Here is a 144,179-nt window from a genome sequence, read left to right as displayed (position 1 = left end):
GAAAGAAGTGGTTCGGGACTATTTAGAAAAACTGGATGTGCACAAGTCCATGGGGCCAGATGCGCTGCATCCGAGGGTGCTAAAGGAGTTGGCGGGTGAGATTGCAGAGCCATTAGCCATTATTTTTGAAAACTCATGGCGATCGGGGGAGGTCCCAGATGACTGGAAAAAGGCTAATGTAGTGCCCATCTTTAAAAAAGGGAAGAAGGAGGATCCGGGGAACTACAGGCCAGTCAGCCTCACCTCAGTCCCTGGAAAACTCATGGAGCAGGTCCTCAAGGAATCAATTATGAAACATTTAGAGGAGAGGAAAGTGATCAGGAACAGTCAGCATGGATTCACGAAGGGGAAGTCGTGCCTGACTAACCTAATTGCCTTCTATGATGAGATAACTGGCTCGTTGGATGAGGGGAAAGCAGTGGATGTGTTATTCCTTGACTTTAGCAAAGCTTTTGATACGGTCTCCCACAGTATTCTTGCCGCCAAGTTAAAGAAGAATGGGCTGGATGAATGGACTGTAAGGTGGATAGAAAGCTGGCTAGATCGTCGGGCTCAACGGGTAGTGATCAATGGCTCCATGTCTAGTTAGCAGCCAGTTTCAAGCGGAGTGCCCCAAGGGTCGGTCCTGGGGCCGGTTTTGTTTAATATCTTTATTAATGATCTGGAGGATGGTGTGGATTGCACTCTCAGCAAGTTTGCAGATGACACTAAACTAGGAGGCGTGGTAGATACACTGGAGGGTAGGGATCGGATACAGAGGGACCTAGACAAATTAGAGGTTTGGGCCAAAAAAAACCTGATGAGATTCAACAAGGACAAGTGCAGAGTCCTGCACTTAGGACGGAAGAATCCCATGCACTGCTACAGACTAGGGGCCGAATGGCTAAGAAGCAGTTCTGCAGAAAAGGACCTAGGGGTCACAGTGTAGGAGAAGCTGGATATGAGTCAACAGTGTGCTCTTGTTGCCAAGAAGGCTAACGGCATTTTGGGCTGTATAAGTAGGGGCATTGCCAGCAGATCGAGGAACGTGATCGTTCCCCTTTATTCGACATTGGTGAGGCCTCATCTGGAATACTGTGTCCAGTTTTGGGCCCCACACTACAAGAAGGATGTGGAAAAATTGGAAAGAGTCCAACGGAGGGCAACAAAAATGATTAGGGGTCTGGAGCACATGACTTATGAGGAGAGGCTGAGGGAATTGGGATTGTTTAGTCTCCAGAAGAGAAGAATGAGGGGGGATTTGATAGCAGCCTTCAACTATCTGAAGGGGGGTTCCAAAGAGGATGGAGCTCGGCTGTTCTCAGTGGTGGCAGATGACAGAACAAGGAGCAATGGTCTCAAGTTGCAGTGGGGGAGGTCCAGGTTGGATATTAGGAAAAACTATTTCACTAGGAGGGTGGTGAAACACTGGAATGCGTTACCTAGAGAGGTGGTGGAGTCTCCTTCCTTGGAGGTTTTTAAGGCCCGGCTTAACAAAGCCCTGGCTGGATGATTTAGTTGGGAATTGGTCCTGCTTTGAGCAGGGGGTTGGACTAGATGACCTCTTGAGGTCCCTTCCAACCCTGATATTCTATGATTCTAAACAGAGCAGAGTGCCTGAAGACGCGAGCATCATGTACCTTCCTGGCCATCCCACATTGATGTTGGTGAAACGTCCCTTGTGATCCACCAGGGCTTGCAGCAGCATTGAAAAGTACCCCTTGCAGTTTATGTAGTCGGTGGCTTGGTGCTCCGGTGCCAAGATAGGGATATGGGTTCCGTCTATTGCCCCACCACAGTTTGGGAATCCCATTTCAGCAAAACCATCCACTATGGCCTGCACGTTACCCAGAGTCACTACCCTTGATATCACCAGGTCTTTCATTGCCCTGGCAACTTGGATCACAGCAGCCCCCACAGTAGATTTGCCCACTCCAAATTGATTCCCGACTGACCGGTAGCTGTCTGGCGTTGCAAGCTTCCACAGGGCTATCGCCACTTGCTTCTCAACTGTGAGGGCTGCTCTCATCCTGGTATTCTGGCGCTTCAGGGCAGGGGAAAGCAAGTCACAAAGTTCCATGAAAGTGCCCTTATGCATGCGAAAGTTTCGCAGCCACTGGGAATTGTCCCACAGCTGCAGCACGATGCGGTCCCACCAGTCTGTGCTTGTTTCCTGTGCCCAGAATCGGCGTTCCACGGCATGAACCTGCCCCAGTAACACCATGATTTCCACATTGCTGGGGCCTGTGCCTTGTGAGAGGTCTATGTCCATGTCAATTTCCTCATCACTCTCTTCGCTGCGCTGCAATCGCCTCCTCAGCTGGTCCGGGTTTCACCTTGGCATGTCCTGGCTCTGCATATACTCCAGGACAATGCGCGTGGTGTTCATAGTGCTCATAATTGCCACGGTGATCTGAGCGGGCTCCATGATCCCAGTGCTAGCTATGGCACCTGGTCTGAAAAAAGGCGCGAAACTAGTATCTGACGGACCAGGGGAAGGAGGGAGGGAGGGAGGGCCAAGTGACAACATGGCGTACAGGTACAGGGAATTAAAATCAAGAAAGGTGGCTATGCATCAGGGAAAAACACAAACAACTGTCACACGGAATGGCCCCCCCAAAGATTAAACTCAAAACCCTGGGTTTTTGTTTCGCGCCTTTTTTCACAGAGGCGAGGGCCGAGTGACAACATGGCGTACAGGGAATTAAAATCAAGAAAGGTGGCTATGCATCAGGGAAAAACACAAACAACTGTCACACGGAATGGCCCCCCCAAAGATTAAACTCAAAACCCTGGGTTTAGCAGGCTCGGGGGCCGGGCTGACGGTGCCGGGCCGGGGGCTCGGGGGCCGGGCCGGCGGTGCCGGGCCGGGCCGGGGGCTCGGGGGCCGGGCCGGCGGTGCCGGGCCGGGGGCTCGGGGGCTGGGCCGGCGGTGCCGGGCCGGGCCGGGGGCTCGGGGGCCGGGCCGGCGGTGCCGGGCCGGGCCGGGGGCTCGGGGGACAGGCCAGCGGTGCTGGGGGCCGGGCTGGGGACCGGCGGTGGGGTGCCGGGGGTGGGCCGCGCCTCCTCCCCCCACACCCCCCCCTTACCTGCTTCAGGCTTCCCGCGACTCAAATGTTCGCGGGAAGCAGGGGAGGGGGCGGAGACTTTGGGGAGGGGGCGGAGTTGGGGCGGGGCCGGGGCCCCGTGGAGTGTCCTCCTTTCGGAGGCACTAAATATGGTAACCCTACCACTGTGTCCTCCAGAAAGCCTTAGGGAAGTCCCAGGTTGTAAAGATCACTGCAAGTTCCCTCTCTCCTCACTCCAATACAGGCTGTTTCTTAAAAACCACAACACAGCCCAACATATACTTTCTGTTGTGCTTTCTGAAATGAGTGTTTGACTGGATCAGGCTCACTTTACTAATAATCAAGCAAAGTAGTGGTGATGAGCTTGAGCTGCATGTCTCTGACTGGTTTTAGTGCCTTAGCAACTGCAGCAGGCTTTCTGCCTTGCAAGCACAGGTGCTGAAACTAGGGTGCTGGGGGTCCTGCCGCACCCCCGAGCTTCAAGTAGTTTCCATCATATACAAACTTTACAGTTTGGTTCAATGGCTCTCAGCACCCCCCACTATACAAATTGTTCCAGCACCCCTGCTTGCAATTAGATGCTTAGACATTTTTCCCTGCAAGCAGCACTATCAATGGATCAGCAAGAGATGCAGATTAGAAGTAATTAAATTAAAAAGCCCAAACAGGAGGGGAGAAAAATGTCCTTTTGATCTGCAAACATAAAGCTGAGGGTCAGCAACAGAGAATGTGAGGCCTGAACCATAACACAGACACTAAATAATGGTGACTCAGCTCTTCCTTCCCTCTGTAAATCTGAAGTCACACCAGTATAAAACTGAAGTCACACCAGTATAAAACTGATGTAAAGTGAGAGCAGAATCAAGCCCTAGCAGTTTAAATCTTATTTCATGTTAGAAAGGCTGCTTAAGAAGAACTCCTCCCTGAAGTCAGAGAAAAGTCATTGTATTGTTTGGCGGCAGTCCAATGTGATTTCATTTTCTGTTGAGGATTAAGATGCATTAACAGTCTGAGCAGCAGCAGTTTTCTTGCCAAAAAGGTCTTTTTCCTGGCTCATGTTAAATATTAGGACTTGCAGGTCAGGAACTAACACCCATCAAGTATTCCCTGAATTTTCAATCAAGTGCAGCAGTATAATTTTATCTGGTGCAAACGCTGAGTTAATTGAAATGTGCACTCTGGTCTTCGCACATTTCACATTATTCATATGGAAGGTACAGACCTGTGTGTAACAAAGGCAAACTAAAAATAATATGTGACTAAATGCCAGAAAGTCAGTTTTAGACACATTAGAAGGCTGCAGAGAGACCAGCTTCTGATTTTCTAAGACTCCAGCCACACTACAAATAAAACCCTGGTTTGATAACCAGTTTGTGACACATACAACTGACCTCGTTGCAACAAACATGATTAACTTGTACCCACACCGTAGCTTTTTCATAACATGACCAAGAGTTACCAGGTTTGTGCATCCACCCCTACCACGCTGCCTATTCATGTTTGTAACCACTTCCTACTGGGAAAACCTGCACAGCTTTCCCATAGTCCTTTGCAGGGGACAGAGTCCAGAGAACATGCACATAGAGTGGAACCAGCAGTGCCTGGGACAATGTACTGTGGGATATCCTATCCTACAAGAGCTGTCTCTAACTACTTATAAAGTCAGTTCAGAATAGTCCAGTGTAGACAGAACCAAAGTAATTTTTCCTAAATGTTTCAAAGTACAATGCAAAGGGAAGGGAGAAAAAAATATAGCCTTCCTTTAAAGATATATTTAACCCCCCCAAAAACAAGAAAGGTTTGATATGAAATTAAAGTTTTAATATTGGAAGCCATCAGGACTGCTCAGTATTGGAACAAACATCTCAGCCACAAGAGCAGTTTTCAAGAACAGCTTTTTTCCTTCTACACTTGTAGGGAGCTGAGATTTGTACATCTGGAATATGCAGACAAGTGGGTGTGATTTTAGGTTATGCTAAACTCAAGTTCTCATTGCCATTTTGTCCTGCTTTTATTCTACTGAGGGATTACATAGATTATCCAACTTTATTTTAAAAGAAATGAGCTGTGTGTGATCTCATATAGCAATGTACAGCTGGTTACATCATTGCGACAAGGGAGTATGTATCATGGAACTAACACTCATTTTTTTCAGGGCTGGGCACTGTTTTGTGCTCACAGAGTTTCACTCGAGTTATAATTAGCTGAGGGCCCTTAATACTACAGGGTCTCACCACTAAATCACATGATAGTTGACATCATTCTGTCTTTCAGGTCATATTTCTACATTCTTGTGGTCATACCCTGCTCCCAGATACACAGTGAAAAAAATGGAAGTTGCACTCATGCAGAAGAAGGTACCTGAGGCACATGCTACCTTTCTGTCTCAGCTGTGCTGATTTAAGGAGCTGTTTTTCTCTTCTCACAGTAAGTGCAAGGAGGTAACATTTTGTCTGCTGCCAACAAAGAAGGAAGTGGAATGAGAGAATCACCAGAAATGGCTAATGCCCGCCCTCCCCCCTGAGCTGCTATCTATTGGTTTGCCAATGTAACTGGAGTTCAGAGGAATTGCTCAGTGTCAACAAAGAGTCGCCCCAGTGAGAAAGGCACAAGACCTGATTTGAAAACAGTCACTTTAGTCATCTGTAGATCATTTAAACCTGTGTAAATCTGGGGCAACTCCATCAAATTCAGTATCATTATTGTGGAGTTATACCAGGGATGCTGAATAGTATTTGGGCCATGAACTTTCCAATGGTTTCTGGCATGACCAAATTTATTCAGTAGGAGAGACTTTTCTGATGAACAACCAGACAGATAAGGGCCATAATGATCAATGCACATACAGCTCCCACTTCCACAGCTGCAGAGGTCCCCTGGCAGTGGAACTGTCCACTGTCTGTGAGAGTGGGGCTGGATATGGGGAAGCTGTTCAGGCATTGTACATCCCCTGAGAGTGCAGGGGTGAATGTTACGTAGAAGTCTTCAGGTCCTCAGACAAAGTATATGAGGAGAGTGGTGTTGGGGCAGTAGCAGATCAAGGAGGGACAGAGGATGCATTGGTGCATAGATCCTCCACTGCAGAGATATATTTGGGCCTTAGAAACTTTTCCAGACATTGGTCTGAAATAGCTTCTGTGGAGTGGGTTTAGGGATGCCCTACCCCCCAGAGTCAAGTAGGAATTCTCTTCCAATTAGTTTCTTAGAGCTGGGATTCCAATGACAGGCTTCTGCTATTTGGGCTTGGTGCTGGGTCCCTGGAGTTGCTCCTTCATGCACAGGAGCTAGAGAGACACTATGAATAAGTTTAGGTACCAGAGATGATAATAGTCTGGTGGGAATGACTTATGCATTCAAATGAGAAAATCATCTGCTGTCTGATAACTGGGATGTGAGTGGTTGGGCCTAGTGATTAGAGCAGGAGTCAGTAGCTAGGAATAGGAGCCAAGGTCAAAACCAGAGTCAAATGCCAGAGCAAGAGTGATAGCTGAAGTCAGGAATCGGAGCTGAGGGTCAGAGCTGGTTTATCTGGAATGAAGCAAGGCAAGGCTGGGTCTGAAGTAGGAACAGGACAGGAGCAAGGTTGGGAACCTCTACCCCAATATAATGCGACCCGATATAACGGATATAACGCGGTAAAGCATTGCTCCAGTGGAGGGGAGGGCGGGGCTGCGCACTCCGGCGGATCAAAGCAAGTTCGATATAACACGGTTTCACCTATAACACGGTACGATTTTTTGGCTCCCAAGGACAGTGTTATATAGGCGTAGAGGTGTAGGTCCAAGAGCTAACACAACCATGGGCAAATGCTTTGAGCAGCTGCTGAACTGCTGCTGCAGCTGGCCTCTTCCCACCAATAAGGCAGTATAGTCAAGCAGGCAGCCTACTACAGTCCAGATGTGCTCATTAGGTTGCCTGGAACTTGGCTCTGTTGCAGGGGCGGATTCCTAAAGGTCTCCCGCTTCCTCCCCCACTGAGGGTGAATCTTGAGGCCTGGTTTCTTGGGGATACTTCTGATGGAACTCTCATAACAGGTCTGGGGCATGGATGTTCACTACTCGATACCAAGACTGATCATCTGAACTGCAGCCTTCCCAGTCCACCAGGTACTGGAGCCTTCCCCTAAGTTGCAGAGGGTTGAGGATTTGGTTGATCAAGTACTCCTCCTGTCCACAAATCCCATCTATGGGTGGTGGGTTGGAGTGGTTTAGGTATGGGTTCTCCATGCAGGGCTCTGAAAATCAGATGTGAAAGATGGGGTGGATCTTCAAGGATTCGGGCAGCTGTAACCGGGAAGCAACTGGGTTCACCATCCTATAATCTTAAAGGGGCCCAAGTGTTGGAGTCTAATTTGGCAGACTGGTGGATCAAGCTAAGGGTGTGAGCAGAGAGCCACACCTTGTCCCCTATGGCCTGATTGGGGGCAGTCTCATGGATTTAGTCCACATGGTGTTTATAGGCTTCTTTGGCAGAATGCAAGTGTTCCTTGAGCTCCTGGTGCACTCTGTGTAGGGGGGAGGCTAAATCCATGGTGCTTGGGGAACTTATGGGTAAGTCTGGGTGTTACCTCTAAGGGAGCAGTCTGATGGGTGACCGATCTGGATGAAATGAGTAACCTGTCTACGGACTACAATCACTTGGGGGAGCCTTTCAAATGGGTCAGGATCTTGTGTGCTCAGGCAAACTGCAGATCAATGTAATTTTGTGAGGCACCCAAGTCCACCAGCGCCTCTAGGCTGGTGTTGGACAACACAGGGTTCTGGAGCCAGAGAGGGAGTTGGTGATGTGTTGGACACTGATTGGCTACTGCTGGGGAGAGGGGAAGGACACCAACCCAGCCCAGGCCCTGTTATCGGAGCTGCAGCTGGTGGAAGCCGAGAGTACCAATTTTTTTCATGCTAGCATTTGGTCAGATGGTCATCAATCTTAATGCATAAGTCGACTAACACATCCAGGCCGGATGGGGATTCCACCCTGCCAGTTCATCTTTAATATCATTGTTTAGACTTAGCCAGAAATGATAGTGCTGGGCAGCCTCATTCCACTCAGTGTCTGTTATCAAGTAGCACAACTCCACTGTATATAGCAACTGGCCAGTGTCCCTGCTTCGACACCTGAACCATGGCTTCAGCCATATGCTCATGACTTGGATCATAGAAGATCACCGCCATAGCTCAAATGACGTTCTCAAATCCCAGAAACAGGCTTGATTTTCCCAGGAGCAGAAATGCTCAAGCCAGGGTCTCCCCAGTAAGCAGGCTCATAATCAGTCCCACTCTAGCTTGGTCAGTGGGGTACAACTGCAGATGTAGCAGAAATAGGAGCCAACACTGATTTAGGAACCCATGATGTTTGTCGTGATTGCCATTTGTCAAGCAAGGGAAGCTGCGGGGGGCGGGGCTCGCAGGGAGTGGGGGTCGGAACTGAAGATGGCACAGTTTGAGCTTGCAGGGCCGCATTTTGCACCTGCAGGCTGGCAACCTTGGCCCGCAAGGTCTGTAGGGCTCCCACTATCTCTGTCAAAGAGATAGTGGCCTTTGTATGATCCATGCTTGCTGTATCAAATCTAGTGCCCTCATTGTTGTATGTTTAGGGCTGCTCAAAATGTCAGAGACCAGGACGTGAGTGGCCAGACTAGTGGTGGGGGCCGGAGTCAGGCCTACTAGCTGGAGCAGCAATTGGTAGCCAGCAATAGGAGCCCAGGGTCAGAGGCCAGATATAACAATTGAAATCAGGAATCAGAGTCGAGGGTCAGAGCCTGTTTTCCTGGAGTGAGTCAAGGCAAAGGGCTAGGCTCGATTTGAGGCAGGAACAGGGCTGGAGCAAGGCTGGGAACCAGCAGGAGCTTAACACAGCCATGGCCAAATGCTTTGAGCTGCTGCCAAAATGCTGCTGCTGCACGGCTTAATAGCTGGTCTGCTGACTCTTCCCACCAATCAGCAGGTGTAGCCAATCAGGCAGCCTACTACAGACCAGTTGCCTTTGTTAGGTTGCCCTGTGACTGGCTCTGCTGCAAGCCAAGATACTTGACACCTGCCCTCAACGGAGAAGATAGGTGCGTGGGCTCCTTTGGCTCTATTACACTTCCAGAGCACAAGAGGTACATGATTATATCATGTTGAAAGGCACCAGTTGTAATCGATCTCTCTCCCTTAATGGATTTTTCTCCCCCTTGGAGACTAAAAGGCTCCAGGGATTTCTCTGTAGAAGAGTGAGCATGAGTCCAATGTCATCGGATGAATCATCTAGGGAAGGTTTCAAGAAGCAACGAGTGAATGTGCACCAATGACCCAACTGCAACACCGGAGCAAGTATCATAGCTAAAACATGGCTAAGTCTACAGATGTCCCGCAACCCCGCAGACATATGGTGTGTGAGAGAGAAACAGGAGATTTAAGATCTTTCAATCCAGGTTATGTACTGAAAATCCAACAAGGGAAAACTGGACTCATGGAAGAAGTCTTAAGCTATGACTTGTAAAGATTGTAAAGCAAAACTTTCCAAGTATCTGATGAGGTAATGGGTAGAATGTGCCTCTCATGTGACACCAGCTTTATAGAGCGCACACAGCCTGATTTAGACGACGCATCTAGAGTTACTGCAGGAGACACTATATCTGATCCTCATGGCACAGAGCAGCTTGAGGTTGCTGAGATCTGCTGTAGGTGGCACAGATCTTCTACAATCCACTGAGCTGTACCAAGGTGGTAAGTGGATCTGTTTTGAGGAGGATGTTTCTTGTAGCAGAGGCAGAGCTGAGACCACCAAACTGCCATTGGTGAGGCAGGAGGCAGATACCAATGATACCAGTTGTAGGTGGCAGAGAGCCTTTGAGGCAGCAGAGCCCATGAAAGCCAGAAATTAAGCAATCTTACCCCTTATGACATTTTTTGTGGATACAGACTAACTAGGGGAGGTCTAGGTTGGATATTAGGAAACACTATTTCACTAGGAGGGAGGTGAAGCACTGGAATGGGTTACTTAGGGAGGTGGTGGAATCTCCATCCTTAGAGATTTTTAAGGCCCGGCTTGACAAAGCCCTGGCTGGGATGTTGGTCCTGCTTTGAGCAGGGGGCTGGACTAGACGACCTCCTGAGGTCTCTTCCAAGCCTAATATTCTATGATTCTGTAACACTGCTACCCCTCTGATACTTACCCATTATGATTATTTATATTTTGCCAGTGCCAAAACTCAAGAATTGGGGGACCCATTGTGCTGGGCACTGTACAGAGAAGATCCTCTGTGCTCGAGAGCTCACAATCTAGGTGTCAGGCAAGTGAACAAATCACACAAAGAGCTGTGGCTGGGTTGGGAGGAGGAGGTAACACAATGAATAGAGTTGAACACAAAAGCAAAAGTCACAGCACCCCCGTTGTCCAACCAGGGCCTGAAGCTAGTGATTTGGAGGCATCATGGCAGAGGGAGGTTTAATTTAAGGCGATAGTCCATCAGGAGGTGCAGGGCTTCTCTGAGTACGTAAGGCCACCTCACCCTGATGCAGGTGGCACAGAGCCCTATGAAGTAGCTGAATGCTGACACAGACTAATGAGCTCCTGAGCCCCCTTAGGCAAGGCCAGCTGGGTGAGACTGCTGAACTCATGCCAGATGCTAGGAAGCCTGGGATGGGGTAGGTCTACATGTCACTGAGGCATAGCAATTCCACCCCTCCCCGCATTTCCTGGTACCAGCTGCCTCAAGGGGCACCATGACATGATGGACCCCTTCTCTGTGCCAGTCCTTAGTGGGGATTTCCCCTTCAACAGTGCTGACTCCTTGCTCAGTCTCCAGAATGGGGTAGAGGGAGGTAGAGCTATGGTGGGGGAGTCAGGAAACCCCAGGGCAAGCAGGGAAGGAGTAAAGAACAGCAGCTGGAGGGGAGATACAGCTGGTGACAGCATCAGGGCCCAAGGCTGGCATCTTCTATTGGGTTTGCTGCCTTGAGAGAGGGTGCCGGACACACCTTCGGAGGGATAATAATCCTTTGATCTCGAGCAGACAGTTGGGGGAGCATGCCAGCTGGATTCACCACAGAGATCTCAGCCAAGGGGAGGTGGAACTGGATCAAACCTCAAAGGCAGCTCTGCAATCAATGAACCCCCAAACCAAAAACGAATAGCAGGAGAACAGGAGAGCCAGCAAATTGTCAGGAAGGGGAAAGAGATGGGGAGTGACTGAGGCACCCACTGCTGCATGAAGCCCAAAATCGCTGCCTTCTCTTGTTTTATTAAATCGACAGAAATAGAGACAGATAAATAAATTAGATGAAACCCTCAGGAAAGAATCAAGTTTCATCAGCTTTTAGCTGATCTGTGGGACTGATGTAGCTGCCAGCAGCACAAAAGGAGCTGATGTTAATGCAAACTAGAGGCTGTAATGCACCCTCCAGCGGAGTGAAACATATCCATCAGGTGTCAACGTAAAGAATTCCTGAAAGAATTTCCTTAAACACTGAACAAGGAACTGAATGTTCTTCCAGAATAAATAAAACAGCACTGTCCCTAACACAGCTATGTCTGCCTCACTGTGGCACTTCTGCTTAGAGTCTGTCCCAGATCCCTCCTGCCTTGGCATCTTCCACAGATTTAAAGTTCTGATTTCTGTGCTGAGGCTGGCAGGCCACCGATGTCCTTCCTATATCATGCTGAGCCTCTGAAGATATCTGGGTGGCCAGTATGGCTCCTCATTCCCTGGGGCATATTCTGAAAAAGGATTAAATCTCATCATATGCATACCCTATCTTTGGCATCTCAGGGGCACCTTTGTCTAGGTTTACCGTTTATTAAGGATACGAGTGCTCTGAGGCCTGGCACTAGTTTGAAATTATCAAGACCTTTACGTATTTTGTGAACCTGTTACATGCCATAAACTTGCCAGATATGATTTCTCTGTTAGGGGGAACCTAGTCTCGGTTTCTGAAAGCTGTCTGGGTCAATATGCTACGATAAACTTCCAGTTGTCTCCAGGTAGCAGGAACTGCACCCCACTGACCCCACAGCTGCTGCTGTCTTCTGAAATAGCCATAGACTTGGAAACAAGTAAAATACCAGTATGAGGTTGTGGTCAATATGGTAGATTCTTTAGAGCCTCAAAAGCAAACCTTTATCCCAGCCCCTCAGAGAGCCTTGACTTTAATAAAAGCTGGGGTCAGGCCCAGAGTCTGTTTTAAACAGTTCATAAAGAGTTTGGCCTTCTGAGGACAGGTTGTTTGAATTTGCTCCAAAATCGTGTCATACCCAGGAATTGTATCAGTTCTAATACGTTTTCAGGTGGTGGCATTTCAACTATAGCTCTGACGTTCTCACACTAACCTCCCTCATTCTTTACAATCACAAGCCCTAAAAACGATAACAATACATTTTCTCTCTTCAATTTTAGTGTAGTAGCCAGACTTCTATGTTCTAACTTTATGTTCTTCCTCAAACTCCTTGTATGCTAAAATGTCATCCACAGAAACTCATCTCCCTCTAAGCCATGCAGAAGCTCACTGGTTATGCTTTGGGTGGGTTCTGGGTGCTTGTAATGCTGAATGGGAAGCAATAAAAAAATATCTTCCAAACAGAATGATCAAAGTTGTCAGCTTGGAACTATCAGAATAGGTGGAACTTGCAAGAATCCACTAGCTGCTGCAAGCTGGTCATCTAGGCCAGTGGTCTCCAAACTTTTTTGATCTTGCACTCCTATCAGTAAAAAAATTTTGAGCACGCACCCCCTGCCGCACTGGCTCTACCATTTTTGCTGAAGCAAAAAAATAAAATAAAATAAAATAAAAGCCGCTCGGACTCCCGCCTGACAAAGAAAAAAAAAAGCGCTCCTCCATGCCGAGGACCCCCAAGGATCCTCTTGTGCACCCCTTGGGGTGCACGCACCCCACTTTGGAGACCACTGATCTAGGCTATGCCTACACTTGGAGCTAGGGATGTGATTCCCACTCACCTAGACATACTTGCACTAGCTCTCATTGAGCTAGTGAGCTAAAAGTAGTAATGTAGCTGCCATAGCCTGGGCAGCGGCAGCACAGCCAAGTTGGCCCAAGTACGTACCCATGGGATCCAGGCAGGTTTGAACACAGTGTGGCTAGCCCATGTACCACTTGCTGCTGCCTGTGCTACTATGAATACAATATTTTTAACATACTTGCTTAATGAGAGCTAGCACAAGTATGTCTTCTCAAGCTGGGAATCACCGCTCCCCCAGTTCCAAGTGTAGACATACCCTTAGTTTCACTGAAGCATCTATAAGTGCTGCTGTATCTGCTAATTAAATGTTGCTTTATAACTTCTTATAGCAACACTCATTGAATCAGAATAGTTAGCCCTAGGCCTTTGCCAGCAACAGTACACTTGGTGACTATTCTGCTCTTTTTCCAGACGTGAAAGGACATCAGCGTCACAATGCTCTGCTAAACCAAAGCACTGGCACAATCTACACTGGACCCACTGTTAAAATGATGGTCCAAATTCTGTGTGCCCTTGAATTAGTGTGGGGACTCCATCTGACTTCAACGGGAGCTCATCCAAGGGTAAAATGTGGCCCTTAAAAGGAGACCAGGGTAAGGAAAGAATAACAATGAAGATAAATATATTGCAAGAAAAAAATTAAGAGACGAGAAAGTTAGTTTTCCTGGAATCTAGACATATAGTTCTCAGTCTGCATGTGGGCCGGGAATACTTAATATGCAGAAGATATCATAAATATCACTGTACAATGTTCACACAAGGGCTTCAGGAAGCCGAATGTTCATTTCAGTGATTGTTTTATGTGCTACAGCATAACAATTTGTTAGGTATGGTAATTTCCAAGTTCTACTTGAAAATCACATCTATTTCTCTGATTTGTTTCTGCTTTTAGACAAAAAATCAAGTTTTGTACTATGCAAACAAAAGGGAATCTATAAGACTTAAAGAACGGCACCTTTAAAATAATAGGAAATTGTACTAGGAAAAGATTTTGCTTCAAATTGTATCTACTAATCAAAAACTGGACAAACTGGACAGGAAAAATGGATTACAAAAAAAGCCATTATTTTGTGATATTAATCAACTGTAGTTCTCACGAAAGTGTGAAGGCTGATATGGAACATAGGCATGGTGTAGGCAGACACTATGCAGGCTTCACTCACCAGGCTCTGTTAATGCACTTCATTCCTGACCCTTTCTAGTCCTGGGGCCCCGCCTGAACAGAGAGAGGCAACTTGTGCCAAATTGTGTAATAGGGACATTGTGCTAATATCTGCAGAGACCACCCAACTCATGTCACTGGTGATCTCATCCAGATTTGGCTGTCAGGCTTCAGAGTTGGAAAGCTTAGTATGGGAAGCCAATACTTTAACGCCCAGCTTCCCAGCCCAACCCTGTCCATTTCAAAGATGCAGCCAGGATCAGGCATTTGCATGCAGATATTCTCTATTTTTTTAAAGTATTTTTTAAAAACTATTTTAAAAGCCCTAAAAAATTGGTCCATTTCTTTATTTTCATGTAGAAAGAAACAAAAATGTCTGTGCTGACGTGACCATTTGACCAGATGGTCTCATTTACCCCTCTCCATTCTCTCTTTCTTTTTAGCTGTTACAGTCTGGTAAATGAAAAAATAATACCTTCCTTTTCTGTTACAGACCAGAGCAGTATCTGTCCCCTTCATTCTCTCTCCTTTCCACCTCTTTTTCTGGGTCTTTCCCTTCTTCCTCCTTTCCTTATTTGTCTCACACACACCATTCTGTTTGGAGTAGGCTATGAGGTGATGAGCTAAAGCATGGGACTGACTAATATCATGCTCAGAGCACAATTGAGTACACAATGGTGCACAGGTGCCAACAGCCCTAGCGGGGCTGACACAACCTATCCACTGTCCATCTATCAATGTATTTATATATGATCTCATTGCCATAATAAGTGAGAGCCTCACAGCATTAATGGATCTATCCTTCTAGAACTCCAGGAGGCAGGTTAGTATTATTATCTTCATTTTGCTGGTGAAGATCTGAGGCAGAAGATTGAGTGATTTGCTCTGGGATGCACAAGAATAATTCCCACTGATGTCAATGAATGAGATCTCTGTGCACACATCCACGGGCAGAATTTGGCCCTAAAAGTGTAATTGCAGTTCCTCCTTGACTAGCTCCCGTGCAATACTGAAATGTGGAAGCAGGTATTCTGAAGGTTCTGAACCAATCCCGAACATCTCAAAAGTGATGATGCTGCACTTTATTTTTTTGAGATACTGGTTTAACTTTTGAAAATCTAGAATTGGCTGCAGCCCTAATCAATTGTCATGGTGTAAGGGGGCACCATCAATTTGGAATCCAGCCAATTTTCAAATCATGAGATGAGACAGATTATAGATGCTATGCTTGCCTCTGACCAATTTCTGTGGGTTTGCATCACGTTCTCCTATTTCTTACGATGTTTCTCTCTCCCCTGGGACTATGGGAAAAACCAACAAACAACAAGCAGACAAAAAAAAAACCCCCAACAACAACAAAAAATAGAGACCAGTGTTTTCTCTCTAATCTTTCAGTGACAGGAATCTCAGGTGTTACTCGTAAATAGAGCACATGCAAATGTCCAGGCAGAAGCGTGATTTTTTTTTTTAATTGAGGATGTCCCATATGGGGACACTGGAAAATTGTATCATGTTAGAACACATGGTAACTACTGTGGTGTTAAATACAATTTAGCACTCAATGTAGACAAGGACACGGCACTTAGTATCCTGTCATCTGGGCCTGGTTAAGCCAGACATGATGTTAATATCAGTCTCTGTCTCCACTGAGGGTTTAACCCTGTTAACACATGGTGTAACACAATGTGTACAGTAGACTATCCCTAAGTGACAACTGTGGCACTTTGAAAAGGGCTGCATGTGAATTAAGCTGTTAAAAATATGCTTGCAATTCTCCTGTTGAAACATTATATGCCATTATTTTTCTCCTGACTGTTAAAACTAGCATTAAAACAAGTCAAAAACAGGCACCACCAATAATGTTACTTTTTAGGAATTAAAGTGTCCTCAACAGGAGGCTCATGCTTGCCTGTCTAAGTAAAAAATTTCAGTTTCATATACAAATGACCCTTCTTTCAGAATACTGCAAGCTTACACTAAATAAGAGAGATGTAGTCTCCTATGATATCATCTACTCTACATCAGCTGCATGATTATGCAGACTTTCCATGTTCTGCTAGTGCATCACAGATATGACTCTATTGGGACCAATGAACTGAGACAATATTTTACAAGCTGAATCTACATAGGGCAGCTGTGCATTTAGTTCTGCGAAATAGGCTCTAAAATCCATCATGCAATATATAAATAATCAATGTAATTATTAGACTTAGTTACAGGAATGGATAGAAACACCATTTGGCTTCAATTCTACCCCTCTGTTTTCTCATTTGGATACTTGTATATAGTACAGTAAGTTGGTTCCCTTAAAGATGACCTGCAAAGTGGAGAACATGGATTTGTGCCTTTTTTATATATCTAAAGGAAACCTGAAAGCTTTTCCCAAACAATGATTTTTTTCTGTTTGTTTTTACATTAGAAATTTAGGTATTTTCTATCTTGTTTTTCCTAGAAGACTGCAAAGGAAGTGGAGGTCTCACTCACCACAGATGCACCTCCTTGTGGCTGGGTCTGGGAATTAGCTCTCACCCTATCTAGTGCATCCTGCCACTGGTTGCTTGCCCTATGGCTCCTCTCTCTCTCAGTGACTTAGGGTGCTCCCTCTTCATGACTCAGCCAGCTCACTATATAGTTCCCCCATTCTGGGGTAACAAAGTCCAGATGCTCTCTGAGATGGTCTTCTGTTCTAAGACTCCAGGTCCTCCGCCACTTTCCTAGTGCTCCTGGAAAGGGAACCCAGGCCATCCCTCTACACTGCATTCCAGCCCAGGGACCCTATAACCAGTAGCCAAGGTCTTCACAGTCCCACACCTTTCTGCTGTTTCCCAGGACTTCTTCCTACCCAGCCCTTTCTCAGACTCCCCCTGTAACTTCTCTGGGTGGATCCTCCTTTCACAGCTAGGATCCCAGGGCTTATACCCCTGCCCAGGTTTCCTTCTTTCCACGTCTCTAGACCCAAAGAGTGACTGCAGATTCTCTCCCTACAGCTCTCTTCTGCTCTCAACTTCCTGGTTTTATACTAACCAGCCTGCTCCTGCCCAGCTGGACTTCATGATCAGTTAGGCCTGGCTCCCTTCAGGTGCTGCAAGGTACCATAATTTGCCTCTCAGACCGACATTAACCCCTTCAGAGCTTGTGTGGGGTATACACCCAATCACAAAGACTCAATGGATAACTGGCAGTATTATGGCATCTGATACACCACACAAGTGAATCATGACCCTTCTTTTAATTGAGAGGAGAAGTAATTTCTCTTCAGATTGTATGTAACTATTTTTGTTTGTTAACACCTTTTTAGTTCAAATGCCTAACATATGCTTAGGAGAAAAGATATCTTTGTTAAAGATTCAACACCCATCATTTCAATTAAGGGCTGAGAAAGCTCACAGTTCATACCTGAAACTTCTAATGAGATCTCCAGCAAAAGCAGGGAAAACAAGGGTTAACATTCCTGATATTCCTAAAGTAAAATCAAGCAGAAAACCCCCCTACAAAACCAAACTAATTTTGGCCCTCTTTATACATCATAAAGAAAAAAGTGTACAATCCCTTCCCCCCCCCCCCATTTCCAGGTCACCTTTAAAAACAAATAGCAATTTATTATTCTTTTTGAAACTCATTTTCCCTAGTCTCTTTGGATTTAGCAAAATGAGTGAGCTGCCATGCATGGAATGAGTGAAATCATTTTTCAGTTACCATACTATTATGCTAAACCCTCCAGGCAATTCATTTTGGGTGTGACCAGGCACAACCTCCCCTCAGCCTTGATATTTTATTATTTTAAAGAAAGCTCTAAACACAGCTAAACTCTCTTGAGAGTCTCTCAACTGGAACATTCTGATAATCACTTAACTATAATTTCCAGTGTAGTCCACCGCAGGAAGTCATTATAACTGTTCGATACACCAACACTTTCAGATATCTGCTAATGTACCCTGTGTACCATGAGATTTGTGCCAGTGATACAGGTACTCCAAGTATTATGCTCTAAACTAGAGTTGGTTTAAATTATTCCAACTGAACAGTTTCCCATAGGAAAAGACTGATTTAAATGAAACTACATGGTATGACATAATATAATAGTCAAAATGTTTCAGCTATATTATATTATATTAAACTTAAAAGTCTAGTCAATAAAGTCAAAATGAAATGTTTCAGCCTCAACAAAATGTTACAATAAGGTTGAAACAAAATGTAGTTTCGATTTTACCTAACAAAATTTTGGAATTGCATTCCATGAAAATTTTCAAAATTTAGATTTTTTATTTCCATTTGGAATGACATTTTTAAAAAAATTCAGAATTTCCCATGGAACTGGAATTCCAGGTTCCAAATAGCACTATTCTGGACTCCAGTCTTTGGTAGATTCTCATTAAACATTTACCCACATCTATTGAATAGAGCAGTGTTGCCCAAACTTGGGACGCCGCTTGTGTAGGGAAAGCCCCTGGTGGGCCGGGCCGGTTTGTTTACCTGCCCCGTCCGCAGGTTCCGCCGATCGCGGCTCCCACTGGCCACGGTTCGCTGCTCCAGGCCAATGGGAGATGCTGGAAGCGGCGGCGGCTCGGCCCACACCGCTTCCAGCAGCTCCCATTGGCCTGCAGCAGCGAACCGCGGCCAGTGGGAGCCACGATCGGCAGAACTAGGGTTACCATATTTCAGCAAGTAAAAAAGAGGACGGGAGGAGCCCCGCCCTAGCCCTGCCCCCGTCCTGCCCTAGCCCCGGCCCTGCCCCTCCCACTTCCCGCCCCCCGCCCCCCCAGAACCCCCAAACCTCCCCCCCTTGTCTCCTGACTGCCCCCTCCTGGGACCCCTGTTCCTAACTGCCCTCCAGAACCCCACCCCCTACCTAAGCCTCCCTGTTCCTTGTCCCCTAACTGCCCCCTTCTAAGACCCTCCACACCCTAACTGCCCCCCAGGACCCTACCCCCTACCTGTACCCTGACTGCCAAAAACCTTATCCACCCCCCCCCCAGAAAGCCCCCCCCAAACTCCCGACCCCCCCCATCTCTTGACTGCCCCCTCCAAAACTTCCCTGTCCCTTCTCCGACCCCCTGGCCCCCTTGTTGTTGGCCTTCGCCTAACGTCTCTGTGAGCTTGCTCAGGAACGGCCTGAGCCGTTCGTCCCGGCACGCTGGGCAGCAGGGGAGGAGGAGCGTGGGAGGAGCTCCAGACTGCCGAAGGCGATCTGCGAATGCAGGGAGGGAGGGAGTGCTCTCAGCTGCAGGGGAGAGGAGGGGGAAGTGGAGGAGGGGCTCTCTCTGGCTGTCGGAGCCCCATGTAAGTGGCACCATCCAGCCGGCTGTCCTGTTAGCCGCGCATGCTCTGCATGGGGGGGAAGTCCGGACATTTACAAATTCCCCCCGGACACTATTTTTAGCTCAAAAAGCCGGACATGTCTGGGGGAATCCGGACGAATGGTAACCCTGGGCGGAACCTGCGGACGGGGCAGGTAAACAAACCGGCCCGGCCTGCCAGGGGCTTTCCCTATACAAGCGGCATCCCAAGTTCGGGAAACACTGAAATAGAGGATACTTTACTGGGACTGGCAGAAAAAAAGTATGCAGCTACTCTTGGAACCTGTCCTATAGGCTAGTTACAAAAGGAAAGCACAGAATTTCCAAATTCCATCCTAGTGTCTAGTCCAGACCTAACAAGCAGGATCCATTTCACTCAATCAGCAGCCAATCATTAAGTGGAGGCTTTGAACTCCACATTCACAGTGTGCCTTTAAGTGAGTTAGGTTATGTCTACACTTAAAACACTACAGCTGCAGCTGTGAGGCTATAGTGCTTCAGTGTAAGACAAGGTCTTTGTCTGTAGCCATATTGCAAGGCCTAAAGCCTAAGGCCTTCATCTGCAGCCAGGTTAAAAGAGCAGCAGCCATTAATTGAGAAGCAGGAAATCACATCCTCACATTCCATCTCAATTACATTAAAACAATGTAATATCAGGCTGTTAAGAAGGAGACCCGTCCTAATGGCACCCACTATCACCAGATAAAGAAACAGATCTTAAGATGGTTAAAGAAAACTTAGTTTGATAGCCTCATCAATAGCTGTGGCTGTGAAATCCTCATTTCTTTATTGTTTTGTCATTATGGTCCCCACTTCCCTATTGTTTGTCTGTATGATCTCTGTCTGGTTCTTTAATTGTTTCTGTCTGTTACATAATTAATTTTGCTAGATGTAAATTAGTTAAGGTGGTGGGGTATGATTGGTTAGAGAATTTTCTTAGGATTGATTAGTAAAATAATTAGTGAAGGTATAGCTAAGCAGGGCTCAAGTTTCACTATATAAACTGGCAGGGCCGCCTCCAGCATTTCTGCCACCCCAAGCAAAAAAAAAAAAAAAAAAGTCGCGATCAGTGGCGGCAGTTCAGCGGCAGGTCCTTTGCTCCTAGAGGGAGTGAGGGACCTGCCGCCCCCGAATTGCCGCAGGTGCCGCCCCTCTCCCTTGGCCGCCCCAAGCACCTGCTTGTTAAGCTGGTGCCTGGAGCCGGCCCTGTAAACTGGGTCCAAAAGGAAGTTCCGTGGGAATCAGCTCCAGGACACAGCCCCAAGAACAGAGCTGTCAGACCACACCACTCTACCAATGACTCTGTGCAGAAACTGGAGTCCCCCAGATGGACCTGATCCTGACTGGCCATCAAGAAAAGTTCATCTGTCTTATTGGGAGTGGTGAGCATTGTATGTGTAGTATGTGCATTCTGGTTTTGGTGCTTGTTAATAAATAGAGGATAAGGATATTACTGTATAAGGCTCTTTCACTGGTAAAAGATGCTATAAACATGCAAAAGATTAAGCTGTGAGTTCACAGGGAAAGGGTGTTTTCCTGGAGCCCATGGAGGAATAAAGTTAGGTGCCTTTTGCCTGGAACAAGGAAAGGGTGGGGGTGCCTAAATTAAGAGGGTTATGCCTTGAGACCTAGGCAGTGATGAGGTCCCAAAATCTTAAGAACCGGTCGCCTCTTGGCGGCACTTTGGCGGCAGGGGTCTTCACTGCCGAAGTGCCGCCGAAGACCTGGTAGGGAACCAGGAGGTGAGTATGGACCCAGAGCCCTGGAGGTAGCGGGGGGCTCCAGGGGATATTTAAAGTGCCGGGGCCCCAGCTGCCTCTGCTGCCCTGCTCCTTTAAATAGCCACTGGAGGGGGGAGGCGAGGGAGGGGCCGGGGAGCCTCGGCCTCCCCAGCTGGGAGCTCAGGTGGGCCAGACAGGACAGTCCTGCAGGCCGGATGTGGCCCGCGGACCGGAGTTTGCCCACCCACCCCTTTAGGAACTGGTTCTATACCGGCTTCTAAATTTAGCAACCGGTTCTTGCGAATTGGTGCAAACCGGCTCCAGCTCACCACTGGTCCTAGGAACTGGGTAAAGGTGGATGCCTTAGAGTGTGAGAAACAGAATTTTGGGTGGGTAACATCAGTGTACAATGATGGGAGGAGTTTTCCCATTGTTGTAGTTAATCAGGGGTGGAAGTAAAATTTCTCTCTTATTGGTATGGGGGGGATAGCTTTCCCCTCCCCCCCTCCGGCGGGGCCTCGGGCAGAAGCGGGGGGAAGCTGGGGGTCAGCATTCCCCAGCCAGCCAGTTCACCCGTGCTGCCAGCGGTGATTTAAAGGGCCCAGCGCTCTGGCCACTGTCGCAGTAGCAGCAGCAGCCGGAGCCCCAGGCCCTTTTAAATTGCCAGCCCTGGGGTAGCTGCTCCTTTTGCCCTCCCCCCAGCCTGGGGGGGCGGAGGGGCAAAAAGGGCAGGGACGTTAAAGTGGCAGCACTTTAAGCAGGGCCCTTTAAAGCGCTGCTGGAGCAGCGCTTTAAAGTCAGCGGTACGGGCCAATACAGGTGGCCACTTTTTAGCAGTATGCTGTACCGGCCCATACCGCCTTACTTTCACCTCTGTAGTTAATCCACCTTCCTGAGAGAGGCGGTAGCTAGGTTAACGGAAAAATTCTTCTATTAACCTAGAACTGTCTACACTGGGAGTTAGGCTGTCTTAACTATGTTGCTTAGGGTATGGATTTTTCACACCCAAGCAACACAGCTGGGTCAACCTTACTTTTTATACTAAACCAGGCTGAAGTCAGAGACAGGACGGGGAGCTATTAGCAGAGGAGCGAGAGCTGTACTTCCCATACTTCCCATTACTTTAACAATGGGCAAAACCAAGGTTTTGTCTCCAGTACTTAAACACACTACAGTAGTAGAATCATAGAATATGAAGGTTGGAAGAGAACTCAGGAGGTCATCTAGTCCAATCCCCTGCTCAAAGCAGGACAAACACCAACTAAAGCATCCCAGCCAATGCTTTGTCAAGCCAGGCCTTAAAAACCTCTAAGGATGGAGATTCTACCACTTCCCTAGGTAACCCATTCCAGTGCTTCACCACCCTCCTAGTGAAATAGTATTTCCTAATATCCAACCTAGACCTCTCCCACTGCAACTTGAGACCATTGCTTCTTGTTCTGTCATCTGCCACCACTGAGAACAGCCTAACTCCATCCTCTTTGGAACCCCCCTTCAGGTACTTGAAGGCTGCTATCAAATCCCCCCTCACTCTTCTCTTCTGCAGACTAAATAACCCCAGTTCCCTCAGCCTCTCCTCATAAATCATGTGCCCCAGCCCCCTAATCATTTTCGTTGCCCTTCGCTGGACTCTCCAATTTGTCCACATCCCTTCTGTACTGGGGGGACCAAAACCAGACGCAGTACTCCAGGTGTGGCCTCATCAGTGCTGAATAGAGGGGAATAATCACTTCCCTCGATCTGCTGGCAATGCTCCTACTAATACAGCCCAATATGCCATTGGCCTTCTTGGCAACAAGGACACACTGCTGACTCATATCCAGCTTCTCATCCACTGTAATCCCCAGGTCCTTTTCTGCAGAACAGCTGCTTAGCCAGTCGGTCCCCAGCCTGTAGCGATGCATGGGATTCTTCCTTCCTAAGTGCAGAACTCTGCACTTGTCCTTGTTGCACCGCATCAGATTTCTTTTGGTCCAATCCTCCAATTTGTCTAGGTCACTCTGGACCTTATCTCTACTCTCCATCGTATCTTCTTCTCCCCCCAGTTTAGTGTCATCTGTGAACTTGCTGAGGGTGCAATTAATCCCATCATCCAGATCATTAATAAAGTTGTTGAACAAAACTGGCCCTAGGACCGACCTCTGGGGCACTCCGCTTGATAGCAGCTGCCAACTAGACATCGAGCCATTGATCACTACCTGTTGAGCCCGACAATCTAGCCAGCTTTCTATCCACCTTATAGTTCATTCATCCAATCCAATTTAACTTGCTGGCAAGAATACTGTGGGAGACCGTATCAAAAGCTTGCTAAAGTCAAGATATATCACGTCCACCATTTTCCCCATATCCACAGAGCCAGTTATCTCATCACAGAAGGCAATCAGGTTGGTCAAGCATGACTTGCCCTTGGTGAATCCATGTTGACTGTTCCTGATCACCTTCCTCTCCTCCAAGTGCTTCAAAATGGATTCCTAGAGGACCTGCTCCATGATTTTGCCAGGGATTGAAGTCAGGCTGACTGGTTTGTAGTTCCCCGGGTTCTCTCCCCCCCCCCTTTATAAAATCTGGGCACTATATTTGCCTTTTTCTAATCGTCCGGGACCTCCCCTGATCACCACGAATTTTCAAAGATAATGGCCAATGGCTCTACAATGACATCAGCCAACTCCCTCAGTACCCTTGGATGCATTAGGTCTGGACCCATAGACTTGTGCATGTCCAGATTTTATAAATAGTCCTTAACCTGTTCTTTCACCACTGAGGGCATGCTGTGTTGCCCAGTGCAGTAGTCTGGGAGCTGCCCTTGTCTGTGAAGACCGAGACAAAAAAAGCATTCAGTACTTCAGTTTTTTCCACATCATCTGTCACTATGTTGCCTCCCCCATTCAGTAAGGGTCCCATACTTTCCCTGACCTTCTTCTTGTTGCTAACATACCTGTAGAAACCCTTTTTGTTACCCTTCACGTTCCTTGCTAGCTGCAACTCCAGTCGAGTCTTGGCCTTCCTGATTACACCCCTGCATGCTCTGGCAATATTTTTATACTCCTTCCTAGTAATCTGTCCAAATTTCCACTTCTTGTAAGCTTCCTTTTTGAGTTTAAGCTCACCGAAGATTTCACTGTTAAGCCAAGCTGGTCGCCTGCCATATTTGCTATTCTTTCTGCACTTCGGGATGGTTTGTTCCTGCGCCCTCAATAAGGCTTCTTTAAAATACAGCCAGTTCTCCTAGACTCCTTGCCCCCTCATATTAGCCTCCCAGGGGATCCTGCCCATCAGTTCCCTAAGGGAGTCTAAGGGCTGGTCCACACTAAGCCCCCACTTCGAACTAAGATACACAACTTCAGTTACATGAATAACGTAGCTGAAGTCGAAGTATCTTAGATCGAACTTAAAGGTACTTACTGCGGGTCTACACATGGCAGGCAGTCTCCCCTGTCGACTCCGCCTACTTCTCTTGCGGAGCAGGATTACCGGCGTCGACGGCGAGCACTTCCGGGATCGATTTATCGCGTCTAGACAAGACACGATAAATCGATCCCAGAAGATCGATTGCTTACTGCCGAACCAGTGGATAAGTATAGACGTACCCTAAGTCTGCTTTTCTGAAGTCCAGGGTCTGTATTTTGCTACTCTCCTTTCTTCCTTTTTTCAGGATCCTGAACTCAACCATCTCATGGTCACTGCTGCCTAGGTTGCCACCCACTTCTACTTCCCCTACTAATTCTTCCCTGTTTGTAAGCAGCAGGTCAAGAGGAGCATGGCCCCTAGTTGGTTCCTCCAGCACTTGTACCAGGAAGTTGTCCCCGACACTCTTCAAAAACTTCCTGGCATTGTCTGTGCACTGCTGTATTGCTCTCCCAGCAGATGTCAAGGTGATTGAAGTCCCCCATTAGAATCAGGGCCTGTGATCTGGAGACTTCAGTGTAGACCAGCCACAAGTTAAAGGGGTTTTTAAATGTTAGAGAGGATCATTTGTCTACTCATCTCACATAGGGCTTGTCTATATTGAGAACTTATATTGGCATAGCTACATCACATGGGGTGAAAAATCCACGCCTCTAAATGACATACGGTAGTTAAGCTGACCTAACCCCCAAGTAGACAGTGCTTAGCACTACACAGGGGCACCATTTCAGATTTCTAGAAATCAGTGACAGGAGCACTGTATCTAACACCTATATAAAGAAAGAAAATATATATATATACAAACACGAACTAAAGCCATATTTTAAGTTTATATGTAAATTTAAAACAATCAGGAGATAATACTGCAAGATATTTCCAATCCCAAACCTTGACGTATCAGTTTTGGAGCCTTAACACAGATATCAGAAACACAAGTTTGATACTTTGTACACTATCTTTAGTAGCAATAAATAAAAATAAATAAAATCTGCTTACTTTCTCTAACAGACATGCTCTGTTACTGCTATTATCTACTCTATTTTAGTCAATTGTTTTTCACACCATTAAAAACATATTTATTTAATTTGAACATACGCGATTAAGATTTTTTCTCTTTTATTAAGAATGGGAATTTATTTTTCTAATTATTTTGGCATTTATGTTTACCGATCACAGTCGTGCATGGGACTTGCTAACATTTGACTCCATCATTACTATCAGACTTGGAACCATATTTATTTTTGTACGAATTTTAAGTTATTTTACAGATATAATTAAAAATACAATTTGCAAATAAGTGACCTTCATCTGCAGTGTCTAAAGTTATGTGTTTAGCTAACTTTTTTTTAAACTGGCACTGCTAAGGTGAGTAACAAGCTAAATTTACATTCTAGAAGGATATAATTATTTGATTGTACCTCTTTAAATGATGAATGACAAAGCACAATATGGTAATAAAAGTAATAATGATAATTACTCCAGCCAGGACAGGTTAGGCATTTTAGAACCCACTACTCAAAGAATTAAATTTAAGCATAAGAGAGAAATAAAATTATGAAATGCACAGACCAGTCAAAAAACTAAAATAACAGCACTTTGAAAGAATAAAATTACAGAGAATATATGTGCATTGCGCATTTCAACAGGAAGTACCAAGAAGTAGTTAGTTAGTTGAGGGAATGTGTAAGAGAGACTGTGTGTGTGTGTGTGTTGGGGGGAGTGTGAGGGAGACTGTGTGTGGGGGAATGTGTGGGGGAGAGTGCAGGCGTGTGCCTGAGCTGTCTCTTTAAGTCATGCACTCAGGAGCCTGAATGCTTGTTTAGTGCAGCTGCAGCTCCCACTCCTGAACCAGAGGCAGCAGCACAGACAGGCTCCCCATCCTCCAACCCCAGCTCAGCAGAGACCAGGTACACGGATGGGGGCAGAAGGACACCCCTCCACAGCAGATCAGGAGTTAGACTCCTGGTCCTGAGCAGCATGGCCAGTTGTGGCTCCATGGCTAGGGGAGCAGGAGCAGCACGGCCGCAGATGGCAGCGGGGAGAGGAGGGGCAGCATCTTCTCTCCTGCTGCAAACTTCACCCAAATGTGGTATGAAACTTGTGGGGGTGTGGGGCCGGCAGGTGCCCCCCCCTCCCTAAATGGCATCCCTGGCACTACAGTGGCACAGTACAGCACTGCAGCTGTGCCAGTGTAGTGTCTGAAGTGTAGACAAGCCCATATATAAAATGATGAGGACTAGTCAGACAGTAGAAAGGTAGATGGACTTCTCACTTGGAACAGTCATCTGCAAAGGTGGACACTGTAAAATTGCCAGTATTAGTGTTATCGTCTGTGTCCCGGAGTAATAGGGACATGCAGTTCATTAATAACATCACACTCTTTTTGCCTTCCTATGGCTGTAGGTCACAGGCTCTGGACTCACTTCAGCTCACTGGTTCCTGCTCCATGATGTGTCATCAGGCAGAGCATATGAACCAGTGTGGGCCGTACCTTCTCTTTCATGCAGATAAAGATGCAGAAGGGGAGGATATAGCAGCCAAGACATGCTGCTTTCGGATGTGAGGAAATCTGCCAAATGCTTCTCTTTGCAGCAGGGCAAGTGAGGCTGTGGAGTCGCCAGAGCTTTCTGGAGGCTGAAGGTCTGTGGAAACCATGAAGCCATTTCTGACAGGCCTTAGGCCATCTGTACACCTGGCTGTATCTCAAACAGCGCTGCCAGAAAGGTGTAAAAGCTGCAGAGACACAATTGCTGAGACCTGGAGCAGCAGTAACGTCAGCTGCATATACTTTGGCTCTTTTCCTCAGTGGCCAAGTCAAACACCCTTATGTGACAAATAGCAACTCCACTGTGTAAATAACATGATGAGCTTCATTAATGCTTGGGGACTAATCTGCACTGGCATTCTGTAGCACCTGTCAGCAAGATGGGGCTTCAACCATGCCAACTCCCATGCTTCCACACAGTAAAACAACTGTACCCAGTCGTGAATGACTTGTAATTAGAATCAATGACAACAACAAGAAAGAACAAAAGGGAAGTCCCTATGAAATAGCACAGTGTGTGTCTCCATTGTACCAGGCTGCAGTAACAGGGAGAACAAAATAGCTGGTATCTTGACATCGAGGGGGAGTTCTCAGAAGTATACAGGTACAATATACAGAAAACAAAAGACATCACAGTTTCAGAGCTACCTATACCAGAATCACAGTCCCAGCTTATCTAATAAACCCCTTGAGCTCTCCACTCTAGCAGTGAACCTCTTCACCGGGATGCTTTTTGCACATGCCTGATTAATCATATTAATCCTTCACTCTGGTTGCTAAAAGCTTCTAAAAGGCTTGTTGTAAAGCCCTGGGAAACAGATTCTATAATGCAAGGCTCGGTTGCTAATAGACATGCCCACAAATCTAAGAGCTTCAATATCTCTGTTCAGACTTAGGACATGCACTAAATTAGCTACCATTTACATAAGAATATAAGAACATAAGAAAGGCCGTATCGGGTCAGACCAAAGGTCCATCTAGCCCAGTATCCTGTCTACCAACAGTGGCCAATGCCAGGTGCCCCAGAGGGAGTGAACCTAACAGGCAATAATCAAGTGATCTCTTTCCTGCCATCCATCTCCACCCTCTGACAGACAGAGGCTAGGGACACAATTCCTTACCCATCCTGGATCTTGGGGTTTCTGCCAGAGGCAAACACCTCCACATGGGTCTCTTTCCCCTGCACTCCACTTACCTTTCCATGTTCCTTGAAGGCATAGCCCCATTGGCAGCCCCCTAAACTCCCTCATGAGGAGGAAGGGGTCTCGGGCATGAAGGGGGAGGCCACAGAAATTATTGTAGAGTCTCTCTTGTGAGGCTTTGCCCTGACTCCTCCCACCTGCAGAGCTGGAACACCACAGAGACCCCACAGTGGGACTTCTGTGGGATTAGAATGAAGAAGCAGCATGCCTTAGAGGCGATTCTCCCTGCCCCAACCCAGATCCACTGGCTTAGTGTCCCCTCTGCTCACATAAGTGGGGAAGAACATTTTGCTCTATGACACAATGGCAACATCCCAGCAAAAAAAGTTGTCTTGAGAGGCCTATTTTCACAGTCCTGTTCAGGAAGCATTTTCAGAGCAGATTGCAGGAGCTACACAACCAAATTCACTATTTGTTCATGTGAACTCTGCCTTGTAAATCTTGACAACTCACCATCACCACAGATACTAGCCTTACTCACAGTGTTCAAAGTACGGGGGAATTAAGCGGGGTCTCACTTTGCATGGCGTGAAAGGGCAGCTGATATCTTTTGGGAAACTGAAAGGAAGTCTCTTTAGGAATAGCTCTGCCAGTGCGTCACAGATCTTGTTTCCTCTTTGCTCTTTCTCACCATGCAGGGTGTTTGCATGGCAACAAGATCCTTGCTTCAGGATTACTGTTGTTTATTAGCACTATAGGGGAGGCTGCACACTTGACAAATATATTTATAAAAAAGTTCCCTGCCCAGAGAAGTTCACAGTCTAAATGCATTTTCTACTCTCCCTTCCATTTTGTACTTCCCTTCCTTAACCTGCAGACCTTGGAGGATCTCTGTAGGATTCAGGGTTCATGAACCTGGAAGCGCTGTGAGGGAGAAGCAGTCAGGCTCCTCCTTATATCTCCTCTTCTCTGAAACTCATGGAAGAAGTGGGTGCAAGTTAATATAATCTGGAGCTGCACTAATTTGTGCTGCTTTGCCCTTTGCACTGTGGAATTCCCCCACCTCCTTTGTGGGTGGAAGTAGGGCTCCGGGTCCTCTGTGTGAAAGCATAGTTCCTGGGCTCAGGAATATGAAGGGCCTAGCTGGTTTGCCCACCCAGCCCCCTCTAGTTTCAGAGCCTGAACCTCACAGAGTTAAGAGGGCTAGTACACAGAGGGCAGCATGGGACTCTGAATAAAGTTAATCTCTCTAAGCTACTGCTGCTTATTTTCCACCTGACGTGGCAATCCTTTGTGACATCACCAGTTCCTCCACAAACTGTCTGCCCTCCCCCCCACATTATTAAATACAATACATAGCAAAAAGTGCCAGATTGATACCCCTGGATTCTGAAGTCCTGCCCCAACAGCATCAGGGCAAGCTCCCCCCACCCAACAGCCCCTCCAATGTACCTCATTCCTGCCCAGCATAAACCTCCTCAAGGGGAATTCAGTCTCCGTAGCCCATTCGGTCATTGGCCTTCTTGCTGAACCTGCCAGTAAGAGAGCAATTGTATTTATTTTTATGTAAAAATAACAAAAAGACACTATCCAAGGTTCTAGCTACCCTAACGTACATTTACAATATAATGTAATTACAGGCAGCATTAAAATGTCCAATGCTGCACTTTGGTTTACTATTTGGGACATGCACACCTGTCACACTAAGCAGTGGACTGAGGGCCATCTAGTCTGTTCACACAGATGCCACTCAACAGCCACTGGATGGCTGTGGATTTAGTTTACAACTACAGCTGGTCACATTGTATGTGCAAAATATATCTTCTAACCAACATAGGACTTTTGTCCCTGGTTCATGGACTCTGCCAAATTCCCAAATTCCTCATGTGTGAACTTTTCAGGCTGTGAGGTGTTCACTATTCTGAGACCAGTCGTATGTCACAAAAAGTGCATGGTGTTGTTTCTGCTCCCCGATTAAATGACTGAAACTTTTTGAGCAAAAAGAATAATAAATAACCAATGTGGAATAGTGACTAATGAAGACTCTTTCTATTAATGAATGACAAATTAAGAATCCTTCTGTACTGACTACTGATAAATACTCTTGATCAACAACTATTTAGGTGAATATATGAATATTTGTGTGAAGAACATCTATTTCCCATTCCCCTGGACAAAAAGCCATAATAAAGAGACACAAACGTGATCAAACTAAACAGCCATTTAGAATGCTGAAGGACGCTTGAAAATACATTGTTTTTTGCAGTATCCTATATGCGATAGTTATAACTAATCTGAATTGGATTCACACAGGTGATATAAGAGGTAAAAGGCTGCATAGTACTATACCAATCCCCTGAACCAGTGATCAGGGCTTGTTTCTGTGAAAAAGATTTTAAGACAATGAGCCAAGATTTACACCTAAAGGTGGCAACTCAGAACTTCCAAACAAAAAATATTGTGATTCTCAGCAAATGCTCATGGTGCTAAAAAAATACCAGGGGAAGTAAAGAAACTGAAAGGGTCTGCTTATATAAGCAGAAATGTCTTGAAATAGAAGGTTTTTGAAAGTTTACCATAAGGCACTGGCAAGTCTTTAATGGGCATCTTAAATATCTGCTTTTTCTCTCTTTTCCTTACAAATTGGATCTGCATAAACATCACCTTTCCCCAAACATATGGCGCTATCAGACAACCACCATTGGAAATTCACAAAGATAACAGGAATTATTAGAAGTGAAGTAAAGTTCAAAACAAATAAGGGGGTCTTCTGTCAGGAACTTGGTAGAATTCTCCCTGCAGGGCAGGTGAAATCTGAAGGCTCTGAAGCTGAGGTTGGTTATACTGGTCCGCGTCCTCTCTCTCCGTTCAGCTGTGCATGTTGCAGCTTACAATGGAGATTCCCTTATGGAAAAGTCTTCCAGAATTTAAGGAGGAACAATAACCTTGCTGCAGAATGTTTGAACACACTGACAGAATCCTGTAGCAGGGGCTTCAATTCTCTATTGCATTCCATAGGATATTCTGAACATTCTTTGAAAGGACCCCATTCTCCAATTCTACTAGCTATTTGAGAAATTTGTATTAATCCCTATTTAATTCCATTAGAACTCTACTGACTTCATCCCTGTTAAATTTCTCAGAACCTTGCCATAGATGATGTTCCAAACCCATGAAAATGAGGACTGCAGCATCATTCTACACTCCACTGTGGGATAAAGCATGCACAAATGAGTTAGGCAAGTGGACGGGACTGAAGAGCTCAAGGATCTGAATGTGGAGGAGGCCTGGAATTACTTTAAATCAAAGTTGCAGAAACTATCTGAAGCCTGCATGCTGAGCAAGGGGGAAAACTTCATAGGGAAGGGTTGCAGACCAAGCTGGATGAGCAAGCATTTCAAATAGGTGATTAAGAGAAAGCAGAAACCCTGCAAGGCATGGAAGAGGGCATGGATCAGGACAGAAAGCTACCTCTTAGAGGTCAGAAAGTGTAGTGATAAAGTGAGAACTCCCAAAAGCCAAGCAGAATTGGACCTTGCAAAGGAAACTGAAACCAACAGTAAAAGGTTCTACAGCCATATAAATAAAAAGTAAATAAGGAGAGTAGAAGTGGGACTGTTAAGCACTGAGGATGGGCGAAAATTGAAGATAATGTAGGCATGGCCCAACACCTAAACAAATACTTGCCTCAGTTTTTAATGAGGCTAATGAAGAGCTTAGAGGTAGTGGCAGGGTGGCTACTGGTAATGAGGATATGGAAGTAGAAATGACCACATCCAAGGTGGAATTCAAACTCAAACAGCTTAATAGGACTAAATCGAGGGGAGGCCCAGATAATCTTCATCCAAGAATATTAAAGGAACTGGCACATGAAATTCCAAGACCAATAGAAAGGATTTGTAATGAATCTGTAAACTCGGGGGTCATATCCTATGACTGGAGAACTGGTAATATAGTTCCTATTTTTAAGAAAGGAGAGAAAAAGTGACTCAGGAAATTACAGGCCTGTTAGTTTGACCTCAATTATATGTAAGGTCTTGGAACAAATTTTGAAGGAGAAAGTAGTTCAGGACATAGAGGTAAATGGTAATTGGGATAAAATACAACATGGTTTTACAAAAGGTAAATTGTGCCAGACCAACCTGATCTCCTTCTTTGAGAAAATAACTGATTTTTTAGACAAAGGAAATGCAGTAGATGTAATCTATCTGGATTTCAGGACGGAATTTGATAGTTCTGCATGGGAAATTGTTAGTTATGTTGGAGAAGATGGGGATTAATATAAGAATTGCAGGGTGCATAAGGAACTGGTTAAAGAGGAGACTATAAATGGACATACTGAAAAGTGACCTGTCAGGCTGGAGGGAGTTCCCCAGGGATCTGTCTTGAGACCAATCTTATTTAACATTTTTATTAATGACTTTGGCACAAAAAGTGGGAGTGTGCTAATGAAATCTGGGGATGACACAAAGTTGGGAGGCACTGCCAATAAAGAGGACTGGAATATCATAGAAGAAGATCTGGACGACCTTGAAAACTGGAGTAATACAAATGGAAAGAAATATAATAGTGGAAAGTGCAAGGTCATGCACTTAGAGACAAACAACAAGAATTTTTGCTATAAGCTTGGCATGTATCAGTTGGAAGTGACAGAGGAGGAGAAAGACCTGGATGTATTGGTTGATCACGTGATCACTATGAGCCACCAATGTGATATAGCCATGAAAAAAGGCTAATCAGACAAGGTATTTCTAGTAGAGACAGGGAAGTGTTAATACCATTATATAAGGCACTGGTGAGACCTCATCTGGAATACTGTGTGTAATTCTAGTCTCCCATGTTTAAGAAAGATGAATTAAAGCTGGAACGGGTGCAGAGAAGGGCTACGAGGATGATCAGAGAATGACAAATCTATCTTATGAGAGGAGACTCAAAGAGCTTGGCTTGTTTAGCCTAACCAACGAAGGCTAAGGGAGATAGGATTGCTCTCTATAAATACCTATCAGAGGGATACATACCAGGAAGGGAGAGGAGTTATTTGAGTTAAGTGCCAATGTTGATACAAGAACAAATGGATATAAACTGGCCAACAACAAGTTTAGGCTTGAAATGAGACAAAGGTTTCTGACCCATCAGGGGAGTGACGCTCTGGAACAGACTTCCAAAGGGAGCAGTGGGTGCAAAAAACCTAACTGGCTTCAAGACTGAGCTTGATACGTTTATGGAGCAGATGGTATGATGAGACTGCCTACAATGGTGCGTAGCTGATCTGTGATTGCTAGCAGCAAATATCCCCAACAGCCAACGATGGAACACTAAATGGGGAGGGCGGAGAATTCTTTCCCAGATGTCTGGCTGGTGGGTCTTGTCCACGTGCTCATGATCTGACTGCCATATTTGGAGTCAGGAAGGAATTTTCCCCAAGGTCAGAATGGCAGAAACCCTGGTGCTTTTTTGCTTCCTCTGCAGCACAGGGCACAGCTCACCTGCAGGTTCAAACTAGCATTAATGGTCAATTGTCTGTAACTTGAAGTATTAAATCATGATCTGAGGACTTCAGTAATTCAGCCAGAGGTTATGGGTCTGTTGCAGGAGTGGGTGGGTGAGGATTCTGTGGCCTGCGATGTGCAGGGAGTCAAACTAGATGATCATGATGGTTCTTAAAGTCTATGAGCCTATAACTTTTTTCTTGAAAAGTTTTCAGTTTTAAAACACATTTATGCAAACTGAAACATGTTGGAGTTTTGTTTTCCCCATCTCTCTCTTTCCCCTCCTTTTCTATTCATCCCGCTATTCTCAGGGACTAAATGGGAAAAAAAGGAGGAAAAAGTGTGGTGGGGGAAGGAAACCAAACCAAACTTTTTTTGTTGAAAAAACAGAACATTCCTAAAAAAATGAAAAATTTCATTTTTTTAAAAAGGCATTTTTTGGTCAAAAACTGTTTTGGCCAGCTCTAATTATATATTGTTATTATTATCATCATCATCACAATCAATCCAGGGTGCCCTCAACTGGCTCCAGTTGTGTCCATTTTCTTGCTTCTGATCTTCTTTTTGGAGGACGTTGCCTAGATTCAGAGAACTCTCTCTCTCGAGCCAAGATTGACGGGTCAGAGCAGAAGGCTACAGCTGCGCTATCATCCCTCAGTGGCTGAGTTTTAACCAGTGTCCCAGCTGACATTCTAGCTGTGCAGCAAGTTGTCCACTTAGGTTCAAGCAACTTGGATCTATGTCTGTCTTTGCTGGTAATGTATGGACCCTTTTTTATTAATCAGAGAGAGCAAGCTGCCAGAACCCCTTAAACAAGTTATAGTCAGGCCTCGGTAGAGAAAACCAATACTGAACACTAATGTCCTGGCCAAGTACTACCTAGCCCCTAACTTTCCCTTTCCTCAAATGATAATGCAGCAGGTAGTGACAGGCCAACTCCAGCAAGATCTGATAAGCTCAGGCCTCCTGGAACCCATGCAGCTGGGCTTCAGGCTGGACCACCTCACAGAAAAGACACTGATCATAGAGATTGACACTCCCCTCTGAGCAATGGACAGAGGCCAGATGTCCTTGCTGACAACTCTTGATCTTTCAATGACCTTCAATCCTATTGATCATGAAATGTTGACAAGACTGTAAGACCAGCCAGGGATTCTGATCACTTTTTTTCAAAATGATCACAAGCAAATACTGCTGCATGAGGGGATCTCCCTCTGAGGGGGTCTGAGCTGTGGGCTCCTTCATGCCTCAACCCTGACATGTCTTCTGTTCAGTATCGAAGTGAAGTCGCTGGGAGACAGTGAGACCACATAAGCTGCAGTATGATCTGTAAGCCAAAAATACTCTGCTCTTTGGCTCTTTTTCATTGAATCCAGACATAGTTGTTGGCCAAGCTCATCTAATGGTTGGCAGAGACTAAGATCTGGATGAAAGCCAGGGGGGCTGTAGCTCAAACTAGACAACACTTTCTGAAACAGGATGTGGTCTGACAAAATCTATAATCCATCAACTGAGGATATCTGCCCAACCATTGTCAAAGTGCTCTGCAGCCCTGGGATATTACTAGAGCCATCACTACTTCCAGATTCCCAGAAATACCTTTTCCATCTACAGCTGCCACCCAACTATAAAAACCATGTCTGAAAACAGAGAAATAAGTCCACACAGGACTTCATAGAACAGTGCATTATTTTCACAACATATCTAATTAAACAAATGTAGGAACCTAAGATCAAAGGCTCAGTCTTAAGGGGGGCGGGTCTGATCTCTGGGATGAGGACAGATGGTTATGGAGGTGATTCAGCACCCTTCTGCAGGAGATAGCTCTGCCTCTCTCTAGATGAGGGGAACTTCACTATGAGCCAGACAGCTGGGCTAGCTGCCAGGGGAGAAGTACTGCATCCCTCACTGAGAGAGACTGTTGAGGAGACTAGGGAGCACCCAGCAGTGAGTGAACTTTTACTGTTTCACTGTAACCCTTCTGCCCATCTAAGTTGGCAGCCACAAGGGCCGGGTTCAGTATCTAGGGGTTCTGTTTCAATAACGCAATGCAATACCGGCTCGAGCCCCCACCCAGTGACCTGGGACAATTACATACCACCCCCTGGGCGCCTCTAAGAGGCAATACTTCCCCTCTCGCAAGCACGGAGTCTGAGTGTAACAGAAAATGTTTAATAACATGAGGTAAACGACATCAGCATTAAATTGGAAAAACACCACAAACAGGATTCATAACACAAACCATGAGCAAAAACCCACCCCAGCAAATTGGGCTGTGTCCTTTCCTTTTGGTTCTTGAAACCAGCAACCCAAGAATCACCAAAGTCCAACAACCCCCCCAAAGTTTCTGTTCCTGATCAGTGCAGCCCCAGAGTTCAAGCGGGGGGGGGGCACGCAGGGTGTTAAGGGGCACCTTACGTGATCCGAGGCCGACCGGCCGCCTCTCCGTGGGGTTCCGCCGCAGCCTTCACCACAAGCCGCTCCACTCCATCAGCTGTCCCATGAGCCGCTCCCGCCGTCCACTAACTGCTCTGGCAGCTGCTCCGCTCTGCTCACCGACCTGTGAGCCGCTCAGCTCTGCTCCACTTCAGCCGTCCCTTGGGCCGCTCCCACAAGGCTCCGCTCTACTCTGCTCTGCTAGCTGCTCCTCCAGCCGCTCCGCTCTGCTCACCGACCTGTGAGTCACTCAGCTCCGCTCCAATCGTCCCCGCAAGGCTCCACTCTGCTAGCTGCTTCGCCAGCCGCTTAGCAATATAGCTTCAAGCTCTCCCACTAGTTAACACAGCCTCAGTGATCTGAGCTCTTAATAACTTTAGCTCTTTTGTGATTTCAGCTCTTAGCAATTTCAGCTCATAGTAGGGGAGCCCCAGTGCTAGTGCACCATTGGCCCAAAGTGAATTCAGCTCAGTAGCCTGTAACTAGACTCCTAATAGAATCAAAGTTAGCTCTGACATTCAACAGTGAAGAGAGGAGGTAGTGCAATTGGTGTTTCAAACCCTCAAAGAGGGCCCATGCCATCAGGTACAAATACATGTCCCCATCCTCTCTCTATTCACTGGGTTTTGTAACCCATGCCCCTTGTCAAGCAAGTGCTATTTAGGTAATGGTGAAGGACTCACTCAGTCCTTCTGTCATACAACAGTTCCACTGGCCTTGATTCACAGAATCAGGGTAACAAAACTTTATTCTTCCTGCCCCAATAACAGAGAAAACTGGGGATCCCACACCAGCCAAAGTAACCACTTTGAGTTGCTGTTGTTTCATGCCAGGTGAGTGGGTGTGCCTATGCAAACAAGATCAGCCCCTGGAGTTCTTTTCCACACTCGCCATAATTCACCACCAGATGTCAGGGTAGAGCTCATCCTGACTCTGCTTACATCAAGCTGTAGTCCACGAAAGCTTATGCTCTAATAAATTTGTTAGTCTCTAAGGTGCCACAAGTACTCCTGTTCTTTTTGCGGATACAGACTAACACAGCTGCTACTCTGAAACCTATAAGGATGTAGTGGAGCTAGTCCCCCTTCACCCCCACCCAGAAGGACCTGAGGCCATGACAGGATGCTGCAAAAGGTCCACAAGGGGATGCTACTTCAGGTGAGCCACTACAGATAGTTTAGACTGTAGGAGCCATGTCCCAAACTGAAGAGATACAGGTAGGAAGTAGCCCAGGGCCGTGGACTTTGACTCTTTGCCAGGGGGATACTCCCCGTGTTGCTTCACACAGGGTCCTGGGCTGGGAGCCAGTAGAGAGGGAGGGCTGGGTCTCCCTACCACACCCTCTTAAGGAATGAGGCCCAGATGTGAGTGGAGGAAAGAAGATTTCAGCCCAAGGTCAGGGAATGCCTGGTCAGAGAAGCAAGGGGCCGGGACATCAGGTGTGCTAGCTGCTATGCTGTCTGGCCCTCTGAGCAACCTATCACAAGCTGCTTTGGGGATGGGCAATGCAAAGGGCATGATGACCAAATGAGAATCATGCCCAGAGTCTGTTGGGACCTCTGAAAGTGGAACCTCTGAAAGTGCCAATACAAAACATTTCACCATTTCTGAGTTGAAATTTTTTGGAACATTTTACTCAGCAAAAAATTGCAATACAGTATTTCAACCTTTCATCCTAATTTGGGACAAAAACAAATGTTGAAATACCAGAATTTCCTGCAGAGCAGAAATTCCAATTTTCACTCAGCTTTAATCGCAGATCTGCAAAGTGATGGAGGCATGTACAGATTGTTCTCTAGCCTTATTAGTCCAGTCAATGTAGTCTCAGCCTTGGGAATAAACAGAAAATTAAGTCCTATTGGATCCCTGAGGAAATGCAAGAGATGGCACTAAAGGTTCAGGAAACGCTGAAGCTAGGAGGGAGGAAGAATCAAGTAGCATCAAGTGAAGCTCAATAGTCCTGGTCCCTAAGCTGCATGGGAACACTCGATTCTCTGTTGATTTCTGGAGAGAAAACTCAGTTTCCTAATTCAATATGGATCCAATGGCCCAACAGGATGAGGTCCTCAGCTGGTTAGGAAAAGCTCTAATAAAGAAATCTCACCACCCTACATTTAAGAAAGGGTCATTGGTTGGTTGCACTAACACCTGATTCTCTGGGGAAAGTAGCTTTTGTCATTCTCCTTGGGCTATGCCAGTTTGTCAGCATGCCTCTGGGGTGACATGGAGCTCCAACCATCTTTCAGTGACTGAGGGATCATATCCCCTGTCACCATCAGCAAGATGTAGCTGTATACCTGGACAATGTGGCTGGTTTTCACACCAATTGGCAGCCATAGCCAAGTGAAGTTGTACAGAAACCTCTGGAAGGCCAGGCTCCTGAAAGAGGCTAAGCTCACAACAGAAGATTTGTGAAGGAAAAAGTACCTGGGGTATGTGATTGGAAACTGATGGGTTTAACCCACCCCACCCCAAAATAGTGAAGGCCTTCCCAAAAGTTTGTTCCCTAAGACTAAGAGGTTGGTATGGTCCCTTCTTGGAAATGGTGAGGTATTACAGCCCAGGAATTTACAGACTGTGGGATACAGAGGATTGGCTGGTCACATGGTGCTGGATCCTCCAGCTGCTTTGGTTCTGTAAACCTGTAAAGCAAATGAAAAGGAGCCAATGTAAATGTTTCCCCTAAGGGCTGCTCTACATAGGAGGAGGAGAGGAAACAGGGACCAGAGCCTCCGAAGAAGAGGAGCCAGGGGCTGCCAATGGGACTGGATCAGCTAGCAGGAAAGGAATGTTCAGGAGTGGAGGGGAAAAGGGAAATAGGCAACATGTTCAGGGCACAGGGAGAAGAGAAAGAGGCATCGTGTGACAGGGAGAGGAGAACGAGGCAGCCAGGAAATATGTGCAAGGGAGAAAGGTACAAGTCTGCAGAGCAGCATGTGCAGAGGAGTGGGTGAGAAGAGAAGAGGCAACAGAGAAGCATGTGGGGTGGGGGCAGGGGAGAAAGGAAAACAGAACACATGGTGGGGGGGGAGATGAAATGAAGAGCAAAAGGAGAGAGAGTGTGACCCACTTCTTTGAAAAAGGACAAAACAATGATTACACTAAAAACAATTATGAATACGTAAGTCCTTTCCCAATGAAGGCAGTCACTGCAGTGACCACAGGCATGTTAAGTGATCACAGTGGGGAGCCCAGGCCAGGCCAGACAATGGTAAATGAGAGGTTAGGTGGGGACAAGCCATTGTGAATGGGAGGTGAGGTGTCCAGGCTGTAATCTCTCTGTTAAGATGTGCTCCATACTATATAAAAGCTTGATGCTCCAATTTGTACTGCATTTTCCAAGGCTGGCAGCCCTCTTTGGCCAGTCATCTAAAACATTCTACTCAAAGCAAGTCTGTTGGAGACTGAAATGTAACAAGGCTGCCACAATGATAAGGGACTTTTTCTTTGGTTAATATTCACTTTTTGAACAAAGCACAAAAATAATTATACTTATCGTTCCCCAGACAAATGAACCAATCACTGCCAAAAGCCCCTTTTGGGCAGCAAAATTATTTTAGTTTCAGAAGTTCGCAAAAGTGTTTGAGCCATTTTTTACCATAGATAGTGAGATGCTCAATTCAAAAAGCGAAATTGGTGGGCTTTAAAAAAAAAATTTAACTGCTCTATGTCGAATCCCTAAATCAGCCGTTTAAGGATGAAACACAAACAGAACATTAATTATTATACTGCATCCACATAGATGTGACATTGCATGGGTTATAATAAATGCTGCATTAATAAAAATGATATTCTGAGTAATGCATCTGAAATTGAAGCACTTTCATTTTATATTTATAGGTCAGAAGGTTGAGTTTTTAGTGGTGTTGGTTTTAAATCATTTTGAAATACACAGTCTAGCCATATAATCTTCCCCAGTTTCTAGTGTTCTGCAGCAGCAACCTTATTTGCCTTTCAGTCTAGCAAAAAACATTTTGCATTGGCACTACAAACTGCCATACTGGATCTACATATCCCTGGTAACATATTTCATTCATCCTGGTTGTTTGCTTCACAGTATGTTCCCAAAGACTTGCTTTAAATTTTCAGCCCTATAGTGACACCATAAAATCAGCTTCATTCCTATTTAACTTTATAGTGTAACTGCATCTCCCTTCAAGGTTGATCTTGTACAAAATATTATATGGTTTCTTTTCCCAGAAAATGTAACAAATCTTTCCACACAGAGAATCAATTTGTGGCCTCTTAAAATTCTGCTGTCATTTCTAAAATGTTGCTCCTTTATTTTTTAAAAATGAATTTCACGTGGTTGAAAGGATTTGGATTGAGCGCCCCACGAAGTAAAACCCTCTATCCTCAGAACAGATACATCACAAACAATGGCTGTGCAAGCTTCCCTCACACCAGCATCAGTGATGGTTGTGCAAGCTTCCCACACACACAGACCCCGGCAAGGTATCCCAGTCCTGAGCTGGAAGAACTAGATGTACTGGTGAATTCAGTATCTATGTCCCCACTGCTAAGGCTGCCAACAAGGGGTCAGTTAAAGTCAATTTGTGGTGACGTGCTTGTGATGTGATTTTGTTTGTGACAGGGACTTCAAATAAAAAATAACCAACTAACTTCAAATAAGACAGCAAAGAGAATTTCTGATCAGTTTGGGTGAAATCTTGGCTCCATTTAAGTCCATGGCAAAATTACCTATTGACTTCAATAAGGCCAAGATTTCACTCTGTCGGTCTAGAATGAATTTCAATCAGTTATCTAGAAGTAAAAGAGAGGGTCTATAACATTAAATAGCATTTGGCCTCAATCTATTAGGGCACCAGTGCTATAAACATACAAGGAAGGTACAGAGAAGAGCCATGAGAATGATTATAAGACTGGAAAACATGCCATGAGACTCATGGAGCTCAATCTATTTAGCTTAACAAAGAGAAGGTTAAGGGGTGACTTGAACACAGTCTATAAGTACCTAAGTACACCTCTACCTCGATATAACGCTGTCCTTGGGAGCCAAAAAATCTTACCGCGTTATAGGTGAAACCACATTATATCGAACTTGCTTTGATCCACCGGAGTGCGCAGCTCCGCCCCCCCCGGAGCGCTGCTTTACTGCATTATATCCGAATTCGTGTTATATTGGGTCGTGTTATATCGGGATAGAGGTGTACCTACATGAGGAACACAAATTTGGTAAGAGAGCTCTTCAGTCTAGTAGATAAAGATATATATATAAGCCAGTGGCTGGAAGTTGAAGCTAGACAAATTCAGACTGGAAATAAGGTGCAAACTTTTAACAATGAGGGTAATTAACCATTGGAATAATTTACCAAGCGTTATGGTGGATTCTCCATCACCGGCAATTTTAAAATCAAGATTGGATGTTATTCTACTAGATATGTTCAAGTTCAATTATTAATTCAGGAAGTCCCATCGCCTGTCATATAGGAGGTCAGACTAGATGATCACAATGGTCCCTTCTGTCCTTATAATCTATGAATCTCTTACTCTCTGAAAGTGAAAACTCTTCACTGTTTACGTAGACTGAGCTGTTCACCCAATGAGAACACAGCATATTGAGCTTCTCTGGTAAGATGTGTAGGCAGCAGCTGGAGGCACTAGAGAGATTCCTCTGGCTGCAGTGCCAAGTGTGCATTCTGTGGATCTGATTATCCTCTCACTTAGACCAGTGGAAATCAGATTTCTCTGGGTTCCAATCTTCACCAAAATCCATAGAGCTCTGCCCATTGATGCCTAGAACATTCTCTAATTTTTTTTAATTGATTCGATGAGGTGTTCAAAAGTTATCGCATTACAGACAAACAGAAATGTCCGTGAATTCAGTGTAGGGCCTCACTTTGCTTGGTCAGTGATTCACCATCACATAAAACATACATAGGAAAGTTTAGTTTGTATGGGCTATGTACAAACTACTCTTAGTTGAAAGAAACAGCACGCTGAGCTCTTAAGCATGGAGCAATTCTCCAAAAAGGGCCATATTTCTGAGGTTTAATGTACCCACCCTACACACACACATATCATATATTATTTGAAAGCTTGTTTTATGTATGTTTAGCTGAGGTATGACGTGGAGCTGTCAACTGGTGTCATAAGCTTGTAGGCAAGGTGAAACAATCATACCCACAGTGAGAGAATCATTTTTTTGCACAGTTCCAGAAAAACTGCAATATGATTACGACTAGATAAATAGGGGAATTTTGAGGAGTAGTGAGGTTATTTTAGCTCTTTATTTGGCAATGGTGAGACTGCTGCAGGAATACTGTGTCCTGTTCTGGTGTCCACAATTCAAGAAGGATGTTGTTAAACTGGAGATAGTTCAGAGAAGAGCCACAAGAATGATTAAAGGATTAGAAAACCTGCCTTATAGTGATAAACTCAAGAAGCTCAATCTACTTAGTTTAACAAAGAGACCGTTAAGTAGTAACTTGTCTGTAAGTACCTACATGGGGAACAAATATTTGATAATGGGCTCTTCAGTCTATCAGAGAAAGATATAACAAGATCCAATGGCTGGAAGTTGAAGCTAGACAAATTCAGACAGTAAAAAAGGCATAATTTTTTAACAGTGACAGTAATTAACCACTGGAACAATTTACCAAGGGTTGTGATAGATTCTCCATCACTGACAATTTTAAAATGAAGATTGGATGTTTTTTCTAAAAGATCTGCTATGGGAATTATTTTAGGGAAGTTCTATGGCCTGTGCTATACAGGCGGTCAGACTAGGTGATCTCACAATGGTCCCTTCCAGCCTTAGAATCTATGAATTTCTGACCTGTCTCTAGCCTTCCCTTTTTGGGGAAGGTTATTTAGACAGTGTTGGCAAAACAATGCCAACACCACTAGGGCCAGTCTGATAACTAAAGCCATTAAAACCGCACTCAGCAACAACTGTGGTGGAAATGAGAACTGGCTTTACTGAGACAAAACGTTTTGGACACAGTGCCGCTTGCCTGTCTCTGATGAGAAAATGCTGTGCGTAGTCACCAGCAGGGATAGGCATAAAAGTCTATGATTTGGTTTAAGGTTTCATTCAGCTGAGATTATATCCGGTCCAGGGGTTCTCAAACTTCATTGCACCGCGACCCTCTTCTGACAACAAAAATTACTACATGACCCCAGAAGGGGGGGGGGGGGCGCCAAAGCCTGAGCCCGCCAAAGTCCCTTGAGGAGGCCAAAGTCAAAGCTCGAGCCCTACCGCGCTGGGGGTGAGAGGGGAAATCACAGGGGCCTGTAACCTGAGCCCCACCCCCAGGGCAGTGGGGCTAACCCTTTGGCTTCAGCCCTGGGCCTCAGCAAGACTAAGCTAGCCCTGGCAGAGCTGCCCAGATTTTCCCAGAATGCACCACAGGTAGGCAGCATGGTAGAATTGGATGCACAAACCTGGTTAACTCTTGGCTGTGTTGTGGGTAAAAGTCATCTGTGTTTGTGGTAAAGAGGTCAGATGAGTGTCACAAGCTAGTAACAAAACCACTGTTATATACTCACAGTGTGGATGCTGACCTAGGAGATGCAGACCTTTGCTTTTTGCAGTTTTTAGCAACAAAGGTCGAAACAGAGCAAGGAACAGATTGACTTCTTTTTAAACCTTTCGTTACAAGGGCAGTGTGCAGCAGCCAGCCTGCAACATAAGCAATGTCTGGATTCTAGAAAGCCAGAGACACAACAAATGAGGGTAAGTGCAGGATTGCGGAGGGGAAAACAAAGCCTGGAACTCATTTCAGATTGATGATGTTACTACACTGTTCTCCACTAGGTGGAGCTGTTGTAGTCTGCATTAGAAAAAACACCATTGATTTTTCTGTTTTAACTGCAGTGTCAGTTTTGCTCTACTTTGTGCATGTTTTGAATATTTATGCTTGAAATCTTGAGCTTTTACTGAATGATGCTATTTTATAATTGGAAGTCTGCTTGGAATAAAACAAAGGAGACTCAAAGAAGCACCTCAGGAAGAATTAATATAATAGGCTGCAGTGCAGGGACTCTCTTCAGTGTCAGCGAATGTGTCTCTGGCATAATTTGGTTCTTCCCTTCCCCTGTGAAACAAGTGGCATCTCTTTAAAAAGTCTCTCTCTAGGGAACAGTCTCCTTCGGGACAGAGGAGGTTTTGTGATTAAGGTGATCTGCAAAGGACTGGACCATAAAGACTGTTTTTAGATTTTGGAATACATCAGATGACATTGTTAAGATTACTTGTGGCACCTTAGAGACTAACAAATTTATTAGAGCATAAGCTTTCATGGACTACAGCCCACTTCTTCGGATGCAGTCCATGAAAGCTTATGCTCTAATAAATTTGTTAGTCTCTAAGGTGCCACAAGTACTCCTGTTCTTCTTTTTGCGGATACAGACTAACACGGCTGCTACTCTGAAACCTGTCATTGTTAAGATTGTATCTCTTCCCCTTTTGTTTTTCTCACAGTGGAATATCATCAGAGCTGTTTGCATGTCAAACATTCATACCCATAGCAGGATGTCCTGAAGATGGAGAGAAGGCATAGCTTGAACTAGGCCACCTAACATTACACTGGGAGCAGGGACTTGAGCCCAGATTCTTAGGGTATGTCTACATTATGAAATTAGGTCGATTTAATAGAAGTCGATTTTTTAGAAATCGATTTGATACAGTCGATTGTGTGTGTCCCCACTAAGCGCATTAAGTTGGCGGTGTGCGTCCACAGTACCGAGGCTAGCGTCGACTTTCAGAGCGTTGCACTGTGGTAGCTATCCCACAGTTCCCGCAGTCTCCGCTGCCCATTGGAATTCTGGGTTGAGCTCCCAATGCCTGATGGGGCAAAAACATTGTTGCAGGTGGTTCTGGGTACATGTTGTCAGGCCCCCTTCCCTCCCTCCCTCCATGAAAGCAACAGCAAAAAATCGTTTCTCGCCTTTTTTCCTGGGTTACCCATGCAGACGATATACCATGGCAAGCATGGAGTCCGCTCAGCTCACTGTCACCGTATGTCTCCTGGGGTGCTGCTGGCAGACGCAGTACTGCAGTGCTACACTGCAGCATCCCCTTGCCTTGCCTTGCGAATGGCAGACGGTACAATACACTGCTAGTCATCGTCATTGTCTCGTGGGTGCTCCTGGTTTACCTTGGTTAGGTTGGTTGGGGGTGCCTGGGCAGACATGGGTGCTCCTGCCCGACCTCGGTGAGGTTGGTCGGGGGTGCCTGGACAAAAATGGGAATGACTCCAGGTCATTCTCTTCTTTAAGTTTCGTCTAATGGAGATTCAGTCCTGCCTGGAATATCATGCCAGCTGGAGGCTTCTGCCTCAGGCTGCTCTCCCAGTCGGCAGCACCACGTGGTTGCATCTACCCCAGCCTACCCCTTGCTCCCATGGCTCATGAAGCCTGGACAGTAGTAAGGAGCAGTTCAACTATTGGCTGAGCAAGTGCATAATGGTGGTAGAATGTGCCTTTGGACATTTAAAAGCCCGCTGGCGCAGTTTACTGACTCGGTTAGACCTCAGCGAAACCAATATTCCCATTGTTATTACTGCTTGCTGTATGCTCCACAATATCTGTGAGAGTAAGGGGGAGACGTTTATGGCGGGATGGGAGGTTGAGGCAAATCGCCTGGACGCTGATTATGCGCAGCCAGACACCAGAGCGGTTAGAAGAGCACAGCAGGGCACGCTGTGCATCAGAGAAGCTTTGAAAACCAGTTTCATGACTGGCCAAGCTACGGTATGAAAGTTCTGTTTGTTTCTCCTTGATGAAAACCCGCCCTCTTGGTTCACTCTACTTCCCTGTAAGCCAACCGCCCTCCTCTGCTCCCTTTGATCTCCGCTTGCAGAGGCAATAAAGTCATTGTTATTTCAAATTCATGCATTCTTTATTAATTCGTCACACAAATGGGGGGATAACTGCCAAGGTAGCACGGGAGGGGTGGGGGCGGAGGGAAGCACTGGGGTGGGGTAGTTGTAGGGGCACCCCCTAGAATGGCATGCAGCTCATCATAGAAGCGGCATGTCTGGGGCTCTGACCCGGAGTGGCTGTTTGCCTCTCTGGTTCTTTGGTAGACTTCACGCGGCACTACTGCGGGTCCCTGTTATAACCTCTGTCCTTCATGCTCTTGGAGATTTTTTCAAATATTCCAGCATTTCGTCTTTCGGAACGGAGTTTGGATAGCACGGATTTGTCTTCCCATACAGCGATCAGATGCAGTACCTCCCGTTCGGTCCATGCTGGAGCTCTTTTGCGATTCTGGGACTCCAGGGTCACCTGTGCTGATGAGCTCTGCATGGTCACCTGTGCTGATCAGCTCACTACGCTGGCCAAACAAGAAATTAAATTCAAAAGTTTGCGGGGCTTTTCCTGTCTACCTGGCCAGTGCATCTGAGTTGAGTGTGCTGTCCAGAGCAGTCACAATGGAGCACTCTGGGATAGCTCTGGGATACCGTCAAATTGCGTCCACACTACCCCAAATTCGACCCAGCAGGATTGATTTCAGCACTAGTCCCCTCATCAGGCAGGAGTATAGAAATAGATTTTAAGAGCCCTGTAAATTGACAAAAATGGCTTCGTCGTGTGGAAAAGGTGCAGGGTTAAATCGATCTAACGCTGCTAAATTAGACCTAAACTTGTAGTGTAGACCAGGGCTAAGTCAGGTGTCTTAATCACAAGACCATCCTTCCTAAGGTTCACAGGAATAGAGGCCCACCACTACTGACCTTAGAAGCCACACAGCCTGGTAACCTGCTCCTGAGACCCTCAGGAGGTCTTCTATGGGGAAGGGACCTGCCCTGTGAAGCTATATCAGAGCAGAAATCCTGCTCTCACTATTCAGTCGTCTCCTCCAAGACACTCACCCTTCTCTCCCCAGCTCCAACACTGCCTTTCTTATCTCCTGGAATTCTGGGTGCCTCCATTTCCTGACCCCAGGTGCCCAGCCACTCAGAAGTGATGTAGGATGGGGAGCAGCAGGCTTTAAAGGTCAATGAGAAGCAGACCCTGCACTGATTACTGTGCACAGACTGTGAAGTGTTTTGGGATCCAATGAGATGAAAACCACTATATAAATGTAAGATGGTATTGATTTTCTTATTATTATTCCAAGTGCTTTGTGAAAGATTTTAATGTTAAAACATATAGAATGAGCCAGATTCTGCACTCTGTTACAGCAGTATAAAGGGATAAGTATCTCCATTAAAGTCTTTAGAGTTACTCTGAGTTTACCTGTGTATAAATGAGATTGGAATCTACCCCAAACATCACTGAAGTTAGTGGAGTTACACCACTGGAAATGAGATCATAGCCCTATATCCATAGGCCAAAACCTCAGCTAGTGTAAACTGACGTTATTACCTTTTATCCCGGAAGAAAAAAAAATGGATGTTTATAACGGTGTTTAATTCAAATAGGGGAAAGCCAATCTGTATTCAGTTTTTGCATCTCTATCAAACAAAAGCTCTTAAGAATGACTCTACCTGAAGCCAAAACCCCTAAGATGGAAAGATTTTCCCTTTCATTTATCAGAGGATGCTGATTTGTGAACATGTCAATAAGGTTTATTGGAGATGTGACTCGTGATGACGTAATTCTGAAGGTTCTCTGGCAGAATATCTAAGCAGCCTAGCCAGGGGATTAACCTTGGCTAAGGAATCAAAGAGAATTTAAAATTGCAAATCAATGTCAATGGAATTTAGCAACTTGCTGGGTGTCTACTATATATTATTTTTTGTAATGAAAGTTTGAATATTTTTATTCAGTGCCTGTAAATGCATTGCTGTGAAAGATACCACAATGATAGCTGAGTTCAGACCACGTTTATGCATGCAACATATATAGCAGCAGTCAAACCACTGTGTCTCACCACTGCCCTGGCAGGGACATCTCCTGAACTGAGGGCATAGGGGTTACATGCAAGGGAGGTTTAATTTGAATTTTTTTATGTGTGTCAGGTAACTTGTAGTACACAGACACCAACAGCATGCATATGGAACACCTGTTTCATTTTCAATTAGAATTGTGTGAACACAAGGTAGTGGTTTGCTGCAAACTGAGGGTGTCACGTTCTTAGGGGTATTCTATGGTCATTTGCTTCACTATTGAGCAAAGTGCTGTGACGGGTTGGATCACAGAAACCCCCTTGGGAGCTGCCACCCGATGTGCCAAGACTACCCCTGTTCCTGTTTTCCCTGCCAGCTCAGGACTCCAGCACCCTGTCTTGCTGAGCCAGACACTCCCGTCTGGCTCCAGACACAGATCCAGGGTCTGAATCACTTGTCCCAAAGCTGCAGGTTTACCTGAAAATAGCTCACAGTAGTGTGCTTGTCTTTAGCACTCAGATGCCCGACTCCCAATGGGGTCTAAACCCAAATAAATCCGTTTTACCCTGTATAAAGCTTATGCAGGGCAAACTCATAAGTTGTTCACCCTCTATAACACTGATAGAGAGATATGCACAGTTGTTTGCTCCCTCAGGTATTAATACATACTCTGAGTAAATTACTAAATAAAAAGTGATTTTATTAAATACAGACAGTAGGATTTAAGTGGTTCAAAGTAGTAACAGACAGAACAAAGTAAGTCACCAAGCAAAATAAAATAAAATGCGCAAATCTATGTCTAATCAAACTAAATACAGATAATCTCACCCTCAGAGATGTTTCAGTAAGTTTTTCTCAGACTGGACACCTTCCAGGCCTGGGCACAATTCTTTCCCCTGGTACAGCTCTTGTTGCAGCTCAGGTGATAGCTAGGGGATTCTTCATGATGGCTCCTCCCTCTCTCTTCTGTTCCACCCCTTTATATATCTTTTGCATAAGGTCCCTCTGGGTTTCCACCCCCCTCACTGGAAAAGCACCAGGTTAAAGATGGATTCCAGTTCAGGTGACATGATCACATGTCACTGCAAGACTTCATTACTCACTTGCCAGCACACACATATACAGGAAGATTCACAGGTAAATACAGCCATTTGCAGACAATGGGAGTCATCAAGATTCCAAACCATCCTTAATGGCCCACACTTTACATAATTACAATAGGCCCTCAGAGTTATGTTTTATATTTCTAGTTTTAGATACTAGAGTGGTACATTTCTACAAATAGGATGATCACACTCAGTAGATTATGAGCTTTGTAATGATACCTTACAAGAGACCTTTTGCACGAAGCATATCCCAGTTACATTACATTCACTTATATTTTTATCTTATATTTTTATAAAACCATATAGACTGCACAACGTCACAAGTGCATCCTGGGATTGTTTTCTCTGTGAACTGTAGAAAGCCAGGTGGGTTCAAGTTTTTTAAATATCTCCCATGTTTCCACTGTCTCCACCCCATACCTCCTTTGTGGGCGGTCTAGCAGCATTTTCAAATTGCTGTCAGCCAACACAAACCCAACAATGCTCCACACAGCATGGGCAGTGGGTATCGTAGGCAGGGGGAAGCTGTGCCTCCCCAAACAGTCTAGCGTGGCCCCGCCCATGCTCCGCCCCCAGGCCAGGCCCCCTCCTGCGGTTCCCAGTGCTCTGCCCTAGCTGGCCTAGGCTGGCCTGTCTCCTGCAAGGTAGGGTTACCATATGTCCGGTTTTTCCAGGACATGTCCGGCTTTTCGGCAATCAAACCCCCGTCCAAAAAGCCGAACATGTCCGGGAAAATGCCGGCCGGCCACTTCCCCTCCCGCGGCTGCTCTGCTCCTCCCTTGACTCTTCGGCTCTGTTTAAGAGCCGAGCTGCCCGAGCGCTATGGGCTTCAGGCAGCCCCCTTGCCTCCGGACCCCAGCCGCCGGCCCGGCACTTCCCCTTCCGGGCTCCGGCGGCGCAGGGTCCGGAGGCATGGGGGCTGCCCGAAGCCGGTAGCGCTCGGGCAGCTCGGCTCTTAAACAGAGCCGAAGAGTCAGGGGAGGAGCAGAGTCTCCGGCCGCAGCGGCTCTGCTCCTCCCCTGACTCTTCGGCTCTGTTTAAGAGCCAAGCACTACGGGCTTTGGGCAGCCCCCATGCCTCCGGACCCTGCGCCGCCGGAGCCCGGGAGGGGAAGTGCCCGGCTGGGGGCGCAGGGTCCGGAGGCATAGGGGCTGCCCGAAGCCCAAGCGCTACCAGCTTCACGGTTTGCCGGGCAGCCTCCAGACCCTGCGCCCCCGGCTGGGCGCTTCCCCTCCCGGGCTCCAGCTGCGCTGCAGAAGCGCCAGCCGGGGGCGCAGGGTCTGGGGGCTGCCCGGCAAACTGTGAAGCCGGTAGCACTCGGGCAGCCCTTTTCGTGTGGCTGGGAGTGGGAGGGAGGAGGGGGCGGAGTTAGGGCGGGGTTGGGGTGGGGAAGGGGTGGGGTTGAGGCGGGGTTGGGGGTGGGAAATGGTCGGGGCCAGGGCCCTGTGGAGGGTCCTCTTTTTTTATTTGTTAAATATGGTAACCCTACTGCAAGGACTCAGGGAGGCTGGTGCTGGGGACATACTGCCCGGAGCAGCAGGGCTGGGGGCACTGTCACCTGGCGCTCCGGGGCTGGCTGCCCAGCACTCCAGGGTTGGGGGAGCTGCGGCTGCGCCGCCCAGAGCACCTGGCCTGGGGTCTCCCCTCAAAGCCATGCGGTGCTGGGGCCAGGGTGGGGTTGTTCTGGGCACCAGGGGAGGGGAGTTAAAAGGGAAAGGCGGGGGTCTTGGGTACAAGGGGAAGGGCGGGGCCTTGGGCATAAGGGAAGGGGCCGGGGGCTAGCCTCCCACAATGGCCGGGTCATCGGCCGCCCATGTCTGCACTGCTGTGGTGACCAGTGTGAACACATGGAGACTGCTTGGGCTGTATAACAGCACTCAAAGCTAAACTAATCCAGAATTGGACTTTGTCCGTTGCACCACTGAGCAGATGATGCTGGAGCAGGAAACTATTCTACAGGAGCTGCAGCAGCTCCTCTGGCAGCAGAAAATTCTGAAGTGGTCGCAGCAGGATGAGGAGAAAGAAGATAGTGCTGGACTGCTTAAACTAGAAGACCGGTTCCTGGATGAGCTACAAAATATTCAGTTATCAGAGGGGTAGCCGTGTTAGTCTGAATCTGTAAAAAGCAACAGAGGGTCCTGTGGCACCTTTGAGACTAACAGAAGTATAGAGAGCATAAGCTTTCGTGGGTAAGAACCTCACTTCTTCAGATGCAAGCAAAATATTGAGTGCCATTTACGGGTCTGGGAAACCAGCGTGGATTGGTGCAAGAGACTTGCTCTGTAGATGTGGGATGACCAAACAGTGGAAAGAGAACTTCAGGATGGGGAGAGCCACCTTTTTTGAGATCTGTGCAAAACTGACCATGGGGCTGCAGCAGCAGTGTACCAATATGTGGTGCCCCATATCCATGGAGAAATAGGTCACCATTGCCTGGTGGAAGCTAGCCAACCCAGAATGCTACGGATTTGTAGCCAAGCAATTCAGTGTGGGGAGATCAACGGTTGGGGCCATTCTCATGCCATTGATAAGGTGTTGCCCAACTGGATTGTAAAGCTGGGGAATGCTTAGATTACTGATGGCTTTGCACACAGGGGGTTCCTAGACTGTACTGGGGCAATTGTTGGAACCCATGTGCCTCTCCTTTGCCTCTGCTCCCAGCCAGGGTGCAGAATTTATAAGCAGAAAGGGGTATTTCTGCAGGGTGTTCCAAGAACTGGTTGACCACTGCAGCAAGTTTACAAACAAATGCAGAATGGTCTGGAAGAGTCCACAACGCTATGATCTTTTGGAACTCAGTTCATTTAAATTAATGGAGAAAGGACAGTTTGCCCCCAGGACCACTGCTGACATACGTCCAGGTGTGGAGGTGCATTCTGTTATTCTGGGAGACCTAGTTTATCCTCTGACGCCCTAGTTAATGAAGCCATACACAGGCCTCTTGAACAGAAGGAAGGAATATTTTAAGTATCACTTGAGTGGTTGCCAAATGGTAGTTGAGTGTGCATTTGACTTTTTGAAAGGCAGGTGGCTCTATTTACAGAATAGGTTGGAAGCAGCAGCAAAAAGTGTTCCAACCAGTGGCACAGGAGCCAGCAAACAGAGCTGGAAACAGGGAAGTCTGAGTGGGAATTTGTAAGGAGAGTTTGACAGACAGGGTGGGAGGGAAGTGTGGGGTGTTGTGTTTTGTGTGCGTGGGCATAGACGCCGACTCTGTGGGTGCTCAGGGGCTGGAGCACTCACAGGAAAAAATGCTGAGCACCCACCGGCAGTCCCCCTATCAGCTCCCCACCACACACCTTTGGAAAGTTGGTGCCTGTGTGTGTGTTTTTCTTCTTGACAGGGAAGGTGATGATAGCCACAGAGGTAGTGATCCAAGGAATGGAAGAGACAATGAAGAGGGCTGGATGTGGAAGCTACAGCATGTACATTATCCTGGATTGATTACCTAGAGGAGGCTGAAGAGAAAACTCAAGACTCACAGATGCAAGCTGGACTGGAGAATTGTGAGGGGAGACTGCTGGATGAGGAAAGTAGCCAGCGAAGCATGTGACTACTAGCACCAGGCAGAGGAAAAGACTGGCTATTGAAGGAGAAAGAGAGCTTAGGAACAAGTTTGCTGAGTTGGAAAATGAAGAAGGGGCCCAGCAGGCATTAATTGCAGGTGGGAGAGCAAGAATGAAGAGAAGAGCGGCTAGTCCTAAAAGAAGAGGGGAAGAGTCAATGGAGTTAGCCAGATTTCGGGGCCCCAGGAGGATAGAGAATGACTCACAGAAGATTGCAAGTGTGAACAAAAGACAGGAGGACTTCCAGCCAGAAAGAACAAAAGGTGGAAGGCTGGGGAATCGCACCAACACAGGAAGAGGCAGGTCTACTTGATTGGTGACTCCCTGTCAAGAACAGACAGGTCTGTCACCAGAGCTGATCCAGACAACAGAAGGGTATACTGTCTGCTGGGGTTAAGATATGGGATGTGGACCTGAGGCTGCAGAAGATCCTAATGGGAGCTAGAAAGAATCCATTGATTGTCCTCCACATGGGAACAAATGATACAGCTAGATTCTCACTGGAATGCACCATGGGGGACTATGCCAGGCTGGGGAAGATGCTTAAAGAAATGGAGGCTCAGGTGATCTTCAGTGGGATTCTACCTGTCTCTACAGGAGGAGAGCAAATGCAAGGTAAGATTATGATGGTCAATAAATGGCTCAGGTAGGGGTGCTATAAGGAGAGCTTTGGGATGTTTGACCACTGGGAGTTAATCAAAAATGGACAGGTCACGTGACCTCTGCTGTATTGCCTCCTTTTGTCACTCATTGCAGTGTGTTTTATCCTGAGCTGCTTGCCCTTTATTCAGCATTGCTTGGTGTCAATTGTGACTCCTCATGGACATCAGCTTTGCCATATCCACAGAAAGGTCTTTATTATAGGGGCTGTCCACAGAGAGCTTCCTGAACTGACACTTCCCAGATGGTGATGAGAGCCAGGGTTTCATCCTGGCTCCAAACGGCTGCATGAGGCATGCTGTGGGACTTCTGGAGCATTATCATGGTCATATCATAAGAATGATACACTGGGATCCAGGAGCAAATGGGCAAAATCTGGCTTTGTGCAAGCTTTTAAATGGGGGTAGGGAGTTGTCAACCTGCAAAGCACTGTGGGATAGCTGTTAGAAACATGCAAAAAGTGGTGCACAGCAGTTGCAGCCACACAAACAATAGACCAAACTACTTTGATTTGAAGCAAACCTAGTTCACTTTACAAGAGTACTCCAGAGTTTGCAATAAATGTGGAGTGAGTGAACAGTGACGGATTGTGGTGTGTATATGCAAACATTTTCAAAGAGGATTAACTTGATTTGATCTGGTTTAAAACTCTTGTATGGACAAGCCCATAGTTTCTTCAGTCCTTGGCCTCTGCTTAGACTATCAACCAGGGAACCAATTAACTTCAGATTGGAGGTGGACACCTGCCTCTGTAGATTGAGAATTTGTTTAATATCAGCCGACAAACGACTATCATCAGATGGAAATGGGATTCAATCTCTACCAGCCTGTGTTGGATTTGGCTGATGATTTAAAAGCAAAAGGCTTCCATTCCACAATGCCCTTTGCCATCCAGCCTCTCCGTTTTGTTACTGTATGTTTCTAAACTCCCACAGAATCTCAGTATGATTATGTTTCAGTAGCATTCAGTGTGCTAGGTGTTTTCTGAAAACATAGAAGGATTATTCCATGTAATTAAGACCTCACACTCTAAAGACCAGCAAGTAAATAGGCAGAGGGGGTGGAGAGGGATGGCAGCAAGTGTGTGTGTCTGTGAGAGAGAGAAAGTAAAAAATATCTTAAATTACTCTTCAAGTTTTCCTTTAATATAATTGAAGTAAATGTATTATAATACAATTATATATAATTAAATGAAATGGCACTGTTTGCCCAAGAGCAGATGGGTATAAACTGGACATGAATAAATTTAGCCTGGAAATTAGAAGAAGGGTTCTAACCCCCAGAGGAGAGAGTTCTGGAACAGCCTGCCAATAACAGAAGTGGAGCAAACAACCTAACTAGTTTTAACACAGAGCTTGATACATTTATTAACAGGATTATATGATGGGACTGTCTGTGATAGCAGGGAACTGCACTCAATGACCTATGAGATCCCTGCCAGGCCTATGTTCTTAGGACAGATCTAGGAACTGCCTTAGCAGCTGTTTCATGCCTATCATTTGGAGTTTCTTAAATTATGACAATACCAATAAACCAGTGTCTCTATTGTTTGATAGCAAGAGGAAGGATGGACTTATGGTTAAGGCACAGAATTATCTGAGTTCTATTCTGAGCTCTGCCACTGATTTCTAGTGTGATCTTGGGTAATTCATTTCACTTTTCCATGCCTCTGTTTCCCCATCTGTCAGATAGAAAAACCATAGGGTTAGAAGGGACCGCAGGGGTCACCTAGTCCAGTGGTTCTCAACCAGGGGTATGTGTACCCCTGAGGGTACTCAGAGGTCTTCCAGGGGGTACATCAACTCATCTAGATATTTGCCTAGTTTTACAACAGGCTACATAAAAAGCACTAGCGAAGTCAGTACAGTACAAACTAAAATTTCATACAACTTTTTTATCCTGCTCTCTATACTATATACTGAAAGGTAAAGACAATATTTATATTCAAATCAATTTATTTTATAATTATATGGTAAAAATGAGAAAGTCAGCAATTTTTCAGTAATAGCGTTCTTTGACACTTGTATTTTTGTGTCTGATTTTGTAATTTTTTAAGTGAGGTGAAACTTGGGGGTATGCAAGACAAATCAGACTCTTGAAAGGAGTACAGTAGTCTGGAAAGTTTGAGAACCACTGATCTAGTCGAACCCCTTGCCAAGATGCAGCATTTGTTGTGTCTAAACCATCCAAGACAGATGGCTATCCAGCCTCCTTTTGACAACTATAGGGAAGAAGCTTCCACAATCTCCCGAGGAGGTTTGTTCCATTGTCCTACTGTTCTTACAGTTAGGAAGTTTTTCCTGAGATTTAATCTAAATCTGTTTTGCTGTAGTTAGAACCCATTGCCTCTTGTTCTGCCCTCTGTGGCAAAATTTTCTCCATCTTTTTATGACAGCCTTTCAAGTGTCTGAAGACTGGTATCATATTGTCTCTTAATCGCCTCTTTTCCAAACTAAACATACCACGTTCCTTCAACCTTTGCTGATAGGGCTTGCATTCCATCCCTTTGATCATCTTTGTTGTTAGCCTGTAGATCCTTTCCAGTTTCTCTATGTCCTTTCTATACATTGGTGACCAAAATTGGACACAGGTCTCAGCTGGAGTACTAACTAGCACCAAGAAGAGTGGTACTATCACCTCCCATGACTTGCATGCTATGCCTCTGTTAATGCAACCAAAAATTGTATTTGCTTTTTTTGCATCACATTGCTGACTCATGTTGAGGTTGTGATTCACCAAAACTCCCAGATCCTTCTTAGCAGTGCTGCTGTCAGGACAGTTTTCCCCATTCTGTATTTGTGCATTTGGTTTTTCTTCCTTAAGTGGAGCAACTTACATTTGTCTTTGTTGAATTTCATTTTGTTGTCTATAGCTGAGTTCTCCAATTTATCAAGATCCTTTTTAATTTTAGCTCTATTCTCCAAAGTATTGGCAAACCCCCTCAGCTTTATGTCATCTGCAAATCTGATCAGTATGCTCTTTATTCCTGCATCCGGGTCATTAATAAAGATGTTAAACCCAGGACCCGGAACAGATCCTTGTGGAACCCCACTTGAGACTTCCTCCAATCTGACATCATTCCATTAATAGTTACTCTTTGTGGTTCTTCAACCAATTCTGTATCCACTTAATCGTAGTTCTGTTGAACCCACTTTTCTCCAACTTACTTATCAGAATGTCATGTGGGACTGTGTCAAAAGCCTGGCTGAAGTCCACGTATATTATGTTCACCATATTCCCTCTATCCACCAAATCAATTACCATGTAAAAGAAGGAAATTAAGCTGGTTTGGCATGATTTGTTCTTGGTAAATCTATGCTGGCTGCTAGTGATTATCCCTTCATTCTCCAGGTATTCACAAATTGAATGTTTTATACATTGCTCTAGTAGCTGCCCAGATAATAAAGCCAGGCTTACTGGTCTATAGTTCCCTGGTTCCTCCTTTCCCCCCTTTTTAAAGATGGACACTAGGTTAACACTTCTACAGTCTTCTGGGACCTCTCCCGTCAACATGATTTTGTAAATATTATTGCCAATGGCTCTAAGATTTTTACAGCTAATTCCTTCAGTACCCTTGGGTGCACAGAATCCAGCTCCACTGATTTGAATTTATTCATATTGGTCAGAAGATCTGATGTGTTCTTTACTTATCCCAATCTATATCCCTTCCCTTTTATTTATTTACCCTATGGTAACTTTGCTAGTTGTGCGGTCACATGTTATTTTTTGTGAGAAGACTGAAGCAAAGTAGGCATTGAGCAGCTCTGCTTTCCTATGATCTTCTGTTACCAGCTCACGTTCTCCATTGAGCAGCAGACCCACACCGTCCTTGATCTTCTTCTTGTTGCTAACATTTCTTGCCAGCTGTAACTCATTCTTTGCCTTAGTTTTCCTGATTTTGTTCCTACATGCTTGCGCTTATACCCATATACACTTCCTTGGTGACATGCCCCTTCTACCATTTCCTGTATGTATCCCTTTTGATTTTTAGATCGCTAAAAAGCTCCTTGTGCAGCCACATTAGCCTACTATGGCTCTTCTTATCTTTCCTCTGAGTTGGAATAGCTTGATGTTGAGCCTCTTGTATTACATCTTTTAATAACTGCCAGACCCCTTCGACTCCTTTTCTTTCTAATTGGTCTTTCCATGGGAACTTGCCTACTATTTCTCTGAGTTGGTTGAAATCCACCTTTCCAAAGTTCAGTGTCCTTGTTTTGCTGTTCTCATGTCCTCCTTAGCATAAGATCTTGAATTCTATCAGATCATGATCACTTCCTCCCAAGTTCCCGACCACTAATTCATCCCTGTTGGTCAAAACCAGATCCAAAATGGATCACCCCCTACTTGTTTCCTCATGTGTGTTAGCTAATCTTGTTACCTACTTGTAGAATGACTCATCCACTTCCTCTTTCTGATTTGGTGGACCCCCACCATAACATTGCTACTGTTCTTTTCCCTCACCCAGAGACTTTCAGTAGATCTGTCGCTCACTTCCCCTTGAGCCTCAGAGCAAGTGTATACATTCTTGATGTACAGAGCAACACCTCCTCCTTTTTCCCTATAACTATCCTTTTGGAACAAACTATATTCCTCAATGCTGGCACTCCAATCATGGGAGTTGATCCACCAAGTCTCTGTGATGCCAAGTCATAATTTTCTTCCTATACCTTTGTATGCAGGCATCGAAAATATTCTGCAAACTGCTCTGTTGCTTTTCTTTTTGCCTTTTTAATGCAGTTGTGATTTCTAGTCCTTTCTCCAGAAATTAGCCCTTTCCCATTGTCTTTGTTACTTGAGCCTAGATGTGCATTGGCTGGATTTTTGTCACCATCCCCCATAGGCCCTAGTTTAAAGCTCTCCTTATCAGGTTAGTCAGACGATGCTCTTCCCAGTATTTGGTAGATGGAGCCCATCCCAGCGCAGTAATCCTCTTTCCTGGAACATCAGCTAGTTGTCAAAGAAGCCCAAGCCCTCTTGCCAACACCACCTGAATAGCCATGCATTTACTTCCACCATTTGACGGTCCCTGCCTACGTCTTTTCCTTCAACAGGGAGGATGAACAAGTACACCACTTGTGCCCCAAACTCTTTTATCCTTCTTCCCAGAACCACGTAGTCTGCAGTGATCTGCTCAAGGTCATTTTCAGAAGTATCACTGGTGCGCACGTGGATAAGTAGGAAGAGGTAGCCAGCCGAGGGCTTGATGAGTTTGAAGCGCTTTGAGTTCCTCAGACCAAAGTTGCTAGTGAAAGGCAAAGTATTATTTGATGTCAGAACAGGATAATTTGAAATCCAAAAACTAATCTCGAAGAAGTACAGAATAGTGGTTCCCAATTACTATTACTCCTGGGGGAATTCTGTGCCAAAATATTTAAAATTCTGCACTCAATATTTTAAAATTCTGCAAAATTCTGCACATTTTATTTGTCAAATTAACAAAATATAATCACAACTCCCACTGTCAGCCCCGGGCTGACAGGGGGAGTGCCAGGCATGGGCAGGAGTGACAGGGGGAAATCACAAATTCTGTGGGGAAAAATAAAATTTAGCAGGAAACATCATTTCTGCATTGCGCAGTGGTGCAGAATTCCCACAGGAGTATAGTATACATATCCCTCTGTGAAAGATGTTTGCTTACCACAGGCACCCTCTTGTGGCCAAGCAAGGGCATAACAGTCTCTTTCCTGGCACCGATGACAGTTGCTCCAAACCCACAATGGTCTGCCCCTCTCACAACTCAGCCCTGCAGCCACATCATGTATTTCTGTCCACCCTTTTGGGATAGATAAAGAGTCCAGCAACAGGGTAGCCCTACTAGTTATGCGAACGGTCTCCAGGGCTCCCCTGGGTCAAAGCTCAGGTTCTTGATCCTTCTTTCTTCAGGGCCTTTTCATCTAGATTCCCCATATCAGTAATAAGAGTTCTGCCTTCTGTAACTCCCTAGGGGTTGACAGGGGAACCTGGGCCCACCTTCTCCACCAGGTTCCAATCCAGGGCCCAGTGGTAAGCAGCCAAATCCTGCACCCAAAAGTGCTATACTGCTGCCTCCTTGGATCACTTCCTACCCAGCCTCCTCATTCTCAGATTAAGTAAAGACATTAAATAACTGACTTGAAAAGTAAAATTGCTAACTGAGCGTCATGAGTCGCTTCTCTGTAGGTTTAGCAAAGTGGCTGCAACCAGGCATCAAGTACACCTCTACCTCGATATAACGCTGTCCTCGGGAGCCAAAAAATCGTACCACGTTATATCGAACTTGCTTTGATCCACCGGAGTGCGCAGCCCCGACCCCCAGAGCATTGCTTTACTGTGTTATATCCGAATTCGTGTTATATCGGGTCGCGTTATATCAGGGTAGAGGTGTAGCAGAAGCAGGAGTACTCTTTCACTCCACTGTCTGACCCTCTATTGAGCTGACCTGTTCTCCTTCTGAACTCCTCCAAGCCATGCATGAATTGCAGGCATGGTGTGCCTCTTGTGGTATCTGAGAACAGGTGGGTGTAGACTCACCCAAAACTAGAAGGCCCATCCCCTAAACCAGGGGGGAGGAACTGCTGAGCTCAGGACACAAATGATTACTTGGGCAGCAAATGAAAAACCAGGAATGGGAGCAGAGGTCAAAGGTAAAAATATTGGGAACCAAAAGGGGACACCAAGCAGAGAACCCTGGACAGCACCCACTGCTCCTCCAAGGCATCTAAGGAGGCAGGGGACACTGCCCAGAGGAACTCTGCTTAGAGACAATTCGATGCGAGACCAGAAATAGGCCCCACAGTCAGGGTACCCATTCTCCATTTAGATTCCTCCTCCTGGTTTGGTGGATGGTCATCTTGGAGAGTGCCAGGAGAAGGTTAATGAGGAGGTCTCGTGACTTCATGTGGCCACAGATAGGGTGTGCTAGGATAAATAAGTGAGGGGGAAAAGTGCAGCCAGAAGCTTAGTAAGAGGTTCTGTGGGAGCTGGAAGAGAGTGCATCAGGCTTCAGTCCATGTAGATATGTGCCATGGTCTCCCTTTTGCTGCAGAAGGGGCAGGCATCAATGGATTCTGTGAAATGCACCAGGTACATGACTGTGCTCTCTGTTCCATGCAGGAGTTGCTAGCTAGTTTCCCCAGTGGAACCATACTGGAATATAGATTGGCCCACTGGGGCTCCTCACCCTCTGTAGGTGGCAGCAGGTCTTGCCACTTGTGCACCATACCTTTCATTTCCTCACCCTCATGTCCCATCCCAACACCAAGTGGCGGGACCTCCTACCACCTGTGGAGAGTGAGGATCCCCGGTGCGCCAGTGTGTATTCCACCTTGGTCCCACAGCCTGCCAGGGATCTCAGTTGGCAGCTCCTTCATGGAGCAGTGAGCACAGGCATGTACCTGGCGTGGTTTACCCCTCTCCCTGATACGTGCCCCTTCTGCGGCCTAAGGGAGACCCTGGTGCACATCTATCTCAAGTGCGCCAAACTATGTCCGTTTTCCGGCTCCTCCGGAACCTTCTCCTCAGGTTCTGGCTGCACTTTCCCCTGCATTTTCTGATCTACACTCACCCCATCTGCGGCCCCACAAATTCAGGAGACCTCCTCACCAACCACATCCTAGTGCTGGTCAAAGTGGCCATTCACCACATCAAGAGGAGGATGCTGGTGCTCTGCAACTGTGGGGCCTATTTCCATTCCTCCCTTAGATCATGTATCTGGGCAGAGTTCCTCTGGGCTGCATCCACTGGCTCCCTGGATGCTCTCGAGGAGCAGTGGGTGCTATCTGGGGTTCTCTGCTAAATGTCCCTTTCTAGTTCCCTGCTTTTGACCCTGTAACCTTCACTCCCATTCCTGCTTTGTCATTTGTTGTCCCCTGACTTTATTTGAACCCTGGATGTAGTGGCTCTTCCCTTAGGTTATGGGAAGGGCCTTCCGATGTGGGCAGGCTTGCACCCATCTGCTCCCAGGACTTCAATAGGTGTTAGCTTCTAGCACTCTGTCACATACCTCCCTGCCTTGTTGAATGCTGAAATTCCTTTTTCCTTTCACCCTCCCTTCTTTGGAGGAGGCATCACATACTTTCCCCCATGCTTGCAGCCAGGGTGGTTATCCCACCCATACCCACAGAAGTCATATGCTGTGGGTGGGGGATATTCTCACAATTCTGTTTCAGACCACTGGTCTTCACACCAGGGCAATTCAAGGATCTAGTTTCCTCCCCTTTGCCCTCTTTCTTTTGCGCCAGAGCATATCCTACCTCTTTCATCATTTTTCTCTATGGCCTCTCATTCTCCTAGTCCTACCAACTTATCTTGGGATTCCTCCTCTTGAGCCCTATAGCAGACATCCTGCAGATAGCCCATCCTCCTCCAATTTGGGACTCCTTTTTCCCTTAATGCCTGTTCAGCCAGTTCTTCCTTTGCTCCATTTTCTCCTCAGGAATGTTCATTTCCCTCTTTCACCCCCTGGCTTATATCCTGTTGTCTAGGATTCTTCTGTTGCCCTATTTCAACTACTTCTGCTCCCTGGTGGCTCAGTTCCCTTATGTCCTGGATTCCAGATAAGTACTTTCTTACTTCAGGGGAAGGGGCTCCAGTCCATCCCTAACATCACCAGATGGAGCTACCTATCCACAAACCCACCAATTTCCATCTGAACTTTTCCTGGACCTCCAGGGGTATCTCAGCTATTGGACAGAGTCTTCTCTCCCTACAGCCTCCCTACAGTGTATTTAGTTAGGGTGGATGTGGTACACTTGACACCTCCTCATCAATTATTGTGAGTGTACCACATCCACCCTAACTAAATTGGCCTTCAACATTGGTTCTCCACTTGTAAGGTAACTCCCTTCTCTCCATGTGCCAATATATATTTATGCCTGTTTCTGTAATTTTCACTCCACGCATCTGAAGAAGTGGGTTTTTTACCCACGAAAGCTTATGCCCAAATAAATCTGTTAATCTTTAAGGTGCCACCAGACTCCTTGTTTTTGTAGATACAGACTAACACAGCTACCCCTCTGATTTTACAGTGTTTCTTGCCCTTTCACACAGGACCAGGGAGGAACAGAGGTCTCCTTCCTTGAGATCACAGTACATATAGTGCTGAGCTCAGCTAGCCCCCATATCCTCCCCCTTCTCATCCTTCCTGTGTCTTCTTTTATATCTCCTCAGATGATGGCTAACTGGTTCATCAGCCTTCCCATCGTGATCAGCTAATTAGCTGCAGATCACCAATCAGCTTTCTCCAGGGGACCTGACTGGTGCCTAAATGATCAGAGTGCTGGCTTACCTTTAGCTTCCAGCACTCTGTCACAGAAAACATAGTACCTATCTTTAAAAGGCTGATAAAGAGGACCCGGGGAATTATAGACTAGTCAGCCTAACTTCAATACTTTTGGAAAGATACTGGAACAAATTATTAAACCATTTCTAAGCTTCTAGAGGATAATAGTGTTATAAGTAATAGCCAGCATGAATTTTTCAGGAACAAATCATACCAAACCAATCTAATTTTCTTCTCTGACAGAGTTACTGGCATAGTGGATGGGGAGAAGCAGTAAATATAACTTTATTTTTGTAAGGCTTTTGACAGTCCTACATGACACTCTCATAAGCAAACGAGGGAAATTTGGTCTAAATGAAATTACTATAAGAGGAGTGCAAAATTGGTTGAAAGATGGTACTCAAAGAGTAGTTTTCAAGGGTTCACTGTCAAACTGGGAGGTCATATTTACTGGGGTCCCACAGGGGTCACTCCTAAGTCCAATACTAGTCAATATTTTTATTAATGACTTGGTAATAGAGTGGAGAGTATGCTTATAAAATATGCAGATGACATGAAGCTAGAGGGGCTGCAAGCACTTTGGAGGATAAAATTAGAATTCCAAATGATGTTGACAAATTAGAGAATTGATCTGAAATCAATAAGATGAAAATCAAGAAAGACAAGTACAAAGAACTACACTCTAGGAAGGAAAAATCAAATGCACAACTACAAAATGGGAACTAGTTGGCTAGATGGTAGTACTGCTGAAAAGGATCTGGGGGTTATGGTGGATCAAAACTGAATGTGAGTCAACAAAGTGAGGCAGTTGCAAAAAAAGTTAATATCATTCTTGGGTGTATTACCACGAGTGTTGTATGTTAAGACATAGGAGCTGACTGTCCTATTCTGCTCAGCACTAAAGAGGCCTCAGCTGGAGGACTGTGTCCAATTCTGCGCATCACATTTTAGGAAAGATGTGGACAAACAAACTCAAGAGAGTCCAGCAGAAAGCAACACAAATGATGAAAGATTAAGAAAACCCAACCTATGAGGAAAAGTTAAAAAAAAACTGGGCCTGTTTAGTCTTGAGAAAAGAAGACTGAGGGGGAATCTGATAAAAGTCTTCAAATATGTTTAGGGCTGTTATAAAGAGGATGGTGATCAATTGTTCTCCATGTCCATTGAAGGCAGAACTAGTAGTAATGGGTTTAATCCGCAGCAAGGGAGATTTATGTTAGCTATTAGGAGAAACTTTCCAATTATAAGGATAATTAAGAGCTGGAACAGGCTTCCAAGGAAGCTGTGGAATCCCATCATTGGAGGTTTTTATGAACAGTTTAGACAAACACCTGTTAGGGATCGTCTAGGTTTACTTGGTCCTGTCTCAGCACAAGGAGCTGGACCTGATGACCTCTCAAGGTCATCTAGTCCAGCCCTACATTTCTATGATTCTGTGCTACATATGACCAGAATACAATATATTCATTGCCGAAGTGATGAAGCATCTTCAAGCAAATGGTTGGATGGAGCTTTTTAAATCCAGACACTTTTCTCAGACCCCTTCACTAGATCTGATATTGCTACAAAACCTCCTAAACTATCAAGCATATTAAAACAGTTGGGGGATTCAGCAGGTGGTGGTGTGTTACTGCAGATCACTAACCTAAGGGGGGGCTGTGCCTCTGGACATGCTATCTACATCTTGTGGATGAAAAGTAAAACGGATTATGAAGATCCTTTGACATTTTTGGCAAGAGTTGGGATCTTAACTTTTGTGTTTATCCTGGCCAAATTCTATCTCTGGTATTTAACATTGTAAGAAAATACTACAGTATTCTGATATAAGGCTCCAAAACACTGCAGCTGACAATAATGTATATTACAGTATTTGGGTGCATGGCACACCATAGTATTTTTTAAAATGGCATATGCTATCTGCTTAAATCCCCCTTGTAGCTTCAGTTAGATGCAGTATTTTCCTTAACTTCCTCGTCATAAACACTTTTGTGCTGTTGCTACTCTCTGTTAAGTAGCTGCTGTGTGTTGCCCCAGAGGTTTCAGTGATGGGTGAAGTGATTGTGCGTGTGCTATAGTGTAATTTATAATCAATTTAAAATTTCAAAATGGTTTGAGATCCTTCAGAATGAATATATCTGTGGTCTCAGTGGGTTGTAGCTCATTCGCTACAATATTATAAGGATGTCTGATAATGAATTCCAGAGGGGGTGTGTGTCTCATGATGCTATTTGTAAACACTTTAGTGCATCATCATGTTGTGTCAACACATCAGTTTTTGTACTGTGATACTATTTACCACTATTACAACTATTAACTAACCTCGAAACCCCCTTGGATTACCCCTGTCTTACAGATAGGGAACCTGAAGCATAAAGCGATTTGCCACAGGTACCCATCTTGCAACCCTTACTTAGGTGAAGTCTAGGGTTACCATTCGTCCGGATTCTCCCGGACATGTCTGGCTTTTCTGAGTTAAAAATTGCGTCTGGGGGGAATTTGTAAATGTCCGGATTTCCCCCCCATTAGGGCCGGCTCCAGGCACCAGCTTCTCAAGCAGGTGCTTGGGGCGGCCGCTCCGGAGAGGGGTGGCACGTCCAGGTATTCGGCGGCAATTCGGCGGACGGTCCCTCACTCCGCCTGGGAGTGAAAGACCTCCCTCCAAATTGCCGCCGCAGATTGCGATTGCGGCTTTTTGTTTGTTTGTTTGTTTGTTTTGGCTGCTTGGGGCGGCCAAAACCCCGGAGCCGGCCCTGCCCCCCATGCAGAGCGCGTGCGGCTGACAGGGCAGCCGGCCGGATCGTGCCACTCACACGGGGCTCCGTCAGCCAGGGCCCCTCCTCCACTTCCCCCTCCTCTCCCCTGCAACTTGAGATCACTCCCCTCCTCTTGCTCTCTCCCTCCCCCTCCCTGCCTTCGCAGATCACCAGACGTTCGCATTGGGCCTCCAGCAGTCTGGAGCTCCTCCCCCGCTGCCCAGCGCGCCGCTCAGCAGCACTCTGCGAGGGTGGGAACCGGGCTATGCACTCCGCTGGGGAGTGTGGTAGCATGTCGGGCTCCGCGTGGAGCCCGACACACTGTTCTGAGCGGCACGGTAAGGGGGCCAGGGGGTCGGAGAAGGGGCAAGGAGGTTCTGGAGTGGGCAGTCAAGAGACAGGGAGCAGGGTTGGATGGGTCGGGAGTTCTGGGGGGGGGTCTGTCTGGGGGTGGGGGTGTGGATAAGGTTTTGGGCAGTCAGGGTACAGGTAGGGGGTAGGGTCCCAGGAGGAGGCAGTCAGGGGACAAGGAGCGGGGGGGGGTTAGGGATTCTGAGGGGGGCTGTCAGGGGGCAGGGGTGGGGAGAGGGATCTGAGCAGTCAGGGGACATGGAGCAGAAGGGTTTAGATGGGTCGGGTGTTCTGGGGGGGCTGTCACGGGATGGGGAGTGGTTGGATGGGGCGTGGGAGTCCCAGGGGTCTGTCTGGGGGTGGGGGTGTGGATAAGGGTTGGGGCAGTCAGGGGACAGGTAGGGAGTAGAGTCCTAGGGGGCCAGTTAGGATGGGGGGAGGGTCTCAGGAGGGAGCAGTCAGGGGACAAGGAGCAGGGAGGCTTAGTTAGGGGGTGGAGTCCTGGGGGGGCAGTTAGGAGCACGGGTCCCAGGAGGGGGCAGTCAGGGGACAAGGAGCGGGGGGAGGGTTGGAGGTTCTGAGGGGGGTGGGAAGTGGGAGGGTGTGGAAGGGGCAGGGACGGGGCTAGGGCAGGACGAGGGCGGGGCTCCTCCCGTCCTCTTTTTTGATTGTTGAAATATGGTAACCCTAGTGAAGTCCCACTGAAATAAGTCTCCCACTAATGGTTGTGTGCCCCAGCTCACATTCATAGGATGATGCCAAGAACAAAAGCTGGTGTGCTGCCTCTTCGGCCTGAGCACCCCAACTTGCATGGGACAAGGGTGTGATGCAGAGGGAAGGGACAGGAATATCATTATTTCCTGGCTCCAGTCACCTGATCTGCATCAGAGTTAGTCAGGGGCCAGAGTTGCCAACCCTCGCAAGTTTATCCCGGGCCTGCGTCTCACGCTATGTAATATTTCTCTTTAAGCCCCAGCGGCTGGCATCAGACAAGTGCATGGGAATCTCACGCTTTTTTAAAAGGCAGCTCCTAGCCCTCGTGCATGCAGAGCAGCGCTGGAGCCCATGGCGGGGATTTCTCTTAAGGCCCGGCCGGGGAACCAGAGGGCAAAGAAACAACAACACCCGCTGGTACCGGGCCGCTTGCATCAGCAGAGCTCAAAGCGCCCCCCAGCCTGTCGGGTGAGCGGCTCAGAAGGGGCCTGAGGCGCCGGTCACACCCTGGCAGGGCCCGGGCTCTCCCAACGCCCGGCTGCCCCCGTTCCTTCCAAGGCCCGGCCGGCGTAGGGGGGGCGGGGACCGTCCCGGCGCTGGGGCGTTTGCTGCCGCGCTCCCCACGCAGGCCCAGTACCAGGGCAGGAACCCAGTGTCCTGCCCCTCCCCCCGCGCAGCGCGAGGCCAGGCGTCACTTAGTAACCATAGCAACAAGCCGTGCCGCGCGCCCCTCCCCCCTGCGCAGCCAGTACTTCCGGGGTACAGGTCGCTTCCGCTCTTAGGCGGTGCAGGCGGCTCTCCGAAAAAAAATGGCGGCGCCTTCTTCCCGCTCGACCTCCAGCTACCGGCCGGCCCCCCTGGCCTCGCTGCCCCGGGAGCTTGACCCGAACGAGTACAACGAGTCCCCGGAGAAGCGCCAGGCCCAGGCGGAGCGTCTGGCGCTCCGCGCCCGCCTCAAGCGCCAGTACCAGACGCAGCTCAACGACCCGCACCATACGCAGCCGATCGTGAGTCCGGCCCGGCCGCGCCGCGCCCCGCCCCGGGGAAGGGTCCCAGCGGGGGGAGGTTCCGGCTGCCCTGAGCCCCGGGGGGCGGCGGGGGCTCGGTGCTGCCCGCCCCTGGGGGTGCGCTGGGACGGGACCCGCCGTGAGGCTGCAGCCCGGCCTCTGCCCGCGACCGCCCTGCAGCATTAACCCGCCTACCTCGGCGGCAGGGCGGCCTCAGCCTCCCCGCAAAGCTGCTCCAGCTTGATCTGTGTCAGAGTCCGTGGGGGAGCAAGTGCCACATCCTGGGGCCCAGGCCCAGAGCGCCCCGCGGCGCCCACCTGCCCTGCGTGTGTGTAACGTGGGGCGGGGGGAGCTTCCTTCCGAAACAGTGTCCTGAAGTAGGGCCGTGGTTCCCGCCGCTCTCACTGGTACCTTGTGCCCTGATCTGTGTGGCATGTCCATGCTCTGAGGGCACTCTGCCTTTGCGCCTTTGGTGGCTGCCAGCAGGGCTACCGTGTGCTGACTAGCAAGTCATACCACAGTCCTCACCCGAATAGATTGAAGAGATGGTCTAAGCACAGACGAGGCATCACTGTTACTAAAGGTGTGAGATTGCACCAGTTTAGCAAAAGAACTGCTAGACTGATGTAAAACTTCACACTCACTTAGCTAAATCAGCACAACACTACAACTTTAGTTGAACTGGAGCAAATCTGTGTGGAGAGCAAGCCCCAGGCTCTGTCAGCTGTGCTATTAAAAGCAGCCTAGGTGCAACCATGTCAGGCCCATTGTAGCTTTCATCAGTTCCTATTTTAGACTTTGACAGTCTCCTGAACTGTCAATCCACTATGTCCAACAAAGCCATCAACCCATTCCTGCAGTGTTCTATCCTGGAGGAGCTATGGCCCCTTCTTTAGATGAGATTACTAAGGCCATTGAGCAGCTGTCCACAGGCAAATCTCCAGGCCCTGACAGCATTCCACTGGAAGCGTACACATGTAGAGGTGCCCACCTGATCAGGAAACTCACTAGCCTTTTCAAGACTATATGGGAACAGGGTACATTGCCCAAGGAATATAAGGATGCTTTCATAGTCCATCCATACAAAAGGAAGGGACAATCTTTGTGGAATTTCACTGCTGTTTATAGCATGGAAGATCCTTGCACAGATTGTCCTCAACAGGCTCATCTCTCACCTAGTGCACTTGGTGAATCCAGAGTCACAGTGTGGCTTTCATGCTGGCCATGGCAGCATGGACATGATTTTTGCAGCCTGACAAATGTGGGAGATGGCTCAGGAACAGACCTATGACCTTTGGCGTGGTGAATCACGAGAGCATATGGAAACTCCTTCATAAATTTGGTTGCCCAGAGAAGACTGTTGCTGTCATCCATTCATTTCATGATGACCGGGTGATGGCATGTTGGAATTCATCAGAAGCCTTCCGTGTCACCTATGGCACCAAACAGTGGCCCAAGTCCTCTTTGCTATTGTCTTTTCAGCCACGCTTGTGTTCGCATTCCAGGACCTTGACAGAAGTGTACATTGGATGGGGGTCTAGCCAATCTACAGTGACTCAGGGCCCGCACCAAGGTCATCAAACAGCTCCTGTTTGTTGATGACTGTGCCCTCATTGCAGACATGCTGATGGACATTCAACTTATCGTGGACCACTTTATCTATGTCTCAGAATGCTTCAGTTTCACCCTCAGCCTGAAAAAGATGGAGATTATGTACCAGCCAGCATCACAAGTGCCATGATCCCCTCATCACAACTGACAACACACCCCTCAGCTAACTCAGGAAATTCTGATGCCTGGGTAGCACACTTTCCAGCAACACCATGTTGGACAATGAGATCACTCAGCATCTGGCAAAGGTCAGCCTGGCATTTTGCAGGCTCTGGAGCGAGCATGGAGTCTGCCTCAGAACCAAGATCAAAATCTACCCCACTGTTGTACTCACCTAACTCCTTTATGGCTGCAAGACGTGGATGCTCTTCAGGCACCACATCAAACAGCTGGAAAGCTTCCACCTTGATCACCTGAGATCCACCTGTAACATCAAGTGGCAAGACAGAATCCCCAATACTGAAGTCCTGGAGAGGTGCCAAATCCCTGGCATCAAGATCATGCTCATCAGGGCTCAACTTCACTGGGTCAGACACGTGGTCTGCATGGAGGTTTCCCATATACCAAAAGCAATGCTGTACAGCCAACTGAGCATAGGAGCCCACTCTAAGGGTCAGCCCATCCTCAGATATAAAGACACCTTGAAGGCCAACCTCAAAGCATGCAAGATAGACATTAAAACCTGGAAACTTGTTGAGCTGGACAGACCCAGATGGAGAGGTCTGTGCCATGAGCCTATGTTCCATTCTGAGGAATGGTGTGTGAAGTGTCTGCAGGAGAAAAGAACACCTCATGAGGACACGCCTCTAACTCTTCCCCCTGACAATAATTACACTTGTAAGACCTGCAACTGCATTTGCAAATTCAGGATTAGACTTGCTTCCTATTGAAGAGCCATAAAAATAAATAAAGCCAGAACTCAAGTCAGCAGTAGCTGAACACTTATCCATCAAAGCAATGGGAGAATCCATCCCTTTTAGGCAGAGCCTAAATCTGTCCTGGCACAGGAAAGGGCTGTCTCAAGTTCACTCATTACCTCATCTCTCGTGAACTCAAGGAGACGTGGAGACTGCCTCTTAAGCCTCGTTCATGTTTTTATTTTTAGAGGCAGAATAGTCAAGAAGCTAAGGTGTAGGACAGGGAATAATCAGACCTGTGTTCTCTTCCTAGCAAAGCCTGTTGACCTTTGTGTGACCTTGGCCATGTCAGTGCACCACTTTGTGTTGTAGTTTAAGTGGACAAAACAAATGTAGAGGGAATGAATGACTAGTCCAGTGCTATAGAGCTGGTGTCTGAGCAGAGGCTAGAACACTAGTTATTGACTTCCAGTGGACTGTTCTATCCTCTAGGTGATTTGTCTCCTTCAATAATATCCTTTGCAATAAGAGTGAGGGTTAAAATGATAAACTGTTTTTCATTGGCTATATATCATAAACCACATAAATACACAGCTTTTACTTAGCTGTATAAATGTGAACTAATGAATCCTCAGAGCCCCTTTGTGGAGTAAGCTGCCTCTTTATGAATGAGCTTTAACAAAAAATCAATTTTAAAATAGTTCTCTGGTTTATATATAAATCACGCCTGCAATGTTGGGAATTGAAACCCCAAAGGGGAACTAACAAGTTTAGCTTCATCCTCTGATGCTGAGAGAAGTGAAATAGGGTAAATGCATTTATAGTGAAAAGTCAGTTGGACTTTAATTTTTTCTTAGTTTTAAGTAGAATTCTCATTTCCCAGGTAAGGCTGACTTAGGGTTGGCAAGCCAGTCAGTTGATTGCCTATTATTTGATTACTGTCAAATATTGTCAGATATCCCAACAAGAATGACCTGATGTAAGTGGTGGTCTACCTTTTTGGTTGCATCATGGTGCTATTTGTTAGCAAGCCTACTTAAATGTCATCTTCAGTCTCTTTACTACATACTAATGACACCTGTTGTGGGGGCAGGGGGGGAAGGTAAACTGAAAGTTGAGCCTCTTGAATTGCTAGAATCTTCTAGAACAAACACGCATACACTGTGTATCTTTGTGTATATCAGGCCACCACTGTACATGGCGGTTTACAAAGCACATTGAACAAGTTAAGCAGTGTCCCTGCCCCAAAGAGCCAGCACTCTAAAGTGATTAGACAAACATACAGAAATTAAATCAAGACGGGAATGGGGGAAGGAAAGGAGGGCTCACAGTCATTAAAACTTCTCCTGCACCAGATGCACAGCCAGTAAGTCTCTCCCTTAATAAACAAAAGTATCACTGCTATTAAACCCCCCACGCACCTCCCTCATCCTGAGCAAAGCAAACAATCCACAATAAACGCCCACATAAATAAATCCCTCCTCCTCCCCTTTCAACAAATACAGCATCCCCTTTATAACTCCATGTATCCCCAGCCAAACCTTGCTGATGTGAAAAATTCTATGCTAATGAGGGGTGTGAGACATCACATGGCTGTAGAGGCCCCTCTTTTCCTGTTCTGATTCTCCTCCTGCTATTGCTTATGAGTCCGCTGTGTTTGCTGCAGGGAGGGGCTGTGTGCTCCTTCCCCCTCAATGTAATCTTGGAGTCTGTAAGACTTGAGGGGAGGGGGCAGCATACCTGGAAACATTTTGATTAGCTGCAGTCTTCTGTAACTGCAGCAATTAGAAACCAATTTGAATGGCTACTGCTTGATGGAAATACAAAATGCTTCAGAATTTAGAGAGCATTCCATAAGTACACCTCTACCCTGATATAACACGAATTCAGATATAATGTAGTAAAGCAGTGCTCCGGGGGGGGCGGGGCTGCGCACTCCGGCAGATCAAAGCAAGTTCAATCTAACGCGGTTTCACCTATAATGCAGTAAGATTTTTTGGGCTCCCGAGGACTGCGTTCTATCGGGGTAGAGGTGTAGTAAGATATTAGTAACAGTGACATCATTTATTATTCAGAGGTGGGGAAAGCCAAAACCATTTGTATGGAAATTTTTCACTAGACGTGAACATGGGAAAACTGTTAAAGCTAAGAGCAAGTTCTTTTCTTCTGAGTATGACACACAGAATGGAGAAACATTGGTTGAATTATTGTGATGTTTGTCCAGCTGCTGTTGAAGATAAACTGTTAGACTAACAGCAAGAAAGGGAAAACTGGTGTACATCAAAATTTGTTTCCTTTTATGTATTCTGCTTCATCTTCAGTAGCAGCAGCATGATGCATGGAGTCTGTAGATGATGATAGTGAAGTTAATTCCATTAATTCATCTTCTAATAAACAAAAATTGTTGTTCAGTCTGCTTCATCATTGAAAATTCCTACTCCTAGAAAGTCTTCAGATGTTCGTCAAATTGGTATTGAGGTTTTTTAATAGAAAATATATACCCAATGTATTGCTGACCAGTTAAAAAATATACTTAATGAATTGGGTCAATAAATAATGCACCTAATATGAAAACTGCTTGGGCTTTGTTGATAAATATGTATCCACACCTTCTGTGTTATGGATGTGCTGCCTGTACAATGTAGCTTTTCATTGGTGATACTGAAGATCTGAAATTTTCATCCGCACAGACAGGCGTCTGATGAAGTGGGTGTTCACCCACGAAAGCTTATGCTCCAATACATCTGTTCATCTATAAGGTGCCACAGGACTCTTTGTTGCTTTTTACAGATCCAGACTAAAATGGCTGCTACTCTGATATCTGCACATAGTAAGCCTTGTCGTACTCTACTTCTATTAAAAGTCTCAAAGATCTTCATGTAAGCAAGAGGGCTCTTCAGTCAGCTGCTGTTGAAGGAGTAATTGGGTTTCAACCCCAAGTAATCCGTACTGAGTTTCTTGATGACTGTCTTTTGGATGCCAAACTCAAAACTATTTGAACTGTAGCTCAGTCTCTGCAGAATACAGAAAATGATACTGCTAAACTGTGTGATGCCAAGAACAGTTTCAGAATGTTAAGGAACTTATTTGTAAGTGGACTGTGTTCAGTTGTGTGACAGCTGAAAAGAAGAAAATAGACAAAATAAATATCACAGAAAAAATCAAGTGATCACTCACATACATAATGCTGCTTACCTTCTTGATCTGCGCTTCCAGGGCCAAGAGCTTTCTGATGATCAATTTGATTCAGCTTGTGACGTAGTGATTGTGCAAATTTTAAAGGCTTTATAAATGGACAAACAGTTCTAATGGAGGTAGCAAATTATAAAGCAAGAATCAGCCTGTTCAGTTATAAAACAATGTCGAGTGCAATCCCAGAAGTTGAATCAAAACAGCTGCTCCTTCATCATAGTGGAGAGGGTTGTCCTCCTTGAACTCTAAGTACAGTGGCAGAAATGCTGAACACTTCTGTGTACGACTGCATGTGAGGAATGAAATTGGTCGGTTTGAAAATCATCCATTCAACAACCAGAAATAGACTGAAAACCTTCACTGCTGGGAAGCTGGTGACCATGTATCACAATTTAATATTGGAAGAGAAAATAGCAGATGAAGAGGAAGAAGAAGCAGTTGAGGCTGACAAAGGAAAAAGATAACAAAGAGCAAGATGCTTGAAGAGTTGGCCTGCTGCCTGCCTTGCATAAGTGCAATTAAAAGTGACTCTCTTATAGATGCTGTTTGTTTTATTTCTGTTTTAACTTAATTTCTTTTGTAACTGTTCATAACGTTCACATTTAAATGCTAATTTACCATTGCTAAAAAGGTAATTATTTTTACATGGTTTTTAGAAATTAATTTCATTTTGGCATTTTTCTGAGTTAAAATAACTGTTTAACTTATATGTTGTAATTAGGCATAAGTATCTAACTAATGGTAATCCTATTGGAGACTATGAAGTCTGACTCCTTTTTGTTACTGTTCTAATAAACTAGTGCAGGGGTCAGCAACCTTTCAGAAGTGGTGTGCCGAGTCTTCATTTATTCACTCTAATTAAAGGTTTCGCGTGCCGTAATACATTTTAACGTTTTTAGAAGGTCTCTTTCTATAAGTCTATATTATATAACTAAACTATTGTATGTAAAGTAAACAAGGTTTTCAAAATGTTTAAGTGCCCTCATGGCAGGGGTCTGGAAGGGATATGCCCTGTTCCACCCCCTTCCCCCAGGCTCCGTTCCTACCTCTCTTTGCATCCTCTACGGAGCTGTCTGCACGCTGCCGCTCTTCCCCCTCCCCTTCGCTAGGGCCATCAGCTGATTGGCGCAGGGAAGGAGAGGAGGGAGGGGCAGGAAAGCACCATGCTGGGGGAAGAAGCGGGGGAGGGGGGAAGCTTGGCTGCCACAGAACCAAGCTTCTGCCTCCTGCCCCCGCAGGGGAGAGCGGTGGGCGGGGGGGCTGAATGGGGCTAGGGCCGGGACCGCGGCAGGGAGCTGCGTGCCACTCAAAATCGGCTCGCGTGCCGTAGGTTGCCAACCCCTGAACTAGTGCGTTAAAATATTTGACCATTTTTGACATTGACTGACCAACTGACTAATTGTTTTTGGATCAGTCAAATGTCCAACCCTAAGCTTGCTAATGTTCATAGTTCTGCAACTTAACATTGTTCACTGTGCATTGCCTTCAATTTAGGAGGACCCTGCCCTGAACCGTTGGACCTATGCTAGAACGTACAACATTTACCCCAATTTCCGGCCCACTCCCAAGACTTCCCTGTTGGGTGCGTTGTCTGGGTTAGTACCCATTTTCGTCTGGTGGTATGTCCTCAAAGCTGACAGGGTAAGTTTGTTGACTAGGCATGTACAACTTTAATAAAAACAAAGCTATAATATATGTGCTTACATGCAGGAGTAGCTGAGTAGAACACCTGTTCCTGAGGGTGGACAACTAGTGCGGGAGGAGTACCCCAAAGCACTAGGGACTGATTGCAAAGCCACCTTCTAAGAGTGCTGTCTTATGCCCGCAGATGTGGGTGATTTTTGTTTGGCCACAGAAGCTAGTTTTTCTTCTGTTGTAAGAGGGCTCTTAATATCATTTATGTAAGCAAACTGCAAGAGAGACTTGAGAATAATTAGCAGCTAATTGAGTTTTTAGAAAACGTATTGTTATCTGTCAATTCATAAATGACCGAGCTGGCAAGGACCTTCTGGACCACTCATTCATGCGTTTCCTCTCTCTCATGAAATAATTTAGGAATGGACTCTCTGTTAGTCTGATTTTTTTGAGATGCTACCTTAATCCCTCTCTTGTAGAGTGACCAGATAGCAAGTGTGAAAAATCAGGGCAGGGGTGGGGGGTAATAGGTGCCTGTATCAGAAAAAGCCCCAAAAATCAGGACTGTCCCTATAAAATCGGGACATCTGGTCACTCTACTTCTCTTGCCTCCTAAAATTTGGCATTATAAAATTCTGACCAGTGTTAGAACACTTCCAGTATGTTCAGTTTTTTGGGAAAGTGATATCTAATGTTTAATCAAAGCTGCCACTGATATGAAAAGCTGTTGCGTATCTTAAAAAAGGAAATAAAACCCTGATTGACCTGTCGAATCACTGATTGGGAAGAAGTGCCAATTTAAATTACTCATAATTTTTTTTAAAGGGACAGTATCTTGTAGATGGAGTCCAAAATACGGAATTTAAGTTTTTACAACGAGGAATCTGGTGGCACCTTCAAGACTAACAGATTTATTTGGGCGTCTGAAGAAGTGGGTTTTTTACCCACGAAAGCTTATGTTCAAATAAATCTGTTAGTCTTGAAGGTGCCACCGGACTCCTCATTGTTTTTGTGGATACAGAGTAACATGGCTACCCCTCTGATACTAAGTTTTTCCAGAACCTGTTGGTGGATTGTTGTGTAACTTCAAACACTTTTTGGTTGAATGTGAACATCCCCTGCAGTGTCTTGCAATCCAAATGCTTCAGCATTGGCCAGGCACAAGAAAACTGGAATATGAAATTGGCTGAATATAATTGAAGTCTGCATATGCTGACGGGATATTTAGAGCTTTCAACTTTATCACACAATAGTTCTGTGGGTTATCTCACCAGTTCCTTTATGGAGGGAGGGAGCAAATTACCCCCTTTTTCCAAAGTACTAAGGGTGTAAACACCAAGATTGGAGGTGATTGGTTCTGGTTACTTAGATTGTCCCTACCCCAAAAAATTGACAGTCTCTCTGTTCTGTGTTTGTACTGCACATAGCACAATGGGGTCCTGGTCCATGACTGGGACTCCTGGTTGCTAACCCAATATAAATAATAAGGTGGTGCAAGGTAACATAATGAGGGTGAAAAGTGGACAAAGAAAAATGTAGGTAGAACATAGTGATTTTTTTTTTCCTGACAGTGAAATACATTAAACTGTGGGTTATTCACCCAAGTGAAGGGGTGGAAGCCCCATCAAGTTAAGATGTTTTAAATTAGTCAAGACAAAGCCCTGGCGACAATACATTATAGGGAACAGTCCTCACTGGCTAATGGAAGTGGGATGGATGTGCCTTAATAGAGGTTTATTCCATCTCTGCCCATCACTTTATTTATGAGGGGATGAGTTACACAGCTGCTTCTGCCATTGGCTGTTTTGCATTTCTGGCTGATGTGCACAGGTGAATGACAGGATATTTTTGTCCTCACAGCTGTTTCTAGAGCGCTGTTTAATTGGTGCTGTCTCTAGCTTCTGTGCTTAAGAACTTGTGAGCTCTTTCTCCTTGAAGATCAGTCTGTGTCATGGAGCAAATCTTTTTTCTTTTCGCGGGATAATGATTTTTGTTTGTTTCCTCCTCAATACAGGATCGTAAAGAGAAACTTATTCAGGAAGGCAAGTACAAGCGACCATTTGCTCTTGCTTTCTAAGTTCCTGGGAATTGGATGTTGCAGTGCTGCTGTTGGGCTATTCATAGAAAGTGCTGTGTATTGTACATTGATGAAAAGACATCCTCTATCAAAATAAACTTTATATTATTACAGTCATAGGATCATGACTTACTGTAGAATCTTCTTGTCTAACACTGAAACCAATCAGATTACAGACAGAATGTGTACAGGAGTTTTAAAAAGACATTAATTTGTGCCCTTGGATGCATGTTCAGAGTTTCCATTTAATCCATGAGAGCCACATGCCTGTATCTAAGAGTAGCCTCAGGATGAATTTTAAAATTTATAGCAGGCTAAAGCATCAAGTAGGTCCAAGAAATGATCTGAGTGGCTGTCTTGTTGTGTTTTCAGAATTTGTCTTGGACTCAGTTTAGTTATGTAGCTGTATTCACTCTAATCGAATATTGGGCAACTTTTAATTTCATATTTTGAATAATTCATTAAATGGGCTGAGAAGGTTAGAAAGCTGCCTGGCTTCTTTCTCTCAGAGCAGCCAGCCTCACATTAAACCAACTCAGATTAATTTTCCATTTTTTCCCCAGTAAAACAGAAACCTGTACTCTGGTAAACTTCTCAATGATTTCATGGGATCTCTTCCAACCTAAGGATTGCTGGATCCAACTCAGTATGAGCTCAGAGCTTTCACATTTTGGCCAACCACACTTTCTCATTCACGGGAACCCCTGAATTAGTGAGACAGGAAATAAGATGTGGGTTTTAGTCCCATTTGCCATTGACTCACTGTATGATCTTGGGCAAGTCATTTCACCTCTGCTCATTTTTACGGAAGGTTAAAGAGGACACATCGTGAGGGTTTTGCGAACAAATATGTGCAAAGTCTTTTTAAAATCTGTGGCTAAAGGTGCTGTTTCAAAAGCAAAGAGCTTAGTTACAGGGCATGCTGAGAAAAATAAGTGGGCTTTTGTGGCCTTTTGCTTCCCTACATTGTGGACGTAAAAGGCCTGAAAATGGTGTCTTTTCTGCTTATTCTTTACATTAGAAATACAGGTCTAGTTGGCCCTGGATGACTTGAAAACTAATAAGACTATGAAATCACAAATACTGAGTGAGTGAAAATTGAGAGGAATTGACTTTTTATAACTTAGTTTTTTTGTTTGGCCTCTAAATGCTATCACCACAGTCTAAACAACAGAAAACACCTATTTGATTTAAACACCTGAGAGAAGTCTCCCTTCATATAAAGGGTGAAAATTCTCCCAGTCCACTTGAGACCTCCAAGAGGCCCTACAGCGATGTTCTTGATATTACTAAGGTAAAACACAAGCAAGAACACACTTGTGCTGCTGCTTCCAGCAACATAAGGAAGAAAGAGAGCAAGTCCCTCGCAGTCTCCTTTGCCAGAAGTGGCTGAACATGCTGACTTCTCTCCCTTTCCTGCTCCTGTTACATAGCATTCATGCGTCAAAATCCTGCTCTTCTGAGATTTGTATTAATTCCCATTTTGACATAGGTGAAATCTGTGCTCTTCCTCACTAATTAGCAGGCACTGGAGCTGTTCAGCAGCTATGCAGAGCTGTAGCCTGTCTTTGATCTGCTCCTTAGTTTATTCTCTCTCACCCAGCTCCCTCCTATGTTCTCCAGGTATGTTAAATCAAGCAAATGCAGATCATTCTCTTTCCACAACAGATTCACCCTCTCAAATGACATCACAAAATACAACTGTGGGTCAGTGAAAGGAAAGGCATGGATGCATGAAGAAAGTGGTATTTAGGGAAAGAAATAATTGCCCACAATGCTTGTTTAAGCATGCTAAATGAACCACCACCTGCTGCCACAAACTGATATGATCTCTCAGGACCAGTTTCCTCAGCTAATGGGGCCTTGGGTTACCACACATGTAAATTCTCCCTTGCAGCTGTATTTGTTTTGTACAAATTGTTCAGTAGGGGTTGCAGAAGAATAGGGAGCATTTCCAATTGGTTTGCGAATACATATGCCTTAGCCTCTCTGCGTAGCTCAGAGGGAATGAGGTTACTCCCCATTAACTGGAGTTTGGTGCTTGGAGCTAGTCTGGCCTGTTTCTTCTTTCTCATTATTTTCAGAGTTCTCCAGGCTGCCTTTTCCGTTGCTTGTGAGGAGCACACTGTGCTGCCAGAGCTGAGTTGTTGCTTGGCTGCGGTTCAGGTGGAGATATTTCTTAGAAAAGATCATATTTCCAATCAGAAATTTGGGGAGGAGAGTGAGCAAGTGTAAAAACCCTTGTTGCATGCATAATTTGCACATAACTCCCAGTGTCCGCTATAGAGATGTGCCTATAGCAGGAGAGTTTCAAGCAGGCAAATAGTCTATGGCTCTCATGGGTTATCCCCCCAATGAGAAAACAAAAACTTGCCCTTCAGTCCCTAGGGCATTTTGGTTTAGGGTGTATCTATGCTTGAAAGTTAATGTTGATTAAGGGAGGGTGTGAATTTAAAGTACAATAGCAATTCCTGAACAATGCCATGTGTGGACACTTATTTGAGAACAAAAGTGCCTTGTTCCTGGCTTAATTCACTTTCAAAATTAATTTGGAACAGATCCATCTGTAGACAAGCCCTTAGCTTCACCCTGGGCCAGTTCAATGATTGTTGGTAAACAGCCTCTTCTGAGTTTTCTATTTTAGCACAAGTGCTGCATGGTGGATATTACATAATACTCTGCATGTACAAAACATATTCTAGCCAAACATCTTGTACAGGGTCAAGCCCATTGTTGGCAGTGACTAAACACAAAAAACCCTAGGTGTCCTGATGCCAAATCCTGTGCTCTATGCACTAAACTATTTACATTTCTCTTTCCCTCTTCTGGCAAATAAGTTGTGATATGCTTCTGCCCCTTTTCTCAAAGTAAGGTGTGTAAATTATTGCTGACAAGGGGACTTGTGCAATTGCTTCAATCCCAGATATGTGCCCTGGACTCTCCTCGTGCTCTAGTGGACTCAACAAATAAGGCCTTGTCTACATAGGAAAATTGTACTGATTTAACTAAATTGGTTTAGAAATGGATTTAAATGGGTACAGCCTCTTGTGGGGGCACTCATTTGGTCTGAATGTGCTATAGTAATTGGTAAAGAATCAAGCTAAGCTGATATAAGGTCCTCCTCACAAAGCAATGGGGAGTCAAGGTTGTAACAACCATATTAAAAACCTTATCCAATAAAGGGGTGGGGCTTGAATCTGGGGTGTTCCACATTCTGGGTGAGTTCCCTAGTCACTAGGCTAAGGGAACTCTTCTTTTTTTCCTCCCCCCACCACCTGTTTTGTGTGGAGTTAGCCTCTGAGCATGCCTACCTGATCACACCCTGCATGCAGTTTAGGTGGCCGAACACTTATCCCTCCTCCAATTCATGAATTGCTCTGAGGCTTGGGCAAGAGAGACACCTGGATGCCTAGAGAGAGGCAGCAGTGCATGGGCCCAGTGGCAGAAACTTATGTGCTTATGGAACTTTGCCTGCAAAAATTCAGGCACTGAGTGAGTTTGGCTGCTGCTGAACCCTATAGATGCCTAAAGAGTTTTGTGCAGCACAGTGGGGCCTAGAACTGAGATTTACGTGCCTAGGTTGCTTTATGGATCCCATTCTTAGTGCTGACAAACCCAGACAGAAGTTGCAGGGAAATGATGATATATTAGTAAGTGCTGAAGATTGGGCTGTGTGTCATTGGAAGGGTAACCTTCCCTTGATTGACAGTAGGTCTGCTGGATTTAAGACCGGACCTGGCTAGCTCCTCTAACTCCTATTTATTCTTACCCTCTCGCTGAAAGATCATTTCTGGAGTATTGTTTAATAAATCGTTGCTCCTGAGCATCCCTGTGTGAAAGATGTGTCATATTTTCATGAGTGTCCTGAGAGGAAGTCTACCACTATCTCACTTCAGTAGAAGGCACCGATTTCACACCACACCACCTGCTGGGGGAGCCCCATGGCATGGGCACTGCAGCTCTTACACTTTAATTGGATACTTGAAAGCTCAGAACTGTGGTGCAATTCAAGGCTAGATACGCAGGTTTGCAAGAGTAATTCATTTAATCAGTCGCTGTTGAAATGGCTGCAGAGCAATGGCGCTCGCTGTACTGAGGAACGTTTGTTCCTTTACCAGCCCTTGCCCCTGTAGGTATCACTGATTGTTTCCCATCAGTGTGACTGGCCTGAGAGCGCACAAGCAGCTCACTTCTGTTTACTTGCAGCTGGGATTAAAATGGCTTTTCAGCTGTTCCCAGCACTTGTAGTAGGTCCTATCTAGACAGTTGGAGGTCTTGAGGCCCCACGTGGTAACAGCCATGCTGAAGGAGGACTCGAACATGAAGGCCTGTTGGGAACAACAGCAAGTACATTAGGGCAGGAAGGAGAGGAGGGAATACACGCATAGTGATCATGCTTTATTAGGTATATACAGAAAATACACCAAAGGTCCAGTGTTGGCCAGACTCTAGCTCCTAGCTTCTCAGTTTGGGGAGGTTCCCAGCTGAGGCCAGCCTAGCATAACTCCTACCTGCTCAGTCAAGGGGAAAAAGCTTCCAGCTAAGACCACTAAAATTGTACATAATACCCATTGAGATGTACCATTGCAATGCTGGTGTTTGGCAGGTCCCAAAAGGGATTTTGGAACCTGGGAACATCCTGGAAAATCCAGACCATCCAAGAAATCCTGGGACAGGGCCTGCTGGGGGACCATTTTCTAGAGCCAGTCATTGGTTGGTCTGAGGAACTGGGGGTGGAGGGGAGTGTGGTTTTGTCCCCAGAAGATGAGGCCAGAATTTCCAAAAAAGCTCAGCTCCCCCTTTAAGTGGCCAGATTATCAAAAGAGCTCAGCATGTTGTGTCACAATGGGGGAGCTGAGCACCTACAATCAAGCTCCCATTTTGGGTGTTCAGCACTTCAAATCTTTCCCTAGACACACTTCCAACCGGGAGAGCAAGGGTCTGAGCTGCATTTCTGAGACCCATGTTGGTAGCACGTGCTGCTGCTGCTAGAGCTTTTACCTGGCTAGGCAGTCATTTTACTTGCTCTGTAGGGCTCTTACCATGGTCCCTTCTGCAACTCTCTCGGGCTCTAGCCTGGCTTTGCTTGCCTTCTCAAAACACTCAGCATCTGGCCCATGGGGTGTCATCATGCTGTGCAGGCTGCCCCCTCCTGGCTGGAACCCTTCTTCCTTCGCTTCATAGCGCCCTTTGATCAGCCCCATGAACTCGCTCATACAGTTCCCTATAGAAGTGGGGAGACAATCGATGTTACAACTCAATACCATTTGCAGTCATTGCGGCGTGGCGGTCATCCCCTTGAAGATCACAAACTAAGTAGGGCTGGACCAGCTCAGTATTTGAATCAGTGACCTCCAAACAACTGCAGGGGTGATGCAAGATGTAGTGTTGGTGATCCAGTATGTGGTGCTCTTTGGGCTGCTCTACATGCAGGTTTTGTACCATTACATTTATATGGATTCAGAAACCGATATAGTCAAAGCAGTACAACCTGCTCAGCTGGATGCAGGTATGCCAGTATGTAAGGAGTTCATACTGTATACCAATATAAGCACCTTTAAACCAGTATTACTGCGTCCACACTAGGGGGTTGCACTGCTTTAATTATATTGGTACTAAAACTGTATGTAGAGAAACCTATACTACTACTTTGTGTTCATAGGCACTGTTTATAGGTCATAAAGCACTTTATAAAAGAGGGTCAATATTAGTATCACGCTTTTGGAGATGGGGAAACTGAGACAAAGAGATCTGAAGTAACTTGCCTGAGGCCACACAGTAGGCCAGTGACAGAACCAGGAACAAAACACAGGCCTGCTGATGCCTACTCCAGTGCCTTATGCACTAGGTGATATTGCTACACATTTTTGTAGAAGCTCTGAGCCACCTGTGTACGCTAACATCTTGTTTCATTCTTTTATACTCACTCTTATCTTCTTGGTCATAAAAGTGCAATATCTAATGGTTATGGGCCAAATTTTGCCACTGGTACTCATGATGAGCACTCGTCCCACTAAAAGCAATGCAGTACGCTCTTATGGAATAAGATCCCACTCGTGTAAAGGTTGCTGAATTTGGCTTTTGATTTCTCATTAAGGTATGTTCTTGTCTCTCTAAAGTAGGTATTTTAGTCCCAGTTCTGCAAACAGCTACCACTTGTAGTATCCACTCACCTCAGTAGATTTGACTCTAATGGATCTACTCAGTGTAGTTAGTATTATGCTTGGCTACACATTTTTGTAAGATCAAGCCATATGGCGGTAGCTGTGTTTACATTTCCATTTGAATCAGCAGCGCACCCTTTCGTCAGTGCAATTCAGGGGATGAAGCATTTAACTACAAAACTACTTTAGCAAAAATATAGGTAGCCTATATCTGCAAGCAAATGTTCACTACTACTCATTCTTAATCTGCAGTATCGTGTGTATGAATGGTTTACTGAGAATTTTTCATATAAATGGCTCATGGACTGCATTTAGGAGGCACAGAAGTGTAAGATGTTACATAGATGTAGCTAAGGCTGTAAAATATATCATAGGAAGGCTAGCCTAGCAGTTAGGACACTGGTTTGGAACTTGAAATGACCCAGCTTCAATTCTTGGCTCATCCACAGATTTCCTGTGTGACCATAGGCAAATCACTTACTCCACTCTGTACCTCAGTTCCCTATCTGTAAAATGGGAAAAACAGCACTTCCCTCCCTGAGTAGGGTTCTGGGAAGACAAATACATTCATGATTCTCAGACATTTGGATACTACAGGGATGAGGGTCATATAAATACCTTCAAAGACAGAGAAATAGCGTATGCCCATGTAATAAAAGCCTATATATTCATTCATACAAAGGGGAAAGTTAAGATGGTGTGGTAAATCATAACTGTCACTTCATGTTCTGAGTACCTAACTGTGCAGCCTTCATGTTCTCTGAATGCAGGTTTTTGACAGCAATAGTTCTGCAGGTAAAAGGCTAGATCCCATGTAAAATCTTTGAGAGAGAACTGCTTAAACCCATTATCCCTCCACAGTGGTGATGAGCACCACAGATTTCAACGGAATTTGAAGATGTGCAGCATTTTGCAAGACTGGGTCCTTCCTAAGCCAATGTAATGTGTTCAGAGAGCCAGGTCAGACCCCATCGTTCCACAGGTGAAAAACAATCCTATAAATATGAATTTAGTGTTTCACAAACACACTCTCAGTGACCTGGTGTAACTGGTGTCTAGCTGTTTTCCCTTTCTTTCATTATTTAAAACGAGAGCAGGAGAATAAGCCAAGGACTTGCCTCTGGGATTTATTCAGATGGACGCACAACTGCCCCTTGTGCTGTCAGGGGGCTGGGTTTTTATCAGAACCCCTCCCCCCCCCCCCCGGGTGTCCTTCAGAACTAAGTCCAAGTAACAGCGGGAGTGGGAGGGTGGAGAAATTATTATTACACAAATGTTTTAAGATGAACACAATAAATGTTTGATTCTTTTTAAAGTGACCTCAGTGCTATCATAGGTGTGGCAGTGACATCCCTGGAAACCAAGGCTTCTTATTTATAGGCACAGCATGGACAGCAAAGCCAGGCTTTCCCAGCAAGGTGTTTCCCCCATGTCCACAACGGAGAACTGCTTGGGGTTGGGGGTAAATGAATCTCTATGGTGCATTCAGTCCTTGGCCCCTGTCCAGGGCCAGCCAACAAGGAGCCAACAGTGATGGTGGCAGAGGATTATATTTCTTCCATGATGTAGTCACCTGTCACTAGGAACAGGACTGAGGAAGACACTGGATCCAAATCTCTACCTGTAAGTGCCCCAGATATTGCTGGGGTAACAACAGCACCACTTTCCAACTAGATACACATGAAGTGGTGAAGAAGGATGGCCTTGTGGTTATGGCACTGGAGAGGAGCTCAGAAGATCTAGGGTCCAGTGCCATTTCTGACACAGACTTCCCGTGTGATCTTGCGCAAGTCACTTAACCACTCAGTGCCTCAATTCCCCATCTATAAAATGGGGATAATACTTGCTTTCTCCCACCCTTTGTCTCTCTTCTCCGGTGTGATGGTAAGCATTAGCGGGCAGGGACTATTTATAGGGTATGTCTACACTGCAAATTAACATGCAATTATAGCTTGGGTAGGTACACCCATGCTTGCTTTAATTTAGATAGCATAGCTAAAAATAGCTGGGAAGATATGGAGCACAGATTCCGGTGTAGGCCGACAACCTGAATACATATCCATGGTCCCCCATTAGGCTGTACTAAGGCAGCTAGCTTGCACTGAAGCTCGAGCCACCGTGTCTTCACTACTAACTACTACTGTTACCAGCTCTACCTAGATTAAAGCTGGTGTGGGTCTTCCTTCCCATGCTACACTCACACCTTCGCTTGTAATGCAGACATACCCTTACTAGGCGTTTGCACAGTGCCAGTACAATGGGGACCCAACCTTGGTGGGGCCACTAGGTGCTTCTCTAATACGAATAAATGTACGTGTGTAACCACAAGCCACGTCACCTCCTGTACAGTTGTTCTCGGCTGCTGTAAAGGGGGACAGCTTTCCATTGGTTCCTGCCCCAAGAAAGCCTGGCTGACTGCAAGTGGCCCCCGTTAGCTGAGTCAGAGGATGCAGGCAAAGCCATCTTTCTCCTTGTGGCTCCTATGGAGAACAGGAAGCATGGCTTGTTTGACCCCCTCCCCCGACCTGCTTCTCAAGTGTAACTGAGTAAAAGGCAGACATACTGTGGTAATAAGGTGGCCGGAAGGTGTTGTTTGCCACCCCCCATCGGGGCGGGAAGATGACAAAGTCAGCAAGTGCCACTCCAGGTCGGGTTGACTTGGCTGTCAAGACAGTGAAAATAGACGGGTCCTACAGAAAAAAACAAACAAACAGGATGGCCAATCAGAAAACATGGCTAAGTTCAGCCCTGTCAGTTCAGCTGCATCCCGTGAGCCACACCTGCCAATTCAGCCTCTCACCCTCTGAAACACTTTCATCACCTGCATTTTAGAAGTGGTTTGGAGGGCGAGTGGGATTTCTTGGCTGGCGTGAGGCCACCCATTCTGGGCATAGGAGGAAGGAGACGGGATAGGCTGCTTCCTTATTTGGCTGGCCTAGAAGAGCTCCAATTCTTGTCTCTCCCATGACAAGCACTCTGCCATCCCCGACCTTCCACCATCTTGTCTGGGTCCTACTGAGTCCCTCACATGGCTGCAGCACTGACTGCAGAGAGGAAGAGGGGCTGTCCTGAGCCCAGAATGCTGCAGCACTTCCTCATCCCATAGGGGATGCCGGCTTCAGGGGAGACCATACAGCTCTGCTCCTCTCCTTTCCCCCGAGTGACCCTAATATGGCAAAACACAACATTTCCAATAAGTTCCCAGAATGTATGGGGGACAACTTTTTGTTTCAGAAGGTGGAGGAAGTAACCAGGGGAACAGCCATTTTAGACTTGATTCTGACCAACAGGGAGACGTTGGTTGTGAATCTGAAGGTGGAAGGCAATTTGCGTGAAAGCGTTCATGAAATGATAGATTAGAAATGATAAGGAAAGGAAGGAGTGACCGCAGCAGAATAAGGAAAATGGACTTTAAAAAACCAGACTTTAACAGACTCAGAGAACTGGCAAGTAAGGTCCCATGGGAAGAAAATCTCAGGGAAAGAGGAATTAGTAAGTTTCTCAATGAGACAATATTAAAGACACAACTGCAAACTATCCTGATGTAAAGAAAAGATAGGAAGAATAATAAAGAGGCCAATATGGCTCCATCAGGAACTCTTTAATGATCTGAAAATCAAAAAGAAATCCTACAAAAAGTGGGAACATGGATGAATTGCTAAGGATGAAAACAAAAGAATAGCACAAACATGTTAGGGACAACATCAGAAAGGCTAAGGGCCAAAATGAGTTACATTTAGCAGGGGTCATAAAAGGCAATAAGAGGAGGTTCTTTGAGTACATTAGGAGCAAGAGAAAGATAAAGGAAAGTGTAGGTCCTCAACTTAGAGGGAAAGAGAGCTAATAACTGATGACATCAAGAAGCTTGAAGAGTTTAATGCCTGTTAAGAGGAAGAAGAGAAGAGCAGCTAGTCCGAGAGAGAGAGGGGAGGTGTTGATGGAGACAGCACAAAACCCGGGCCCCCAGAGGATAGAGGAAGGCATAAGGGGGAGCATAAGGAAAGATAGGAACAGACAAGGGTCAGGACTAGAGGGATCAGAGACTAGATTACTAGATCGCACTGTTGCCAGGCGACGGCAGGTGTATGTAATTGGAGACTCTTTACTGAGGAGATTGGACAGGCCTGTGACCAGGGCGGACCCGGAGAACAGAAGGGTGTGCTGTCTACCGGGTGCAAAGATACGCGATGTGGACCTGCGGTTGAAAAGGATCCTAAAAGGAGCAGGTAAGAACCCCTTGATAATCCTTCATGTAGGAACGAATGACACGGCTAGGTTCTCGTTAGAGAGAATCAAGGGAGATTATGCCAGGCTGGGGAAGACACTCAAGGAGATAGAGGCTCAGATTATCTTTAGTGGGATTCTGCCTGTTCCCAGGGAAGGGCAGCAGAGGGCTGATAGGATTGTGAGAATAAATAGCTGGCTAAGGGAGTGGTGCTATAAGGAGGGCTTTGGGATGTATGGCCACTGGGAGGCTTTCGGGGACAGACACCTGTTCTCGCGGGATGGGCTTCACCTGAGTAGGGAAGGAAATAGACTTCTGGGAGGGAGGCTGGCTCACCTTATCAAAAGAGCTTTAAACTAGGAAGTTTGGGGAGACGGTTGGGAGATGCACAGTTAATCTCCACGCCAGATTCCAGTATTGAAAAGGTGAGTAAAATGAGAGGAGACATAGCCGGGGAGATGAGATTGGACATAGGAGGGACAGGGGGGACGGACACAAAGAGGCCCGCAACATATAATGTTACTAATGGGAGACAGCCTAAACAACATACATTAGGGTGTTTATACACCAATGCGAGAAGCCTAGGTAATAAAATGGAGGAATTGGAGCTCTTGGTCCGAGAATTGAAACCGGATATCGTAGGAATAACTGAAACGTGGTGGAATGGCAGTCACGACTGGAGCACAGGTATGGAGGGGTATGCACTGTTTAGGAAGGACCAGGACAAAGGTAAAGGTGGAGGGGTGGCACTGTATGTCAATAGTGAAATATGCTGTAAAGAAATAATAGTAGATGGAATAGATAACACAGAGTCCGTCTGGGCAATACTCACACTGGGTAAAAGGACTACTAGAGCCTCTCCGGATATAGTGCTTGGGGTGTGCTATAGACCGCCGGGATCGACCCAGGATATGGATAAGGAGCTATTTAATGTGTTTAGAGAAGTAAATACTAATAGAAACTGTGTAATTATGGGGGACTTTAACTTCCCGGATATAGATTGGGGAACAAATGCTAGTAGCAATAATAGGGCTCAGATGTTCCTAGATGTGCTTGCTGATCAATTCCTTCATCAAGTGGTAGCTGAACCGACGAGGGGGGAGGCCATTTTAGATTTGATTCTGGTAAGTAGTGAGGACCTCGTTGAGGAAGTGGTAGTAGGGGACAATTTGGGCTCCAGTGATCATGAGCTAATTCGGTTTAAACTAAATGGAAGGAGTAACAGAATTAAGTCAAAGACTAGGGTTTATAATTTTAAAAAGGCCAATTTTAACAAATTAAGGGGGCTGGTAAGGGAAGTGGATTGGGCAAACATATTAAAGGATCTAAAGGCAGAAGAAGCCTGGGATTACTTTAAGTTAAAGATGCATGAGCTGTCAGAGGCCTGTATCCCAAAAAAGGGAAAAAGATTACTAAGCAAGAGTTTTAGACCGAGCTGGATGAGCGACCGACTCAAAGGGGCGATTAGGAAAAAACAGAAAGCGTACAAAGAGTGGAAGAAGGGAGGGATCAGTAAGGAAACTTACCTTAGTGAAGTCAGAGAATGTAGAGGTAGAGTGAGAAAGGCCAAAGGCCGTGTAGAGTTAGACCTAGCGAGGGGAATTAAAAGCAATAGTAAGAGGTTTTACAGCCATATCAATAGGAAGAAAGCAAAGAAAGAAGAAGTGGGACCGCTGAAGACTATAGCTGGAGAGGAGATTAAAGATACTCTAGGCATGGCTCAATATCTCAATGAATATTTTGCATCGGTGTTTAATGAGGCCAGTGGAGGTATTAGGGATACTAGCACCGTGACAGAGGGGCATACAGGATGGGAGATTACCGTATCCGAGGTAGAAACAAACCTTGAACACCTTAATGGGGCTAAGTCGGGAGGACCGGACGATCTTCATCCGAGGATATTGAAGGAACTGGCACGGGAAATAGCAGGCCCATTAGCGATAATATTTAATGAATCTGTAAACTCGGGGGTGATCCCGTTAGACTGGAGAATAGCTAATGTGGTTCCTATTTTCAAGAAAGGGAAAAAAAGTGATCCGGGTAACTACAGGCCTGTTAGCTTAACATCTGTAGTGTGCAAGGTGCTGGAGAAAATTCTGAAAGAGAAACTAGTTGAGGACCTTGAGGTTAATGGCAATTGCGATAAATTACAACATGGTTTTACGAAGGGCAGATCGTGCCAAACGAATCTGATCTCCTTCTTTGAGAAAGTAACGGACTTATTAGATAAGGGAAATGCGGTGGACCTAATATACTTGGATTTCAGTAAAGCGTTTGATACTGTACCCCATGAGGAATTATTGGTTAAATTGGAAAACATGGGGATCGATATGAAAATCCAGAGGTGGATAAGGAATTGGTTAATGGGGAGAATGCAGCGGGTCGTATTAAAGGGTGAACTGTCAGGTTGGAGGGAGGTTACTAGTGGATTGCCTCAAGGTTCGGTTTTGGGACCCATTTTATTTAATCTATTTATAACTGACCTCGGAACCAATTGCAGGAGTGGGCTGATAAAGTTTGCGGATGATACGAAGGTGGGAGGCGTTGCAAATTCGGAGGAGGATAGGGATATTCTGCAGGGAGACTTGAATGAGCTTGTGATTTGGAGTGTCAGAAATAGGATGAAGTTTAATAGTGGAAAGTGTAAGGTGATGCACTTGGGGACGACTAATAAGAATTTTAGATACAAATTGGGGACGCATTGGTTAGAAGTAACGGAAGAGGAGAGGGACCTAGGGGTCCTAGTAGACCGCAGGATGACTATAAGTCGACAATGTGACGCGGCGGTGAAAAAAGCCAATGCGGTCTTGGGATGTATTAGGCGAGGTATATCTAGTAGGGATAAGGAGGTCCTGCTTCCATTGTATAAGGCGCTGGTGAGACCTCATTTGGAGTACTGTGTACAGTTCTGGTCTCCCATGTTTAAAAAAGATGAATTCAAACTGGAACGGGTGCAGAGAAGGGCGACTAGGATGATTAGAGGAATGGAACACCTGTCGTATGAAAGGAGACTAGAGGAGCTTGGGTTGTTTAGTCTGACAAAACGAAGGCTGAGAGGGGATATGATTGCTATCTTTAAATATATCAGAGGGGTAAATACAAGGGAGGGAGAGGAATTATTCCAGCTTAGTACTAATCTGGACACGAGAACGAATGGATATAAACTGGCCGTGGGGAAGTTCAGGCTTGAAATTAGACGAAGGTTTCTGACCGTCAGAGGGGTGAAATATTGGAATGGCCTTCCGAGGGAAACGGTGGGGGCGATGGACCTGTCTGGTTTTAAGATTAAGTTAGATAAGTTTATGGAGGGAATGGTTTAAGGGTCAAACATAGTAGCCAAAGAATACCAAGCAATGGTAGGTAAATAATATAATGGCTAACAGGGGTCAGGCTGGAGACTCTTGCCTAAATGCTCGGGGTCTTACTGATTGCCATATTTGGGGTCGGGAAGGAATTTTCCTCCAGGGTGGATTGGCTGAGCCCTGGAGGTTTTTCGCCTTCCTCTGCAGCATGGGGCAGGGATCGCTAGCAGGAGGGTCTCTGCCAATTGAAGTCACTAAACCCCAGGATTGGGGACTTCAACAGCAGAGTCCAGGGAAGGGGTAGGGACGATTTTGTGGCCTGCAGCATGCAGGGGGTCAGACCAGATGATCATAATTGGTCCCTTCTGACCTTAAAGTCTATGAGTCTATGAGTTTTGCTTCAGTCTTCACTAAAAAGGTTAATAGTGATCAGATACTCAATACAATAATAACCAGAAGGAAGAAATGTACGCCAAAACAGGGAAAGGACAAGTTAAAAAATATTTAGATACATTAGATGTATTCAAGTTGGCAAGATCTGATTAAATTCATCCGAGGGTTACTTAATGAATTGGCTGAAGCAATCCTGGCACCGTTAGCAATTATCTTTGAGAATTCCTTGAGGATGATTGAGGTCCCAGAGGACTGGAGAAGGACAAACATAGTAACTATCTTTAAAAAGGGGAACAAAGATGACCTGGGAAATTATAGACTAGTCAGCTTAATTTCAATGCCTGGAAAGATACCTGAACAAATTATTAAACAATTTGTAAGCACTTCTAGGATAATAGAGTTTAAGGAATAGGCACCATGGATTTTTCAAGAACAAATCATGCTAAACCATCTTAATTTCCTTCTTTGTCAGGGTTAATGGCCTAGTGGATAGGGGAAGCTGTAGATGTGATATATCTTGATTTTAGTAAGGCTTTTGATACAGTGTCTCATGACATTCTCATTAGCAAACTAATGATGTGGTCTAGATGAAATTACTATAAATTGAATGTGAAACTGGCAGGCCAGGTGCCAGCTCATGACAGGGTCCCCATGTCTCAATTGAACATTGACCAATACATAGCTGGAATCAGTCTGGCTCACCTGTGTGTTAGTATTGTTAAAATAGGTATTAGAACTATAAGAATGTGTTTAGTGTTTATACTTTATTGAATGCTTGTGAGTTGCCATATGCATTGATCTCACTTACAACATCTGTATTCCATATTGTAAGGTAGTATTTGAACAACTGTATTGTGAGTCTCTGTGCCTGTCTAAATCACCAGATAGGAGAGAGACATTAACTAGTATTAAGAGTTGATCTTCAACAGAAGGTGTTATGGCCTTCCCAACAGGAAAGGTCCATTGATACCAGATGGACTATTGTGCAGTGTTGCAAGTGGAATTTCCCTATATACTGTCAACAAAAGCCTTTTGTTGTTCTGCCCTCCTGCCCATGCAGATGAATCATGCAAGTGGATTCCTCCCATCTGCTGAGTTGGTAGCTCACAGCACGTTACAGGAGAGGGATAAAACCTCTAACAAGAAGGAACTGATTATGCTGATTGGACTCTGGGGGGCAAGGTTTCTAGGCATAAGCATGAGATCCCCAGCTGCTTAGCCTGGGTTAGCCCTACAGGACATACAGAGTTTGCCGAATATAGAAGCTTCTATCATCTTTTAAAACTTAAGATTGGAACTCATCTGGGTATCTATGTTTACTTGCTTTAACCTTGTAAATAACTCTCTGGTTTTCTTTTCCTAGTTCATAAATGTTTAAATAGTTTATTATAGGATTGGCTACAAGTGTTATCATTAGTGTGAGATCTATGGGGCAATTAATCTAGAGTAAGTGACTGGTCCTTGGGGACTGGGAGTAACCCAAATATTGCTGTGATTCTTTGTGTAAGGGACCATCTGAGGGGTGAGATAGATTGGAGTAGCCCAGGGGACAGTCTGTGACTCCGTGTTAAGGCTGTTATAGTGACTGAGCAGTTTACGCTTGATAACTAGTTTGGAAATCTAAGTATAGAACTCACAACCAATTTGAGGTTTGTGCCTAGTTCCTAACTGTCTGCTCTGATGTTGATACTCATGCTTCTGAGCCACTGCAGGCCGCGTTACAGTGGTTGCACAGCTGGTTGGAAGACTACATTCAGAGTAGTTATCAACGGTTCGCTGTCAAATTGGAAGGGCATATCTAGTGGGCCCCTGCAGAGGTCAGTTCTGGGTCCTGTACTATTCAATATTTTCATTAACAATTTGGATAATAGAAAGGAAAGTATGCTTATAAAATTTGCAGATAACACCAAGTTGAGGGGAAGGGACTTGTAAGCACTTTGGAGGACAGGATTGGAATTCAAAACGATCCTGACAAATTAAGAGAATTGGTCTGAAATCAACAAGATGAACATGAAGAAAGACAAGTGCAAAGTACTGCACTCTAGGAAGGAAAAATAAAATGCACAACTACAAAATGGGGAAAAGCTGGATAGGTGGTCGTACTGCTGAAAAAGATCTGGGGTTTATAGTGGAGCACAAATTGAATATGAACCAACAACGTAATGCAGTTGCAAAAAAAAGGCTAATATCATTCTGGGGTGTATTACCCATAGTGTTGTATGTAAGACACGGAAGGTAACTGTCCTCTCTACTAAACACTGGTGAGGCCTCAACTGAAGTACTGGGTCCAATTCTGGGCGCTGCACTTTAGGAAAGATGTGCACAAATTGGAGAGAGGCCAGAGAACAATAAAAATGATCAAAAGTTTAGAAAACCTGACCTGTGAGGAAAGGTTAAAAAAACTGGGCATGTTTAGTCTTGAGAGAAGAAGACTGAGAGGGACCCGATAACAGTCTTCAAATATGTTCAAGGCTGTTATAAAGAAGATGGTGATCAGTTGTTCTCCATGTCTTAATGGACCTAATGTCTCCATGGGCTTAATCTGCAGCAAGGCAGATTTAGGTTAGATATTAGGAAAACCTTCTAACTGTAAGGATAGTCAAGCTCTAGAACAGGCTTCCAAGGGAGGCTGTGGAATCCCTGTCATTGGAGGTTTTTAAGAACAGGTTGGACAAACACGTCAGGGATGGTCTAGGTTTAATTAGTCCCACCTCAGTGAAAGGGGCTGGACTTAATGACTTCTCAAGGTCCCTTCCAGCCCTCCATTTCTATGATTCCTCTCACTACAGAGACCAGCTGAAAAAAAAGAGAGTGAAACTGAATGAGGAGGAAGCAGAAATGGAGAGAACACACCAACCCCAGATCTGATAGAATTATACACAGTGCCCAGCGCGGCATTTGCCAGGAATGTGCATGCAGGGAAGATCTATGGGCTGACGAGAGCTTAGTTGGGACATCAATCTAGAGACTTGTGAGTGTGGCCTGCAGGTGAGCATGGCTGCTGGTTGAAGATTGTGCTGAAAGGGCAGCAGCGAGGTGGGGGGGGGAAGGGGCTCAGTATATTGAGAAGTATATTTGTCTGTGGTAATAAAACAGCACTTTGTCCTTACCTAGTTTTAGTCTGAAGAACATTTTACAGACACAAATCAAGAAAATCCTGGTGGGTCAGCACTATCATCCCCCTTAACAGATGGGGAAGAGGAGTGATTTGTTCAAGAGTGCACAGTAAGGCAATGACAGAGCCCAGAAGTCTTGACTCCACAACTCCTCCTCAACCCTTTCGGTGAAGTTTACCGAAGACAAGAACATCCAATGGACTAGGAACTTAGCCTCCCAGCCCCTCATGAGGTGGGAAATGATTACGTTCCTCCTTTTTACAAGTGAGGAAATCGAGGCACAGAGAGATTGTGACTTGCCTCAGGCCACATAGTGGTTTAGTAGCCTAGCTGGGACTGGACTCCAGTCAGAGTCCCTGGGCTTTCATCACAAGATCATCCTTTCCCTTGGCATGTTTAACTAGAGTCTGAGCAATGCTTTCTGTTGGCTGCCTAACTAGAAATTCTCCATTCTCACATGCAGAAGCAATGCCAAGAGATAGCCTAATGAAAACAAATATTTCACTGGGCTGGTTCTTTATAAGAGAAACCGCTTGCATTGATTTTGGCTTTTGTTAGTTTATAATGCTTATGAAAAGTATTACAATGAAAGCTGCCAATTCTTCAAATACAGTTACAGCCCTGGGCTTAGGGGACCCAAAGGAAACACTCTGCAGAGTCATTTTCTAACTGAGAGGTGAATCAGAATGAGAATTTGAGGCAGAATTCTCTTCTCTGACTTGCACAGTGGACATCAACTCCAATTGTCAGCTCTCCTTGTAGGTGCAGAGTTCCCCCATTGGGCCACTGTGTAAAGCAATGTTTTGCAAACTGGGCCACATTCAGCAATGTGTAAGCATGTGCAGCACTTGTGCCCCTTTACACCAGAGCTGAATTGGGCCCAGTGTAAAAAGCAGTAGTGATTTCCCCACCCTCGCCTGCTTGTTTGTCTCATCCACCTGTTATGTCTTGTCTCTTAGAGCGCAAGCTCTTTGCTACTGGGACTGGCATTTTTTCTATGTTCATATAGGGCCTAGCACAATGGAGTTCAACCTGATTGTGGACTCCAAGTGCTCCCACAACAGAAATGTTAAATAATAATAGTAATTAATAAGAACTATATAATATTATTGAAAGACAGCTGTGGTCCAAACGCAGCAGGGACACACAGTGCTGTCAGCAACATGCCTGGTGTAAGTCAGTCAAAAATCAGGAGTAAGTGATAAACTAGACTAAGTCCGATCAATTTAGCAGGTGTGCAAAAGGACTGTACCTTATATTCCCCCCTCTACCTATTCAAGATATAACAGGAAAAGCAACAATCAGGAGGGTGTAAGATTCTCTCATGTAAGGCCTGAGTTCCCTCCCTGTTACACCAGTTTCACCCAACGTAAAACAACTTGTTTCAACATAGAACAAGTGTAATGGACTGGAGAATTGGGCCCACTCTGTGTGGGAACTGTCTTGCCTTGCACAGCCCTGTGGAGCGCTTTCCCAGCTGTTCTCAAGGAGACTGAAAGTCACAGGTGCTTGAGATGTCAACATGGTGCAAGCTACACAGACTTGCCACTGACATCCGTTTTCTAATTCACCAGTTACCTGCTGTGCAACTTACACTGCCATTTACACCACTGCAGGATTAGGTCCCAACTCCAAGGACTTACAGACATTCGTGTCAGGCTGAATTAGACTTTGGCCTTGTGGTGTGGCAAGCAGAAGACTGAGATGAAGAGGCGGGGTAGTGTGTTGCAGGAGACTGGGCAACAGAACTGTCCCAGGTTCTATTTCCATCTCTGCCACTGACACATTGTGTGGCACTGGAGAAGCTAGGTCAACATTTTCAAACTTAGGTACCCCAGTTATGCTCCTAAATCTATATTTAGGCTCCAAATAAGAGACCTCATTTTTCCGTGGTGTTGAGCACCCACAGCTCCCAATGGCTTTAGATTTCATAGGTGCCAATTTCATTGCTCCACCTCAGACATGCCTATATTGACAGCCTTAGAACTTACCGCATGGTCAAAAGCAACAGAATTGATGACCATAAAGTTATCCAGATTGTATTTGTATGGTGTGTAGTTCCCATGCCAGGCCACCACATTGAATGGGGAGAAATCCTATCAAATCAAGAAGAACAAAGGCAGCAGAGGATTATCCCCAGTGCTCTCCAAACATGCTACTAACATACAGGGCACTGCTCTGTAATTCAAAACACATTCAGTGTTAGTAATCGGTGCCCGATTGACAGCCTGGAGACCGAAGCCCCCTGTGTATCCATAGAACAGGTATTGCCTGGGCAGTGGCAGGGCACATTCCACCTCGCCATACCCTGTCAATGGGCCTCAGTCCTGCCTCATCACTAGAGATGAGAGGGGAGTTCGGTGTCCAAGGCCCATTTACTCCTTGGCTTCACTGCTGACACCAACCATAAGGAAATAGTTGTAATGGCAATTTTTTGTGACGGGAACACCTGCCCACTAGAAATTAGACCAACGGCCTCCCACAAAAACACACTCCTGTCTTTTCACATAGGCCATTGAATAGCATTTGGAAGCAGTGAGGTAAAAATCATCACCTAGAGGCAAAGAATCACTAACTTCAGAGTCAAACAATTCTTTAAGAAACATTTACTATGGACAGAGAGCATTTTGGTTGGAGGGAGAAATGTGCCAACAAACAATGGGCTCAATCCTGCTTTCATTTAACTCAATGGGAGTTTGGCCGCTGACTTCAGTGGGAGAAGGACTGGTCCCCAAAGTTATTTGCCATGTTGGTAAATGGTACATCCTACAATGTGCACTTATTATAACTAATAGAGCTTCAGTGTGATCCAGTCTTTGTGAAAAGGACTCTGATTTCCTTACCTGTTGGGCTGAAAACAACTTGCCCTGGTACTTGCTGATCACTGTGTAGTCACCTGCTACTTGGCGATCTTCATACCAGGCAACTGGCACTAAGAAATCTCGTGGGTTAGCCAGACCATTGGCCCCTCGGGTAGAAAAAAAAGAAAGTAGCAAGATTATAGGTGATGTCTTTACAAAGTGGGGACAGTTGTCCTTCCCTGGTTACACCGGTGTATTTTTGGAGTTTGAATGACTTTAGAGGCACTTCACTGTACTCCATGAAGAGGCTTATTTTTCCCAACAAAACTATTTACCTGTAATCCTTACTCTCAGACAGGGGTCACTGTTACACACCCTGGCATTTAAGTCCATGTTCCCATCATGGGAGTCAGACAACTCTCACAGCTCTGATTACTACACTGTTAGTCCCCGACTATTGAGGGTGTGTGTTACCTTGGGGTGGCAGAAGAGGATGAGACATCAGGGACTTTCTATTCCTGGCTCTGTCACTGACTGGTTGTATAACCTTGGGGAAAGATCTCTAGAAAGTCATCAGGCACTAGCACATTTCTGGATGTGTGGAAAATAATAATAAAATGAGGCTAATGATACTTATTTAGTTTTAGGTGTATTGTAAGAGTTAGTTCATGCCTGTAGAACATTTTCAAGTGTAAAGCACCATTTGAGTGCTAAGCAGTCTTCTTCTTCTTCTCCTCATTATTATTGTTATTAATACAAAGAACTTTGACTTCCTTGGATAAAAGTGCCAAGCATTACTACCTGCTGCTGAGGTTTAACAGTCAGTACTTTCCTCCAGCTGTCAGTTTTCAAGTGAAAAGTGAAGTTAAACAAGAATAAAATATATAAAGCATCATGATCTCTGGGGGGAAGCTGGGTGACTGGTAGGGAGAGGATCTCTTATCATTACTACCTCCTGAAAAGAAGAATTGCAGGCAAGTACAGTAATTTTCTTTTCTCCAAAAAGTGAGTGTTAGAATAGATTTCTCCCCTCTCGGAGACTCAAAAATTCCAAAGATGTCTCTGAAAAAAGCTAACTAATGAAAAAGCTTGTTACAAATACATAGGCAAAATAGTATAAATCATATGAAACAGGCACTGACTGCAATGACAACATGAAATCACCGTATCCTGGCTGGACTGCTACAGCTAAGCGTGCTGAAGAATCACTCTTATAATCTCATTCCACAGGACCACGGGACTCTAGTGCATGCAGTGAACAAGGCAAAGGATCTGCAGAGCACACATCACACAGGAGGGGGCATTTTGGTGGTTTCTGGCCAAACAGTTGCTGGTTACATAGTTCTCCAACTGAAGAGAGAAGACTCCATTTGAGACCTGGCTCCTATCCTTCCCACTTTAATGATCTCCAGTTCCCACAGCAATTTCCTCTTTGGAAGAATCCTTTCTGGGTTCTTGTCCCATGCATTGGAGATGGGGGAAGAAAATCTGAGACTCCTCCTCTTCATCCTCCATCCTCTGAGAACACAGTGCAAAGCTGATGACCTTCTGTAGTTAGAAGGGTATGTGGACTTTTGGCCTTGTGTACTTGCACCAATGAGCACTTACACACACTAATCAGATACATTAATGGAGCACAAATGGCTGGGTACCCAAATTGCAGGTGCAAATGCTGGTCTGGGCAGGCAGATGCCAGACGCTGGCTGTGCCATAGGTATGCATACCTTTAATGCAGCTTCCCTACTGCATGAAACTTCAGAAACTTAGCCGTACATTTCTAACTATAGTCACAGAGCTAAATTCTTCTCTCAGTTACACTAGTGTAAATCCAAAATACCTCCACCGACTCACTGGAGTGACTGATGTATACCGGTGCAGCTGAGAGCAGAATTTAGCCCAATGTCTGTAAAAGGAGTTTAAAAAAAAACAACAACAAGTAGATCTATAAAGATCTAAAAGGCCAAGAGCATGTTTGGAATGAGCCAGCTGGGGGACAAGACTGGGGTGAGAGGAATTTCTCTACTCTGGGGGGATCAGGGAATTAATGGCCTTCCAAGTTTTTTGTTGGGAATGGGGGCTACTCTGTGAAATGATAGTGTCCATTTGTCAGGGAGCAACTGAAGCATCTCCGGGACTCCTATTGAGCATCTCATACTGAGGCTTCGAATTCATTCTTAGCAGAGAGGTTTGAAATTTTAAGCCTTCCTATGTCGTAAAAGGGAGGATGGATCTGGCCTTCTGTATCCCATGCGAATGGAAAGCCTGGGGAGGAAGGAGGAATGGATTTTGGCTCGCAGTCCCTTGCTCTTGTAGCACCCTGGCCCCACGGAACCCATTGTAAACTTGATGGTGAATCTTTACCGATGGGTCCCAGGTCAGGTAGCTCGAAATGCGCGCCAAACACCTCCAGGATGTAGCCCCTGGTTTCTCCAAACACCTCCACACTGAAACGCATCCCTTGCTAGGAGGGAAAAAATAAAAGTAGATATCAAGAGCAGCTCAAGATGGTTGTTACAGCCAACAAGAGGTTCATGCAGAGGTGGCTAATGTGCAGCTTGGGGGCCAAATGCAGACAACTGACTTCTACAAGGTGCCCCCCAAGGCTGCCCTCAAATTTAACATGGTGGCATGGCTTGCCGAGCCTACATATCCCAGCATGCAATGCTAAAACTGGATTCAAGTAGCTCATGCCACACTGTATGCTTCTCTATTAAAGATTAGGGTGGGGGCTGTACTGTGACTGGGGCACTGTACACAAATTAGGTCAGCCCAGGGGTTTGTGGCAAGTTCCTAATGCAGCCTCTGCTGAGCAAAGTTTAAGGTCTCCTGAGTTAGTCCAGCTCTCTGGGGTTCAACTGAGGTCGAGCAAAACTCACTGTTTCAACGTCAGCAGCATGCTTTTGGAGGTTCCCTCCAAAAACAAGCCAGCAGGAGGTGGAATCCTGCCTAGTCCTCACCTGAATGACACAGATCTCATTGGGCTCCACCAGCAATTTGCCAAACTCGGTGGTGATGAGCAGCTTCCCTTGCTGTGGCACTGTGGGAAGGGAACATAAGCAGAGGACACTGAGGAACTGGAGGGTTTTCCTGTCACCAAAAGTCACAGTTTAGAAGCTTCAATCTGCACATTCATTCTTCTCCCCGTACGCTACCAGCCTCCTAGGGAGGCTCCTGATTCTCTTAGCTGCAGATGCACTCTGTTCTTCCTGACCCCACCATCAACCTCACACTCTGGCCTAGGGAGAAATGTTGTCTGTAAGCAGCAAACAGAAGCAGACTAATGTTGCAGGCAAACAAATCGCTCAGACAGAAAAATAGTACAGAAACACGATCTTTTGTTGTTCGAAGAAGCAACTGCTGATGAATGATGCAAGACTGACCGCTCTGTATCCACAGAGCAGGCTGCAGTAGTGCAACTGTGCTTCTCACTGCTCTCCAGCCAGCGGGATCACCTTGAGGGGTAAGACGCAAATTCAGCCTTCTTGAGCCATTCAGTACTTGGTCTCAAGTTAAACTGACAACAAGAAGTCCAGTTAATGACAGCTGTGATTGGTTTATATATCCACTAAGAACTGGCCTGAGTTCCTCAGATTCATTTCACCTAAGGGCCAGTGAAGAGCCATTAGATGGGAGCAGTGTTCAGTCACCAGGGCCCAGCTCCTCAAAAATATTTAGGTGCCTAACTCCGATTGAAACCAAAGGAAACAAGGTGCCTAAGCACCTTTGAGGATCTGGGCCTAGCAGCCGAGGATGGATTTAAACTAGAGACCTAGATGCAAAAGGCTCCATATGCCAATCCCCAGGGCCAGCTAGTCAGTTCCTCTTCCCTTGTGCCTACTCCACTAGGAGAATACATTAATTTTTGAGTGGCAGTGAGTCCAAACTTCTGAACTCTGAGAATACAAAAAAAAAAAAAGGGGGGGGGGACAGAGGTTACTATTGCACTATACCTCAAGGCAGTGGTTCCGGGGATTACTCAACACATTCTCTCATGTGAGGAGCCTCTCCCCTTCACCAAAGATGCAAACTGTGTCTCCAAGAGCTACAGGATCCTGCTTTCCATGTGGTTGCCCCTTCACTTCTTTGATACACAGCAGAGGCCCAGTATGGTTAACTCTCCACTCTACTAGAGTGGGGGGCTAATGGTCTTTAGTTAACCTTTGCATTCGTTCTCTTGAATGTACTGGCCCAGGAGGGCCCACACTGTAACTGGAAGGCCTGTGAAATCATGCAGTGTACCCTCTCCCTTTCACCTCATGGAGGGGAGAGAGCTGAGGAACTGCAGTTTGGTATTTTGGGGGTTTTGCAGATGAACGAGTTCATCACCAAGTCGTTTCTATTAATCAATCAAAAAAGATATAAACAAATATCAGGGCCACATGCATTTTTATTTTTGGTGAAATAAAGTATTTAAATATGCATGCATTTCAAGTGCCAATGCAACACTTATTGTTGCAAGTTTGGATGCCCTAGTCTGGTGGAACTCAGGAGCACAGATCCGCTGTCAAAGACTCACTAGTCTTAGACTGAAGCAAAGCTGTGAGCTGTCTATCAATCCCAGGGTTTATAGTTTGCAGAAAACCTCAAGGGCTTGTATGACATGCCTAATAGGATTCCCACAATAGCATATAGATGCAGAGCACTAGGAATCAGACACTGACTAGCTAGCCAAGGAATCTGGGCTCTGTTAAAAAAAAGAGACTTACAATCCTGGGCTGAGAGAGAGAAGCTGAATGTGGTAGACAACTCAACCATTACCAACCCACCTAATTTTGGATGGTCCAGGAGTGATGTTGATCACTGACCACCAGTCCAAACCTTCCCAGAAGGAAGAATGAACCAGGTGTTGGGAGAAACAGAGAGGAGGGCTGATGGCAACAGAGATTAGCAATGATGGGGGAAATAGAAGTCACATCAGTAACTCACCTATCAGGAAATCTCCATCTGAATTGTAAAAGCACCTAAAGAAAAAGCAGCACAGGCACACACATATTACAGGCTGTAACATGAGGGTCTCTTGAGCAGGTAGAGTGTCAGTGATGCCAATGGAGGCAACCTTGGGAGCCCCACTCACTGGGTTGGTGGAGACTCAGCACATAGAGGCATGCAGGAGTCAGGATGATCTAATGCACAAAGCACAGGACTAGGAACTCCTGAGGACTAGTCTTGCCTCTGCTAATGTCCTTCCTCTATGACCTTGGGCAAATCACTTCCCCACTCTGAGCCTCCATTTCCCCATCTGTAAAATGGAGATTATGATGCTGACCCACCTGACAGAATCGTTGTGAGGAACTGCTAATGTCTGTCAGGTGTGATATTAAGTATTATTGACCTCCAAGGGTAAGCTTGGTCTGTGGGATAAGGTTCTATGAACCCTGCAGAAAAGCACTTCTTATCTCTGCAGCCCCAACTCTTCACCATTCCCACCTCCCTGCTGATCAATGTGCACCCCTCTCTATACATTATGTTTACCTAAGGGAGTGCAATCTGTTAGGGCTTTCTATACCGTTGTGGAAGCAGAGAAAGAACTGACAGGAAGGGGATGCAATGCATGACAGTTCTTTCTCTGCTTCCACACCACCCATCACCATAGTATCTAAGTACTTTTGTTGTGTGCACATGAATTTAGGGAATATCTAGGCATTGTTATTTGCAAAATAGTTGGTGTGTGGTCTGTGCACTCAGCGAGCATTTGCAATGAATTACAGATGGTACCGGGATGGTTGCAAACTAACATTAAGGCTATGTCTACACTACTAGGGTTACCATATTTCAACAAGCAAAAAAGAGGACGGGAGGAGCCCCGCCCTAGCCCCGCCCCTGCCCCTCCCACTTCCCGCCCCCCCAGAACCCCCAACCCTCCCCCCGTTCCTTGTCCCCTGACTGCCCCCTCCTGGGACCCCTGCCCCTAACTGCCTCCCGGGACTCCACTCCCTATCTAAGCCTCCTTGCCTCTTGTCCCCTGACTGCCCCAACCCTTATCCACACCCCCACCCCCAGACAGACCCCTGGGACTCCCACGCCCCATCCAACCACTCCCCACCCCCTGACAGCCCCCCCCAGAACTCCCAACCCATCTAAACCCCTCTGCTCCCTGTCCCCTGACTGCTCCAATCCCTCTCCACACTCCTGCCCCCTGACAGCCCCCCCAGAACTCCCAACCCATCTAAACCCCTCTGCTCCCTGTCCCCTGACTGCTCCGATCCCTCTCCCCACTCCTGCCCCCTGACAGCTCCCCCCCAGAACTCCCAGCCCCCTACCCCCCGCTCCTTGTCCCCTGACTGCCCCCTCCTGGGACCCCTGCTCCTAACTGCCCTCCAGAACCCCACCCCCTACCTAAGACTCCCTGTTCCTTGTCCCCTAACTGCCCCCTCCTAAGACCCCCCCCCAACTGCCCCCCAGGACCCTACCCCCTACCTGTACCCTGACTGCCCAAACTTTCTCCACTCCCCTCCAAAAGCCCCCCCCCGTTTCTTGACTGCCCCCTCCAGAACCTCCCTGTCCCTTCTCCTGCCCCCCCTTACCCTGCTGCTCAGAACAGGGTGTTGGGCTCTGTGCCAGCTGGACACATGGCTGAGCTCCCCTGCACAACACAAAACCCGGTCCCTGGCCCTGCACAGGGCTGCCGGAGCGGGCTGCAGGAGGAGGAGCTGCCGGCCGGCTCAGAATGCAGGGAGGGGGTGGGGGGTGGGAGGAGGAAGCTGCTCCGTAGTCCAGCCCGGGACTTTCCTGCAGCCCTCCCAGCCGCTCGCTCTGCCGGGGGAGGGGGAAATCCCGGACATTGTGAGTGCTTTACAAATTCCCCCCAGACGCTATTTTTAGCACACAAAAGGAGGACATGTCCGGGTAAATCCGGACGAATGGTAACCCTACACTACGAACCTTACAGCGGCACAGCTGAGCTGTACCATTACAGCTGTGCTGTTGTAAGGTCTCATGTGCAGTCACTCTTTGCTGGTGGGAGAGAGCTCTCCCGTTGGCATAGTTAAACCACCTCCAACGAGCGGCGGTAGCTATGTCAGCTGGAGAATGTCTCCCACCAACATTACGCTGTCCACACCAGAAACTTATGTCGGTCAGGGATGTGTTTTTTCACACCTTTGAACAACAAAAGTTTTGCCGACAGAAGTGCTAGTGTAGACAAAGCCTAACACTTGCAAACTAACAGCCCTGGAAAACCTTGACCTCAAATCTAATAGTCACTGACCTATTAATCATGGAGGTGTTACAGGTGAAGATGTGGATGGCAATCCCATTGCGTGACTTGGGCTCCCCAGCTCCACACAATGTGTGCAAACCCTAGGAGACAAACACAGCTGAGTTAGAAAGAGCAGCAGGTAGCTGGATGGAGACAAGATCCCTCCATCCCCTTTGATGGGGCTCGCCCCACTAGCTGGACTCCCTCCTTCCTCGCAGATCCCACCTCTGCTGGCTGGGGTCCCTCTCTCCGTGGGACTGTTGTTTAAAATGACCCTGATCTTTGGAGATCACTCAAAGCTGAATATGCGGCAGAGCAGCAGGCCACTGGCTAACAGCGCACGAAGCTTCTCTAAAGCCCAGTAAAGAGGCGAGGTTTTGAAAACTGTGGCAGAAGACACAGACCCAGCCCAGTAGTCACTGGTAGGGAGCGGGGAACACCCTCTCCCCGAGGAGATGAGCTACCCTGGGTGTCTGTCCTCCTCACAGCATTTGCTAGGGAGCTCGTAAGAGGATTGGGGCTGGGCTCAGCTGGAGTCTATCCATCCTCTGTCTATCCCCAGGGAGCAGTGAATCTCTCACTCTGTAGTTCTGGAGTCAGACCCAGCTTGGGAGGGTAGGGAATTCTGGCTTTGAGTGGCCCGGTTGATTTCAGTTAGGGATCTATGGCTGCAAAAAGCCCTTCCGACTTTTCGGTACCAGAACGCTATACGCGAGGCTTGGCTAATCTTTACCCAGACTCTGTTTATTGCCAGTGTACAATCTAGTAGTAAGAGCAGGACTCCTGGGTTCTATTCCTAGCTCTGCCATTGACTCACTCACTGTGTGAACTTAGGGAAGTCAGTGGGCTCTCTGTGCCTCAGTTTCCCCCTCTGTAAACTGCACAGTATTGCTATCTGCTCTACTAAACTCTACAAAGAAGGGAAACGCCTTGGGAGGCTCCAGTTGCTTGACTTACGCTCACAAAGTCCAGTTTTTTTTCAGAGGCTCTTGGGATCCCAAAAGGCTTCCATCTCAGCTAGAATCAAGCAAACACAAAGTAAGGAAGGAAATGCCAGCCATTACAATATGAACAATGCCAGCTAAAAAGAACGGAGAGCCCTCCATGCCGTCGCCCTGCCCTCTGCTGGGTATTTTGGGGGGTTTCTTCTTCGCAGGGGATTTTAAAAATATTATTTTGCAAACCCGTTTTCTTACCTGGGAGCTGCCAAGCTTGAAATTCCTATTTAAAACCTGTCCTTCCCTGTGTTACTAACACCACCTGACATGCAAAGAATTTCAGATTAACTGACTCGTCACCACTGATGCTGTTTGTTTCATTTTGTGCTCTGCTCAGCATGCGACCATTCACTTGTTGCATGACCCTGGGCTACTCACGTCTATGCTCCATGCCTCAGTTTCCCCACCTGTCAGACAGGAGGGCTGCGGGCTCAGATAACTGCTGTTGGTAAAGCACTTGGAGTTGCTCACATAAAAGGTGCTCGAGAAGTATATATTACTTGGAATGGCACTATGGCAGTCAATTTCGCTCTCTGGTTCTCAGGCTCCTAACACTGTGGAGACAGGTTTCAATTAAATAAAACTCCTACAACACCCAAAAAGCTTTGGGCCCCAATTATGATCTCAGTGACACTGAAGGTATGTCTACACATGAGGTGAGAAGTGTGATTCCCACCTGCATAGATGTACCTGAGCTAACTCTGCTCGAGCTAGCACAGTAAAAATAGCGGTGTCGTTGGGGTATCACAGGTGGTGGCTCGGGGTAGCCATCCCACTACATGCCCGCTAAGACCCCTGGACATGTACTCCAAGTTTACTCCAGTGTAAGTGTCTGGGTTTTAATGGAGTTATTCCTGATTAACACTGGTGGATCCGAGGGCAGAGTCAGGCTCTCTGATGACAGTTCTTTTTAAATCATGTAACATTTTGTAACATTTAAAAAAACAAAAATCTAAATTTTGAGCCTAAATGACTTGTCAGAGTCTCCTTGAAGATTAACCTTAGGAGGAAAAGGAAGTGGTGGTGTGCTGGGCCACACCACATGCACCTCTGAGTGAAACAGTGCAGGAGTTCATCACTTATTAATCAGCTGCACACCAGGCTTGGCACTGCTAGTGGCAGATAATTGCTCTGTTCTCTGAAGCCATCTGCTTACAAAGAAGTCCTGCGGTTCAAGCCCTGTCACGGGCAGCCGGGTCAGGGCAGCCAAGCAGCTCTTGCTCCTGGCAGAGTCTCTTACTGAACACAGGGAAGTAAGCGTTGTATGTCTTTGTGCTACAGGATATTAATTATTTTTAAAAGGTAATAACATGGATCAAGAAAGTATAAATGAAAAAGACTTGAGTGAAATAATTATGAATTGCCTTTCACTTGTACTAAATAAGTCTGATACTTTTTTAAGTGGCAGGGGCAGTTTAAAGAAAGTGTGGATGGACTGATATCCAGGGGAGAAAGGATGTTCTAGTGGTTAAAACACAGAGCTCAAAGTTAAAAGGTCCAGGTTCACAGGCTGCCTATGTGACCTTACGCAACTCACTACCTTGCTCTGAGCCTTTGTTCCCCCAGCCGTGAAATGAGGATGATAATTATCTGCTTTACAGAAGGGGTGGGGCTTATCTCATTAATACCTTGAGATCCAGGGACAGAAGGGGTTGGAGAAGAGCAAAGGTTTATTTATTATTAAGAATAGTCATAACAACAATGGATATGATACACAAGCAGGGGCGGAGTGAGCTAACAGACCAAACTGGCAAGAGATCAACACATGATGCAACAGCTGACAGAGGGCTGGGAGCTATGAATGATACAATAGCCCAGGCCACTGGGTACAATGCTCTTCCTTGGGAGCATCTGGATGAACCTTCAGCATGTTTGTTGCCATGCAGCAATGTCCGAAGGGGCTCTGCACACAAAGAGACTTTGACTGCTCAAAAAAGGGGGCCTCTAAGGGAGGAGATATTTAGATGTCAGACCAGATGTGGCCCTCATAATGTATTCCTATGACCAGCATGAAACAATCAGGTTATGGACACTCTAAGCTTTCATTTTTTTAAATAAAAAAGTGGCTAAGCCTCATTGCTGCAGCAATAACCTCCTAAATGTGAACCAAGTGTAAATACAAAGTGATGACATGTCTGCCTGAGTCTGCAGACAGCCTGGAGCAATGGCTCAGAGGTGTGAACTTCCCTGTTCCCTATTCATCTCATTGGGAGTGACAATTCTAAAGGGCAATGAGGATACTTCAGTGTCAAAAGTGACAACTTCAGTGTCCACTGCTGATCAGTTTAAGCCCTTGATGGCTGGGAACTGACAGTCACTGCAGGCAAGGGATCGCAACGGAAGAACAGAAAAGAGAGACAAAACAAAAGAAAGAGAGATGGGAAAGGAAAGGAACAAAGGGCAGAAATAAAGGTGGCTTAAAGGAGAGCAGATTTTCTCACTGAGTGATACTGAATGTGACAAATTACTGAGTAAATAATAATATTTAGCTCCCACCTAAAGGCTGTATTCTCCCCTTGATATTGGTGCAAACCTCCACTGAAATTAGTGGGAGGTCCACCGTGGAATGAGGGGAGTAGAACATCCTGAAATTATAGCCCAGCCTATGGACCACAATGAAACACAGAATTCAGCTCCCTCCTCCAAAGGAGTTTGACACCCTGCGCTAGATGTTAGGCTACTGCCTGGCTTTGAGTTGTATTCAAACAACTGGTTGATTCTTTATGTTTGGGTTTTATTGTGTTGGGCCCTGATTCAAAGCCCACAAAAGTCAAGGGAAAGCTTTCAATGGACTTTGGGTCAAATCCTTAGATGACTCACTGTGGGGTCCTTATAAATGGATAAATATATAAATAAAAGATTCCACAGAAAACTGAAGTGAACTGTGCAAGACACCAGCCCTGGGGCCAAACCTAAGATCAATTGTGCTGGCAGGCTGTGAGCACCCAGACAAACAACACCCTGGCCTTGTGGTGTCTATGACCAATAGGTTCTGGCAACTAACTCACTGATCATGACTCTATTCCCAGCTCAGATATCGGAGCTTGAGAAAGCAAAGGAACGGTGGCACCTATTGGCTCCCAGTACCCAAAGGCCCTTGGTACAGTTAGCTGGACTGCCACCAGAGGTGCCTGGGTACTAGAGTGATGGGTACTATAGACAACACCATAGCGAGACATTCTCCTTGTCAGAGAAACTGAATCTCCTCTCTCATTCTCCTAAAGATGTCGGTTGAAAAATGGCTCCCCGCTCTGAGCTCTAGGAAATTATCCTCCTAGATTTGATTACGGTGGCTTTAAGCTGTGAGGGAGGGGATAGCAGTTTTGTCACTCTTCCTTCAGGAAACCAATGTAATGTAAATAAATAGCTCCAGATACTTCCGGGATGGGTCCTTTAGAGGTACCTATATTAATAAATAATAATCATCTTAAGTTCTGTTTGTGAAAGGGGATGAGGGATGGATGAGGCTATAATAGAAACCATCAAAACTTCAGCTACGAAGGAGCGTCAGACAAAGACACACAAATATGATCCTGTCACAGTGACTGGAAAACATATTCCAGCACAACTGGGAGAATATTGAGATAAATAGTGGGGCCACCGGCTGGCTGGAAATTAGCTAATGATGATGCATCGAGGATAAAACCCGAGAGACGCTAGAGCCAATGAATACAAGAACACAGAGAGGGAAGGATGGCAGGAGGAACGAGGCAGATTAGCAAAACCAAATGCTGTGTGGCTGATGGGGAGAGGAAATCATGATTAAAGATGATGGCAAGGCCATAAAAGAGGAGCTCAAATGCAATCGCTCTGCATGACTCTAGAACAAAACCTGATTTCCAAGGAGGGCTGAGGAGAAACACAAGGGAAGGGAGTAACATCTCCAAAAACAAGCAGAGGGAATGTGTTGTGGGGATGATCTGCTCCTCTGACTGCTCGGTGGGAGTCAGACGACCTTTTGACTGGGAAAACTGAGAAACAGTACCGGGTTTACAATGGTGCCAGTGGCGCCATGGGTCCAGGCCCACACTCAAAAGGGGCCCCAGCCTGGCCTGCTCCACTTGTGCTGCGCCCTGAGCTGCTGGCTCTCCACCCCCTGGCCCTTGCCCCCCACACTGCTAGTTCCTCTCAGCTGGCTGAGGGCTCCTCTCCGCCCCCATCACTGGTGCTGGCTGCTGACGGCCTGAAGAGTCCTCAGTCTCTGCTGCTCTGGGCTGATGACTGTCCCCTTTGGGCTCACCAGGGGTGGGGCTTGCCTCTCCCTACTGCTCTGCAGAACTGGCAGGCTGGGGAAGTTGGTGGCTGCCCTCCCCCACCCACTCCTGCAACCAGGCAGGCAGGGCTGGGTGGGACCCCGGGAGACGGAGCCACTCCTGAGCTTCAGTGTCCTGCCCCCTAGCACTGTGCTGGGAGGGGGGATCCCTGCTCTGTGCTAGCTCAGCAAGGCCAGTGAGTGCGGCTGGGGGGCAGGGCATTGGGGAATGGGTCTTTGGGTGGGCATGTGGGGAGTAGGGTTGCCAACCCTCCCGGATTGACCTGGAGTCTCCAGGAATTAAAGATTAATCTTGAATTAAAGATTATGTCATGTGATGAACTCTCCAGGAATACATCCAACCAAAATTGGCAATCCTAGTGGGGAGTGTGGGGCTGTGAGGGGCGAGGGCACTGGGCAGTGGGGGAGATTTGTATGTTTTGGGTGCTAAGCTGTGGGGGGGGGGGTCTGTTGGGTGGGTGCTGGGTGGTGGGAGAGGTCTGTGTGTGTTGGGGTGCTAGTGAGTGGGGGTCCTGTGTGGGGTGCTGGGCAGTTGTGATGGGGGAGTCTGTGGGGAGGCGCTGGGCATAACAGGTCCGGGGGATGCTGGTCATAGAGAATTGGGGGGGGTGCAGGGTGGGGGGGGGTTGTGTGGCACAGCATGGGCCTATTCCCGAGGGGAAGGGGCATGCTGGCAGCACAGGGCCCGGTGGGCCAGTGTGCATCTGGCAACTGCTGGTTTGTAAACAGTGCTCTTGGATGGGGCTGGGCGGGGCAGAGCTGCTCCTGCCATGCTCCACTGCCTCTGGCCGCCCCCTCACTCTGGGGGCCGACCTCCCCATGCCATGCTCCATTGCCCCCACGGGGGCCCACAAATATGTTTGGCGCCGGGCCCACAAAAGGTTAACCTGGCCCTACTGAGAAGGTGCAGCAGCAGAGGTGGCAAGCATGGGACCATGGCTTGGGGGAAGCCTTGAGCACTGCCCAAATTCGGTGACTACAAGGGCTGTGCTGATTACAAGCCAAGAGACCAAGGGCAGCACCCAATTTGCTAACATGTATGTGAGGAAGCACGCTCTAGTAGTTGAAATGCAGGGCTGGGAGTCAGGATTCTTGGGTTCTAGTCGCAGGGACTCACTGTGTGACTGATTGGTCAAGTCACTTAACTGCTTGGTGCCTTAGCTTCCCTATCTATAAAATGGGGATATGAATATCTACTCTCCTGCCTTGGGTGTGGGAGGATTGAGTACTGTTTGTAGAGTGCATGGAGATCTTTGGATGGAAGAGACTAAAGTAGAGCAGTCATCTGTTGTTATAGTATTGTCAGAATCAAAATGTGTCTTTGGGATTTTAATAACACACATTTGTCTTTATTTCAGTGCCGGATTCATGCTAACAAACATTTTAAAAGTTCGGTTCCCATTGTGCATTAGGCATGGTGGGGCTGCCATTGAACACAGTCATAGAGTTTCCATATACTGATGTTCCCTCTCTTCAGATCAGGTTACCTGGTTGGGTTCAGTCTCCGCTTCATCCCAGTTGTGCGTCAGGTGGCCTTGATCCATGGGTTTAAAGGGCTTGTGACAGACAGAGGGTAGAATTCTATACAGCCAGCTACAGAGAAAGAAAACACCAGTGAGACCAAGCCCAGACTCTCCAAATAGCTGTTTCTGTGCTCTTGACAGCACCTATGAAATTTTAAATGAGATCAAGTGGACCTCTTGTGTGTTAATTCTCCAATCAATCCTCACAGTTATATAGATCCCAAAGTACTTTATGGGCCATAATTACACACAGACATATGAATATGGATAACCTTATCTCTCATGGAAATGCAGCCACATCTGGGGTTGAATTCAGAGGCTGTTTAACAGCACGCAGCAACACTACACAACAGTTGAGAGCTGGCAGTGAAGAACGTAGTATTTAACTAAAGGGGTCTCTTCACTGCCCAGTTAATGGGGATGACTGGCACCAGGGTTAGCCTAGCCTGGATGTGAGAAGCCACCCTGCAAAGCCCTACCCCTGTTACTGTGTCCTCACTGTTTCCCCTCTTGCTTGTGTGTGTCTGGGGGCATACCCCACGGTTCTGCGTACTGAAATGCTCTGGGATTGTTTCCTAGTCCATTCTGTCAATTTCAGGAAAACTTGTCTATACCTCCTGGGGAACTGTGGGAAGGCACTGGAGGACTATCAACACTTGAGTAATTTAGCCTGTGTCCTGGGTTGTAGCCAGAGTGAAAGCAAAGCATGGGTTCTATTTCTCCCCAGTTGGGTCAGCTAGCCTGGTCTTAACAGAACCTAAAAACCCAGGCCAGAGAGTTTCTGTGTGGATGGGAGGGAGGTTGGCCTATAACCCAGGTAAGAGCTCGGGTTGACTGTGCAGTGAAGACATATCCTAAAACTACAGGGGAGTTATAAGCAGGCAGAAGGTAATTGCTAGAATTTGCATTTGGCCAGGTTACTGGAAGTAACATCGTACTCCTGCAAATAGTGCCATGGGATGGTTAGTGAGCACAGGTAGTCAGGGCCTAGGTTTCATGAAAGATGACACCCCCTAGCACCACACTGGGTTACCTATCACTAAGGCTGTGATTTAGTCATGGAGGTCACGGAAGTGACGGATTCCGTGACCTCCGTGACTTCAGCCAGCCCCGGCTGGGAGCTGCAGGGTCCCCTGGTGGAAGGCGGACCACCTGCAGCTCCCAGCCACCGTGGGCAGTAGGAGGGACCCCCGCCACTAACTGTCCCTGCAGATGGCAGGGGGGCCCCCCGCCGCTCCCGGCTGCCTCTGGCAACGGAGTGATCTCTGTAGCTCCCGCCACTGCGGACGGCAGGGGGGGGACCCCCCCAATGGGTGGCAGGGGGAACCCCCAGAGCTCTCAGCCTCTGCAGGCGGCAGGGGGGGACCACCGGGGCTCCCAGCTGCTGCGGGCATCAGTGGGGATCCCTGCTGCTCCTCACCACCCTGGGGGCCCCCACAGCTATCCACCTCCGTGGGCAGCAGAAGGGACCCCCAGAACTCCCAGCCTCCGTGGCAGCAGGGGGAAGCCCCGGAGTTCGGACCCCCAGTGGAGGGGGACCTTGGAGCTCCCAGCCCACCCGCAGCTGCCCAGGCTCCTCATTTTATCATGGATGTTTTTAGTAAAAGTCAGGGACAGGTCATGACTTCCGTGAATTTTTCATTATTGTTCGTGACCTGACCCTGACTTTTACTAAAAATATCCGTGACAAAATCTTAGTCTTACCATCACTTACTCTTTCATCAACAGCGGTTCCCAAATCCATGTGGGTTTTCTCCAGAGATCTCTATCCAAGCACTAGCCAGACATGTCCCTGCCTAGTCTATGAAACCTAATGAGATCCCAGCCCAAAGCTGCAGACTTTGCTGAACAGGATGGAACTGAATGACTTGATTTACTTTCCTTTGAAGCAGAAACAAATTGTGCTCCAGAAACTGTTTGTTTGGGTCATTGGCCTTGGGCAATGCATCATTCTCCACCGTGTGGAGCGGAAACAGCCACACCTCATGTGGAATGCAGCACATCTGTAACCCACACACCTCCTGGGTGTGGTGTTCTGTCCCATCTAGTGGCACTGAGACCACTTAGGGCGTGGCTACACTGGAAACTTCAAAGCGCTGTCGCGAGAACGCTCCCACGGTGTGGTCGCGAGCGCGGGGAGAGAGCTCTCCCAGCGCTCCCGGTAATCCACCTCCATGAGGGGATTAGCTCCCAGCACTCGGAGCCTGTTTACACTGGCGCTTTAAAGCGCTCAGACTTGCTGTGCTCAGGGGGGTGATTTTTCACTCCCCTGAGCCAGCAAGTTAGAGCGCTATAAAATGTAAGCGAAGACAAGCCCTTAGAGAGAGAGTAAATGAGCCTGCTCTACAGCCTTAGCTAAGAGCCAGTTGGCTTTTAGCTCATGCAGTAGAGGCTCATGCACTGAGCTTCAGAGGTCCCAGGTTTGATCCAGTCTGCCGACGACCGGGGTCTGTCGGTGTTACACATCCGCAACAGCCAAAGCAGGGCAGGTGCAACATGCTCTGTGATTCAGCTCGGCCCAGCATTCCTTGCCTTCCTGGTGAACATATTTAACTAGTGCTGCCACTTCCCCTTTAGAAGCACAATCTTGTCTGGGTAGCAATGAAAGGGTTAACACACACACCTGCTCCCCTGAGGAAACCGGGCTGTAGAGGGCAAATGCAGCATGGGAATTTCAGTGCAAACCTGTTTAACCAAACTCCAGGAAACCAAAGTGTAATTCTGTCTCCTGAGATTATTTTGCCTTCTAATTTCTCTCTTCAAGTACAGCCCCTTTCAAACTGGCCATCCTGAAAAACCACCTGGCCTGCTCTGTACAGTGCTATGGGGTCAGGAGAGGGGTTCAAGAACCACATCTGAGTTTGCATTTTGAACACTGCAGAGGGAGTCAGGCCTGGGCTTTGAATTCCAGCCTAGCCCCGCTTTCTGCCACAGGCCTTCCTTCCTATGAAGCCCTGATATAACCCAAGGCCCTGAACCTTTGGATAAATGGATCTGCACTCTACTTCCTTTCTGTCCTCTATGCCAGCTCCTGAGCCTCTTTTCCTCTCGACACCTGGTGCCTGAGCTAGCATGCACACAGAAAATGGGCTAAGCCAGGAGATGGGCTTTGAACCAGGCAGGTGGCCAGAGATAATCAGGAAGGCAATGAACAGGGATGCCACAGCCTCTCTGCCTTGTTAAGGTTGCTCACTGCAGTTTGGGGGGGGGGGGGGAAGGAGCTCTTCCTTGGGAGATGGAAAATTTCCATCAAGGACATTTCCATGCAGAAACAATGAGTCATCCCCTTTCCCACGCACCCTGAGAGATGGCACCAGCCTGGAGAGCAGAGCACTGGTAGGCAGCTCAGATGATGCATCTGCCTTTCATTTGATTGAACAGTGGAGGGGACAGAAAGCCTCTGCAGGAGCAGTGACATGATAAACCAATCTCTTGCAATCAGGCAATGGCCTGAACTTCAGGACTTTTTCTTCAAAACAGCAACTCTCTGTTTCCAGCATCTGATGAGAATTCTTTGTGGTAAATTGCATGCTGGTGCCAGTTTGACAGCCCACAGACCAACGGCTCTACTTATCCACAGATCAAATACAGCCCGGTGGCAGCAGTGGGAGCTTCCCCCACACCAGCCACTGCCAGTGGGCCTCAACCCTGACCCACAGGGACGTTCTCTAGCATGAGAGGAAAGTTCAAGTCCCATAGCCCATCTTCTGACACTGCCAACAAGGGGCCAATAAGGGCCAATTCTGAGGGTGTGTTTTTGTGATGGCCACTAGCAACTGGGCTGAGACCCTCACCTCGTTTCCCAGAGCACTCAGATCCTCCTCTCAGAGAAACTATCCCTCCCTCTTCACCTACAGATCCCATTCCATGAGACCGTCTTCTTCCTCACCAGCTCATCCTCATCACCCTCACCTGAGACCTTTTGTCCCTTTCCCCTGATCCTACTGAAACCTTCCCTCTTCCCTTCACTATTTGATCTGCACCCCACCCCACTCCCAGCATGGCCTTCCCATCCCCCACAAAAGATCTACCACCTACTTCACTCCACTGAGATTTTTCCTCTCCCTTCTAAACAGTTCCCCCCTCCCAGCATGCAGTAGAGTTGTTTACAAGCTCAGGAAATACTGAGTATGTACAGTCAGATCTCACCACCAGCCTTGCTGCCTGCATGCAGCAATAGATCATGGCTGTCCCAGGGCAGTGTCACGGTACCTTCTCTTATTGGTGGACCTGGGGCAGGTGAAGGCAGAGCCCGAGAGCTGTTCTGCATACAGACCATATGGACAGACCTGAGGGTTATTCTAAACCAAAAGAGAAAATGATGGACACCGGTTAAAGACAACTGCACAAGTATTAGCATTAGTCTCATCAGCACAGAGAAAATTCCCAATTCCTCTAGGTGGTCTGGAGCCTAGTCCACTCGCTCAGAATGGTATGGACCTTGTCAATGGCCTCATCCTCTGCTCACTGATACCAGGATTAACCAGTGATGATATTTGCATGGTGTCTCCATCTCTCATGAGGTTAGAGATACAGTGGGTATCAGCCAGCCTCTGAATCAATTTCCCTATACACTGGAGCTTACACAGCGCTCTAAGGAATCAAAGAAGAGGCTAGGGTATACTCCAAGTTCTAGAACAACCACTAAGGAGCAACACTTATGGGGGCTGTCGAAGGAAAGGGGAATTATCAATAAAGCAACTAAAACATCAATCAAGTTATCAAGCACATTGTTTTATCGTCAGGATGTTTGGAGGGACTGATCAGGATCCCAGAACTGGGATTTCCTGTCCCATGCTTTATGTTTACCTGGCTCTTGGTAAGAAAGTTGCATTGTCTGCAGAGTGCTTGTAAAGGCCCCTGGCTCATAGCGCTACAGGAGCTGCAACAAATGTATGTAAGTATACAACCACTGCACAGAGAATGAATACTTACCGCCATCACTGCCATGGTTCCCCTAACTATACTACCCCTCACCTAGGGAAAGGATCCGTACTGTGGACATTAAAAATGGGACAGTGCCTCCAGATGCTAATGGGGTTAGCTCCCCGTGGTGGCCTTTGTGGAATTCTTTGCATTTGTGCAAGGTTTCAGAACAATCAGCTCAGTGACTCAGCTGGGTGCAAACTCCCCCACTTCGCTCTGCCTTTCCCTTGGTTCTGGCTGCTGTGGAGTGAAACAATTGCTATGAGTTTATAGGTGAAATATTTGTTCTTCAAGGAAAGGGGCTAACGGTTTTCATTTAATTAGACTGGCATCTCTTTGTTGTGAACTCAGTGCGAAACAAAGGCACCCAGATAAATGCCCTAGTGGAACAGACAAATAGTCTGTCTCATTTGGTATCTCCAGGTACCTGTTGTACCAGATCAGGCCTATAGTCCAGCTGCAGTTATCCTGCCACCCTGCTGTATCAAAACAGACCAGTGGTCCATGCAGTCTCCCATTCTGCCCTAACAGCATCCAGTGCCAGGTGTGTGAGAGTAAAATGTAAAGCCTTCATAATGCACCTAGTTCTTCAATCCTTAAACCTCACCTTGTGAGTATGGTATGCTCTGAAGTGGGGGGGATCAATAGCCCCCATAGTTTTTATCTTAGCTTGCATCACTGCCGATGCCTGCCTTATAAATACTGCAGAGGGACCTTTGGGACCTGGTATTTTTTACTCATTCTCAAATCTTGTATTAACTGTTTTGACACTGTGTATTGTCTGGGGCAACCAAACTTTGCCCAACTGAGGGGCTGCATAGGCAACCAGGAGTCTGAGGGCTGCATCTAATTTGCATAAACTGGTGCAAGTTGCAGTTGCCTTCATTTTGAACAGAGCAGCCCTTGGAGATTACAGGTCCCAGCATGTAATGAGCATGCCAAGCATCAGGATGGAGCACTGCATAATGAGACCTATAGTTATGTAGGCTGCATTGTGGAGATAGGTGGGCCTCTAGACTGCATTTAACCCATCCGTGACTTGTGTTTAACTGTCTACAGTATACACTCCCGGCAAAAAAACAATGGTATTAGAAGTCCTCAAAAGTCAGGAAATGCCAGAGTTGAGGTTCCCTATACAATCTTAACTCTTCCCTCATATGCGTACAGTTTATGCTCCAGGGCCTAATTCTCCACATCATAGCACCTTGTGCATTTACACCTTTACAGAGTGCAGAGCAGGGTGTAAAATGCTACCATCCTGCTGCGGGTGGGTTTTATGCCCATTCTGCCCAAGTATAACCACTTACACAACATGCAAGGTGGTGGAGAATCAGGCTTAGTGGATTTACTTTGGTGTAAATTAAACCAGATCTGGGCCCATAGTCTTTATTTCCCTGATGACTTGCTCTTATTTCTGTAAGTTGGATAGTGAGAGTAAGTGAGGCCTGCAGGCCTTTATTTAAAGAACAAGGGAAAATATTTAAAAAAAAACTAATATATTTGGAAATAAATTATTCTATTTTATTCACTTTTAACATTTTTGTAATGAGCCTGTCGGCTCATGACTAGCTAACTATTCCCTGCCCCCATCCCTAGAAAGGAGAAACTGCCCTATCATGGATTCATTGCTCAGACTAATCAAAATCAGTTTTGACTGGAACACTTCTCCTCTGTAGGGCTATCTCTCTCCCAATCCACATCAGACCTAGAGCTGAGAGAAAAAAGTCACATGATTTTTTTTTTATAATGAAGAAAATGTTAATTTCCTCCCCCTCTCTTCCTTCTCAAACATAGTTGAACTATTTTTATTCCAACTTCCTCCCCCCAAAATCACTCTGGGACAGAGACCAGGCCTGGAAATTTCAGCCCCAAAGGTGAAAACTTTGGAAAGTTATGAATGATGAAAATAGGAATTTTGACTAGAAACCCTTAACTATAACTTATACTAATGCACAGTTCTAATGCTGCAAAAAGGAGGCTCCTTAACATTTCTGTAGTGGCAGACTTGAGATTCATGGTAGCATCTTGAGACTCAAAATAGCAGGGGAACGGGTGCTCACGCTACTCCTTGCTATTAAAAAAATAAATAAATCAGTACCTGTCCTTCTGGTAAGGCTCCAGGACAGCGTGGATCTTCAGAGACACATTCATTACCAAATCCTGGCATGTACTATGAAATAACAACACAAACATACACTCATACATCAGTGTTTAAAAATAAACAGATGTGCTTTTTCCAAATTCTTTGGGTACAGTTTGACTTTGCCAAGTGATCTATTTTGGTTTGGTTATTTCAGAGGACTGACTTTGCAACATGTGAACAGGGGTTTATCTATCTTCATTAACCAACGATAATATTGGCAGACATAGCCAGGGTTCCTTTTCAATCTAATCTGTCTGCACCTGTGAATGCACCCAGCACCGTATCATGCTGGCACTTTTTAGATATGCAAGATAACAGCATGCCTGGGTTCAGGAAGAATAATACCCTTGAGTAGCCCCTTCCACACAAGGACATGCAAGCACTTCACTAACCTTATGGAGGAGTGCTAGCGCCGGAGTTAATGTTGAGACAAGGTTACTCTGTAAAAGATGATTTTTCTAAGTGCCATAACATCTGCTTGCATACCAATACTGTCTTATAAACTGGTGTGACTTACTGGGCTCCAGGACATGGTTAGTAATGCAAATCTGAAGTCATTCGGGTAATGGGGGGGTCTGACATTCAGTGCCCCCTTTAAAAGGACCTGTCAGTAATCTTGTGTGTGCACATGCACGCACACACCTGGCGCTCAAACTATGTCACTTGTATGCACCAAACTGCTATTGTCTGATTGGGTTTGAGCTCAGTTAATGTCCAGCACCGGCTGCCATGTTAGACGAGCAATATTTTAAAAGTTGTATCTAGTTTTCTAAGCTGATGTGCACATGAGGGATCCACACTACAGAAAGTGAGCTGCACATCCTCCTAGGCCTGCTCTGCCTGCATGGGCTCCAGAGCAGGGGGGTGGAGTTCTCAGTCCTGGCTTCTCCTCAGGCATACACAGCTCCTGCCTGTTGCAAGGGCAGCAGGGAAGAGAGCTGGGCTTCTCACAGCCCCTCCTCCTACCTTGGCCCCCCAGACCTAACAGTGGGCTAACCCCAGTTTCAAACCATGATAAACTGCACTGTTGCAAGTCACCATTCACACCAGTGCAGAATGTGTACTTTAGAGTTTGACTAGGATAGCAGGTGAATGATTGACAGGCACATGGGATGGGTTTAATCGGCAAGCTGCAAGTTTATTAATTATACCTTGGGGAGGGGGAGCTACTTTGCCCACCCCAGCTCTCACATACCAGGCATTTAATTGGTTCAGGTGTGGATTACAGAGCTTTGGTCACAAACCAAACAATTCAGTTCAGCTGTGCAACCTTTCCCCTGCCCCACATAAGGGGGGTGGATTGACAGTGGCCACAAGCCTGGGTGGGGGGGGAAGCTCCGTCTGCAAAGAGTTCAGCCTCCTTCCCCACTGTGAGCACAAGGTCCATCTGCACAATCCTGGGTCTCATTTACCTCTGGGAACTGGCCCTTTTAGTTTTTACTGCCACTGGACACCAGCTACTGGGAGCATCAGCAATTAGCAGCAGCCCCCCACCTGGCTACAATGGTTTAGAGGTGGAAAGTTCCCTGTTGTTCCTCCTGCAAATGAATAAATCACTGGGACTCTGGTCTCCATGTGTTTCTGCAAGCAGTGCTGCAAGATGTATATTGATATGCAAAACAGCAGGTCACTAGAGGCAGTCCTGGCAAATGTATTGTAATGGAGCTTCCCCCCCCCCCCAAACAGAACTGCAGCAAGATCTGATGAGACTGCAGCAGTTCTATAATTAAACCAGCCCTACTCATTGCATTCACCTTTACCAAAGATGCAAACATGGTGGGGTAAGCATGTGTGTGGTGGGGCGGGGGGAATGCACCTTATTTTTCCAAGGCTGGGCCTGATGCAACATGTCATCTCCACAGTGCGGGAAGGGTTAATGCAAAAAGCCTGCTGCATATGGAAAAGACACCATGTGATCATGTGCAGACTATTATATGTGCCTGTGAAAGGTTCTGAACTAAAACTGATTGAGGGTGGGATAGTTTGTGGGTCTCAGAGACATGATTAGCTTGTGTGTCTGCTAATCTAGCTAGAGAAATCCTCAGATGCATAATGTCCACAGTGCAGCAACATATGGGAAAAGAGATGAACTCATGGTTCAGCTCTCTGCTGTGTAATAACAATTTCACAAGAGACTCCATCAGCTCCCTCAAATCTAAAAAGCTTTAAACCCTCTCAGCTGACCCAATCCATCAGCTGGACAGAATCCAGCTGCACCCAAATTAGGATCCCCCCCCCCCCCAAAAAAAAACTCTATTCATTCCTGTTTGCTGTGAAATGAAATATCAAAAGCAGCTCATGACTGAATCTGCTCTGGGTCCACAATCTGCTGCACTGCATCTAACACAGCCGAGAGCATGAGACTGACGTGAGAGCACTGGGATGCAGGCAGATTTCTGACAGACTGAGCCACTGCCTGTTCCCCTCATACTTTACACAGTCAGTGGGTAGCTGCAGAGGCATTAGTCATCCCCTATCAATACACAGAGCCCAGAGATTCAGGGGTGGGGATTGCAGGTTTGATGGGATTCAATCAAGTCAGGGAGGAGTTGATGTTTAGAGACCTGTCATACAAGCACTGTCAGAGCCCTGCTCAAGGTTCCCCATCACAACTGCAGTGTACTGGCAGGAGTGAAGGAAGCTGCTGCTGTGGCATTGTTTGTCAAATGAGTTTTCCAGATGCCACAGAAAAAAAGAATAAATCACAGGTAACTGCACTGAGGGCCTCCAAAAGAAAACTGCTTCTTATTGTCATGGCTGTAGCTGTGGGCAGGGAGACGTTGTCCTGCCATTAATTTAGTACTGACTTGCTTTCAAGGACTTGTATTTTATTTAGTTGTACTTTGCCTTTTGCTATAGCAAATTCCAAAAGACTCACCTCAACTTGCTCCCTTAGAGATTAATCTATAACTCTGCAGCATTTTCCTCTGGCTACACAAAGATGAATGTGTAACCCCAGCGTCCTTTAAACTAAGACAGTTATTTGAATGTTACTTTAGAGCACATTTCTCAAACCGGCAAAAATAATAAAAACACGTTGAAGAGGGTTGGGTGCAGATGGCTCTGGCGATATGAGCTCTATCACTGGTTTGAATCCAATCCATACCGAGAGGGACAATAATAATGGTCACCATGGGACTGTAGTTTGGTGCATGTTTAATTAGTTTGGTGGATCTAAGTCCAAGTCCTAGTGGATAGGTGGCCCCGTTACAAAGCATTATCACAATTGGCACCAACTGGACTGTGTGTTGATAGTCTCACCAGAGCGGCCAAGGACTGAAAGGGCCATGGAGACCAAACTCCCCTCTCACCACCAAAGGCAGGGCTGGCTCCAGGCACCAGCCCAGCAAGCAGGTGCTTGGTGCGGCCACCGGAGAGGGCTCTTCAGCGGCAGGTCCCTCGCTCCCTCTCGGAGCGAATGACCTGCCACCGAAGACTGAAGCGGTGACGGTAGAGCTGATTGTAATTGTGGCTTTTTTTTGGTTTGTTTGTTTGCTGCTTGGGGTGGCAAAAACCCTGGAGCTGGCCCTGACCAAAGGTATATCCACATCACAAGTTAAGGTATAACTGTACTGTGGGTAGGCACACCCACACTTTCTTTAATCTAGCTAGCACAGGTAACAGTAGTAGTGAAGATGTGGGGACATGGGCTAGCCACTCCAGTACAAACCCACCAGGAACCCTGGGTACTTACTTAGGTTGCTAGCTTGTTCCAGTGTCCATACCACCATGTCTTCACTATTGTTACATGTGATCGCTAGATTAAACTCCTGTGAGTAAGCATACCCATACTACAATCACACATTCATTTGCTGTGGACACACACTCTAAAAATCACAGTCAGGGCACCATGCGTTAAACTTGCCCTGCCACTGCCCAGGCTGTATCAGCTCTGTGGATAAACAGAGGGCTTCACTCTCCAGGGCTGTTACTCCAGCACCTTTCACCAACTCTGAATTCATGTAAGAGTTTAGACAGATAGCGTGGCAATGAACTGTAGTGGATTCCCCGGCTTGAACTTTTCTGATCCAGTCTGAACAGTCTGATCTAGGAGAGTGGAGCCCCCAGCTGAAGTGGGACTCCATATAGGGGTAAAGATCTGTCTCCAGAGATCCAGTTACAGGACTGGGACCCATGTTAGTAATTTCTTCAGAGGATAGAAAAGCTGGTAAGGTAAAAAAACAAATAAACCTAAAATCTGTTTGAAATCTCCCCTTCACCAAGTTCTTATATGTGAGATGAGACAAGATAATTATTACAAGCTACCTCCCCTGGGATGCACTACTTGTCTGTTTTCATTATTCTTACCACTACTTCTAACCATCCCAGTGGGTTGTGTGGGTGGATTGGTGAGGGGAGAGCTCAGGGGAGCTGGGGGGAAGGTTTTTCTGTGAAAAGTTTGCAAGGTTTCTAGTGTATGTGTGTTTCTCTCATAATTCTGCAACATTCTATGTAAATGTGATCTTAAGAATACATCTGATTACATTTCGTCTTTGTTTTGACATTTTTCAGTAAAATGGGGGAGATAAAAACCAGTGCAACATAAAAAATTAAACAACATCCATGGATTTGAATGACTGGGATGCAAAGTGGAGCTCTCTCTTTGGGAGCCAGGCACTGACCTCTAAATGATAACCTTTCGCTGGAGAGATTAGACAGCAGGCCTAGAAAAATGCTTTTGAAGTCTGAATACATAGACTGGAATATAATTAATGCCCCTCTTCAAACATTGTGAATAATACATTTTTCAACTACTGCTGGGTGATACTGAAAAATAATTTATTCATTCAGACACAAAAACATTACATTGTGCATCAGTTAAGATTGGTCTACACATAACACAACACCACAAAAGCAAGGAAATGAACAGGTAAGGCATATAACAGGACGTAGCCTCTACTCCTCCACCCAGAGATACACATTTCACTAGAGCACAGACTTCATACACCACAGTCAATGCACTATAACCTCAACTCTGCCATTGTTTGATGCTGGACTTCCAACTCTCCCCTTACTCCAAATTTCCCCCTGCTCATGTGGGCAGCATTAAGGTTGTGGTGGTTCATTCTGTAATGAAAAATGGCTGTGCTATTAGCGAAGTACAGATCTCTGGGTGGAAGAGTAGATGGTATGTGCTGTTAGATGATTTAACTTTTGTGTGTGTACGTGTAGATCACCCTTAACAGACACATACTGTGATATTTTGAAGTAAGGATTTCCAAGTTTTTGAAAAATTAATTTTTCTCCTGAAAGAACGAGGATCTTTGACACAGCAACACCTCCTTCTGAGAAGAACAGGATCTTCATGAAGGGGTTAGCTGGCTAAGGAACTTCTTTCTTAAACTGTCTGGGCACTTACTTGGAAATCCTGTTCTTCAGGATAAAAGCTGCTATTGTCTCAGAGGTCTGTATCTCCAAACAGCCTGATTATCTCTCCCAAAGCTTGCAGTCACTAAATTTTTACAGTCCCCGTGAGATAAGTCAGGATCATTCTCCCCATTTTACATATAGGGACACTGAGAAGTGAAGTGACTTGCCTAAGATAACCTAGAAAGTCAGTAGTAAAGCCAGGTTTAAAATCTAGGAGTCCTAACAGTCCCCTGCTCTAACTACTTTTCTATGATATAAAGCTTTGGGGTTAGTTTAAGAGGCTTGCAACAGCAGGGCAGATGTTGCAAGATAAATGTCATTGGCTGGTTGGGGAACACCCCCAGGCAGCCAGATCAGCAGGAGGTGGTGTGCTGGGGGAGGGAGATGACCAAAGTCCACATGGCAAGACTCCCAAACTGGGACAATCTGCTTAAATGAGATTTACAACATGCCAAATTAAACAAAACAAAATCCTTCATCCAAGAAAGGGAGACTTTATAACCTGCCTTGAAATGAATTTTTAAAAATGAGAGACTTTAAATCTAAATGAGACTTGGTATCTCTGTCAAGAGAACCATCCCTAACTCACACCTGGACTTCAGGTTTAAACAATAGACAACTTCCCTGCTACACCACCCTAATTGTCCAAACCTCCCCAGTTACTGTGCTCCACCCCACACATTAGGCACCTCATTGCAGGCATGTTCTAGAAGTTCCCTTTCTCCACTCTTTTGGGCTTTAAAGAGCTATGGAACTGCTAGGGTGACCAGACAGCAAGTATGAAAAATCGGGACGGGGGGGGGGGGGGGGTAATAGGAGCCTATATAAGTAAAAGACCCAAAAATCGGGACTGTCCCTATAAAATCGGGACATCTGGTCACCCTAGGAACTGCTAACAAGAAAGTGGAGGTGCAGGGGGAGAAAGAGATGGCATATTTTTCTCTTACACACACATACTATCAGTATTACTTACCTTCAACTCTGCCATTTTCCTCACTTTGCTTTCTCACTTTGGCAAATACAAAAACAAATGAGATGTTTGGCCAAAAAGGTCTGTTGTGGTCTCCTAAAAACAAACTCTTCTTGCTGATTTTCTTGTTGGAGCAGCTGTAGGGACAAAGCCAGGCTGATTGCAAACTGTCTGCCCTGCAAGTGAGAAAGTCCTAAAGAGTTTTCCAGCTGTTTACTCAACTTAGTCTGGGTTTAATCAAACACAGGCCTTTCTACTTTGAACCAATCCAGGGATTGATCTGAGGAAGATAAATAGAGGGGAAAGGACTCAGTTCCACCAATTTTCCTTTTTCTTATTAGCTGTTAAAGAGAGAGTAGCTATTCAAGTACAAGAGAGAAAAGGGTACACTTTAAGATCAATAAGGCATTTCAGGAACAAGAAAAAGCCCTTTCTGAAATTGATTTATACAAATATTTTATTAATAATGCCTCTAGCAATTTCCATCCACAGATCTCACAATATGTGGGATTTAAAAAGCATCACTTCCCCAACTCTGGTGTGAAAGGTGGTAGTTGTTTATCAGTGCAAGTAATGCTACACAGCAGGCTAGGGACAGAAGTGAAGAAGGATTCTATACCCTACTCACTAGTGCTAGTCAGAACTTTCTGAATTTTGACTTTTTTTTTTTTAATTGGTAAACTTTTCAACAGAATGTTAATGAAAAATGTTCCCTGCTTTTCAACCAGTTCTAGAAGCTGGCTGAAATTATGTGAATGTTTGATTTTGAATTTTTTTTAAAGTGAGGGCATTTTAAAAAATTTCAACATTTTCTCCTTTTATTTTTTTGATCAGCTCTAGCCTGAGTACTGGAGGAGGCATTTTGGGAGGCAGAATGCCCAAATTCCAACTAGTGCAAATACAAAGACCCTGGAGTTACCTGCACTCTCATGGAAAGTGCCTTTATTCCCACTAGTGGTCAGGCCCTTGAGTGAAACCCTGGACACGTGGAAGTCAATGGGAATTTTGCCACTGACTTAAACAGGGGTAAGATTTCACCCCTTAGCTTTAAATCTTAAATCGGCACCTTCTCACACACACCATGCTAGGGAGATAATCTAGAACCACCATTCTAGACTGTAAGCTCTTGAAAGCAGAGACTATCTATACTTTTGTGCACTGTACAGCACCAAGAATGTTGTCAGCACTAAAGAATAATAATAGTTCATTGTTTCCATACTGATTCAGAAAGAAGAACACAAGTTGTAGATGATAGAATTATCAAGAACAATGCAGAAAAGGCAGAAGTGTTCAATAAATATTTCTGTTTTGTATTTGGGAAAAAACAGATATAGTAGTCATGTAATAAAATAACACTTTCCATTCTATTAGCATCTTAGGAGGACGCTAAACAGTAGGTACCAAAATTAGTCATGTTTTAATCAGCAGGTCCAGAGACCTTGCATCCAAAAGTTTTAACAGAACTGTCTGAGGAGTTCTCTGGACCATAAATGTTGATTTTCAAAAAGTTTTGGAACACCCAGGAAGTTCCAGAAGACTGGAAGAAAGCTACTGTTGTGTCAATATTTAAAACAAGTAAATTGGATGATCTAGGCGATTAAAGGCCTGACATCAGTCCCAGGCAAAACAATGGAGTGACTGATACAGTTGATCTGATTAATAAAGAATTAAAGGAGGATAATATAATTAATGTAAATCAGCATGAGTTTATGAAAAACAGATCCTGTCAAACTAACTTGATATCTTTTTTTGATAGGTTTCAGAGTAGCAGCCGTGTTAGTCTGTATCCGCAAAAAGAACAGGAACACTTGTGGCACCTCAATATTTATTCCACTCTGTATGCATCCGAAGAAGTGGGCTGTAGTCCACGAAAGCTTATGCTCTAATAAATGTGTTAGTCTCTAAGGTGCCACAAGTACTCCTGTTCTTTTTATGATGAGACTACAAGTTTGGTTGATAAGGGTAATTATGTTGATATAATTACTTCTGTAAGGCATTTGATTTGGGATTGCATGATATTTTGATTGAAAAACTAGAATGATATAAAATGAACATGATACACATTAAATGGATTAAAAGTTTGCTAACTGATAGGTAATTGTAGTCAGGCACTCATCATCGAGCAGGTGAGTTTCTAGTCCGGTACCAGAGGGATTGGCTCTTGGTCCTATGCAGGGGTGAAAATGGGCCAGTACAGGCTGGTATGGCGTACTGGTAAAAGTGGCCACCGGTACCGGCCCATACGCAGCCGACGTTAAAGTGCTTTAACGTTGCTGCCCCTTTTGCCCCCCTCCGTCGGTGGCCCTGCCGATAGGGACCCTACCGGCAGGACCGCCAATGGGGGTGTGGGAGGGTAAAAGGGTAGCTGCCCTGGGGCCTGGTGATATAAAATGGCCTGGGGCTCCCGGCCACCACTGCTACTGCAGCAGTGGCCTGAGCGCCGGGCCCTTTTAAATTGCCACCAGAGTCCTGGGCCGCGTGGGCCAGGCAGCATGGATGGGTTGGCTGGGGGAGGCTGATCCCCATCCCTTCCCCTTCCACCCGAGACCCCGCCCCTTCCAGGGGCCCAGAGCCAGGCCCGCGTACCCGTAAGTCTTCTGTGTTACTTTCACCCCTGGACCTATGACATTTAACATTTTGATCAATTACCTGGAAGAAAACATACAATCATCACTGATAAAGTTTGAGATGACATCAGAGTTGAGGGAGTGGTAAATAATGAAGAGAACAGGTCACTGATACAGAGCAATCTGGATCGCTTGGTATATAGGGAGCAAACAAGCAATATGCATTTAAATTTGGGTAAATGTATCCATCTAGAAAAAGAATGTAGGCCATGCTTACAGGATAGGAGACTCAATCCTGGGAAGCAGTGACTCTGAAAAAGATTGAGGGTTGTGGTCAATGTTCCCTCTACTTTTTTCCATCCATGTGCAGAGTTAATTTTGTTATGTACACCAATATTGAGGTTTTGTTATGTACACCAATATCGAGGTAATGTGCAGATGTGCATCACCACATTAGCCCAGTAGAAACAAAAAACCTGGATATAATATATATTTTTAAAAGTTACCATAGGGGATAATTACTCCAACCAGGACAGGTTAGGCATTTTAGACCTCACTACTCGAAGAATTAAATTTAAGCAGAAGAGAGAAATACAATTATGAAATGCTTTGGGAGGTGAGTGTGAAAGAATATGTGTGTGTATGTGTGTGTGAGTGTGAAAGAGAGAGACTATGCATGTGTGCATGTCTGTGTGAGAGAGACAGTGTGTGTGTGTGTATGTATGTGAGACAGAGACTGTGTGTATTTTTGTGTGAGAGACAGGGACAGTGTGTGTGTATGTGTATGAGAGAGAGAGAGAGAGACAGTTTGTGTGTGTGTGTGTGTTTATGTGTGTGAGACAAAGACAGAGTGAGTGTGTGCTGGCTGCTGGGGAAGTGTATGAGAGACCATGTGCTGTCTCTTTAAGCAGAGAGGCATTCACCAGTCTGAAGGCTCATTCAGACTGCTGCAGCCACAAGTAGTTCTGTCCCCCTCCTGAGCCCTGTCCCCCCTCTCCAGCTCTGTGGAGATGGGGTACATTGGTGGGGGGGAAGGGGGACATCCTGACATCAGTGCCCCTTCCCGCCCTGCACAGCAAGCAGGAGGGTCCTGTCCTGGGAGCAGCTGGCCAGGGGCTCCAAGGCAGAGAGCAGGGGCACTGGAACACAAGTTGCCAGATGTGTGCGGCTCTACTAATCAAGTGGGCAGCATTTGATTGACTCTTGGGAGGCCAGCTTAGAGGGAACATTGGTTGCGGTGGGCAATTAGCTGAACATTAGCTCTCTGTCTGATGCTGTGGCTGAAAGGGCTAATGTGATCCTTAGAAGCATAAACAGAAAATCTTCTTGAGTAGGAGTAGGGAGGTTATTTTATCTCTGTATTTGGCACTGGTGTGATCACTGCTGAAATACTGTGTCCAGTTCTGATGTTCCAATTCAAGAATTATGCTGATAAACTAGAGAGGGTTCAGAGAAGAGCCATGAGAATGAATAAAGGATTAGAAAACCTGCCTTTATAGTGATAGACTCCAAGAGCTCAATCTATTTAGCTTAACAGAGAGAGGGCTAAGGGATGACTTGATTACAGTCTACTAGTACCTACATGGGGAACAACTATTTGATAATAGACTCTTTAATCTAGCAGAGAAAGGTATAACATGATCCAATAGCTGGAAATTGAAGCTAGACAAATTCAGACTGGAAATAATATTTAACAGTGAGGGTAATTAAGCATCGGAACGATTTACCAAGGTTCAGATGGATTCTACATCACTGGCAATTTTTAAATCAAGATTGGATGATTTTCTGAAAGATCTGCTCTGGGAATTTTTTCAGGGATGTTCTATGGCCTGTTATACAGGAGGTCAGACTAGATGACCATGATGGTTCTTTGTAGACTTGGAATCTATGAATCTCTAAGTGAAATCCTAGTGAAAAGGAGAAAAAAAACACAACAGGAAAAGGACAGAGACATGCAAAAGACAACAAAGATATCTATTGGCAGCTACCGAATAGTTTGGACCAGAGTTTAATATCTCACTGGGCCAGCAATGGCTTGGAGTTAGAGCTGAGAAAATAATGGATTTTTTGGTTTAGGGGACACAAAGAAAAATCCAGAAAAAAAATCTGGTTAAACTGAAACTAAAACTCATTTTTCCAATTTTTTTCCATCAATTGAAACTCAAAAAAATTCAATTTCAAATCTACCAAAATGCTTCAGTTGACTTGAAACGATCTTTTAAAAATGCATGTTGATTCAGCCATTTCAAGTGTTTTTTTTTTAAATTGGCCAAATTTGAAATCAAAATGCCATTTTGAATCAAAAATTCAAAATGAAACATTTCAACTCCTTCTAAATGAAATATTTAGCAACAAAATGTTTTGACTCTAGACATTCCCGCCTTCAAATCTACTAATTGAATTTGACCCAAATTTGGCAAATAGGTTCAGGGCCTGAAAAACTCAACAGTTAATCAAAAAAATTTCCACCTACCTCTGCTGGAAGTGCCTCATTACACTCCAGAAATCTCATCTGGCTGACTGGGAATCAGCTTGACAGGCTATATCCAACTATCGTTGGCTCATTTGTCTTGTGAAGCTTTTGGGATGGTTGGGGAAAAATAGAATCAATAGAAGTGTAGGACTGGAAGGGACCTTGAGAGGTCATCTTGTCTAGTCCCCTGCACTCAAGGCAGGACTACATAATAACTAGACCATCACTGACAGGTGTGTGTCTTATCTGTCCTTAAGAACCTCCAATGTTGGAGATTCCACAACCTCCCTAGGCAATTTGTTCCAGTGCTTAACAATCCTGACAGGAATTTTTTCCTAATGTCCAACCTAAATCACCCTTGCTGCAACTTAAGCCTATTGCTTCTTGTCCTATCCTCAGAGGTTAACAAGAACAATTTTTCTCCCTCCTCCTGTAACAACCTTTTATGTACTTGAAAACTGTTATCATGTCCCCTCTTCCCCCTCAGTCTTCTCTTCTCCAGACTAAACAAACCCATTTTTTTCAATCTTTCCTCATAGGTCATGTTTTCTAGACCTTTAAATCATTTTTGTTGCTCTTCAGACTTTCTCCAATTTGTCCACATCTTTCCTGAAATGTGGCACCCAGAACTGGACACAATACTCCAGTTGAGTTATCAGCGCAGAATGGGTGATTTTGAAATAGTATGGAGGAAGGTGGCACCTCCAACCCTTTCACTGCATCTGTGCATATGCAATGGAAGAATTCAGTCCCTCTGGTTGCATATTAGTCTAAGTAAAAAAAAATCTAATTAACCAGGCTGTATTATATCATGCAAAGTGATTTGTGCCCAATTGTGTTTTGCTTTACAAGCCAGACCAGAGTTTAGTAGCATTGAAATCTAGGCACTTGTTCTTCCATTGATGCCTGGCTGACTTCAGTCGATAACTTCCATAACTGCTATTATTATTATTATTATTATTTGTATTACTGTAGCACCTAGAAGCTTCTGTCATGGATCGGGACCCCATTGTGCTAGGTGCTCTACAAAGAACAAAAGATGGTCCTTGGCCCAAAGAACTGACAATCCAACTGTAAGACAAGAGACAACAGCTGGATGCAGGCAGTCAGGAGTACAAAGAAACAATGAGACAATATTGGTCAGCATGGTAGGCAGTAGTCTCGGCACACCAGTGGCTGTATTTTTTGGAGGCATCCTGGCAAAGGAGAGTTTTAAGGAGGAATTTGAAGTTGGATAATGAGATAGCTGTGTGGATGTTTGTGGGAGAGCATCTTCCAACCATGAGGGGCAGCCTGGGAGAAAGCACAAAGGGGCTTGTTTTAAAATTTAGTAAGTGGCCGATGGAGGCTGGCAGCATGAGTTGATCAGAGGTGGGAGTCCACACATGGATAATGAATGAGAGATGATAGATAAGGTGAGCAAAGGACATGAAGGCCCAAAAGAGTGCAGACAAGCAGTTTATGTAGTAAATCTGCTGCATGTTTATGGGAAACTAGGCTTCATAACATGTGCATTAAAAATCAGAGCTTGTCAAAACATGTTTGTCAAAACAGTTTTCCACTGGAAAATGCCATTTTAACAAAACTAAAAATTTTCCTGAGAGTGTAACAATTTCAATGAGATTTCCACAAAACATAAATTTTGAGTTTCAACCAGCTCTATTACAAATCAATTGTTTTTTTCCCTGCAACACCATTGTAAAAGTGAAATGAATTATATTAAAGAAATAAAATAAATTAAAGAATGCTGTATGTACCTTTAAGTAAAAATGAAAAATGCTGCAAGCCAGGGGGGCAGAAAAGCAGACATTAACTGCTTAACTTGCCACTTAAGGGCAATTGGTGAAGCATTAGTCTTAAATCAATAAGAGTTAACAAGAAAGCAGAATATGCATATTGTGCTCCATGCATATTTTACAATTTTGCTCTCTCTGTCCCTTTGTTTAGTTCGCACCCTTTTATCTGTATAAATAAAACTGTTTGAATCTTGCATGGAGGCTCACATTATCTGAATGTATTAGCAGAGCGCTGTGCTAATAAAACAGAGTGGTCTGACAAACTATAAGTCCTAAGTCTAACTTTGACAATTTGGAGGTTCCACCGAGATGGCAATCATCTTCACTGGGGCTGTGTGATTCCTGACTGTTTTTGTAGGACGACCATGGTAGCCGGCACCTGGGCATTTGGCCCGAGCGGTCCTCCTCCTGAACGGAAGGGCGCACGACCACAGTGAGGTCTACGCCATTGAACCTGTTGGTTCCCACTCTGTTCTGGTACGGATCCCGGGATCTGACATCAGGAATCTGGTCAGGTAATTATTTCTGTGTTTTGTCCGGACTGAGGACTGTCCTGTCTCTGTGTCTATCTGTCCTCCTGTGGAGTGTTTGAGTCTGGGTGCCATCTCCGTCCGGGGATCGGCCGACCAAGGGGTTCCTGTCCCCGAGGTCTGAGTGAGTGAAATCTGAACAATCGCAGCCGCACCACACCTTGGGTAAAACCCTTGGTGTAAAAGCAAGGGCGACTGAGTCAGTAGCCTGTGGGCTCCTTTTGTGTGTTGCACCGGGCATCGCTCTGACGAACCCGAATTTCCTTCTTGTGTGATTGGTGTGTGTAAAGTCCTCCTGTATTGGTAACCAGACGTCTAAGTCGGGACAGTTCCCTAAAGGAATGCCGGCTCAGTTTTAGGAAGGGTCCGGACTCCTGTAAATTTCTGGAAAAATGGTCTAGGCTAACTCAGGGAGATCCCAAAACTCAGTGGCCACTGTTAAAACCTTGGAACAAGGACCGAGTGGACATCTTAAAAAAACAAACTCGGCCAGCCTAAAACTAAATTGGCTAAAGGAGAGGTTAATTGTTTCATGCAGTGGTGGGAAAAGGCAAATCGAAGGTGGACAAAATCAAAACTCGCCTCTCTCAAATATTCAAATAATAAATTAAAAGCTTTATTAAAAGACTCCTCTCCCACCACCAGACTGAGCGCTCCCCTTCACCCTGTTCTCTGACAAAAAAAAACAACAACCCCGGATCGATCCCAACTCCCTTCATACTCCCCTCTTTGTAAAAAGGATAAAATGCCCCTTGTTCTGTTCCCCTTCGTTGTCTGCCTCAGAAACTGATTCTTTAGTGTTCCATTACCAATTCAGCAAGAAGGGTGGGCTCCTCAACTAGCCCCCACCCTTCCTGGTCCCTTTCCTTAAGCATTTCTTTCAAAATTGTGAAATAACCACAATATCACTCACGAAAATGGTTCATTGGAAAAAGCGGGATTGGGCCCAGACAAGCAGGCAAGCAACAGATAAAGAAACTAAAAAAAAAAAAAAAAAAAAAACACAAACAAACAGGTTGGAAGCCCTAAGGGCATAGTGTCAGGAGTAAGTGCAAGTATGAACCCCTAGAACAATATTTAAAATGGTAAAATCTGAGTTGATAAAGGTGTCATTTTGGGAAATAAACAAGTAATTTAAGGAAAGAGAGTGAAAAGTTAACTCTACAGAGGCTGGAGAGAATTAAACAGTTAAACTTTGTGATCTAATTAAAATCATTTAATTATGAACAATTGAGTCAAATTTGCTAAAAGAACATGGGGGGGTTCTATTGGAACTTAACTGCCCCAAATGTATAAAGGTAATGTAATCTATGTACAGCTATGTAAAAACAAAGCAGTGTAAGAGGGATGTTAAGGAAAAGAAAATGTGTATGTATCCGTCTGTCTGTGGGAATATGTGAGGTTTGTAAAACTCCTGTTTTGTAAGTTTAAGATAAATTGGTTTTGTTTTGTTTATAGTGCTACTAAAAATCCATTTGACTCTTTTAATTCAAAGTTGCAAAACTGACAGACCTTTTTGCCAGACACAGGTAATCAGAGTTGGTTGACTTTAAGATTTGGTATTTAACCCTTAAGGTGTAACTTGATTCTTTACAAAATTTAAATGTTTTCAAATAAAAACCAAGTCATGACTGCAGCAGGACAGTCAAAATCAAAAAAATAGGGAGAAATTCTGGATTCTGTTTGTTTGTTTGTTTTTGTAACAAAATAGCAAATAAAAGCTGTAGGAAAAAAATAAAGACAGTGGCCCTCTGAAGCAACAGCAGGGGTGAGGTGCACAAAACAAAAAGAAGCAATGTTAGAAACACTAAGCCTTAAAATGGCTCTGTGTAATCAGATTGTCACTTTGATAAGGGTACATAAAACTCTGTAAGAACAAAAGAAACAGTTACACCCTATGTAAAAATTAATATGGCTAATGTTTTAAAAGTTAAAGTATAGAAGACATGTGCAGAAGTGTGCAGTGTATATTATAGAGGGGGTAAAAAAAATGCAAAAAAAACATGCTACTTAATTAAAATCCTATTAGGGCTCTAAAGGAGCCACAATAGACTATGTTTTCTTTTTCAGATCTGTGTGTTTTGAAAGCAAGAGTTAAAAGTAATCAAAATTCTGGTAAAAGTTAATTGTGTTCCTTTTAAAACAGAGGCTCTGAGCTCTGCTAATGGTTTTAAATCCAAAAGCCAAGCCTGTAATAATGCAAATTATCCAACTGATAAAGGAAGTAAAAAAACTGCCAGCACAAAGAAGTTGCAGATAAAGAACATACCTGGTCAGCAAACAAATTGTCTAAATAAAAGGCACAGTATAACAAGATACCTTTAATTAAAATAAATTTAATGTTAATAAGTACCCCTGTAACAATGTCTAATGTGTATGATTTTTTGGGAAAAAAAGAAATCCTTTATGGTAATGATGCTTTTCAGCTGTTACCTGTGAACAAACTTAAAGCTTAATACAGCAGGAAAGACATTGTAACCTTGGTCTGCTGTAAAGGGAAAACTGAGGTACACCACCTCATGAATTTAATGACTGAACAGTGGGATAATTTCCCCATAACTCTTAAAAAATAAAAGCCATTAAAACCTGGCCTGCCTATAGAACAAAAACACAGGAAAATATAGAGGTAATTCCTCTTGTTTTGCATGCAATCAGCAAGGGTATTTGTAAAAAAAAGAAATATTTTAAGCAATAATAAATGCCATCCCAAAAGGGGTAGAAAAAATGTTATTTTTGTCTTTCAGAAAAAGCTAATATCAGCTACAGGACAACCTAATAAAAAACAAATAAAAGTGGAAATGCTTATCCATCCATGCCTGTTGCTCCAAAGCCCTGTAGTAAAGATATCTCACTAGGATCCTGTATGTGGAATAAAATAAATAATGTAACCAAAGTACTGTATAATGGGCTATGTGTATGTGTTAATTCTTGGGGGGGGGGGGGGGGAAGTGTTTTAAAAAAATAAAAGTGTTAGCAACCTTCCAATAGACAAATATAAATGTAATGTAAGTACTGTGTTTACAAAAGGTAAAAAGGTAACATAGTTCCTAAAACAAACAAAAGGGCAATGTGGAAAACCGAACCATTCATATTATACATGCAAATGGCAACATGTTAAAAATTGCCACTGCAGAAAGACATAACAGCTTACCATTGGTATAATATATTTTCTAAATGGTCTCCCACAACTACTGGCGTACTAATGTTACTAACCCTAATTGTTTTTGATTTTAAATTGTATGTGTTTAATTGAAATGTTTAAAATGTGCTGTTGAATAAAACAAATGTATGCAAAGCTAGAGCCACAGGCCCAAATCACCTCCCAGTATTTTCTATTACGTGGATTAAATAAGAAGTGACACTGGCGATTAATAATCTTAGTGTCAAAAGGGGGATATGTAGGAGCAGAATAAAAATTAATGTATGATTTAATTTCATCCCTGTCAGCCACCCTTTTTGAATAGCAAAAAGGAATAACAGACCAGAACAATCCTTATGACTGATTATGGTCACCCTTTTGTTTTAGAATAAGTTATAATGTCTACTATGGTTTCCTATATGTATTACAAAGTAGGCCTCTAGTTAAATATACATTTCTTTGTTTTAAGGTTTAGTAAGTAAAAAACAGGATTCTCTATTGTGTCTATGTTAAGTAAATTAGAGGAACATTAAAGGCCTGGGTCTCAATGTAAATTGTCTTGGTTATTGATTGTAAAACTTAGCAAGGTTTAATTTGCAATGCCTTTTTGCTCCACATAAAATACTACTGTTTGTATTCCCAATCTGTGTAAATAAGAAATGTATGCATCAGGAAAAGATAAGGTGTGAAGGCCATTGTTATAGCCAGAGTCAAGAAAAAAGAAGTAAAAAAACTTAAAGGACATCAAAGAATCATCAGGTACTGCTTACTATCCAGATGGCTGTTAAACTGTCTGGCATCACAGCGTGCATACATGCTTCGCAGTGTAAAAAGGCACCCCCCAGCAAACCAATCACCTCAGGACCACGCAAAGTCAATTTTGACTCCAGAAGAAGACGCAGAGGAACAGCCTGCAATACCTTACCATCTACGTGCTCGTAAGGGTTGCCAGAAGCAAACGAGGACCTAAAGCAAGGCCCAAAAAGAAGCAGTAGTAAGCCTAGCGCCTGCTGCCTGGTGGATGTAAAACCGTAACTGCGGTTCCCTCCGTTGAGGTTGTCAGAACCGGAAGGGCCTTGCCTCCAACATGAGCCTCTGGTGGCGCCTGTTCCTCAGCTGCTGGTGTCTTAAGGTCTGGGGAGTCCACAATGACAATTCTTTTATCCAGCAGCAAGTGTGGATAGCTCAGACTCTTAATATTTCTAATTGCTGGGTCTGCAGCCACATCCCAGCCCACTCTCAAGCTGGTATTCCTGTCCTGGCAATCCCACTCAATTCCCCAGACCTCACTGGAGGACTTCATCCGTTTAACAAAACATGGAACAATAATAACACTTGGAAAGCAGTGGAAATAAATGTATCTAAATGAATAAGTGTGGTGGAGGAAAAAGGTCATTGGTGTTGGGTGTGTAATGGGACAGGGCTGGATCTGGAAAAAAGTCATTGCCTTCAGCATATTGTGGCCAATGGTGTATGGAATTATTCAAACAAAACTAAAAAGTGGCGGGCCGGGTATGGGAATATAAATTTTTTCTCGACCTGGGATCAAACAAAAAAATCAATCTCCTGTTCCCCCTACAGTAATCTTAGTAAAAACAATACAATCTTTCAATGCCATGCAAATAACACCACTCCTCGTAAGAAGAATTACCCTGTGCCCTTTGAAGGATATTACTCCTCCTTTGTAGGCACCTATGTGACAAATGGGTGCAACCGACCCTTCCCAGCCTTAATAGGCTATTATTGGGTTTGTAAAACCAAAGCTTATACTGTGTTACCAGCTAACTGGTCAGGTATCTGTTATCTCGCCCGACTCTTCCCACAATTCCAAGTGCTTCCCACGAAAACGCCTTCGTAATTTCAGGCGAAGAAAAAGGGACTTATCAAATGCCCAATGGTATGTAAATAACATAAGCCCCTTGACCTGGGAAGAGGCCATTGGCAGTTCCCTTATCCCACTTGGGGGAGTAATACACCATGCAAAAAGGCTCCTAAGGTTACAAGCAGTAGTTGAAATAATGGCAAATGAAACCGGAGAAAGTTTAAAGACCCTGGCCAAAAAAACAGGGGCAATCCAACAGATGGCCCTCCAAAACCGTCAGGCATTAAACATAGTGCTGGCCGCCAAAGGAGGAACCTGTGCTCTCATTAAAAAAAAATGTTGTGTGTTCATACCTGACAACACCAATAAGGTAATAAATCGTGCTAGTCACTTAAAACAAATTGCATATCTTCCCCATAAAGAGCCAAGTTCTTTATGGAAGTGGCTAAGTAACCTATTCAATTTCTCTGGCATAGAAAACTGGTTGTTTCAGGGAGCCCTAACTATCCTGTGTAAAATCCTAATGATTTTTGTATGTTTTCAGTTAATCTCCTGTTGTATCCAGAATTGTGTAAGGTATGCCACCAAGGTAACTGCCCCAAAACAAAGTGCTAATATAATAATGTTAAATATCACTAATAAACCAAAAAATAAAAAACTATTAATATGTGAAACCCAGTAATTGTTGGTCTTTGCGTAAGCTTAACCAAAAGGAGGGATTGTAAAAGTGAAATGAATTATATTAAAGAAATAAAATAAATTAAAGAATGCTGTATGTACCTTTAAGTAAAAATGAAAAATGCTGCAAGCCAGGGGGGCAGAAAAGCAGACATTAACTGCTTAACTTGCCACTTAAGGGCAATTGGTGAAGCATTAGTCTTAAATCAATAAGAGTTAACAAGAAAGCAGAATATGCATATTGTGCTCCATGCATATTTTACAATTTTGCTCTCTCTGTCCCTTTGTTTAGTTCGCACCCTTTTATCTGTATAAATAAAACTGTTTGAATCTTGCATGGAGGCTCACATTATCTGAATGTATTAGCAGAGCGCTGTGCTAATAAAACAGAGTGGTCTGACAAACTATAAGTCCTAAGTCTAACTTTGACACCATTTACAAGAAACAGGCAGTTCAGACTGCCTGGGCCCCGGGCAGATGGAGATAGGTGGCATTTACTTTATCTATAGTAATCAAATATATTTTAATGTATATATTGTACATAATTATTGTGTTAGTTTGTATCCCTCTTCCCAGAGCTTTCATGTGTTACTTGTCTGCTTAGGTTGTAAGCTCTTCGGGAAGGGATCATATCTTTACACATGTGTCAAGGCTGCTTCCCCACTCTGAACTTTAGGGTACAAATGTGGGGGTCTGCATGAAAACTTCTAAGCTTAACTACCAGCTTAGATCTGGTCCGCTGCCACCATCCCAAAGCTAGTTCCCTTCCCTGGGAAGCCTTGAGAAACTCTTCACCAATTCCCTGGTGAATACAGATCCAAACCCCTTGGATCTTAAAGCAAGAAGAAATTAACCATCCCCCCTCCTTCCTCCCACCCACTCCTGGTGGATCAAGATCCAACCCCCTTGGATCTAAAAACAAGGAAAAATCAATCAGGTTCTTAAAAAGAAAGCTTTTAATTAAAGAAAAAAGGTAAAAATCATCTCTGTAAAATCAGTATGGAAAATAACTGTACAGGGTAATCAAACTTAAAGAGCTCAGAGGACTCCCCTCTAGTCTCAGGTTCAAAGTACAGCAAACAGAGATAAACACTCTAGTAAAAGGTACATTTACAAGTTGAGAAAACAAAGTAAAACTAACACGCCTTGCCTGGCTGTTTACTTACAAGTTTGAAATAGGAGAGACTTGTTTAGAAAGATGTGGAGAACCTGGATTGATGTCTGGTCCCTCTCAGTCCCAAGAGAGGACAGACTTTCCAAACAAAGAGCACAAACAAAAGCCTTTCCTCCCCCGCCCCCAAGATTTGAAAGTATCTTGTCCCCTTATTGGTCCTTTGGGTCAGATGCCAGCCAGCTTCTTAACCCTTTACAGGGAAAAGGATTTTGGAGTCTCTGGCCAGGAGGGATTTTATAGTACTGTACACGGGACAGCTGTTACCCTTCCCTTTATAGTTATGACAACATGTTTGTACGGGGCTTAGCACAATGGGATCCTCATCCTGATTGTGGTCTCTGGGCTTTATTGCAACATAATTATTTAATAATAATAAAGAGCCCCACCTACTTAATCACCACCCACCAGCACTGATGTACCACATAGATGTTCCTTGAAGATCTCCAGTCTAAACGCTGATGCAGCCCTGTCCTGCCTGGCTTGTGAAGGTTAATGCGAATCAGAGCACAGGACCATATGGCTGCATGTTGTCATGAGCTGGACGAAATCACAAGGCCTGGGAAATAGACTAGGACGAACAAGACTAGTTGGGAATATGTTAGCACTGCCACCTGGAGTAACAGTGATGGATTTTGTCAGTGGTAGGCAACAAGACCTGTTGGAAATCTGACATGATATCTTCCACCATATATCACAGGCAGAGACGCCAGTAGGAGCCATTGGGAATTTCATCATGTAGCACAGGATTTGAAATGTGCTTGGGAACTTTACTCTGATCATCTGCCAGATTTTGCACATCCAGAACATGCGTGAGGAGCAATCTGGAGACTAGGGATCATTTCTGATAGGATCATGTATATGATTATAGTGTTTATGCTGACATATTTTGTTTACAAAAGGAGAAATCTTCTCTCCTGACTCTTGTTGTCCAACTAAAATGTACTAACCACATTTGTTAATTTATGCAGTCACACCTGTTTCTGTTACCTCGTCCTCTCTTCCTCCACACCATTTGTCTGCATATTCATATATTGCCAAATCCTGGATTGTGAGCTCTAAGGCAGCTGGTACTGCCTTGTGTGATTTCTTTGTACAGTGCCTATAAAATGGGGCCCAGAGCCCTGTTTGGGGTCCCTACTACAATACAATAACAAAACAATAATATTAATGCAAATGTGTTGCTCATTCTTTTTGAATGTAGCCCCTTGTTTTGCAGCAGATTTTTTAAAAATCACATGTATTAAGATAGATTATTGTGAAAAATTGTCTCCTCATTGTTCTGGGGCCACCCCGCAGCAGGTGCTGTAGAGGTTAATTATTATCATTTATTGTTTGTGAAAAGTCCCCAGAGGTCAGCAATGAAGACCAAAATCTCTTTTTAGCCAGAGAACAGACAGATAGACAGAGGGCAAACTGCTCCCACACTGTAGCCTGCCAATGTACTTCTGCTTTGGACTGTCCCCACTTCTAGGAGGGAGAGGGGAGATCAGTCTCCATGGCCCACTCAGTCCTTAACCTCTCTAGTGTGACTGCTAGTGAAGAAGCTAATTTATGATGTGTGCGGGCTTTTGTGATGTGACCGCTCCTCACCAATAGAAGTAAACCACCACTAAGTTCACATGGGCCACTGGATAATGAGGATGGAATTTACACAGCTGGTGGACACTAGCTCTGAAGAGTTGTTATGAAAAGCTCCAGAGGTTAGTCCCAGAGCCATCGGCTCTCCTTCTATAATAAATCTTTAACCCAATGTGACTGGCACATTTCCACTTTGTAAACATATAAACTTTTAGGTCAGAGTAGAAGTAGGAGAGCACGAGAAGTGTCCATGTTTGCTTTCCCTTACACTGTCTTTTATAGCCTCTGAAGCCAGAAGGGAGCATTGTGATCATCCAGTCTGACCTCCTGTATAACACAGGCCCTGTGTTGGTTGCTTTAGTTTACAAAGAGGGTGTGTGTTTCATTTCCTACTCTCTTTCCTGAATTTGATCAATGCATAGGTCCAGTGCAGGGCCTGAGTGGGAATTTGCCTGCTCAGTTTCAGTGGGTGGGGAACTATAGTCTGTGTATTGTTAAAACCAGGGGACATAGCAAGCATAACTCAATTAAATAATACTATAGCAGAAGGAAAAAGAGAACACAGGTAAGGTCTCCCTACTTTATCAGTATTTGAGGCTCATCTTGGCTATGCAGCTAGACCACAACAGAAGTTTGTGGAGTTCAAGATTTCTAAGTAAGAGCTTGGGATCAGGATGGGGAGATTTAGGTATAAGAGAGTACACTTGAAAAGTACTGTCATTGTGATAAGTGAGGCAGATGTCCATATCTTGGAAACGATCATTAAAAAACTGGCCCTCTCATTGAGAAATCTCAAACTAAGTGACTAAGAACTGAAGGGGCCATAAAGCTACAACTCCTCTCTCACCCTAGAGAGGATTTCTTTGGGCAGGGGTGGCCTTAAGTGCATTGTTAAAATGGGATTTGATGTCCATGTGTCCATCACTGCCTGCTCTTGTACTGCCACTGACATAGCCAGTCCCTTATATAATTTCCTCCTCCCAAAGCATATCCCTTTCATCATTTTTTGTGTGTGTGTGCAGCAGGCACTTTTAGTTCCCAATAACCCCCAGAATTCTTTGCACTAGCTAGAGTGGTGCTTAAAAATGGTGCCAAGCACATGCACTGACTTTTGTTTTTGCCAGTGGATGCTCTATTCCCCACTCCACCCGGAGGCCCCACTTCTGCTTGGCCTCATCCCTCAAGGCCCCACCCCTACTCCACCTCTTCTCGCCCTTGCTCTGCCTCTTCCCCCGAGGCTCCTCTCACACCTGCTGCTTGTTCCTCTCTGCCCCCTCCACTGTGCGCCTCCCGCTCGCTTCTTTCTGCCTTCTCCTGCCTTAAGGGTGAGTGATGGGAGCAGGGGGTGGAGAGGAGCGAGCGGCTGGGGACCTCAAGGGAAGAGGCATTGCAGGGGTGGAAGAGGCGCACCATGAGTAGGGCCACGGGGCAAGAGGCCGAGCAGGGGTGGGACCTTGGGGTGGAACAATGGGCAGGGCAACGTCTGTGGGTGCTGAGCACCCCCTATTTTTTTTCCAGAGCTGCTTGAGCCCCAGAGCACCCACAGAGTCAGCACACTGCCAAGGTAGCTGATGCAAAGAATTCTGGGGTGCTTTTTGACTAATAGACACTGCTTCTCAGAGGTCAAATGGGGCAGCTTGTGGCAGTTGGGTGTGCTGACACATTTTTGTGGCTTTTTTGTTAACACCTATTCACTTAAATGACCGACAAGCACTTGGTTATAAGGATGCCTAAGATTTAACACCCCTGCCTCTTCAGTTAAGCTCTGAGAAAGCTCACAACCCGCATTTCAGAGAGTACCCACAAGTCTTTCAGCAAAAGAAGGGAAGACAGGACTGGCTATGCTGATATTTCTAAGGCAAAAATTGAGCACAAAACCCTCTTTCCTACCTTCCACAACACATACACTAACACCCCCCCCTCCCCCCGCCACCACCACAAAAATCTTCCAGGCCCTATTTATACATCACAAAGAAACAAAAAAGGGCACCCATTCAGTCTCCCCCACCCACATTTTCAAGTCAGCTTTACATTATAAAACTTTTGGCACAACTCCCCATTGGTGAGACCGGTAATTAGGGTTACCATATTTCCACAAACAAAAAAGAGGACACTGGGGGGGGGGGGAAGCCCCGCCCTAGCCCCGCCCCATCCACTCCCTCCCACTTCCCACCCCCTGACTGCTCCCCTCAGAACCCCAACCCCCCCTGCTTCTTGTCCCCTGACTGTCCCCTGCTGAGAACCCCCTACCCTAACTGCCCCCCCCCCAGGACCCTACCTGTCCCCTGACTGCCCTGACCCTTATCCACTCGCATGGGTGGCAGGGTTGTAGAAATTTTGGTGGTGCCCAGAACCCCCCACCCCACCTGCCTAAGGCTCTGGGAGGGGGGGTTGGGTGGGGGGAGGAGGTCTGGGGTGCAGGTCCTGGGCTGGGGATTAGGGTGCAGGAGGGGTGCAGGTTCTGGGATAGAGTTTGGGTGCTGGGTGCAGGCTCCGGGCTGGGGCAGGGGGTGGGTGTGCAGGAGGGGGTGAGGGGTGCAGGCTCTGGGATGGAGTTTGGGGGTGAGAGGCGGTGCAAAGGGAGGGGGTGCAGGCTTTAGGAGGAAGTTTGAGGGCAGGAGGGGGTGTGTGGGAAGAGGGAGGGGGATTGGGAGGGAGTTTGGGGATAGGAGGGGATGCAGGGGTGAGGGCTGTGGGTCTGGGGATGAGGGGTTCATGATGCAGGAGGGGGCTCAGGGATGGAGCAGAGGATTAGGGTGTGTGGGGATGAGGGCTGGGGCTGGGGGGTTTGGGGTGTTGGAGAGGCTCAGGGCTAGGGTGGAAGGGCAGGGTAAGGGCAGCCTGTCTTCCCATTAGTGGAAGGGGGCACTAGGACCCAGGGGCAGCAGACAGCAGTTGTCTGCGTGTACTGCCAGAGCCAGCACAGCAGACAAGAGAGAGACAGACAGGGAGGGGGGGGACCCACCGAGGGGGGGATGCACGGAGGGGGGGTGGCAGGTGGAGGCTGGGGACCCATCCAACACTCCCCCACTCCCTGACTGCCCCCCCCCTCCTCTTACCATTCTGGCTCCACGTGGGTCGGTTTGTGTGTTACAGAGGACTACAGAGAGAGGGAGGGGGGAGCAGGGGAGGGCTCTGGATGCTGGAGGCCAATGGGAGTGGGTCAATCGGCCTAGCCGCCCAATCAGCAGCCACACTCTGCATGGAAGGGAGGGAGGGAGGCGAGGGAGAAAAAAACCCCGGACATTTTAACCTTGTTACCAATTCCTCCCGGACGGCTATTTAGAGACGCAAAAGCCGGACATGTCCGGGGAAATACGGACGGATGGTAACCCTACCGGTAATAATGTTTCATTTTGCATGGCTACATTTTGGCTATGTAGACAGACCTGAAATTAATAGATAAAAGTGCTGTAGGACTCACAGTGGGTTGGATTTTTGGTGCTACAGAAGGTTGAGGTATTTTATGGCCCCCTTACTTTTGCCCTTGTGTTTACCATGTTCTTCAAAGAATTCAGTCTGTACCTGTGGGCGTAGAGCATAGTGCTGCTAGATTGAACATGCTTAAGAAAGATTTTCCTCCGAGCTCCCTCAGATACGTCAGCGGGTGATGGGTTAATCAATAACTATAATGGATTCAGAGTCACAGAAACACTCTGTGCTGAAAGGGAATCAAAGGCACCAGCATCTTAGCAAGGGGAGCCAGACAGGAGCATGACTTCTGTCGGGGAAAGCCAGATAATAGCATCTTGGAGAGGAGAGAAAACAGGAGAAGAGCAAAGCTTCCTTTGTTTGCAGAAGAACTAATCAGGATGTTCTGCTGGTAAACTCTGACACATTCCTATCATTGGAGAAAGATGATCAGAAATGATGGGTTGAGCACTAATCAGACTGTACCTAACTAAGGGATGTTTTGGCAACTGGTTGAGATCGAAGTCTACACCTAAAGCTGATTGCAGCTGCCCTCAATATTAATATTATTAATGGGCATTATATTACACTGGTCTACAATTTTTGAGAAGTCGTCTGCTTCAGAGATAAAATGTGCTATTTATTATGTATTTTGATGTGCTGAATTCAAATATAACAATTAAAACAACTGATTGGCTACTGTTTCTGAGATATTTAAGTTTTTACATTTTATGTCTATGTATATTGTGTAGATAGAGTTTTAATCATAAATTGTAAACCTAGGTCTTTTCATGTGTTTATGGTTGCTTTACATGATAA

At 45.7% G+C, this 144,179-nt stretch overlaps 2 protein-coding genes across 6 annotated transcripts; one reads left to right on the top strand and one right to left on the bottom strand.

Annotated features, from left to right (window-relative positions):
- Positions 1-66,742: 66,742 nt before the first annotated feature.
- On the top strand, positions 66,743-76,907 carry NDUFB4 (NADH:ubiquinone oxidoreductase subunit B4). The gene is made up of 3 exons (XM_005292691.5): positions 66,743-67,418; positions 74,573-74,719; positions 76,728-76,907. Exons 1-3 carry the CDS (start codon positions 67,221-67,223, stop codon positions 76,788-76,790), a joined length of 408 nt encoding a protein of 135 aa, XP_005292748.1. The 5' UTR covers positions 66,743-67,220; the 3' UTR covers positions 76,791-76,907.
- Positions 76,908-80,816: 3,909 nt separating this feature from the next.
- Positions 80,817-143,027, bottom strand: HGD (homogentisate 1,2-dioxygenase). Of its 5 annotated transcripts, none has more exons than XM_065586899.1 (14): positions 143,009-143,027; positions 117,808-117,879; positions 114,996-115,084; positions 110,748-110,853; positions 104,947-105,006; positions 103,999-104,090; positions 101,718-101,752; positions 99,749-99,828; positions 99,153-99,252; positions 96,834-96,958; positions 95,982-96,086; positions 85,518-85,644; positions 81,833-82,014; positions 80,817-81,118 (listed from the first exon to the last, which is right to left on the bottom strand). In XM_065586899.1, exons 1-14 carry the CDS (start codon positions 143,009-143,011, stop codon positions 80,987-80,989), a joined length of 1,308 nt encoding a protein of 435 aa, XP_065442971.1. In that variant the 5' UTR covers positions 143,012-143,027; the 3' UTR covers positions 80,817-80,986. The 5 variants fall into 5 exon arrangements, with proteins under 5 accessions (XP_065442971.1, XP_065442966.1, XP_023966550.1 ...); XM_065586894.1 differs by lacking the exon at positions 143,009-143,027 and adding an exon at positions 138,364-138,383; XM_024110782.3 differs by lacking the exon at positions 143,009-143,027 and adding an exon at positions 124,196-124,431.
- Positions 143,028-144,179: the final 1,152 nt, after the last annotated feature.

This window comes from Chrysemys picta, chromosome 1, assembly GCF_011386835.1.
Source record: "Chrysemys picta bellii isolate R12L10 chromosome 1, ASM1138683v2, whole genome shotgun sequence".
Lineage (NCBI taxonomy): Eukaryota > Metazoa > Chordata > Testudines > Emydidae > Chrysemys > Chrysemys picta.
This window is presented reverse-complemented; position numbering and strand designations above follow the sequence as displayed.

What these genes read in the sequence shown, in the direction of transcription:
- NDUFB4 (XM_005292691.5), top strand. Translation starts at nt 67,221, where the DNA reads ATGGCGGCGCCTTCTTCCCGCTCGACCTCCAGCTACCGGCCGGCCCCC. An exon ending in CGCACCATACGCAGCCGATC is followed by an intron (nt 67,419 to 74,572) that starts GTGAGTCCGGCC and finishes CCTTCAATTTAG; the next exon opens with GAGGACCCTGCCCTGAACCG. An exon ending in ATGTCCTCAAAGCTGACAGG is followed by an intron (nt 74,720 to 76,727) that starts GTAAGTTTGTTG and finishes TCCTCAATACAG; the next exon opens with GATCGTAAAGAGAAACTTAT.
- HGD (XM_024110782.3), bottom strand. An exon ending in GAGCCTTACCAGAAGGACAG is followed by an intron (nt 115,085 to 117,807) that starts GTACTGATTTAT and finishes CTTTTGGTTTAG; the next exon opens with AATAACCCTCAGGTCTGTCC. An exon ending in CGGAGACTGAACCCAACCAG is followed by an intron (nt 105,007 to 110,747) that starts GTAACCTGATCT and finishes GCTTGATTCTAG; the next exon opens with CTGAGATGGAAGCCTTTTGG.